At 43.1% G+C, this 106,351-nt stretch overlaps 1 protein-coding gene across 1 annotated transcript; it reads right to left on the bottom strand.

Moving 5' to 3' along the window:
- Window positions 1-31,548: 31,548 nt before the first annotated feature.
- Window positions 31,549-90,665, bottom strand: rybpb (RING1 and YY1 binding protein b). The gene is made up of 5 exons (XM_084317452.1): window positions 90,553-90,665; window positions 89,858-89,983; window positions 39,261-39,656; window positions 38,400-38,510; window positions 31,549-35,634 (listed from the first exon to the last, which is right to left on the bottom strand). Exons 1-5 carry the CDS (start codon window positions 90,576-90,578, stop codon window positions 35,385-35,387), a joined length of 909 nt encoding a protein of 302 aa, XP_084173578.1. The 5' UTR covers window positions 90,579-90,665; the 3' UTR covers window positions 31,549-35,384.
- Window positions 90,666-106,351: the final 15,686 nt, after the last annotated feature.

The raw sequence follows: 106,351 nt of genomic DNA on the forward strand, positions 1-106,351 counted from the left end.
TGATTGAAAAAGCATGGCTATTCCTCTCATTATTCTGGCTTAAATACACATGCTGTCACGGATGACAATGTTGTCATTCCAAAATGATGCATTTGCTTGCACGACTCGTTTAGAATCAGCTTTGCAGTTTTGCATCTTGTTGCATGTAGCATAATAATAACAGACGTGAAGATTCAAGAGGGGAAAACAGTTAGCTCAAAAGCTTTTTTCTTCAACAGCATGCTTCACAATAGAAAATAAACCTATATCCAATATATAAATTGACAAAATGTTTGGTCAATTTTAGAAACAGTTTGCATGCATAATGTTCGCTAACCTCACCTTACAAAACACATGGTGGGCTGCTGCCTTTATCACTAGTCTAACTTACATTTTGAAACATACTGTCTTTATCACTAGTCTAACTTACATTTTGAAACATACTGTCTTTATCACTAGTCTAACTTACATTTTGAAACATACTGTCTTTATCACTAGTCTAACTCACATTTTAAAACATGCTGCCTTTATCACTGGCCTAACTTACACTTTTGAACATGCTGTCTTTCACACTGGCCTAACTTACACTTTGAAACATGCTGTCTTTAACACTAGTCTAACTTACACTTTGAAACATGCTGCCTTTATCACTGGCCTAACTTACACATTGAAAATGGGGGACCCTGATGTAAACAAGACAAACGTCTTTCTCAGGTCTGCATCCCCTTAACAATTGTGTGTATTGAGCCGTACTGTATTGTACCCATTCTGCAATCTGTTAAATAAAGTTTTCATTAATTAATTAATTAATTAATTCATTCATTAATTCATTAATTCATTCATTCATTCATTCATTCATTCATTCATTCATTCATTCACATGCTGCCTTTATCACTGCATGGCCTAACTTACACGTTGCCATTTGATGACGTAGGTGGCGCTGATAGTGCTGGGAAACCTGACTAATCCAGCCTAATTAAATAACATGTTTGACAGTTCTTCTAACTGAAAACTATTTGTTGTGTTGGACAAAAAGTCACTGGTATTACATTAACATTTACATTTAGTCATTTAGCTGACACTTTTATCCAAAGCAACTTACAAGTTCTGTACGACAAGTCAGCAGGAAGGGTACAACTCTTTCAGCTGAGTAACAATGATCAAACAGTGCTGAAACTTCGGTGCTGCAGTATTGAGTGCATAGACATAAGCCATATTAGTATAGTAGGAGGAATGCATGTATAGGACAGTAAGAAGGTTAGTGTTTTATTTAAAAAAAAAAATCATTTCAGATATTGATTGAAGAAGTGTGTTTTTAGTCGACAGCGGAAGATTGGTCGGGATTCGGCTGTCCTAACTGTGGTGGGAAGTTCGTTCCACCATTGTAGGGCAAGGACCGAGAATAGGCAGCTTCTCTTTGATGACCCTCCCGGAGCTCGGATAGGAGTGGGTCTGAGGCGGCCAGAGGATGTAGAGCGGAGGGGTCTTGAGGGTGTGTAGTTAGAGACCATTGACCGGAGGTAGGCGGGAGCCGTTCCCTTCGCTGCGCGATATGCCAGGTCGAGGACCTTGAAGCGGATTTGTGCAGCGATGGGGAGCCAGTGCAGGTCCCTAAGAAGTGGGGTAACATGGGCTGATTTTGGTAGGTTGGAGATCAAACTGGCGGCCGCGTTCTGGATGAGTTGAAGAGGCTTGGTGGTGGTAGTCGGTAGACCAGCGAGCAGTGCATTTCAGTAGTCGAGGTGAGACATGACAGTTGATTGGACAAGGAGTTGAGTGGCTTCTTTTGTCAGGAAGGGGCGGATCCTTCTGACATTGCTCAGGAGGAATCTACAGGTCTTGGTCGTTGCGGCTATGTGAGCAGAGAAGTTCAGCCGATCATCAAGGACTACACCAAGGTTCTTGGCGGTCGGGGACGAGGCCACGGCTACATTTTCCACTGTGATGGAAAGGTCGGTTGGTCGTCATCCAGGTGGAGATGTCGGACAGACAGGCCAAGATCCGCTTAGAGACATGGATATCTGAGGGAGGAAAGGAGAGGAAGAGTTGGGTATCATCGGCATAGCAATGATACGAGAAGGCATGAGACGTGATAATGTTACCCAGAGATTTGGAGGGAGAAGAGGAGGGGTCCAAGGACCAAGCCCTGAGGGACACCCGTCTGAAGCGGGCGGGGGACTGACAGGGTTCCGCTCCATGATACTTGGTAGGAGCGGTCGTCGAGGTAGGATGTCAGCCATGCCAGCGCAGAGCCAGTCACTCCCATTTCTGCGAGGGATGCGAGGAGGATCTGATGGTTGACCGTGTCGAAGGCTGCCGACAGGTCCAAAAGAATCAGGACAGAGAAGAGGCCCTTTGCTTTTGCTAAGTGAAGAGCCTCTGTGACCGCTATGAGGGCCATCTCTGTGGAGTGACCAGTCCTGAAGCCTGACTGATTAGGGTCATTCTGTAAGAGATAATCAGTAAGTTGGTTGGATACAGCACCTTCAAGTGATTTAGAAAGGAAGCAGAGAAGAGACAGGACGATAGTTGTCTATGACGGTGGGGTTCATGGTTTTTTTTAATGAGCGGTGTGACTGTGGCTTATTTTAGGGAGGTGGGAATCACCCCCAATTTGAGGGAGGAGTTCATGGTTGCCGTTAGGAATGGGAGGATGTCTGGTGCTATGGTCTGGAGGAGTGGGTCCAGCTGGCATGTAGTGGGATGGATCGAGGTTACCAGTGTCAAGGCCTCTGCGTCTGTATTGGGAGAGAAGGATGACAGGGTAAAGGATGAGGTTCTCGATTTAGCATTTGGAACAGGCAGAGGTTGGGAGAAGCAGCTGCGGATGCTCTCCACTTTTTTCTCGAAGAAGATTAGTGGGTCCTAATGGACCCAACATTTCATGTCAGAGATCTGGCACACAGGAAGTGCCACAGGTTTTCCGGGGGTTCGGGCAAACCCAAAGACCTCTACCATCGAGATATCTGCTATCACTCCAATACAATGGAGCTGAATGGCAGTCTGCTTGTGATGCTCAAAAAAATTTGCATTTGAAAAACTAAAGCAATGTTTCTTTCCAGAAATCATGACCCTCAAAATAATCCAAAGACCTTGTTGTGAGTGGTTTCCTGTAGGAACTATTTTCTACCAAAATACACCCATATTCATTATTATGGGGGGTGTACTTGGGTACACCAATAATAACTATGGTACTACATTCAACACAATACTGGCTGGCCTAACAAGGTGCTCATTGATCCTTCAATCCATTCAAGCTAGATTCTCTATAGTACATTTTTACAATAAAACACAAGATACTTGTGCCCTAATGATAAGCGATCAATGAAGAAACCAAATAGCCACCCAGCGTGTAGATAGATAGGCAGCGAGAGCCAGCATATCACCAGGGTTATCAAGTGGGCACATCCCTTCACTGGTGTTTCATCAAGTTAGGCCAACGACACCTCAGGATGTTCCAGTGTCCCAGAACCACCCCCCTCCATTCTGGCTTCCACGTTTCCATGATATCCACACACCGAACCTCTCTATGCTATCCTATGTCAATACAATTCCTGATACCAATATCACACAGAAACAGAAACAACAAAGAAGAAAAAAGGAATACTCTTACCCGTTGTTTACTTTGGCCCCCAGCTCCTCAACCAAAGAAAGACTTACAGCTTGACATAATATGCCTCAAAGTTTCCGTCTCTGAACACAGTGGACACGACGGGTCCCTGTCTACCCACTGTTTTAGGTTTTGTGATGATGGCAGCACATCATTTTCCTACATACTCCACAGGTCCTTCCAACTAATCTTCCTCTTCTCTACACATTCCGAGTTCATCCACTGTCCCTTTGTACACCTCACTACTTCCTTGTGTCGCCGTACCTGCTCCACTACCAGCTTCCTCCTTTTTGTGGGACCTGCTCTATACTGGCTTCCCTGAGCTGAGCCCCAGGCCCCCCGGCCTTGTTGCACCTTACCTATATGCCTAAGAGCTGCCTCTGTTTCCTGTACCACCCGTCTTGGGTTCCATTTCCTCCCTCTAGTTGGATTTGGGACCAAATGACTAACTACTGTATCTTTGCTCCCCAATAACTCTGTTCTCACCTTCACACACTTAAACTCCTCTGTTAAGACTTGTTACTGATAGCTGGAGAATGCCTTTCCCATACAATGCCAATGCCACACTACTAATACAAATTAACATCATGCCTAGGATAAATGTATGCAATTCTATAATATTTCTTTCTCCTCCAGCTGGTTATTGGAATAGACTCCACTCCATTATCAATACATCAATCTGGAACAATAAGCCCCACATTTGCTATCCTCCAACGAGCAAGAAACACAGGTGGTCAAAACGTACCAAACTTAAAATATAACTTCTGGTCCTAGAACCTAGAGTCAAACCACATTGTTTAGAAAATGTTGTCTACTCCAATATCCCATACAAAATTAGTTTGGCTAAGTTTGATTCCATCATTTCCCATCTAATGCTGGTTTGGCGCTCCATTGAAAGACTTTTAGTCTCTCGTAAATATAATCTTCATGTTCCTTTGTTCAATAACTATTCAACCACATTGGGTGGTAAAGGCTATATCTTTCCCCTGCTGGTCAGAAAAAGGTATTCATGTTTTAACGGACATTACACAAGGCAATAGACTCCAATAGAATCAACTTAGAGCTGCTCTCAATACCTGTTCCCTGGGGCTCTAATAGGGTCAGTCATACAATCCACAAAGAGTCCAGGGTTCGGTCCAATATTCCACTTGCTTCCAGAAACCCTGATCATCGTTCCCCCAACTGCTCATAATGTCCTCAGGGAACTCCAGGCTCATTCTGTCCTCAGGGAACTCCAGGCACTATGATGTGGGGCCAATAGGTTCATCAGCCTTGTCAATCATTATCAGAAAGAATATACCTTTCCCCTGCTTTGCCTCTGCTAAATGATGACTCAGGAACTTTTGCCCAATTGAATCAAATGTATAGCCAACAATTTTTTTTCACATTTGACAATATATGACAATACATTTTAATCTAATCTAATCTAGTATGCTAGTAGTATGTTGTCCTCTTTATCATGTGTAATTTATATTATTATTATTATAACTTTTTGTTTTGGTCTTCTACACTCTTCTTCTTTGTATAATTGTTTTTCTGGTTTGATTCTCAAGCATCTGTATCCTGGAGAACATTAGAAGAAAACATAGTGGCACCACATAGACTGCAGGATATAGTATACACCAAATTATCAATTAAGCAATGCGGCTTGAAATTTGGCCCTCTTATTACACATGTGATTCGGATATGGCGTGACACACAGAAAAAATGTACTAACCAACATAAATGGCATAGCCATTCTCCCCTATTCAATAACAATGCACTCCTTATTGCACAACAACCTATCAGATATCCCAAATGGGAAAAGCAGGGCATACATACATTGGGAGATATCTTCAACGAACGGGGTTTCTGTAGCTATCAAGATATTCATAACAAATTTAACCTCACCAGCTCCACTTATTATTTCTATATACAGTTATTAGCAACTTTGAAGGCTCATGGAGTCCCATTAAAGATACCACTTGAGCACCACAGATATCACAAATTATTTTATGAACGGGAGACATCGAGAGGCTTCGTATCTGACTTTTATCATCACTTACTTACGTCTTCATATGGAATCCTTCCCCTAGACTCAGTTTGGAGGAAGGATATACCAGACTTGGAAGTAGATTTTTTTTTTTTTTTTTTGATCTTTTTCCCCCTCCATTTTCCTCCGATTTTCTCCCATCCCAATGTTAGTCGTATGCCAATTCCCAGTCCCTTCCTGGTCGCTGCGCACTTACCCCCCACAGTCAGATCATCTGGGAGAGTGGAGGCTACCACGTGCTTCCTCCGACACACGTCCAGCCAATCACCGCTTCTTTTCACCTGGCAGCGTGGATTCTCATTGAGAGGGCGTAGCGTGTGGGAGGATCACACTATCCCCCTCAGGTCCTATCCGCGCTTAGCAGGCGCCCCGACCGAACTGTAGGAGTCGCTGTTTACAACGACCCGGACCCACCCCGCCAGCTTCTCCCACCCTCTAATACAGCCAATTGTATTAGTGTGAACGGCCAGCCAAGCTGGTGACAACCCCGGAGCTGTGAGCTGGATTCGAACAGGCGAATCCAGCTCACAGCTGTGGTTGGTGACGAGCGCAATCTCCGCTCGGCCACCTAACCGCCCCTGGAAGTAGATTTTGATTGGCATGAAGTCTGGGCAAACGTTCGACTAGCGTCACACAACCCGGATCATCAACAGATTAATCTTAATTTTATTCATAGGACTTACCTGACTCCCACCGAATGGGGCTTAAACAAGACTCTCTATGCTCCTTGTGTCTAAGGGGTGATATCGGTACATTTATGCATATGTATTGGGAATGCCCCCCTGTTAAGATATTCTGGGAAGAAGTAACCACGCAATTGTCAGAATTTTTATTTCTGACCATACCTGTACTGCCTTCTGTATTGTTGTTGAATGATGTTTCTCAGTTAGCAGCCTCTATACAGCTAAAGAGACTAATTTTGTCCGGTCTTACGGCTGCTAAAAAGCTGATAGCATCACGCTGGATTCAACCGGATAAAATGTGCCGGAAGGTATGGGTTCTTACCTATCTCGATGTGATTTATCTAGAGATATCTACCGCAAGAATTTTAGGTGTCAATGAAGCCAGCATTGCAATCTGGTTAGAGGTGGTGGAGAGAATAAAGGTTAGCATATGAATTGTAATCCTTGGTTAGAAACGAAATAATGGATGGATTATCCAAGGGGGGTCCTGAGGGGGGGGGGAAGAAGAGCGAGCAAGAGCATATGTATGTATTGTATTGTATTGTATTGTATTGTAAGTATTATGTATATATCTTGTAACCTACATTTATATTGATTCAAATACTGGACTGTATAGTCCTGTGATTTATTGTGGATATTTACTGTTAATGTTTGTGTGTCTAGTTTTATGTCAAAAATAATAAAAAAAAAATTGTTAAAAAAAAAGAAATTATCACAAAAAAATGAAAATGGGATTGAATATTGAAATTCAAGGTATTGTATTGAAGTTAGAAATTCTCACACACACACACACACACACACACACACACACACACACACACACACACACACACACACACACACACACACGATACACATACACACACAATACACACACACACATTATTGATGCACAGCCTGTCTCTTTCTGTCATTCTCATGCGTAGTCTACACGTGCACACGCCCACTCTTTAGTGAGCATGAATAATCTCTCTCTTTCTCTTTGTACTGTGCACACGCACCAACACACACTTTAGTGAGCATGCACAGCCTCTCTCTCTCACACACACACACACACACACACACACACACACACACACACACACACACACACACACACACACACACACACACACACACACACACACACGCACACACACAAACACCCACGCACACACACAAACAAACAAACAAACAAACAAACACAAACAAACACACACACACTCGCACACACAAAAACAAACACACACACACAAACATAAAGCCACACACACACACACACACACACACACACACACACACACACACACACACACACACACACACACACACACACACACACACACACACATAAAACCACACACACACATACACACAACCACATTAGTGAGCATGCACTCTCTCTTTCTCTCTCTCACATACACACACAAACACACACACACACACACACAAACACACACATACAAACACAAAAACCCACAGAGAGATGGCGGAGCCATAAAATGCTCGTCATTATCAAGCATCATGGTCATTATGTGGCCCTAATAACAGAGTGATATCTTGAGCAACACCGGCACGTTCAGTTCACCACAGTGGGATTTAACACCCAGCTGTTGTGAGATGCAGTGGATTCCACCTCTCCTCCCTGCTCCTGGAAAGAGGAAGACAACATGCCACAGCTGTAAAAGAAAAATAAAAGTCCTCCCACAGATAGAGTGGAAAAAGAGGCAAAGTTCTTCAACAGAGATTTACTGTTTCCCCTTTATGAGCGCAAAGGCTGCTGCTCTATAAATCCTTTTCTCATTGTGCTTTTATTGGGGGAGATCTGATCTCCGGCAGACAGATGGAGGTCGGTGTTAAAACCAGGCTGACTTAACTAAGATCCTCTGCCATTTGAGCTACTATTAAGAGTAAGAGTGTAGCGTGGTTTCTTAAAAGGTTCCAAGTCAAGGACCCAAATGAGACATCTTTGCCGGACCCAGGCGCATGAGAAACATATCACAAACATATTACTACTGTTGTCATGTGGGGACTCATCATTGAAACATATCACAAACATATTATTACTGTTGTCATGGGGGGACTCATCATTGAAACATATCACAAACATATTATTACTACTGTTGTCATGTGGGGACTCATCATTGAAACATATCACAAACATATTACTACTGTTGTCATGGGGGGACTCATCATTGAAACATATCACAAACATATTATTACTGTTGTCATGGGGGGACTCATCATTGAAACATATCACAAACATATTATTACTGTTGTCATGGGGGGACTCATCATTGAAACATATCACAAACATATTACTGCTGTTGTCATGTGACCCAGGCTCATTGAAACATATCACAAACATATTACTACTGTTGTGTGTGGGGACTGGGGACCCACCAGAGGAAGGCCTGCAACCCATTTTGGGTCCCCGAGTCCCGATCCCATAGTTTAAGAAACCAGGCACTCAGTATATTTAAGTTGATACACCCGTCGATCATATTGACAGCTGAGGCTAAGTGACGTGATCACTTACTGAAAGACATGCGAGCTGAGTAATCATATCTGAGGCTTGAGGGCTCTTACAGGCATGTGGCACGTAGCTCACACTGGAGCCCGGAAGGTTCTGCAGCTCCTTGGGACCGGGAGTAACACCAGTAACACATCAGATCTCTCTCTCGATCATCGCCTCTCCTTTAAAGGGGAACAACACCCACATTAAGAATTGAAATGTGTTATTTCTAACAAAAATAAAGTTCTATCAATATTTGTGAAGATGAGTTCTAGACAGAAACCAGAGAAGTAAGACTCAAACTGGTGATGTCATCAGATATGAAGTCTGGAGCTGCTCCATAGACAATGAATGGGAGACAGATTTTTGTGGACCCACAGAAAGTTTGTTTTTGTAATTTGATTCTATAAAGAACAATCTGTATGTCATCTATAACATCTTTAAAAATGTATTTATACTTGATGACATCACACACGTTTGAGTTTCAGCAGTCTATTTAAAAAAAGAATTATCCTCTTTTTCTCCGCCTGATTTTCAATTTTTCTCCCCATCCCAATTTAGTCGTTATGCCAATTCCCACCCTCCCCTACCTGGTTGTTGTGCGCATGTTCCTCCTGCTGGTCGGTACAAGGGAACCCTGAAGTCCAGCCAGTGGCTCTCTTCTCACCTGGCAGCGAGGACTCTCATTGGTGAAGCGTAACGCGTGAGAGGTCACACTGCCTTCACCATTTCCTGCCTTTCGCTGAGCAGGCGCCCAGACCTGACCTGTAGGCGTCGCTGTCCACAACGCCAGATTACCACCCTTGACTTCCCTCCCGCTAACTCAGCCAAACGAGTTAGTATGACGATCGGCCCAAGCCGCAGGGTAATGCTGACTCCGGGAGTCGAGACCGCAGCCTCTTGCATTGGTGACGAGCGCAATCTCCGCTACGCCATCCGACCGCCCAGCAGTCTAGTTTTTGGATTTGGGAGAGAGTTGTTGGTTTTCATTCACTAATGTTTTTGGACTGTTTCAGACCTTAGGAATAATAACATGTATGCATTCTTAAATTGGGGGTAGGTGCCCTTTAACGAGGGGTCAGATCACTGACTAGCCTGGCAGCGGTAAGCGGTGTGCTGCCGTCTCTCAGCCCAACACGGTAGTATCAGTGAACGGTTTGTCTCGCGGTCTCTAGCAGGAGACACATGACAGCAATGAGCTAACATCACCGCCCAGCCGCGATTACTAAGAGCCATTTACAGAGAGGCTCTCACTCCCTCGGAGTGGAGATCAATCTCGTATTGACCGCTGAGTGTCAAACCAAACACTTTTCTGCATTGATTACAACAGAGGAGGTGACACCAGAGAGCACAGTGTGGCCAGGGCCTTCAATACGCCTCGGAATTTTAACAGTCATGACATCGGACTGAATTATTATTATTATGTTTGTTTTTTATTATTGCAGTTGTTTCCGCTAGATAATTGCATTTGAAAACGTGACAACATGGGACAGAATTGTTTGGATTTCTGAGTGCGATCAACATGTGAAAACTGTAGGCGGCTGAGTGGCGCTGTGGGCAAGGCGCTCGCCACTAACGCAGGAGATGCTGGTATCGAGCGCAGCTCTCGGCGTTGCTACTGGCTTGGCCGGCCGTCATACTAACACAATTGGCAGTGTTAGAGGGTGGGAAAGCCGGTGGGTGGGGATTGGACATTGTGGACAGCGACTCCTACAGGTCGGTTTGGTGACGCCGGTGCGGCGGAAGCAGGAAGTGACGGGGGCAGCGTGAGCCTCCCACGCGTTACTCATCGCCACTGAGAGTTCGAGCTGTCTGGTGAAAAGATGCGACAGGCTGCCTCCTCGTGTACCGGAGGGGACACGTGATGCAAGGCTTCTATATCCTCACTACAGCCGACCAGTGGGAGGCATAGTCTAGCAACGTTCAAGACAGGGAAGGGAAGAATTGGAATCACAGGAATTGGGATGGGAGAAAAATAGGAGAAAAAGTGGATAAAAAAAAAACATGTGAACTGTATTTACAATGATTAGATTATACACTGGAACTTTAGTAATATATGAGCTGAATCTCTCGCTTTCTTCTTTCTCAATTGAAGTTCAAATGTTTGAGAGAAGTCACTGCCTATTCATATGCGACTCCATCTTACTGAATAGAGGAATAACTCACCTCTCTGGTAAATAAAGGTCCAGAGGGACCTTTTCTCAGGCATATATCAGATCAGTTATTCAGTTCAGGCTCAAGGTTTTTTCTTCTTTTTAAGATTTATTCTCACTTTGATTTGTGATTTCTTTTGTGTATGCAGAGAGAGGCAAGAGACCGAGTGAAGGTCAGGTTCGTGAGCGGAGAGACCACAGTCTATCTGAAGAGATGTGCGTGTTTGTCTTCCTCTGAAACCCGCTGCTGATGCATCCCAGGGTGCATCTCTCCTCTCCAAGCCATCATCACACATAACATATTACACTTCAAACCGGCATTACACACATACATGTACGCATCGATCTGCTTGCAGGCACATGTGTGCGCGCACACACACACACACACACACACACATGCAAACTCACCCGCATGCTCACAAACACACACACACACACACACACACACACACACACACACACACACACACACACACACACACACACACACACACACACACACACACACACACACACATATGCACACTCACAAATGCACTCACATACATAGACACACACACACACACACACACACACACACACACACACACACACACATATGCACTAATACACTCACATACATAGACACACACACACACACATCTTTATTTATGTCCACAGACCACATAAACAGCTACCTAAGACATGACTATTGAGGAAATTAAACATGGTGCTCATTATGGCCATATGGACATATCTCATCAGAGATAAATATTTTTGTAAATATTTCATTCAAATAAAGGGCACATAGACCCAGATAGACCTCTCACTCACACATGTTTTTACTCAGTTTTATTTATCAGTTTGATCTATTCTATATTTTTTCTATGTTATTCTATGTTTAGTCTTGCTAGTTCTTATGTTCTTTTAACTGTAGCGCTTTGAGATTTGCCCCGCAATTGTAAAGCGCATTACAAATAAAATCTATTATTATTATTATTATTATTATTATTATTATTATTATTATTATTATTATTATTATTATTATTATTATTATTATTATTATTATTATTATTATTATTATTATTATTATTATTATTATTATTATTATTATTATTATTATTATTATGTTGTTGTAATTTTTCTACCCAAATAAGGGAGGGCGACTCCCTCTGCATGGAGAAATTAATGGGTTATTAAATTAGCTTTGTCTGTGGTTCACACAGGCTCCTTACCTTGAACAAGGTCTTCTAATATCAATTTCTCTCTCTGATAAAGCATGGAGATTTTGAATTTCAACGCAGCAGTTTAAAGGAAGAATCAAGAATCAAGAAAAACTAGCGTAGCATTGCAGCTCAGGTCAGTGCTTCGAATGGGGGAGTAATGAAATTGCCTGCGCTCTGCATCTTCTGAGCGCTTGAGACCAACTCCTATTCTGGCTTCTGTGTGTTCAGCGCTGAGCCTCTGTGTTCAGAACTGAGCCACTGTGTGGTGTTCAGAACTGAGCCTCTGTGTTCAGAACTGAGCCTCTGTGTTCAGAACTGAGCCTCTCTGTGTTCAGAACTGAGCCTCTCTGTGTTCAGAACTGAGCCTCTGTGTTCAGAACTGAGCCTCTGTGTTCAGAACTGAGCCTCTCTGTGTTCAGAACTGAGCCTCTCTGTGTTCAGAACTGAGCATCTGTGTTCAGAACTGAGCCTCTGTGTTCAGAACTGAGCCTCTCTGTGTTCAGAACTGAGCCTCTGTGTTCAGAACTGAGCATCTGTGTTCAGAACTGAGCCTCTGTGTTCAGAACTGAGCCTCTCTGTGTTCAGAACTGAGCCTCTCTGTGTTCAGAACTGAGCCTCTGTGTTCAGAACTGAGCCTCTCTGTGTTCAGAACTGAGCCTCTCTGTGTTCAGAACTGAGCCTCTGTGTTCAGAACTGAGCCACTGTGTGGTGTTCAGAACTGAGCCTCTCTGTTTTCAGAACTGAGCCTCTCTGTGTTCAGAACTGAGCCTCTGTGTGGTGTTCAGAACTGAGCCTCTCTGTTTTCATAACTGAGCCTCTCTGTGTTCAGAACTGAGCCTCTCTGTGTTCAGAACTGAGCCTCTCTGTGTTCAGAACTGAGCCTCTGTGTTCATAACTGAGCCTCTCTGTGTTCAGAACTGAGCCACTGTGTGGTGTTCAGAACTGAGCCTCTCTGTTTTCAGAACTGAGCCTCTGTGTTCAGAACTGAGCCTCTCTGTGTTCAGAACTGAGCCTCTCTGTGTTCAGAACTGAGCCTCTTGATTTCCTCTTCACATAAAAGGCGGTTTCTTCTCTGCAGATGTTACTTTTTCCCTCACCATATGGACCTGTTCACAGTGTCGAGGCTTTGGTTTGCAGACAAGTCGCGAGCGGAAGAGAGCCATCTGGTTGGAGCTGCGCTGAGAGCAGAAGTAAATCCTAGAGATCTGTCCATCTCTTGCTCTCTCTCTATCTCTCTCTCTATCTCCCTCTCTCTATCTCTCTACATGGGGGACAGTCTGGAGGTCCAGGCGAGAGAAAGATAAAACAAAAAATATATATATTATAGACCAGGCTGCTGGAAAATGCAACATGTCTGGCTGGAGAGGAGAATATTAACACTTTGAATGCCGACGACGTGTGTTGTCGTCTTATCATGCCCCCCGTTGAGTGCCGACGACGCGATTTGTAGTTTTATTTTTTTATTAGCGATCTGAATTCATATTTCATCAACCGAGTCTCCCGTTGGTACAGCAGCCCCTCTAGGAGCCCCGATGGGAAAATACCGCCCCCTATCGTCTATCCCTGTGTAACTGCAGGTCATTCGATTATACTGCTGGATCCCTGTGGGGGGAGCCTACTGGCTCCACTGTGCTGGCAAGCCGTCTGATGATGAGGGAAATGATCGCGAGTTGGAAAGCAGCGTGGAATATATATTTACAGCAGCCATAATCAATCAATAAACGCGATCGATATTTGGAATGGCGATCAGGAATTGGAATAATCTTTTTGGAGAACATCTGATCTAAGGTAAGGAGTCTATGTTACCAGTTTTAGGATAATCAGAGCTGTATTCACTGAGATATCAGCATGTGCCGTGTGTGTGTATGTGTGTGTGTGTGTGTGATGTTGAGGAAATGAGAATAGATTTTTCAGCCCGCTTCTATAGCGTGCATAAATACACATATACTATCGATTTGTACCTAAAATTGTACCTCATCCCATTTCTGCTTTGCACTAGATAGTACTGTACATTAGTACACTGCATAGTATTGTGTATTGTATATTATATGGTAACTCAGAACATTGTACATATGTCTATACCGAACACTGTGACCTCATTTTCTTCTTCTAAATTCATGCTATATTATGTTATTTGATACTATCTTGTCTAGCACAGTCTCTGGAGCGTAACAGTAAGAAGCATTTTGTATGAAAGTATTCTGTACTTCTGTATGACAACTATTAAAGAACTTGAGAACTTGATAATCTAGCGTTTATTTGAAAACGATTCATAAATAGGCCAACAAATGACAATGTGTCTACTCTAGTGTATTCGAGAATATTCCAATAAATGCCGTTTATGGGGGAATCTTTCAATTTTCCGAAGATTTTCGAGAGAACTATAAAAAGGATATGAACCGATTAAAAAACAATCCGTTTCGACAATGTTGACTGCAAACAAGTCATTGATAAGCGACGGGCAGATTAGACACATCATTTAAAACATAGATTATGCGTTTTTAACGCTAACATTGAAGTGGATGATGGCATTCAAGGGGGTAAAAAGGTAAACAAGGCCGGCACTGATAGTGTTAAGCATCCTGACAAAACAAACAAATACACTTAGATTGCAAACATCGTCAATTTGGCACATAATGTCATCTTTGACTGAAGACATATATTAGGACTGTAAGAGCCTGCAGTGAGCCCTGTGTTGGCCCGTGTTACTGGTCTGAGGTTTGGGATAAATTATATGCACGTCCCCCTTTTCTTTGGTGCTGAGCCGAACTGTGAAAGAAGGGCTTGCGACTCGTTTAACAGTCCCAGTTTATTTAAGTTTATATTTGATCTACATCGTTTGTATGTAATGACATTGACATGGGTGAATTTATATAATTTGAATACCTTGCTATTGAATTTAAAGCTGAACTGTATCATCATCACATTGAATACTCATCAATATTTCTGCAGGAATTCTCAGAGATAATCTCAGTCTGTATCATTAGATAGAAAGATTAATCATACATGGACATCTGAATATTCATATTAATAAGAAGAACGACCCCAAGGCTATTGAGCTTATCAACCTACTGGACAGCTTTGAGCAAATACAACATGTAAATGAACCCACTCACCAACACGGTAACACCCTAGACTTAGTGATAACAACAAGGTTGAACATTGATACACCATCAGTAATCAAATTACTTATATCTAACCATCACTGTCTCCATCCCGTCTCCCTGTCTCCCTGTGGGTGGCTGTCCTGGAGTGATGACCGGAGTGCTGGACGTCCCGTGACGACACCCACCCAGGATGCGATCCCCCTCTGCGTGCCCCCCTGTCTCCCTATCTCCGGCCGGAGTGATGACTCGAGTGCTGGACGTCCCGTGATGACACCCACCCAGGATGCGACCCCTGCTGGCCCCTCTGCGTGCCCCCCTGTCTCCCTGTCTCCGGCTGTCTCGTGGTGGTGGCCGGAGTGTTCGACGTCCCGTGATGGCCGGGGGGATGCGGCCCTCTCTGCGTCACCTCCTGTCTCCCTGTCTTCGGCTGTCTCGGAGTGGTGGCCGGAGTATGGAACGTCCCGGGAGGACGCACCCCTGTGCCTCGGCTGGAGCCGCTATCAGTTCTATCTTTAATCTTATAAAATGTTCAGTTGTTATCACTATCAGCTCTATATTAAATCTTTCAAAATGTTCAGTTGCTATCGCATGCACTCATCTGTGTTTCACTACACACATGGGTGCATGCTTACCAACTGTTCGCCTCTTTTTAATGCAACATGCAACACTAATATCACGACATCTAAGAAGGGAGATCCCCCCTTGAATTGGCCCTTCTAAGGTTTCTCTCCTGCACATTGCCTGTGGTGCATTTTTTCCTATTGTTAGGTTTTAGTGAGTTTTTCCTTACCTGGGGGGTAAGTCTGGGAGTGTTGCATGCATGCATGCATTTATTTTGAGCTTATGGACCTTATGGTATTCTTGTTTTTTCTTGACTTACTGTGTTACTGTGTTTTTTTTCTTCTTGACTTGTTTAAAGAAGACGTGTCTCTGTTAAGCACTTTGAGCTGCACTTCGTTTTTGTGAACACATTTTTTTATTATTTTTTTGACATGACATAAAACTAGACACACAAGCATTAACAGTGAATATCCACAATAAATCACAGGATTATACATTCCAGTTTTTGAATCAATATAAATGTAGTTTACGAGATATATACATAATACTTGCAATACAATACAATACATACATATGCTCTTGCTCGTTCTTCTTCCCCCCCCTCAGGACCCCCCTTGGATAATCCATCCATTATTTCCATAAAATTCTTGCTGTAGATATCTCTAGATAAATCACATTGAGATAGGTAAGAACTAGTGCTGGCAGGCGATTAAAAAAATTAATCTAATTAATTACAGGATTTGTAATTAATTAATCTAATTAATCGCATTTTAATCGCATTACCATTTTATGCCTCATATTCTATATTCTATAATCATATTTCAAATGGCATGTGTCCGGATGGCAGAATTCAGTACTGTATCTACAAAACCTTCTGTTTAATCATCTTCCATCTATTAATTTGCTTAGATTTTTCAGGTCTGGTCAATTTGAGCATGGTGTTATTCACAGTCAAAGATATAAAAAAAAAATGTATTGATATTCTCATTTGGTTCATTACAATTTACTCAAAATAAAATGTTCATTCAATCAATCACCGCGCAGATTGATTGATTGAATGAAAATGTTATTAACAGATTGCAGAATGGGTACAATACAGTACGGCTCAATACACACAATTGTTAAGGGAATGCAGACCAGAGAAAGACTTTCGTCTTGTTTACATCAGGGTCCCCCATTTTCAATTCATAATGAATTGTAAGTAAGGGTGCAACTTGCACCGTACAATCCATTCTTTGTGGATCTAGCCCACAGTATTTCTGACACTGGGAATACATTCCCTGAGATTCATAGATGTCCCTAGAATCAGATACCAAGAACATGCAAATGGACCATATTAAAAAAAAACTGTAAATGTGTATTCTACATGCTTATGGAATGAATGAGATACAAAAAAAATATTATTATTAAAAAAAAAAAGAAAAAAATAATTGTAATTAATTTTGAGTTAATTTTCATAACGCGATTATTTGCTGTGTAATTAATTTATCTAATTAACGCGATAAACTGACAGCCCTAGTAAGAACCCATACCTTCAGGCACATTTTATCCGGTTGAATCCAGCGTGATGCTATCAGCTTTTTAGCAGCCGTAAGACCGGACAAAATTAGTCTCTTTAGCTGTATAGAGGTTGCTAACTGAGAAACATCATTCAACAACAATACAGAAGGCAGTACAGGTATGGTCAGAAATAAAAATTCTGATAATTGCGTGGTTACTTCTTCCCAGAATATCTTAACAGGGGGGCATTCCCAGTACATATGTATAAATGTACCGATATCACCCCTTAGACACAAGGAGCATAGAGAGTCTTGTTTAAGCCCCATTTTTTTTTTTTTTACAATAGTTTATTGGTATTTTCTTTTTTTTCAGTTTTACAGCATCAGTTCAACAGTTCAACAACCATACAAAAGGAAATGCTGCCAAGTGCCCCCCCTCCCCGAGTTACAGAAAAATAGATGCAAATTAACCCCCCCCCCCCCTGAAAGAAAAAAATCAAATATAAACAAAACAAAAAACAAAAAAACTCTGCCAGACCCCCCCTCCCCTCCCCCAGACTAGGACCTCGACACATTCAGTTTTTTCTTTTTTTACACATTTTGAGAGTTTTGTAAACCCAGTTACACCCGTCTAACAGGTGCCCATACCTCTACACCAAACAAATAAATATCTACCATTACATCTTTTCTCTTCAAAGAGCAACTAATAACATTTACAGTATCATTCATTGCAATATATACCCTTCAGAAAGACAAAAGGGAGCTTCAATAATAGCCTACATCGTCAACCTACTATGTAATCTGTTCTAAGTATTGCCTAAACCCAGCCCAGCATTTATCAAAGAGACGTGGTTTTTTCTTAAGATTGAACATTATTTTCTCTGATGCCATGTACGAAGAGATTTCACTAAGCCACATAGACATGGGGGGGGGGGATTCAGCACTTTTCCATAGCATGGCAATACACTTGTTCCCTGCAATCATGGCCAATTTAATGATCCGCACCTTGCCTCTCTTATCTGGAGAAATGTCAGACATGTCTCCTAATAATGCTAATTTAGGTGTACATGGGATCTCAAAACCTGTGACCTCTTCGAGAATCTCCCAAATTGAGCCCCAGTAAGGTCTCAGTTTGTTACATTCCCAGAACATGTGGAGCAGGCTTCCTGTTTCCGTTGAGCACCTAGGGCAAAGGTCAGAGATAGCCTCATTCATCCTGTGAAGTCTTTCCGGCGTAAAATAGGTTCTATGTTAAATTGCATAAGTTTATGTCGAGTGTTATATGAAAAAGATAGTGCAGACTCACATAGTGATTCCCATTCATCTTCATCAAAGGTACAGTCCAGGTCCCGCTCCCATTTGTTCTTGGCATTTAGGGGTATAATTTCTGTACTGGTCAGAATTCTATCATATGTTAATGATAGGATGCCTCTAGTGTGAATAACTCCTTTTAGAATATCATCTATGAGGAGGTGTTTTGGAAGAGTGGAGTTTCCTCCCTGACCTGTACCTATGAAGTGTCTGACCTGTAGGTATTTAAATTAGTAGTTGGAAGGTGGAAGGTGGCACGTAACTGTTCAAAGGGCATAAGTATGTTATTATCATATAGGTCCCCAAAAGTTTTAATTCCCTGAGTGTACCACTTCTTGGTGATGTCATCTCTAAGTGATTCTGGCAAAGCTGGATTGTTGTGGAAGGGAGTCTTCAAGTTCAAGTTCAAGTTCTTTAATAGTTGTCATACAGAAGTACAGAATACTTTCATACAAAATGCTTCTTACTGTTACGCTCCAGAGACTGTGCTAGACAAGATAGTATCAAATAACATAATAACATAATATAGCATGAATTTAGAAGAAGAAAATGAGGTCACAGTGTTCGGTATAGACATATGTACAATGTTCTGAGTTACCATATAATATACAATACACAATACTATGCAGTGTACTAATGTACAGTACTATCTAGTGCAAAGCAGAAATGGGATGAGGTACAATTTTAGGTACAATTTACAGTAAGGTGTACGAGTTGTAGTGCAATCCTTCATCCATAAATATAAAGTGTGGGGAGTGGGTGCTACAGTGTGTTTGTTTAAAGTGGGTGTGTGCTATAAAGTGTGTGGAGTGGGTTCTACAGTGTGTTTGTTTAAAGTGAGTGTGTGCGTGTGGATGTGTGTGCTATGTGCGTTTGGTGGTTGTTGTTGTGTAGTGTTCATTCATTGTTCGTTTAGCAGCCTGATGGCCTGGGGATAGAAGCTACTTCTGAGTCTTTCTGTGCTCGCCTTGAGACTCCGGTATCGCTTGCCTGACCGCAGCAGTTCAAAGAGGCAGTTGTTCGGGTGACTGGAGTCTTTAATGATTCTCTTAGCCTTGCCCTTGCAACGCTTGTAGTAAATGTTCTGGAGGGTGGGGAGCCCCCCTCCAATTGTGCGTTCGGCTGAACGTGTCACTCTTTGTAGTCTGCTTCGGTCTTTTGCAGTGCTATTCCCAAACCAGGAGGTGATGTTGCCGGTCAAGATGCTCTCTATTGTACATGAGTAGAAGTTCTTAAGGATCTTCTGGCTGACTTGGAACTTCCTTAGGCGCCTGAGGAAGTAGAGGCGTTGTCGTGCCTTCTTCACCACACTGTTAATGTGTGTGGTCCATGTCAAGTCCTCGGATATGTAGGCTCCGAGGTACTTGAAGCTGTTGACTCTTTCAACCGGTGCCCCGTCGATGCTGAGGGGGCTGTAGTCCTTGACCCCCGACCTCCTGAAGTCCACAATCATCTCCTTTGTTTTGCTGAGTCTTCCTGTGAAATGCAATAAAGCTACCAAGATGTGTCTGAATCTCAAACCATGTTCTTGCTGTGTGTTTAATAAATGGGTTATCTGAACTATTCTTCAGGGTGTGATACTTCCTGATAAAAGGAATTCCGGCCAGCGGTACGTCCATCGTATGGCATTGTTCTATTTGTCTCCAGGCAGGGGAGTTAATCGACTCATTCTGCCAATTCCACAGAGCCCTTGTCTGTGCAGCCCAGTAATAGCGTTGGAAGTCCGGGAGTTTCAGTCCACCACACTGGGGGGAATTATATAGGGTTTTAATTTTAATTCTAGGGACCTTCCTTCTCCATATGAATGCAGATATTATCCTTTGTACTTTCTTGAAGAAGTTCTTATGTATAGATATAGGGAGGGTTTGAAAAAGATAGAGAAATTTAGGTAGGATGTTCATCTTAATGCAGTTCACACGTCCGATTAGCGAGAGAGGCAGCTGCATCCATCTATCTAGGTCCTTCTCCACCTTTTTAAGTAGTGGGTCATGATTTTGTAAGAAAATTGTATCTATTTGGTTCGGGATTTTTAGACCCAAATATGTTACAAATTGTGAGTTCCACTGGAAGGGGAAATTGGACCTTGGCTTTTTTTCGGCTAGTGAGTTAAGTGGCATGGCCACGCTTTTTTGAGCATTAATCTTGTAGCCTGAGATTACATTATACTTTGACAGTGTTTCCATAAGGGCAGGCATGGATGAGTCAAGATTGGTTAGAAACAGGACTATGTCGTCCGCGTATAAAGAGATGACATGGCTCTCAGGACCCACCTTGATCCCACTAATAGCTTTATGTGACCTTATTGCTATAGCCAGGGGTTCGATTACCAGCGCAAAAAGTGTCAGGGAAAGAGGGCAACCCTGCCTAGTACCGCGCCTTAGAGGGAAAGAAGGTGAAATCTCGGAGTTGGTCTGTATCCTGGCTGTAGGGTTAAGGTACAGCATATGGATCATTCTTAGCATATTTGGTCCAAAGTTCATTTTTTGTAGAACAGCGAAGAGAAAGTGCCACTCTACTCGGTCAAATGCCTTCTCCGCGTCCAACGAGATCGCTATGACTGGGTCTTCTATGGATTTGGCACAATGCGTCAAGTTAAGAAATCTTCTCACATTGTCTATTAATGAGCGATTTTGTATGAAACCGGTCTGGTCCGTATTAATAAGTGAGGAGGTTACTCTCTCAAGTCGAGTGGCTATGATTTTAGTAAAAATTTTATATTCGTTGGAAAGGATCGAAATTGGTCTGTACGACCCGCATAAGGTAGGGTCCTTCCCTGGTTTTGGCAGGACTATAATAAGAGCTTGCTCAAGGGTATCAGGTAGTTGGTCATTCTCAATGGAGTAGTTGAACATTTCTAGGAGAGGGTCTATCAATTTGCTAATAAATGCCTTGTAGAAGTCTATGGAGAAGCCGTCCGGCCCTGGAGCTTTCCCTGGCGTCAGTTTTGATAAGGCATCTAGTATTTCTTGCTTAGTTATCGCCTCGTCAAGGACCCCCCTTGTGCCTTTTGTTATCGTAGGTATATCTAGGTTGTCCAAGAACTCACACATCTCCTGTCTCTTCTCCCCCTGCGAGGAGTAGAGAGACTTGTAGAAGTCTGAGAAGGCCCGATTTATGAGCAGTGGGTTCCGGGTCAACTCCCCTTTGTCGCTTACCCTAATGGCCGGTATACACCTAGCGGCATCCTCCCTTCTAATTTGCCACGCTAGTAGTTTCCCTGCCTTGTCACCCTGCTCATAGTAGCGATGTTTCAACCTTGACATAGCGTTTTCTACCTCTCGCGATGTGATAGTGTTATATTCTGCCTTTTTTGCCGTTATCTGAACCAATAAGGTCCGTGATTGTAATAGGGAGTGTTGATTTTCAAGCGCTTTTATATCAGACTCTAGTGAGCGTAATTTGGTTTGATATTGTTTCTTTTTCCAGGAAGAGTAACTAATAATGGAGCCTCTTATGTAAGCTTTAAGGGTCTCCCAGACTATAGCTGGTGAGGCCGAGCCCCTATTAATCAATAAATACCAGTCCAACTGTTTGTTAATTAATTTGACAAAATCCTCATCGTTATTTAGAAAATTAGGAAACCTCCAGCGTTTGGAGTTTGTGTGAGAGTCGCTTAAGGCTATTTTAATCAAAAGGGGGGCGTGGTCTGAGTGTGTCATGGCTAAGTATTCGCAGGACGAAACAAGATGGAGTTTTGCTGTATGTATAAAGAACGTATCAATCCTAGAGTAGCTGTTGTGCATGTGTGAGTAGAAGCTATATTCCCTTTGAGATGCATGCCCCTCCCGCCATGTATCCAACAAATTAAGATCCATAAGTTCTTTTTTAAGAGCCTTGGCCGCTGAGGTCAAAGGTTTAGGGGTAGGGGAGGATCTGTCCATAGCAGGGTCTAATACCAGGTTAAAGTCACCACCAATTATAAGTTCTGAAGGGGTGCATGTCACTTTAAGAAAAAGGTTCACATAGAAGTTAGGGTCATCGTGGTTTGGACCATATACATTCAGCATAGTGACCAGTTGGTCTCCCATATATCCCCTGACTAAAATATATCTTCCCCCTTTATCCTTTTCAACTAGGTTCGGTTGGAAGGGGATCCCTCTTCTTACCAGAATAGCCACCCCCTTGCTGAAGATGTAAATGAGGAGAAAAATATTTGCCCTTGCCATTGTTTCCCCAGTTTACTGTGCTCTGCGTCATCCAAGTGAGACTCTTGCAGGAAGGCCACGTCTATTTGATGTCTTCTGATGAAGCTAAGCACTTTACGGCGTTTAACTTGCCGGTTAAGACCATTAATATTCCAACTCAGAAACGAGTATGTCATTCACCCATGTGGTTGGTATAGCTGGTTAGTATGACACTGGGATACCTGAAAACATGGTATACAATACCTAGATGTGTAAACATTATAAACCAATTCACAAAAACAGTCCTGTCTGAACCCCTCCCTTTTCCCCTTAATACCCCCCCTTCCCATAAAAAGAAAATCCCCCTGGCCTATAAATCCTCCCGTAATCTTGCGTAGTACCATACCCTATCCTACCAAGCGGAGCCGGGCTCCCTACCAGGTTTAGGTTAAGTAATTAAAGGTGTGGGTACGAACATCTCCTTTAAGCATTTCAAAACATGTATATATATACACACCCTTTTTTTTTTTTAATATCTTTTTTTATTTTTTCAGGGGTAATATCAACGCTTAAAATGCATAAATGTAATGTGCACACATGTATGAATAAACATGTACACCTACATATACCCATTAGCACATAACCATCTTGAAATTAAACTTAGTAATATGAACTCACAACAAAAGGTCCCGTGAGGCTTAACAACATCTCAAGTCCAGTGTCGCCAATAACGACACGTATTACCCGGCGGTTAACATTTCAAAAAGTAATTAGAGTATGAGGCTTATTGCCTGGTATGTGTCTTTATTTACCGCTCCTTTATGGTCGAGTGACGACCGCTGGATCACTTCAGCATAGCCGGGTGGTGCTTACTCAGATAAGTCTCTGCCTCCCCCGGAGAAGTAAAAGTGCGTCTGCCCTCCGGTAGCTCCACGCACAGGTTAGTGGGATGGAGCAGCTTGAAGGATACGTTGTTCTCGTGTAGCTTCTTCTTCAACGGCATGAAGGCTTTTCTCTTCTTGTAGAGGGCCGTGGACATATCCTTGAAGATCTTGATAGTAGAATTACCGTATGTCAGTGATTTCTTTTTCCACGCCGCGTCCAGGATTCTCGTCACATCGGTGAAACGGAGTAGCTGGATCACTATGGCTCGGGGGAGGCTGCCTTCTTCGGGACGGTGTTGGAGCGTACGGTGAGCCCGCTCTATCTCAATGGTTTGCCCGGTGTCCAGCTCCAGTATTTTGGGGAGCCATTCCTGTAGGAAATCGATAGAGCTTTTCCCCTCCACACCTTCTGGGAATCCCACCAGTCGCAGATTCTTTCTTCTCCCTGTTTTCCAATTCGTCCAGCTTTTCCCTCAGACCGCAGATCTCCTCCTCTGTGTCTTTCCTATGATCGCTGAGGTCTTGTTGTAGGTAGTCGAGGCTATCACCGAAGCTAGCTTGCACTCCCTCCATTTCCTTAACACGTTGCCCCAGTGCCTGGTTGTCACTGATAAGTCTTTCCACCGAGATGCTTAGAGAGTTCATCTTAAGTTCCATCATGGCTTGAATTCTGTCGAATACTTTCTCCAGTTCCCCAGTAAACCATATCGGCGGTGTTTCATCGTTAGCTTCGACGTTAGCTGCATTAGCTTCCCCGTTAGCCGGTGCGTTAGCTCCTTGCGGTCTCACGCTAGCACTATTGCTAACGCCGGGCGATGTCACCGTCTTCCTGCTCGGTTCAGTCCTTTTGGGTGGCATTTCTTTGTTGGTTATGTGCTTAATAAGCGTGGGTTGACATAAACTGAAGTTAAGCGGAGTATGTTCGATACATCAGGTTTTTCAGGATTTTTGTGTAGGAGCCCGTTCCACTATGTCCTTCCTCTACGCCGCCATCTCACACCTCTCAATTATGCCACATCTTGTTTAAGCCCCATTCGGTTCAATCTTATAGGAGTCAGGTAAGTCCTATGAATATAATTAAGATGAATCTGTTGATGATCCGGGTTGCGTGACGCTAGTCGAACGTTTGCCCAGACTTCTTGCCAATCAAAATCTACTTCCAAGTCTGGTATATCCCTCCTCCAGACTGAGTCTAGGGGGAGGATTCCATACGAAGACGTAAGTAAGTGATGATAAAAGTCTGATACGAAGCCTCTCGATGTCTGTCTCCCTTTCATAGAAGAATTTGTGATATCTGTGGTGCTCAAGTGGTATCTTTAATGGGACTCCATGAGCCTTCAAAGTTGCTAATAACTGTATATAGAAATAATAAGTGGTGAGGTTAAATTTGTTATGAATTTCATGATAGCTACAGAAACCCCGTTCGTTGAAGATATCTTCCAATGTATGTATGCCCTGCTTTTCCCATTTGGGATATCTGATAGGTCGTTGTGCAATAAGGAGTGCATTGTTATTGAATAGGGGAGAATGGCTATGACATTTATGTTGGTTAGTAAATTTCTTCTGTGTGTCACGCCATATCCGAATCACATGTGTAATAAGAGGACCAAATTTCAAGTCATATTGCTTAATTGATAATTTGGTGTATACTATATCCTGCAGTCTATGTGGTGCCACTATGTTTTCTTCTAATGTTCTCCAGGATACAGATGCTTGAGAATCAAACCAGGTGATCAGTGGTCTTAAAGAGAACGCTTTAAAATAGTGGTAGAAGTCTGGAAATGCTAAACCTCCGTCGGCTTTGTTTCTCTGTGCAGTGGATCTTTTTATTCGTGGAGGTTTGTTGTTCCAAATAAATTTATATGCGGTGGAGTGTAATTTTTTCCAGTAACCAGCAGGGGGGGGGGGTAACGGTAACATTGAACTAAAGAAGTTGATTCTAGGTAAAACATCCATCTTAACTATTGATACTCTGGCCTGTACTGAGTTTTTAAGTTTTGACCACCTGTCAAAGTCATTTGTGATCCTATCTTGGAGTCTTGTATAATTATACTTCACCGTTTGGCATATAGTAGGGAATATTTCAACTCCAAGACATCTAAAATGTTCTACCATTGGTATACTTCCTGGAAGGATTGTAGTCTTCGCAGAGACATTAAGTGGGAGGAAGGCCGACTTTGGCCAGTTTATCCTAAATCCCGATAGATTGCCAAAATCATCAATCAGCTTGAGAAGATGAGGCAGTGAGGTGGTAGGGTTTTGCATGAACAATATTACGTCGTCCTGAGCTGCACTTCGTGTATGAAAGGTGCTATATAAATGAAGATTATTATCACTGTGTATTTTTCTATGCTAACCTAAACTTAACAGAGACTAAAAGAGTACTAGATGACATGGCAGAAGAGAAGTTCTCAAATATCATGAGACTAACTGAGCCATCCAGCCTGGACTTCTCTTTAAACTACATGGTTGAAAATCTCAACAACACCCTATCATATACATTGGATGCTAGAATATTATTCTCCACCATTGACCAGCTGCTCAACACTGCCCCCACCCCTCCACAGTCCTCTGCATAATGTGAAGAATGTATGCATTTAATCGCATGATGATTTTTCTTTATTGTGTAAGAATGTTACCTTTCAAATGAGATCAGACGCATGCATGTGCTATAAGTATAATACATCGCAAATAACTTTTTTTCTTAGTCTGGTTTGTTTATAAAAAAATTTAAATAAGAGAAATTGAGATCAATCAAGAGTTATTTTTTTCAATGGTCAACTGTTCTGGAATGTACTTGAAAGTACTGCGTTTTACTTTTACCTCGAAAGTGCTTGAGTTTACAAAAGTTCCTTTGCGCTATATTATTCCAAAAATTGCTACACTTTGTTAAAATGGCATTGATCTGTTGGTCTGTGTAGTAGCTAATACAGGATTTTGCTGCTTAAACGTATGTATAATGTATATTCATTGATTCACTCGTATACCAAAATTAATTTGAATTGAAAAATGTTGCTTTTCGCATCAAATATTGACATGCAATTAAAATGTGATTAATTTCGATTAATTAACTATAAAGTCTCAAATTAATTCGATTAAAAGGGGCGGTCAGGTGGCGTAGCGGAGATTGCGCTCGTCACCAATGCAAGAGGTTGCAGTCTCGACTCCCGGAGTCAGCATTGCTTGAGGCTTGGGCTGATCGCTATACTAACCCGTTTGGCTGGGTTAGGGGGAGGGCAAGTCATGGGTGGGAATCTGGCGTTGTGGACAGCGACGCCTACAGGTCAGGTCTGGGCGCTTGCTCAGCGGAGGCAGGACTTGATGAAGGCAGCGTGACCTCCCACGCGTTACACTTCACCAATGAGAGTCCTCGCTGCCAGGTGAAAAAAGAGTCACTGGCTGTCGCCGCGCATGTCGGAGGAAGCGTGCGGATCATGACTTCAGGGTTCCCTTGTACCGACCAGTAGGAGAACATGCACACAACAACCAGGTAGGGGAGGGGGGAATTGGCACAACGACTAAATTGGGACGGGGAGAAAACAGAGAAAAAAATCGGAGAAAGAGAGGATTAAAATCATTTTTTTTTATTCGATTAAAATGTTTAATCGAGTCCCACCACTATACTTGCATAAGATTAAGATTTGTTTATTAAGGACAATGCAAATGAATGAACATAATTTACATGAGTGTATGCATAACATCACAGCATGATAAGGACGTAAATATGCCGGGAATAGCACAGGGCTAATTTCCACCCGTAGTCCTAACATAAAACAAACACAAAACGGACCATACAACGTTCATTCATAAAAACTGACATCACTGCATTACATCAACTGAGCTTTATAAAACTGTCATGGAATGTAACTCCTCCATCCTGTATTGACCTTATACCCACAGCATTTTAAGCACATATTCAAGAGTATTTCAAGTCATGTCCTAAAGATTATAGTCTTGCCCCGAAAATGCGATCGTTACCAAAAGCTTGGTTTAGGTCCGGTAAAATACAACACTGTGATCGTTACAGAAACAAGTTTCAGGTTCGGTAAAATAGACATAGAATATACCTTACCTTAGCCAGAAGGTACTCCAAAAAGAATAATTCCAATGATCCCATCGGCGATCGTGATTACTCGTTTATATGTAATTACTTGTGAAACTATAGGTTTTGAGGCGAGAAGATCTCCTAGCGATTGCTCTGCAAGAGCTCCTCCCCCTCAGAGCAAGTCAGGACAGAAAGGGATCAGGACAGACACTGTCTAAGGTAGGCGATATTGCCACCTGGTGATATTCGATCGTCATTGCAATTCCAATGTAGGCAGATGAGCCAGGGACACCTCCTAGAGGGCTCCGGCTGACCGTATAGAACGGGGATCAAAGGAAAAAGATCAAAGAAATCTCTGGTATGGTGCTCAACGCATAGCGAGATAACCCGACTTATCTCGGGTATGGCCACCAAAGAGTTAATACACCCCACTGCTTGATTGTACTGTAGATGAGATTGCATTATTTTACTCTGTCTATTCTATTTTACTCTTTTATTAATTCTTATTACAGGTTTTACACTGTCAGTTTTTGAACTGTGCGGGGGACCCAGGCCTGAAACTGTGCCCTGAGAGAGGGAACTGCGCCCCGAGAGGGAGGTTCAAAGGGTCAAAGTGGGTATCAAGCAGGAAGAAAGACTGTCAGATGTTAAGCTGTGTGGGTATCAAACATTTTACTGTCTAAGTGTCTATTCTATTTTACTAACTCTTTTATTGCACTGCACTATTTTGCTGCTCTTTTATTACTGTCTATTTTTAAATGGTAAATGGCTGCTTTTTTATATAGCGCTTTTATCCAAAGCGCTTTACAATTTGTTACTCACATTTTACCCATTCACTCACACATGCACTCACACATTCACACACTGACGGCAGAGGCAACCATGCAAGGTGCCAACCTGCTCATCGGGAGCAATTAGGGGTGTCTTGCTCAAGGACACATCGACACGCTGCCTGGGAGGAGCGGGAATCGAACCGGGAACCTCCCGATACCAGACGACTGCTCTACCTCCTGAGCCCCATGGTCTATATTATGTGTGACAATCAAACCGTAAACAAGGTGGCCTATTGGGATATTAGATTCTAATATGAAGAACTGATTTGGTAAGGGCGGCTAGGTGGTGCAGTGGGCAAGGCCCTCACCACCAATGCAGGAGACGCTGGGTTCGAGCCCAGCTCTCCGCATTGCTATCAGCTTGGCTGGTCGTTCATACTAATACAATTGGCAGTATTAGGGGGTGGGAAGCTGATGTGTGGGGATCGGACGTTGTGGACAGCGACTCCTACAGGTCGGTTGGTGCGCCTGCGCAGCAGAATCAGGAAGCGACGGGGGCGGTGTGCCCTCCCACGCAGACCCCCGACGCTGAGAGATCGCGCTGTGCAGGTGAAAAGATGCGACGGCTGCTTCCTCGAGTACCGGAGGGGACACGTGATGTAAGGCTTCGTCCACATTGCAGCCGGCTTGTGGGAGGCATGGCCTAACAGCGTTCGAGACAGGGGAGGGTAGAATTGGACGATACGAAATTGGGATGGGAGAAAAATAGAAAATGGGAGAAAAAGTAGATAAAAAATAAAATAAAAAACTGATTTGGTGTTCTGTCTTACCTCGATTTTGTCTATTTTTGTCTATTTTGCTAATTTTATGCCTGTCTTTTTTTTTTTTTACTGCTGTGAAGCACTTTGAGCTGCAATTCTTGTATGAAAGGTGCTATACAAATTAAGTTTATTATCATTAATATTATAGGCTACAATGATCCAAATCGGATCTTCGTCAGGTTATAAAGACATGTTAAAGAGATTTCTATATATACTATACACACAAACACACACACAGGGGGGTGGAACCAAAGTTGATTGCATTAAAATCAGTGTATATCAATGTCAGTTTTCATTATCATCAAGTTAAAACTTTAGACACAGTATTAACATTTTCAATGAATCAGTCTATATCTCGACTCAACATCATTCTTTTATCACATACGTTCACCACTTAACTTCAGTAGTAGGGTGCAAATCTTAAATTCTGAATATTAAGTAAAGGTAACCAGGACTATCAAAATAAATTTGAAGATCTGATTTGGATGGAAATGTTGTAGCCTATACTTAAATCAGCCCTGTTACATGGTGGCTGAGTGGCGCAGTGGGCAAGGCGCTCGCCACTAACGCCACTGTTACTGGTCTCTCAATCAGCACAGTTACTGGTCTCTCAATCAGCGCTGTTACTGGTCTCTCAATCAGCACTGTTACTGGTCTCTCAATCAGCACAGTTACTGGTCTCTCAATCAGCACTGTTACTGGTCTCTCAATCAGCACTGTTACTGGTATCTCAATCAGCACTGTTACTGGTCTCTCAATCAGCACAGTTACTGGTCTCTCAATCAGCACTGTTACTGGTCTCTCAATCAGCACAGTTACTGGTCTCTCAATCAGTGCTGTTACTGGTATCTCAATCAGCACTGTTACTGGTCTCTCAATCAGCACTGTTACTGGTCTCTCAATCAGCACAGTTACTGGTCTCTCAATCAGCACTGTTACTGGTATCTCAATCAGCAGTTACTGGTCTCTCAATCAGCACTGTTACTGGTCTCTCAATCAGCACAGTTACTGGTCTCTCAATCAGCGCTGTTACTGGTCTCTCAATTAGCAGTTACTGGTCTCTCAATCCGGGGGCAACCTTGGAGCAGTGGAACTCTCTTGGTTTGATTTCTGAAGCTCCCTTGAGGGCCTCCATGACATCTGGGCACCTGCCCAACAAGGGCCTGTTTGGTAGTTCAGCCTTGGTCCACAGTCTGTCTTTTAGCTCCGATTAGGGCAGTGATCCGAGTCATTTTGAGTCCAGGATCAAGTCTGCACGGGACTGTAGAAAAGCCACAAGTGACGTGGGGTGAAGAAAGTGTTTAAAAAGAACTGCTCTGCCAATTGTGTTTGATGATGTAACCTTGAGAGTTCATGTACAAACCAGAGTGTAAGGGTATTAGCCGAGCGTGACGGGGGACTCCCTTCATGTAATAAATAACAAATGCGCTTATAATCATTAAACAAATGTGAACATTGACTTTCTTCCCTTGAGGGTCTTTTGATGTTTATCGTCAGTGACAGCAGAGGACTGTTGTCATTGAGTTTGAGCCTTTGAATGACAGTGAGAATCTGGCACTTTGCTGCCCCGTTAACCAGCCTCTGAGGGAAGAGGGCACCCCCAGCAGAGATGATTGAGGGCGGCTGTCAATACGAGGGGGATCCCTCGCTTCGTGTGTCATTGCACCATGCATGAGGCCTCTGCTCGTATGCACTCTCGCTCTCTCCCCCCCTAACCCCCCCCCCCCCTCAATCCCAGTGGCTGGTGATGACAGCCGCTCGCACGCCTAGCCTTGGTGTGATCTCCAAAGGCAACTTAAAGAGATAACTGTTAAAGACACCACGGCTGCACTACACCAAGCATAAAACATGTCAGTGAATAATTTCCATATGAATTGTCCCCCCAGTTCCATCTTCCAGAATCCCAGAGCCATAGTAATGTGAAGGAAATGATCAAACATTCTGAATTTAACATTATATATATTCCATTTAATCACTTAAATGTTTCAATGTAATCACTCTATATTGTTAACCTGGTGACCGTCTGTAGTGTGATAGTAAAGGGTTAACCTTCTGTCATGTGGCAGTGAAAGGGTTAATGCATTACCGTTACCTTGCACTATGGTTAGATGACAACTTATTTGCATTGTACTGTACTCGTGCTGTACGATGATGATAGTACATTTGAATGTAATCATATTTACTATAGAGATAGATAGAAAGACTGACTGGCCGATGAATAACAGACACTGAACACCTGGAAAAATAGATAACTTTAAACAATTTTATTTGTGAAAAACTACAAGCAAAATTCATAAATAGACATTTCTATTTGAAGCAGAGGGAAATGATAAGTTAGCCTATAAGCGCAAAGTCGTGCACATGCCAGAAACATGTATTATTTCAACATTATAAGCTAGACAAGGAGCAGTGATCATCTGAAATGCTTCGTAGACATTTCACACAACATAATATGACCATTTCACGAGGGAAACAATGACACATCATCTATAAGTTAGAAAAAGAAACAAAGAAAACAGGATTAAAAACAAACAATGGATTATTATATTGTCCCAACATATTTTTTTTTATTTTCTATTTTTACCGAGCAATAACTTTAAAAGCATTGTTGTACAAGACATATTTATAGGAGGAGAAATGAGAAGAGCTTGTATAATACACTTAAATTGGAAATTCACGATAAAGGTTATAGTCAGTAAACAAGCATTCTATATTTGGGGTCTCTGACAGACCAAGCTAAAAAAAAAAAATAAAAAAATAAAAAAAAAAATGTAACCATCTTTACACAGTAAATTAAGGTTACTGGTCGCACACAAGAACATAACTGCTTGCGCGTAAAAGAAAACGGGGAACGAAAGACTGTTCAGCTCTGATGCCATTTTCATAGTGTTGGCTTTTTGCACCATTTCAAATTCTATATACAAGCAATAGTTAATATACTCAGCAAATGGCCATTGTTCAATAATTTAACATAATCATTTCCGTAAAGAAGTTACTCAGTCAAGTGAATATGGTTGCAGATAAGGCAGGTGAAAAGATGGCTTTTTTTTTTCTTTTTTACGCCCGTTTCTAATAAGATTGCATTACAAAGCAGGGTAATGTTCTCAGTAAAAATTGGGACAAAACATTCCCCCCTCCACTTCTAACCCCAGTCGTGCCAGTGTTTCTCTTCACATTGCATTTCCTCACTTTTTAAAAACGTTGACTCCCATTATTCGTATGCGATAAAGTACATAAGTACATGATAATAACCACAGCTGAATAGCAGAAAAAAGTTATGGACAAACATTGCTTTTAATCACAGCACACATGATTATCACAACTACGTGTGAAATTGCAAAAAGCCTTTTAGTCGACGACCTATCAAAATCCTAGCCCCACGGAAACAGCGAGGAGTCGTTGTTCGAGGGCTGTGTGTTCACCTCAGCTAACCTGCGTTTAGTTGCTCGGGGAGAGATCGAAGCACTGCGCTCAGGCCAAGCGGGCCTCGGTTGGAGGAGCTAGGTGTATTCTAGGTAGTCCCACAGCCCAGGGGAGGCTTTCAGTGGCTGAGGCAGAGGGCTTTCAATGAAAGAGACACGGCAGCACTAGAAATCTTCTCTAGAGCCGGCAACACTATATATACCCAGTCCATCCCTCACTGGCTGCACAGAGAGGAGGAGCGAGTCACCAGTGATCGTTAGGATGGATCGTGTTCCTACAGCTCAGCTCACAGTTAAGAGTCCTTCTCTGGCCTGATTTAACTGTACAGAGAGATAGAAAGTGGACAATAAGAACACCATTTAAATGGATTATATTAGTCTTTATTTAAACTGTATTTCATTTCACACATTTGATAATTGCATTTTCAAATTGTTATTTCATCTGTCTATGTATCATGTCATTATGAAATTCCTTTGGTCCTTCAATAAATAAAACTAAGATATCATATACACATTTATTCTTTATACAATTTAATACAGTTAAAAAGGAAATTATGTTGGTCTATTATCAGCTAAGGTGAGTGTGAATCAAAACCCCTTATAAGCCTTACTGTTCTGAAATTCCACAAAGAGCAATAATCTATCAACTACTGCAATTTTTTTTGTTGCCTTCAACGAGATATTGGAGTCTTAAATAAATCAATCAAAACAAGTCGATTCAACTCAAACTGTTGACTGACTTCATCAACTGCTCAGGTCTTTGCACGTAAGTGTGTGGGAAATGACGATTCAAAGTTGCCTCAAGTTAACCACAAAAAAACAAAAACAAAATTAAATCCATTCACAACAGCTTAATAGCAACATCATCAGGGGATAGACTGTCTTACAGTTCCATAGGGTTTCACCGAGCAGAACTGTATCTAACCTGAAACAGACTGTGAAAAAGAAAGTCCTGGCTCAAGAGCCGAGGGGAGGCGGTATTTCTACCCTCAGCCAACAAACTAATCTCAAAGTTACGGAATGCAGAACATATCACCAGCTTTTAGTGTTTTACACAATAGAGCCTATGCTATACAGTGGAGGACAAGATATACTGTATAAGATCTGCTGCATGGTTACTAAATCATAAGACCATCTCATTTGAAAAGGTTCTGGTTTGCGGTGGAACTTCGGGAAACCGTTTTTCTTTGCCTGACTCCAAGTTGACTTGTACATGATCAATATCAAGATAAAGACACCCAATGGTGTTTCAGAGAGAGACGAGTGTTATAGAGACGTGAAGGAGAGAGAATTTCTTAAGTCATTAGCACTTTTGTTGTGTTGGGATGTAAAATGGCGATTCCAGATCTGAATAACGGCTTCACAGTGAACCTAGCACCAGCCCGTGTGTGTGTGTGTGTGTGCGGGAGGGTGTATGCGTGTACGTGGGAGTCTCAAGAGTCTTGTCCTATCGTTTCAAACTGTAAAAAACCACTGAAGGAACGACGGATTGGCAGAGCTAACACAGCGAAGCTTCAACGAAAAACAAACAAAATAATAGGGAGAATATCAAAGTATACAGGTGCAACAGTAATAAATAAGGGTAATAACGGTGGTTATTGTGCACAGCGGAGAATTATTATTTTTTTTACAAAAACAAAACAAAAAATGTTCGACTCTGCCTCACATCCACGTACAAATATAAAACAATACATACAAGTGTCTGGATGCTACCAGGGGATGGGGGAGGGCGGGCGGTTCCGCCCTCCTCCAAAGCCTGTACCGTGTGTGTATCCCACGAGGGAGGCCCCCTCCCCCCAGAGCAGGGGTGGGGGGAGGAGTCTCCTAACAGGCGCATCACGCTGCTTCTCTCATAGCCAGCTTTCTCTCCCAGCATCCAGGGATGGGTGGGGTGGGGGGAGGGGGTGTTATGGAATGAGAGGCAGGGCAGCAGTAAGAAGGTGAGATCCCCCATCCCCTCCCCCCCAACCCTTAAAAAAGGATCCACATGCCACTTTTCCATTGTCAAAAGGAACTTGGGGAACTTTCTAGAAAGGAACCTTTCAGAACCTCTGGAAAGTTCTGAGATGGGTTCTTGTTTATTTTTTTCCCACTGTAATTCGAGAACTGCAAAGGTTTTGGTGGAAGCGTCGACGCGAAGCGACGGTTACGCTGGCCTACGTCATTTGGCACGCGACGCAGTAAGCAGACATGGAAGAGGCTCTTGTTGTACCTATAATCATGTTGTGAATACGAGACGGTATGAGAGTCCATGGTATGAGATATTTTGTTCAAAAAAAAAGAAAAAAAAAGAACGTGATGAACTTTCACCCCCAGCTAGCTGCCTGTTTTTTACGGATGTGGCGACACATTTCTTAACCAGTCACAGTGGAGAGCACTGGTAGCTCCGCCCCCGGTATAGCGGGATGTCGCATTTAGCGGCGCCTCCTGAGCTGCTCCAAAATGTTGTTCCGAGAACCTTGTGTAGAACCTCCCGTTTACCGTGGAAAGAATTTTGGAACCTGTGAGCCGGGTTTGACGGCGCGGTTTGCCCGCGGCAAGTTCTTACAGTGGAAAAGGGCCAAGTGTCCAGAAACGTGGGGGAGGGGTGGGAAAGGTTGGTTTGTATGTGGGAGTGGGGGTGGGGTTGGGTGATGGTAGGTGCGAAGGTAGGTGTGTGTGTGTGTGTGGAGGGAGGGGTCTCAGAACGACTCATCATGCCCCACAGAGAGGTCTCCTTTCGGGGTGGAGGCGCGGGACGAGCCCTTGTCCATGCTCTCGGAGCCGGAGCTCTGGTGCTGCTGTTCGGAGCCTGCGCTGGACGTGACGGTGGACGAGGACGTGGAGGAAGAGCGGGTCTTCTCTTTAAAGTCTGTTATGATCACCGTCACGTTGCCCACGGTGATGGCCAGCTGCTGGGCGGTGCTCCGGTCCACGTTCTTCAGTTTGGGCCTGATGAGGGAGGGAATATATTTGTCATATAAATATATGGAGAATTATATAGTATACCGTCTATTGTTTGATGTACATGGTACAAAAAATATAGAGAATGATATAGTCTACCGTCTATGAGTAAATACAAGTTGTTAACTCCAGCATTTGGAGTGTGGGAGGATGATGATTCAGTATAATATCAAGAAACATTTCCTCAACAGTATTGTAATAATATTTTTTTGTTATATTATATTATTCAGGGTATCTAATTTCGTTTTTTACTTTTTAAGACTACTTTCAATAGAATTGAATACCTATTTCATGGCCATACTGGCAACAAAGTATGAAAATTACTATGAAAGAAGAAATTCAATATGCATCGTTAGGGAGGAACTGCACTGCTTACTTTGCAGACATTTCCCCATAACACATCACAATACAGAGAAGTAACTTCCTAATCCAATACACTTTTAAGACCTATCAAAATCATATTTAAGACTGTTAAGACATTAAGGTCTAAAATGTATTATTAAATGTAAGACTTTTTAAGACCCTGCGGGACCCCCGATTATTATATATTGACCTGTTTGAAAATCTGAAAAAGAAAATGAAAGAAAGAATTAGGGATGCACCGAAATTTCGGTGGCCGAAAGAGTTTTTTCACCGAAACAGAAACAACCTGTAACCTAACGCGTGTTGTTGTGATGATGTTGCGCTGTCGGGAGTCGCGCTGTTTCTATGTAAACTCTGCGCGCAACGCCTCCAATAAATGCGTCTTTAACATGCTTTTATATCCTTATTTACTATATGCCCGTCGCGGTTAATCACTGAGTGATCTAATATGCATATTATTCAGAGCGAGAGGGGGGGGGGAGATTGTGTTTCTCACATTGACGCTGTCTGTCTGTCGCGCGTCTACTGTGCCGAGTCAAGCGAGCACATTCAGCTGGGGACTAGAAAGGTGTGCTCAGTAGAGCACAGATGTCCGCTGCGCAGCCAGAGAAAAGATGGAATTAATGTACTGTATGCATTCAGAAGTGCTGAATAAATGTTTTATGGACCCATAATAGTGATTTATTATTTAAGTTAAGTTTTGCCATAATCATATATTTTTCCATAATCATAATGTTCCACAACATTGGTAAAAAAAAATCTATTCTATGAATCATTTTCGGCCTTTCGGCCAACTGTTTTCTATTTTCGGTATCGGTTTCGGCCAAGAATTTCCCATTCGGTGCATCCCTAGAAAGAATTACAAAACTTTCAATGCCCCCAAAGTGAAATATTTAAACCTTTCATTATGGTCAAAATAATTAAAAATTTTGTAATAAAACACAATATATCACAGTAATCTACTTGCCATTCTCAAAAGAGATCACAGTACACAGTACCCGCATTTCATTGTATACCTGTATGCCGTGACAATTAAAACTCTTGACTTGACTTGACTACACAAGGTACTACAGTATTACAGATATGTTTGGAGCGCTCCACTGACTACCACAGCGGTGAGGCTGCCAGCACCATGTGGGCGGCTCCACCAAATTGCTCATTTCGACACGTGATGCGAGGGACAGTCGGAGTATGTGGGTATAAAGTGAGAGTGGGCGTTCAATGTGAAGAGATCATTTGTGAATCACTTGAGGTTTTTGCAGATTGAGCACAAGTGTTGAAGTGCAATATCCTTCTGTGAAAAGACGTATTGTATGGTGGTGAACACTGAGCACATTGTTTAAAGCCACCGCAGTGCAGGTGCTCAGAGAAAAATGCTGCGAACCCGAGGACCTGTTGCATGCCTGACCATCCTGATTTGGTGATGGGGACGAGGGGGGCGGGTCTATCATTGGAATTGCCCATGTGAAGTTTCTGACTTTAAAGTTAGACTTTTTGTTATCAACTTTGGACCTAAGACTTCAGGCTATGGAAACTTTTTGTTTTCCAGCTCCTACCTCTCAGCTGGAACTCAAAAACAGGCATATGGCAACAAGTAAACTCTAGATTCTATATATAGGGTATAATATATGTAATTTCCCCCCACAGTGCCCAAATATTCCAGACAGCGAAATCAACACAGAAGAGGGAAATCCCATTTCCCACAATATATGTTCACTTTGAAGGAGGAGCCTAATTTGAAGCAGTCTTGAACGTTTTTATTTTTTCATCACGGATACGCCTCGTCACTGGTTGGCTAACTTCTAGCTCGTCGACTACATGCTTATTTACTCATCAAACCAGCGACACACTGCATCTCTGTGTGGCGATGAAAACATGGCAGCCCCCATAAAACAGCTTATAATTAAGCTCCTTCAAAATAAACAATTTGGTTGAAAAACTTGCTTTATCAAATGTGATCTAGTGAACATATACCTTTTGCTTTATAAAAATACTGGATGGAACTTTTGTATAATAATAGCCTATTCATTGTAAAATAACTATTATATATCAACAGTAATTATTATAAATGAACTTGATCGATGCACAAGTTATTTTGTTTGCAGATTCTGTTGGAAGAAGATTTAACACCATTTAGAAAAATTGTTAAGGGAATATTGCAATAAGGGGTAGGACCCGATAAGCATATTGCTTCTTCCCATTACTTTTCAGACTAAATACTTTTGTTTATTATTTTATCTTACTTTATTATTTATTTTATTTTCACAGCTAATTATCTTTGGAATTTTATTATTGTTTATATATTCTTGTTTGAAATAAACTATTCATTAATTTCTAGCGTTTCCATTCCCCTCTAGCTGGAGTTGGAATGAGAGGCAGCAGCGACGCACCTGGAGATGTGAGACGTCTTGCTGATCTTGTTGATCTTGGTGACTGACTTCCCAGACAGTATACTGCTGTGCTTGTCACTGGGTGGACTCTGGTGGTTGTCTGACTTGGGTCTGGAGGAGCACAGGGGATATAATATACATGCATAAAAACATAATTTTACCACATACATACACATAATCCATATCTGTCTGATTTTACCTGAATATAATCCTCTTATCGACTTATACACCTGCACATAGCCCATATAACTCTGTATGATAGCATGTACAATAATGATGTATATACCGTATTATATATATATATATATATATATATATATATATATATATATATATATATATATATTATATACACATTAGGACTGCACGATTCTTGCCAAAATGTGAATCATGATTTTTCTCTCTAAGAATTGAGATCACGATTCTCTCACACAATTCTTATTTTTCGACATCATTTAAAAAAGTAAAGTAAAAAAATAAAATTTGTTTAGGAAAGTCCTCAAACCTTTTCACATCAAGGACCACTAACTGACACAAATTAGAACACAGTTTGATAAGACCTTTGCTTTGAGATTTTTACAGAATTCTATGTCTAGATGAGATCATTAAAGGAGAGAGCGAATCTTATGAGCAGAATAGTCATACATTGTCATTGTGTTCATTTATGGATGAGATAGTTAAATTAATCTGAGTACTACTTTGAGAACTACTGTATTGAGAGAGCAATTCTGGACTAAATATCATCCAAGGACAAAAATCCTCTCAGAGATAGAGGTTTCTGAAATCTTCTCAAATGGGTGTCTGTGGCCTGTGTGTCTATGTGGGTGCCCTCTGCTCCACTGGTGTGACTGATCAGCTGACCTGTTTTTTTTGCTGTTGGGTTTCTTAGTGATGGCCGGGCTGATCTCCTTCTCTTTGTCTGCCTTCTCCTTGACGGGCTCCTTCTGCTTCTCGCTCTTCTCCTTCTCACTCTTCTCCTTCTCGCTCTTCTCCTTCTCGCTCTTCTCCTTCTCGCTCTTCTCCTTCTCGCTCTTCTCCTTCTCCGGCGGGGGCTCCGCCACGTCTTGCCTCACCATCTCCGGGGGCTCCACTCCTTCGGGACGTCCCTCTCCGTCCGGGCGCTCCACTCCCTCCCCGTCCGGGCGCTCCTTGTCCGAGCGCTCGCTCCTCTCCCTCCTCTCCTTCTTGGGGGGCGGGGGCATGGGGTACTGCTGGGCCACCTGCTGGGCCACCAGCTGGGAGTTGATCCTGGGTTTCCTGTGGAGGAGGTCAGGGCACAAACAGCAGGGATTAGCCTGGCAGTGGAGCCATGAGCCGCCACTCATGAAGGAGGTGACTGAACCTGGGAGGGGGGGGGGCTCTGAGCCACTGCAGAGGGAGGTTTAAGTGACAGTTCCTGGTGGAGAAAGTCTGTTTTGAGGGGTAATCTCATTAGCCGACTGCTGTAATAAAATGAATGCAAGGGGATCACAAGGTGGGACATTTGCAGCACGTCACTTAGGTCCTCTAATCTGATTACGTCACTTAGGTCCTCTAATCTGATTACGGCAGGGTTGGCCCCGTTTGTCACCAACAGAGATCCAGAGGGACGCGCTGCAGCATCCGCTATCTAGGTCTCAGAGCACAGATGAACTCCCTTCTCCCACCGACTCATTCCAGCCATCCAACACACACACACACAAGTGACACACATACAGACACACATGCACAAGTACAAACACGTGCAGTCGGGCACACACAGAAATAATCACACAAAGCATATATTTCAGTTTGAGCTCCACCATTCTGCATTCTCACTCAGTGGCCAAGTAGTGTCTGCAAGACAAAAGTCTCGTTGGAGGATGAATAAATAGTCCCAGAGCAAAGCTTCGGGGAGGATAACGGAATGCTTTTCTCTCAGGGGTTACATTGGACAGTTCACATAAAACCTCTAGGAAAACACTTAATCTATTGTCTTCCAGCCGAGCAACCATTTAAAATACCTATGGATGCATAAGGGTGCACTACACACACACACACACACACACATGATGATCGTGAATAATACTTCTGCAAAATGATAATCACAGAGTGTTCAAAATAAATAAAAAAGGTAGCTACAATGGGGCTCTCGACTGTGAGCTTCTCTTTAAAATCAACCCCAAACGCTGAATAGGAGGGACCAAAGTTGTGAGGATAACTGCCAACTTGTGGCCCGGCCGACCAGCCTGCCTGAGCCAGCGGCACACACACACACCTGCAGCCTAATGGACACCAGCTGCTGGCATCCGGGAGCTACACAGGACCTGGGAGAGTGTAGAGGGAACACCACAGACTGGCAGAGACACAAGCCTGAGCCCAGACTCCAGCCAGCTACAGGGATAATCACAGCCCAGCACTGGGCAAGCTTGTGGTGAAATAAACCACAGACAGACAGACACACACACACACACACTCTTGCATATTACATACTAGGGCTGCAACGATTAGTCGACATAATCGACAACGTCGATTATAAAAAATAGTCAACGAGGAATTGTTGCGTCGATTAGTCATTAAAAAAGAAAATTATTATAATTTCTCTTTTTTTTGCACTACCTATCTTTGTGAAAGTGGCTTCTCAGCTCTGGTCCAGCCAGCTGAAGACTTCTTAGCTTAACATAACAGACAGACAGTAAGCAACTCTGAGGTCATGCTCAATGTCCAATCTGTTCCTCTGCTCCGTCTTCAGCTGGACCAGAGCTGAGAAGCCACTTTCACAAAGATAGGTAGTGCAAAAAAATAAAAAAAATTATATATATATATATATATATATATATATATATATATATATATATATTTTTTTTTAATATAATTGTTTTTCGATAAGTCGACTAATCGAAAAAATAATCAACAGATTAGTCGACTACCAAAATAGTCATTAGTTGCAGCCCTATTACATACATTTCACAAGCTTAGCACAAAGACAAGCTGCCTGGCATAGCTGACCCAGCAAGGAGGCCCCGTCAATGGGAACACAATCTAGTTAGGATCGCTAGCGGAACCTTCTCCCATCACGTTTTCTAGCCTTGACACGAGGTTCCTTTTTCAGCCAGATATCGGAACTACAGAGAGGACCGTGTCTCACAGGACTGTTCCTGCTTGCTGGAAGTCAGTCAGAGACAGTGGCAGAAACTTCTCATTTCTCTCATTTCTCTCATTTCTCTCATTTCTCTCTCTCTCTCCCTCTCTCCCTCTCTCTTTCTCTCTGAGCATCAGACGGAATGTTGATAAACAAGCTTCGCCGGTGAAGAATCAATATCTCCTCCTGAATACAAATTATGTTCTCCTCACTCACGTCTGGCCACTGGAACACATTTACAGTGAAGTATATAGAGAGGGAGCTCGGGCGGGCTGCAGACCCATGCCGCTGTAGAGGAGGTCTGGCGGCGTGAATATTAAAGGCAACCAACTTGTGTTCGGCTTTTCTCTGATTGGCCGCGCCCCCCCGCCCCCACGCGCAGGCAAGCGCAGCCGTCCCACGTCCCAAATGAAATCCAAAGAGCAAGCGCGGCAGCGCGGGCAACCAACTTCTGTAGTGTTGGGCTGCTGTTCCAACGCACTTGTGTTGGGCTGTGGTAGCAGTGGAGCGTGGAGCGCTGCTGACTGATTATTATGTTTCGCGTTTTTAACAACCAACGGTAGATTCACTCGTCACTGTACATGTATAAACAAAGCCCATACAGTTATGAAATAATAAGCACTGTTAGGACTCGCAATAATAAACACTGTTACGACTATATATATACTAGACTAGACTAGACACATAGCCATAATTTAAGATATAGTTTATGTATTCGCAAATATGAGAGCTCTGTCATTGAAGTGGGTGGTGGCAGTGTAACAACGTTCACCCTGATGTAAAGTAGCGATTTTTATTGTTTTGTCATGACAACCCAATTACATAATCCAACATATGTGTAAAGAAACAACATATTCCAGTTAACGGAATATTTTTTAATGATTCATTACGGTATAAATTAGGTTAACTAGAGCCAGCGGGGCAATGCGGTTGTTCATTCACCGGCTTCAGTGCGCCGCCCGCGGCTTGACTCGGTTCAGCGTTCACCCTGATGTAAAGTAGCGATTTTTATTGTTTTGTCATGACAACCCAATTACATAATCCAACATATGTGTAAAGAAACAACATATTCCAGTTAACGGAATATTTTTTAATGATTCATTACGGTATAAATTAGGTTAACTAGAGCCAGCGGGGCAATGCGGTTGTTCATTCACCGGCTTCAGTGCGCCGCCCGCGGCTTGACTCGGTTCAGCGTTCACCCTGATGTAAAGTAGCGATTTTTATTGTTTTGTCATGACAACCCAATTACATAATCCAACATATGTGTAAAGAAACAACATATTCCAGTTAACGGAATATTTTTTAATGATTCATTACGGTATAAATTAGGTTAACTAGAGCCAGCGGGGCAATGCGGTTGTTCATTCACCGGCTTCAGTGCGCCGCCCGCGGCTTGACTCGGTTCAGCGTTCACCCTGATGTAAAGTAGCGATTTTTATTGTTTTGTCATGACAACCCAATTACATAATCCAACATATGTGTAAAGAAACAACATATTCCAGTTAACGGTATATTTTTTAATGATTCATTACGGTATGAATTAGGTTAACTGGAGCTGTGGAAACTATTATCTTAAATTATGGCTATGTGTCTAATATGGCTGTCTCAAACACAAGGACCTGGGGGAGCCTCATGCGCACGCGCGGCTCTCTGCCGCGACTCTCTTGTCTCTCTTGTCTCTCTTGCCGCAAGGCCGCGTGCTAGTGGATTGATTGATTGGCCGTGTGGCCAATCAGAGAAACGCTGAACGAAAAGCTGAACACAAGTTGGTTGCCTTTAATATTCACGCGGTCTGGCGCGGTCAGCAATGGGGCTGCTGGGGGGGGGTTAACCTCAGCGTGGTGCTGCGTGACGATATGTCAAGAGATGTCCCAGTTACTCCTCACCCCACAATCTCTTCCTCTTTTCTCCCTCTTCCTTCCTCCTCTCTCAGCGGTATCTTTGTTTCTCACACTCTCGCTCACACTCCATCCCCTCCTCTTTATTTCTCAATATGATACATCCACCCTCCCTCGCCCATTTCGCTCCCGCTGCTCCATCAACCCTCAATTTGCTCCTCCGCCTGCCGCTGTCTATTGAGAGGGAACCGACGCTTCCCTCTCTCCCCCGAGGGGGGTAGCAGCAGATCAGAAGGCAATCAATCGGCTCATAATAGGGAATCATGTCGTAATACTCACGCCACACTCCAATCAATACAGCAGCTGTGGCGAATGTTGATGAGGCCGGTCGGTGCGCTGCATGGTGGTGGTCCCTCTTGGCTGCGGGTACCGGCTACCGGACACCAGGGCTCGAGACTAACGATGTCCCGTCGTCCCCTGGACGATCAAATATTGATTTGGGACGAACAGAAATCTTTGCCGGACACAAACGGGACGAATAGGATTTCTTTTCCCCACAGGAAATGTCAATTAGCCGACTGTCAGTGCAAGTATATATTGCTGTCAAATGGTGCATGTCTCGTGCTGACTAAGTTGACAGAGTTCACTGAAGTCTAAACGTAGCGTGATTTGCCGAATCCAATGACTATCTCCGCCTCCCAACGCAGCGATACGCTAATCCAGCTGCAGCTCCTGCCCATCATTCTCATCAGCAAACCACACTAGGTTCACTCGCTCTTCTCTCACAGCCACACTCTGCTGCACATCTTGCCCCTCCTCCTCCCCCTCCCAGACCCGTGGCATGTCAACAAACCACGGCAAGAGTCGACTGCATGAGCACCTCAGAGCTCCTCTTTCAACATAACAAGCATTAAACAAAATGGCCCAGTCATCTATTCACTTTTGTTTAATACATGAGGCGTTGTCTAATGTTATCTAGCTACTGATATTAACATCTGATATAATCAGTTTGGTATTCGTTTTTTCGCAAGTGCTGGCTAGCATTGGCTAACTAGCTATCGCTCTTGAGCTAACGTTAGCTACCGAGCTAACGTTACTGTTTAAACAAAACTACACAGTCAACTATTTTTAGTAGGGATGTCCCAATCATGTTTTTTTGCTCCCGATCCGATCCCGATCATGTAATTTTGAGTATCTACCGATACCGATATTTCCCGATCCGATCAAAAAAATTATAATTTAAATATATATATATATATATATTTTTTTTTTATTCAACAAACATGACCATGTTCACATCTTAAACTCATACTGAGGCCTTAGTTTTGGTTTTAAATTGCATATCATCATTCATTTATTTATTGTCACACAGAGCAGAAGAATTTTGCCAAAACAAACCAATAGTATCCAGCTGCAGAACGGCAGACCAGCCACACTCTCAGACCCAAACGCATTTCCTTTGATTTAATTATACATCAAATGATTTATGAAGTAACCTTTTCACCTGGATAACATCAACATTCAGGGTGAATGTAATGTGAGAAATTGGGATAAAAAAAAATATAGAAAATAATTTGGGTCTGAGAGTGTGGCTGGTCTGCCGTTCTGCACCTGGATACTATTGGTTTGTTTTGGCAAAATTCTTCTGCTCTGTGACAATAAATAAATGATGATATGCAATTTAAAACCAAAACTAAGGCCTCAGTATGAGTTTAAGACGTGAACATGGGTCATGTTTGTTGAATAAAAAAAAATAAAAAAACGATCGATCCCGATCTTCGGAAAATCACGTGATCGGCCCCGATCCCAATCACGTGATCGGATCATCCCTAATTTTTTGTTTAATACATGAGGCGTTGTCTAACTGGCTAGCTACTGATATCAACAAATGCGCATTTCAGTTTAAGAATGATAGGGATGTCCCGTGCTGATCGATCGGCCAGCATGAGACCCCTGTTAGCTAGGTAGCTAACGTTAGCTCACGTTAGCTCACTGTTTTAACAAAATGACCCAGTAAACTAAATAGTTCACTTTATTTAATCCATGATGCATTGTCTAACGTCATCTAGCAGTAGCTACAGATAGCTCCTGATATCAATGTCTTATAGCATAATTTACATTATTCGCTTTTGCAGCTGAACATTGGCTAATTAGCTATCATGCTTCACATCTTATACGTTTCAGACCCTGTTGAACCATCGCTCTGACTGGGGACGCTGAGGGCATGCTGAATGTGATTTGACCAAAGCAGAGTATACACAGACTGTTTGCAGATAGCGAGCATTTTGACTTGTTGCATGGTGGTGATGGATGTCTCGCAGATAATACAAGTATAATTATATAATATATATATTTATAAAAAAATGTATTACCAACAGGGAACTGCATCCAACAATACAACCCCTGAGTCTAAGGTAAGGACACATTTAAATCACAGAAGTGTAATGTTAGTTTACTGGAACTGTATGTTATCGACACGTTCTAGTTATAGCTGCTTATTATCTTTGTGCTTACAATAATCAAAAGGTACGGTACACAGTTGGTCTCACCCTCTGTGCCATTATCAGCACAAAATATGTCCCCATATGATCAAATCGACGTTGATAGATTATATATATTAAAATAAAATTGGGGCGGTTTACATTCACTTTGGGACGGTTAAAACTGTATTTCGGGACGGTTCTGGGACGGTGGTGAAAAAAGTTTGTCTGGAGGCCTGCCGGACACAGCTGTCACGCTTCTACAGGCTGACGATCTCTCTGCTAGAGCTAGGCTCATATCATATTAAAACTTGAGACGGGCATTTGAAGGCAAAACTATATTTGAATATTCTATACACTTTTTTTTTCTTTGTTAAATCTGTTTACTGCGCCCCCTCTCAACACAAAGTAATTATATTAAAAAAAAAAGTTGTAGCTCATAAGGTAAAGGTAGACTGAAGGGCTTTCTGCATGTCTGACACCGATGTAATGTTTAAATCAGCAATGCCTCCCCTCTTGCTGTACCAAAATCTCTCCTAGCTCTAGTCTAACCGGTCACTGTCAAAATAATGTGCCTAATGTCAAACTGCGTCATTCTTTGACTACTAGGGATGGGTACCGAATTCGGTACTTTTGAGGTACCGAACCGAAACACGTCGGTACTACCGAGTATCGAATCAAGTGAGAAACAAAAAAAAAAAAAAAAAAAAAAAAAAAAAAATCTTAATCTTTTTTTTTTAACTTTTTTCTTTTCATGTCAACGTTCACACACGCACAATATATGCTTACCTAGGATTTGACTTGATTCAACAACAAAGCAGTCGGAGCAATGACAAGCTGAAAACTGTTGAAATTGTAGTTATTTGAAGTTTGGATTTTCTTTTTACGACTGAGGTAGGTAAATTAAATTTCTTGAGACTAAAGTACCGAAAAAAGGTACCGTTGGGTACCGGTATCGATTCACAGGTACCGGTATCGGTTCAAATGTGAAAGGTACCCATCCCTAATGACTACGTCCTTGAAAATAACTGAAAAGTTGGATTATTTTTAGGCTATATATCTTATGCGTGTGGTATTTTTGTAGTGTTAAATGTTTTTTTTTAATTAAATTAAATAAAACGTATACCGAGGGGGAGCTCCAGTAGCTCACCACGTACCTCGAGCGCTATTTCGGCGCCGGGGACAACCGTGCTCGTCACAGATCTGGGGTTTAGCGAGTTCGAATCCCGGACTGCAGCCGTGCCTTTCCCAGAGTGTCTTCCCCCCCATCTGTACCCCTTCAGCCTGTTTCTGTCGGTCATTCTTGACCAGAATAAATGCGATAAACGCTAAAAAGAGCCAGGGGAATGGTCAAAGTTAAAAAAATAAATAAAAATAAAAACGTATACCGAGAAAACCGTGACCCCAAAACCGTGATACGAACCGAACCGTGGATTTTGTGAACCGCTCCACCCCTAGTATCCACAGATATGAACAGTGCTACTAGATCAACATAAATAATACACTGCAAAACGTATCATCAGTGATGTTAATTTCAGGGGTCGAAGTATTGCTCCGATAATTGGCTCTGATATTTTTCATATTATGGTATCGGCATTTTGGCTGACATGCTGTTGGGAGGAAAAACAAAGTTCCCTTTTAATGTGATTACATGGTGTAATTTCCCTTCTCTAACAGCATGGTAGTCTCTCTCCTCTCTAGTCTCTCGCTCTCACACACACAGTCCTCAGAAGCAGCCATGCGCTCTTGTGTCAACCGTCTGCTACCTTAGCCAGTGATATTGTTCGTAGAGCGAAAAGGTTTATCTCCATAAACATAGATTTCCTCCAAAAAAAAACGCAAAACAAAACGTGGATTAAAGCCAAAGTACCTGGCCAGCGAATACGAGAGGACAGATTAACGGTGCATGCAAAGCATTCTTCCATCTGAACGCTCGTCTCACATTTGTTTTCCTATCAAATTGCTGATAATGTGGCCACATTAACTACCAATACACATAACAGACAATAGTTTATAGCCTATCTAACAGTCAAATAAAGAGATAGTACACACACACACACACACACAATGCAGTTCTGGCCATAACAACATCCTGAGTTGTGACAGCTGTCGTTGGAAGGTTTTATAGGCCCATCAATACGTAGCCTACAGATATTTCACAAAATAGCCTAATCATATAGCCTGCTGACATACAGCCCACTAAACTCTCTTGATGATAGCCCGGAAGCCATTTGCTACTGCAAGCTGTGAGTCTGGTAGAGCCATATGAAATCCATTTAATTATTTTCCAAATTCAATTTACATTTTTCCCAAATTCCGTTTTTTCCATTTTAATAGAATTCTGTATTTTACGCCCCTTTTTACCATCAGAAATAGTGTCTAATAAGTGGGAATGAATAAATGTCCACAATTTAATAAGATACAACAGTCCATTTAATGTTTTTAAGTGCTGCAACTCAGAAATACAGTTCAATTTTACACAATATTTTTCAAATAATATTGTGACAAAATAAAAACACACATTTCAAGTGTAAACAAGATACAGCTAGCTACTTGTATCAATGTCAGTAGCCTAGCTATATCTATTATTTCTATTGTGATGGAATAGTAATGCATAATTTATGCACCTTTAGTTTATTTCATTTATAAAGGACAGTGTGTAGGCCTACTGACAATCATTTGCAAATAGATGGGTGCACCAGGGTTTCCGTTGTCCGGTAATTACCGTTTTTTTACCGGGGAAATCTGTTGAACAAAAGTAGAACAAATGTGAGAAAGACTGGCTTCCAGGCCATCTTGATTATGCTAGACCCAAAACATCTACAAAACATGCTAAAGTGGATCCATCAGACATGGACTCAAGCCAAGGTGGTAAAAATCCAAATAGAGGGCACGACTTTCACTACTGCTATAGCCTTCAAATTAAGATGAGATATCAGGCCTAGTACTAGTCATCCGACTAGGGGTGGACGGTATGGTCTAAAATGTATATCACAGTATAATTTGAAGCATAGACGGTAACGGTATATATCACCGTATCAGTGTTTCCGTTAGAATAATTTGTTTTGCCTGATAGGCAGGCTATATAAAGAATGACATCCTCAAGGCATGTAGATTTATAATATTTTTACTTAAAACTAGGCTACTTTTGCGTATACAGTCATTATATTCCAAATAAAATAAGTCCTGAGTCGAGACTCCGTGCTGCTCCCAACAGTATGCAACTGCAGAGCCGCAGAGCCAGGGACGCTTTCAGGTCCAGTCACAGGCCCGCTCAACAGCGCCCCCCACCCAACGGCTGAATTGCCAATGGCTGAATTGGAGTATTGCACTGTGCAATGAAAGCGCCCCTACTCTGCAGCTGCATATGCTTCTCGCAAAATCCAGCTTCCAGCTCCCACTGCCCAGCCGTCGTTATCAGAACACGACACACATATCATAATGTTCACAGCAAACTGTAGTTGATCACCAGGTATGTTTTATTAACGTAGAATAATTCATATAAGAAAAACGATAGGGAAATCTCTTCCCTTTCTCCACTGGTTAAAAATGCCAGGAACTGAAATTGAAACTTGCTGTGCGCCGCAGTGATATGTGTTTATTATGAAATGACAATTGCGTGTTGACATGCCCACTGTGCGAAGCCTCCAAATAACTTTTTCCAGTTTGCACATATCTATTATCTATGACTAATTCTATCTATTTTTAGGGGCAAATGCAGTGAAATAGTCGCACTGTGGTTACATGACGTCATTGCTATTTTAGAGCTGCTCTACCGGTTACAAGGTATAGTCAAAATCCATACCGTAGAGCAAATTCATACCGTTTATACCGTCCACCCCTACATCCGACCTTCCAATTCTAAAGGTGAGATATGCCTATCAGGGCTAGTATTCATCCAAACCTCCAACACTAAAGGTGAGATATGCCTATCAGGCCCAGGCAGTAGTCATCCGAACCGCCAACACTAGAGGGGAGATATGCCCATCAGGGCTAGTACTAGTCATCCGACCTTCCAATTCTAAAGGTGATATATGCCTATCAGGGCTAGTATTCATCCAAACCTCCAACACTAAAGGGGAGATATGCCTATCAGACCCAGTAGTCATCCGACCTTCCAACGCTCCCATTTCTCAGTAGTTTGCCCTTCTTTAAATTAGGGATTCACCGATCCGATATTGATATCGGCACCGATATGACTAAAATAGCTGGATCAGGTATAGAAAATAAATCAATTAAAAAAATCTGATACTTTTTTATAATAATAAATAAAATATGAATAAATAACAATTCAGTACATTTATATCTATGTGTTAATTTGTTACATTTTGTTTCACCAAGTTAGGAAAGTAATGTTTTAAGTCAAGCCTGATGTTGCCTTGCACAAAAGAATGATCCCAGTCTCTTCCACAGTGAGGCAGACGGTTTATTAATACTCTGTATCGGCCGATACCCAAAGCCCAGGTATCGGTATCGAGACTGAAAAAGTCGGATTGGTGCATCCCTACTTTAAATCCTCCATTATTGTCATGCATCCCTTTACCGTTTCATAATTTCAGAGCAATATTCACATCTGCACTAGTCATTTATGTTTCGTGGTTTGTCGTGTGGTTCCGTTCAGTATTAAATGAGAAAATTCTCCAATTTCAAGGACCAATATAGGTCAACAGAATATGTTGTTGTTGACTGTTGAATTGTTTAGGGGCAAGCATTTAAAAAAGGAAAACTGAAAATAACAAAGACCTGGGCTCATATTTATCAATAGCATACTTCTAGGAGTATCATAGTGTGTTGTCGGCAGATTTATCAGTACTTTTGTTTTCCACATGTCAATATTATTAGATCCATAAATCTTGACTTGGTCGTGCTGTACTTTCCACCCACTGGCCTCTCCCACTCCACACTTCAGAGAACCATTTCCTTGGCACTGCCATAATGTTCAGAGAAAGCTACACAAGGCAAAGTGGGGGGCGACACTGGGGTGTAACGATTCGACCTCACAACGATTTGATTACGATTCTTCAGGCAACGATTCAATGCATCATGAAATCTCTTCATTACACCACGATTTTCTATCAGTTAATTCCCCCAAATTTTTTGAATACACATGTGGCTGGGGGAACTGATTCACTCAGCATGAATGGACTATAGGTCAATAAAAACAATACACAAAAAAATAAAACATAAGAATAAAAAAATTAAATTTAGATTATAATCGATTCTAACATATTCAAATCGATGCATCGAATCAAACACATTAGAATCGATGCATTTAGATTAATCGATGCATCGTTACACCCCTACAGTGGCTCAGGAGGTAGAGCGCTTGTCTGGTAATCAGCAGGTTCTTGGTTCGATTCTGGCTCCTCCCGGCAGCATGTCAAAGTGTCCTTGAGCAAGACGCTTAGGACCCCCTAACTGCTCCTGATGAGCAGGTTCGCACCTTGCATGGTCGCCTCTGCCATTGGTGTGTGAAAGTGTGAGTGAATGGGTGAATGTGAGGCATAAGTTGTAAAGCGCTTTGGATAAAAAAAGGGCTATATAAATACCAAAGAAAAACCCAGGCAACGTTTTGGAAATAAACGTTGTCCACTTGACAAACCAACAGGGCCTCAAGGCAACTGTGAGAAGAGCCAACATGTTTAAACCAGTACTGCAACATGCACTCGCCATCTTACGCAGCCGCACACACAAAAACTATTTGTCTTGCTAACCCACGACAGGAATGAAACCATGTATATTTGCGCTGATCCATCACACGATTTGGCAGCGGTGGGGCAGCGCGACTCTCGTAAACAGGTTCTGAGCGCCGACCGCATCCAACGGGAGCAGAAATCATTCTGTTTGGCAGTGTTGTAAGCGGTTAGCGGAGAGGCGGAGGTATAAAGCGAGCGTGATTGATTGATTGATAAGCTGCACGCCTCTTCGGCCCGTCGCCTGAGGAACGGCTCGGCCGGGGGCTGAGATTTGTGTCAGCAGCGGCAGCAGCAGCAGCTAGCACACTGCAAAAAATATCAAAACTTAGCAAGGGATTTGATCTTGTTTTAAGTCTTACAGTGTACAGTGTTTACTTACTGCACTGGGAGATCACTTTGATTGTTTCAAGATGTTGCCCTTGTTCCATGATCATTTAACTTGCTTCAAGATATAAACTTTTTCTGGTTTAGTGATTATTTATTGAAATTTGAAACAAATCATATAATCATGAAACAAGTGCAACTTCTTGAAACAAGCAAAGTGATCTGCCAGTGCAGTAAGTAAATGTGACTTACAATATCTTGAAGAGCATGGGGAGTCTTAAAAGAGCCACACGTATGCCATCATTCTGTTACCATGTGATAATATAAAAGACATAAACCTTGACGCTAGGTGATCTGTGTCTTGAGAGCTCAGCCCCCCACGCTCTGCACAGAACACATCTGTACCTTTTAGATCCCATTATCACATGTCCTCCTCACAGCGCCACCATTCAGGTTAAAAATAGGCTAAACGCCTTTTAAAAAACAAGTTAAAGTCCCTTGAGAAGTGGTTTCTTTTTGTTTTCATTTTTTTTGCAGTGCAGGTAGCAGCAGCAGCTCACCTCTCGCAGGCAGAATCAGCCCCGGTAGTTAAGCTGTGATTCAGTGGCAGCCGTTAGTGAGCCATGAGTTGTTGCCTGTGATAGGACCGCTGCTCTCCATGGACCATTATTTATTTACCAACCAGACGTCAATGCCCGGCAGCACAACACCACTCTGTGCCCCATTAACACGCCTGGAAACGCTAAACTCTCCATGTGTGTGTGTGTGTGTTTGCTACAAGCTACCTCTGGGTGTGTGTGTTTGCTTCAAGCTACCTCTGGGTGTGTGTGTGCGTGTTCGCTACACGTTACCTCTGGGTGTGTGTGTTAGAGCTGTCCCACGAAGCCTGTTTTTGGGATGCAAACTTCAGCAGGGTTTTTCGAACGGACGCTCGAACCATCGTTTTTAATCATGCAAAAAATGTGCTTCTGAATAATTTTTCTGGTTCAGTACCGCAGTACCGCATATAACGTAGAGCATATGCGCATATTGCTGCGGTTATTAAAAGTAGTAGCTTACCTACTTACTGGTCACGGCAGGCTTCAATAACGTTTGGATGGTAATATATTTTGTGAATATATTTGTTGGCCGACGGCTCCTGCCATCTTAACGTTAGCAAGCTACAGTAAACGTGCATAACTTCACGTGCATAACATACCTGTAACTGTAAGTAACTTGTGTTCCGCTGGGAAAGTTCAGCATCACATCATACACTTGGTTTAATCCAAACGTCCATTCGGAAACGTTGTATTATGAAATAAATAAGACATGATGTGAGTGAGTATCTTTCTCTCTTTTTTGCATGATTGATTCATTTCCTGATAATGTATGACGGTGACCCCTCCTCATCTCGACTAGACTAGACTGTTGTTGCCTCTGTGTTCATGCGTAACTTTCAAATTATTGTAAACACAACATAGTACTGTGATATTCTTTTTTTTTTATCTACTTTTTCTCCCATTTTCTATTTTTCTCCCATCCCAATTTCGTATCGTCCAATTCTACCCTCCCCTGTCTCGAACGCTGTTAGGCCATGCCTCCCACAAGCCGGCTGCAATGTGGACGAAGCCTTACATCACGTGTCCCCTCCTGTACTCGAGGAAGCAGCAGTCGCATCTTTTCACCTGCACAGCGCAATCTCTCAGCGGCGGGGGTGTGTGGGAGGGACACGCCGCCCCCGTCGCTTCCTGATTCTGTTGCGCAGGCGCCCCCAAACCGACCTGTAGGAGTCGCTGTCCACAACGTCCGATCCCCACCCATCAGCTTTCCCACCCCTAACACTGCCAATTGTGTTAGTATGAACGACCAGCCAAGCTGATAGCAATGCGGAGAGCTGGGCTCGAACCCAGCGTCTCCTGCATTGGTGGCAAGCGCCTTGCCCACTACACCACCTAGCCGCCCTAGTACTGTGATATTCTGATATATATCACATTCTGATATATATTTTTCATCTAAAATAACTTAAATTCTTTTTTTGTATAGAAAAAAACCGAGGTTCGAACCCATTAATTAAGATTCAACTGCCAACGTATCGAACGAAGGTCTGAACCTTCGAACGTTTGGGCGCACGTTTGTGTGTGTGTTCACTACAAGCTATCTCTGGGGGTGTGTGTGTGTGTGTGTGAGAGAATCTGTGTGTGTTCGCTACAAGCTACCTCAGTATTTGTGTGTCTTCGCCATGAGCTGTCCGTCTGTCTGTCTTTGAATGTGTGTGTGTTCGATACAAGCCACCTCTGTGTGAGTGTATAGACCACCGCAACACTTCCGGGATTCTGAAATCATGGGAGAGAGAGCGGGGGGAGAAAATGAATGAATGTGGATGAGAGCCTCGACATTAAGTGGTTGTAGGTACGGCTGTGGGGGTGCTGGAGACATGATCCAATAGACTTTTTTCCAATCCCAAATCGATCAGCACTTTCTCGGCCGAGCTATAGTCACTTTTCCGCACCTACTCCCGAACTACGCATGTGCAGATTGCCCACGGAGTCTAGGTTCATCAATCTGTGCATGGGTAGTTCGGGAGTAGGTGCGGAAAAGCGACAATAGCTCGGCAGTAAGTGCCGATCGACTTGGGATTGGTCGCGCCGTGTTCAGGAGACTCAGGTGTATACAGGTCTATTGGATCATGTCTCTCCAGCAGTGGCACCCCAACAGCCGTACCACTACCTACAACCACTTAACACTTTGAATGCCCATCACGAGATATCTCGGGTTATCAGCCCGCCCCCTGAATGCCCATCACGAGAATTCTCGTGATTTTTTTTTATTAGCGATCTGAATTCATATTTCATCAACCGAGTCTACCGTTGGTAAACCAGCCTCATCAGGCGCTCAGATGTGAAAAAGCGCCCCCTATCGTCTCCCAGATGGTAATGCACCCTTTTGGATTGGACTTAATGAAAATGGATGAGAAAAAAAAACTCCGGAATCCACATTTTACTTCTCACGCATGTAACCGGAGCCGATCAGATTCATTGTGGACCCTCAGCACAGCGTGTAATATGTGTTTTGGATCAATAAAATGATCGATTTTTGGAATTGGAATAATCCATTTGGATACCATCTGATCTCAGGTAAGGAATCTATTTTACCAGTCTTAGGATAATCAGACCCGTTTTCACGGAGATATAAGCTTTTCCCCTATATGTGATATGGCTCTTTGACTGTGCGAGCGATCAGGAACTAAGAGAATCGATTTCAGCTCGCGGCACCAGCGTGCATACGTACACATATACTATCGATAATCTAGCGTTTATTTGAAAACGATTCATAAATAGGCCGAAAAATGACAACGTTCTAGAATATTACAGTACAGGGCGTTTATCACGGATTCTTTTTTTTTCTTCTTGAAAACGAGGGCTTTTCAAAATAATAATAATAACTTTATTTGTATAGCACTTTTCATACAGGGGTTGCAGTTCAAAGTGCTTCACAACAGTAAAAAATACAGGCATAAGCGAGCATAAAAAGATAGACAGGTAGCAAGGTATGGCAAATCACAGTGTTTCACATTAGGATCTAGCATCCCAATAGGCTCTCCGCTTACAGTTTTCAGTAACACGAATAGTAAAAAATAGTTTAAAATGATTCAGTTTAAAAATAGTCAAAAAATTTTAAAATAGAACGGACATAAAAAATACAGGCATGAGCGAGCATAGCAAGGTATGGCAAATCACAGTGTTTCACATTAGGATCTAGCAACCTAATAGGCTCTCTATTCAGTAATACAAATAATCACAGTGTTTCACATTTGGATCTAGCAAATAATAAAAATTGTTTAAAATGATTCAGTTTAAAAATAGTCATCAGTAAGAAGTAAAAAGTGCAATAACCGACACATGAATTTGATAGGCAGTGTACAAGAGTAGGCAGGGTAAGAATAGTGCAGGTAAATACAAGTTGTGTCAGGATATCCCTGATGTTTCCTCTTGCCACTAGGTGGTAGCAGATATCTATCAGTGAAATGCCTGAGCAAAGAGATATGTTTTAAGATGTCTTTTAAAGATGTCTAGCGAGTTGGCTTCCCTGATGTTTTGGGGTAGTTTGTTCCATAGTTTTGGGGCATAGTTGATAAAGGCTGCATTACCGATCCTCTTTTGACTGCTTCTGGGAGCCTCTAGTAGTACAGCAGCTGATGATCGCAGTGTTCTTGCTGGTGTGTAATTTATTAGAGTGTTGGCGATAGGGCTGACCTTCGAAGCTTTTTTTGGCAATCGAAGCTTGGGGGCCGAGCTTTGATTTTAATTCGAAGCTTCGAGAGAGAGGGAAAAAAAATGTTATCTTATGTTGTGGGACTTGTACAGCACTTTCATAAACTTTGTTGTTTTTAAATGTGCTCTATAAATAAAGTGGGTTGGATTAATTAATTAAGTAGCCCCTTTCGTGACTGAGCCAACAAGGTTTCACTCGGCTGTGTGATTTAATTCAAGGTGGATCGCTGTTGTCGTTTGAACAACTTCAGATTTCATGGGAACTACCAATCCCCCAAATCAAGAATGTTTAAGATGAATGAAGTAAGATTTTGATTATTTGAAATATGGCCTGTGTAGACTAAACTATGCACAGAATTATGTCAGTCTACAAGGTCCGGATTCTACATGGTCCGGCAATGTAGACCTTGTAGACTCCACTACAGACCAATTATCAGTGAATGTTCATGCATTTTTAAGAAGGGCAACTTCCACAAAAAAACAAAGAACTCACCAAAACATCTCAGTAGCACCTTATCTAAATTGTATTTCCTATTTTGTTTATTCATCCCAGTATCTTTCTTTCTTATGTGTGGAATTCTACAAGGCATGTAGGTGTATATGTATTTGAGGATGATATCCTTCAAACAGGCAATAGTGATGATATAATTTGGGCAGTGCTGAGCTGGGTTACTTTCCTCCAGTGTATTTGTCCCCCGGCCCCACCCAATGGCCCCATGCGCGCGCACACACACACCACACACACACACACACACACACTTACATTTAGTCATTTAGCTGACGCTTTTATCCAAAGCGACTTACAAGTTCTGTACGACAAGACAGCAAGAAGGGTACAACTCTATCAGCTGAGTAACAATGTTTATCAAAGTGTTGCGTGTTACAGTGTAGGTTAGTTTATTAGGAAAAGTGCATGACAATAAGGTTAGTCACGGATAAATTTTTTTTTTTTTTTTTTTTTTTTTTTTTTTAATCATTTCAGATAATGGTTGAAGAAGTGAGTCTTTAGTCGACGGCAAAAGATTGGACGGGATTCGGCTGTCCTAACTGGGATGGGTAGTTCTTACACACACACACACACACACACAAATCGAAGTAAAAAAAGAAATTGAAAAAAAAAGATTTTGAAAAAAATTATCCTTTTTTTTCTTTTTCTTTTTTAACTTCGATTTTTTTTTAATGTTCGAAGCTTGTGCCATCGAACGAAGCTTCGAAGCTTCGAAGTATTTAAGACAGCCCTAGTTGGCGATGTAGCTAGGTCCCTGTCCATTTAGAGCTTTGTATGTAAGGAGAAGGACCTTAAAGTCAATTCTAAATGTTACAGGAAGCCAGCTAAGACTGGACTAATGTGCTCTCTCCTTTTGGTTCTAGTTAGCAGTCGGGCTGCAGAGTTTTAGATTAGCTGAAGTCTCTCTGTGGTTTTCTTAGGGAGACCTGTGAAAAGTGCATTACAGTAGTCTAACCGGCTAGATATGAATGCATGAATGCTATCAAACGGAAATGAATCGATCAAAAAACAATCCGCTTCGACAATGTTGACTGGAAAATGAGTCATTGATAAGCGACGGGCAGATTAGACACATAGCCATAATTTAAAACATAGATTAGGCGATATTAATGCTAACATTGAAGCGGATGGTGGGCATTCAAGCACTAAATGTGCGCCCCCTGCTGGGCACTGAAAGTGTTAATGTCAAGGCTTTCATCCACATTCATTAATCCCCCCCCCTCTCTCCTCCATGAGCTCAGTGTAACGCGGAAGTGCAGTGGTCTATGCGTTTGCTATGAGCTTGCTATGAGCTATCTGCCCGTCTGTCTGTGTTTGCAACAAGGCAAGCTATCTGTCACATGCAAGTATGACAGTGTGTGACAGCGTATGTGTTGAACAACTCCCCCACTGGGAGGGCTAACAGCATATTACCTCTCCTTTCACACTACAATAGACCATGATTGACAGACTCCCCTGAACGCCCCTTAAATTCCACTGTGTGGAAGGCGGAGGGGGGCGGGTTTCTCCATCCACAGTATAGCCTAGAAATAACTATCATCATCAGCCTTAACCAGTCATAACCCAGGCAGGCTGGCAAGACACCCATGGTCACAGTCACACCCACCGATCCAATTTCCCTGTGATAAAGAGGGACTCCAGTCACTCCAAGCAGGAAACCGGGAAGCAGTGATATTGATGTAAAACTTAAAGCTACAATCTGTGATTTGTTTGACTATATCAATGTGGGGGGTATATATATATTCACATAATGTTACATTCTTGAAGAGTTTGATCTATAGATGGAAAATATATTTGGAACTTTTTTAACCCCTTGTAAATCGGTATATCTCTTTTGCACCAGTGTTTACAAACATTACCGAACAAACAAACCTTCATTAAAAATTCATATTGAGCCTCCCTGTTTAGTGTTAGGCTGAAGTTACACAAGGGGAAAACACAACGTTGCATTTTCATGAGTGAAAATACACAGTCAGTGCAGCATCACTTTTCACATCAAAACAAAAGTAGAACTGTAATGTGGACTCTCAGGGAAAGATCTAAAAAAAAAAAAAAAAAAAAAAAAGGAAAGATCTAAAGTCTCAAAGATCGACCAGTCGATCGCGATCGACGGGTTGGTGACCACTGGTATACGGTATATAAATGGTATGAATTTACGCTACGGTATGGATTTTGACTATACCTTGTGACCGGTAGAGCAACACAGTGTGGAGGGAGGGGGCTGCCAGGAGCGGAGCCAACGCCAACCCTGCAGAGACAGGGCTCCACAGTGCGACTATTTCACTCGGATTTCCCCCTAAAAATAGATATGTGCGAACAAAGGAATATATTGATGGACATTAGCTATAGTATATAGCTCAGCAGCTGTAAGAGAATTTTTTTTTTTTATTATTATTTATGTTTCAACAATGACAAAAAAAGCCAGCGGTGGACCGACATAGCAAACGCTGTCACTGTTTACTTGTGTAAGGACATGGTTACATGGTCGATCGAAAGGGCTTTAAAGATAGTCAAAACACGATCCAAGACCTGCCTGCAGACACTTGAGAAAAGGTTTTGCATTTTTCTATTGCAGTTTTGCACAATAAATGTTCTTAAAATACCTCTGGACATATGCAAAATATGTCCTAGTAATACAAGAGTACAGTAATAGCTGCCAGTGTTTACCCATTCAGAAGCATGTATATAGACATTTTAAGATAAGTTAATATACCGTGATATATAACATTACCGTCTACGCTTCAAATTATACCGTGATATAAATTTTAGACCATACCGTCCAGCAGCCCTACCATAGATATTTGGGATGCACCGAATATTCGGCCACCGAAAATTATCGGCCGAAAATGGTTAAAATGCTCTTTCGGCCGAAAGGGTTTTAGCACCGAATATATGCCCATCGCGGTTAAAAACCTTTAACAAAGTTAGCATTAAGCTAGTTAACACTTTGGCTGCCGGAAAACGCCTAAACACGTCATTCCCGGCCATGCTCAAGTTGCCTAATATCAATATTTCAAAAATCTGGGATCGGATTCATATTTCCCCTCCGCTGGCCTGAGATCCACCAGGAGGACCCACTGAGCTCTCTGGCGGTTCAGGAGCGCCATCTGGTGGCCGATCGGCGCAATCGCTTAACAGGAAGTGCTGTAGAGGTTGTGCTGGTCGGCCGTATTACTTCCGGGCACTCGCTAATAGGTCCCGGGACTCAATCTCGACACACTACATAGCGATCGATTGCCAATAACTCGATAAACAACATGATTTGGACGTATATACCATTATACAAGCTGGAGATGGACCGGGTAAATCGACATCCCATAATGGTAAAATGTCTACTCTACGATGATCGCCCAACGGCGCGCGAAGACTGGGGTGAGTTTTAGCGTGTAAAGTTACCGTCTTCGATACTAACTGCTATTATCAACATTTGACCCACATTAGATGATTGGTATAACGCTGCCCACGGAATTATAAACGCCCCCTAGCCCATCCGGTCAACATCAGATGACGTGTAGTAACTTCTAGAAGTACGTCTAGTTGGAATTTTTTATATCGCGCTGATTGCCATAAAACTGTATTGCATCATCAATATAATGTATTTGGGGCTATAGATCACGTTCTGGAGAAAGCTGCAGAAAGAGATGAAAACATACTTATACATTAGACCATACTTTACTATGAATATTTGAATGAAAAAGTTTAACGTTGCTACACAATGAACAATACATATAGGACTTTGAATGGGCCCTAATAATGGCAATGTAGCAATAGAATTTAAAAAGGTATAGCCCTGCAAAGAAGGGGACTTTCTCTATAGACAAATAGAGCCGGCAACCTACGGTTGATAATGAATTTAACCCATGGCAGCCAAAGTGTTAACAATGCTTCCATTCCTCTTGGACTTGTCACTCATAAGCTACGTCATCCCCCGCTAAGAGTCATGGGAGATGTAGTAAATATAACAGTCCTTCCATGTATGAACGCCGTGAATTATATACAGTAGCCACTACAGTAACATCATTAAGGCCCTGTTTAGACGGAAACGCTGGCAGGTGAATCCGCAAAAATATTTTTTCGGATGTGCCTTTAGTTTATACGGAAACAGCGTTTTTACGGGGGGGGAAACCGTAAAAAAGTGAGACCACATTCCAGGGTGGAATTCCTAGAAACGATAAACCTTTGCGCTATCATCTAAACTGTCAAACCGCATAAAACGATGACGAAAGGGTTGTCAAGGCTCTCGTCGCGCGTATTGCTTACATCACAGGCATGCGCCAGTAGCCTAGAAGCGTGAACAAAGCATGTCTGATTCTATCCATGGCGATCACCTGAAGGCTACATTGGCAGTACTTTTAAATACACAAGAATCTGTCGCGCGGCTATCACAACTATTAGTACTGGACCCACTGTCTGTGAGTGACTCTGCTTTGGTCCAATCACATTCCCCACCCACAGTCTGCGAATCAGAGGCAGAGTAGGGCGGGTCTTCACAGCACGTCATGTGACATATGCGCCAATCGTGTGACAGCGGGGCTCAGTCATCTCGAGTCGTTACAGCGTCGTCTGCACGCAGAATTCCATCGCAAAACGCTAGTTTAAACGCAAAATTAAAAGTGAGACCGTAAGACGACTTTTGCGGTTTCTGTTCAGACTCTCTCCGTCTAAACGTAGCCTAAGTCTGCTATAAGCTATACTCCCCCTGTGTGTGTCTTTATGCAGATCTTTATGCAGTTTTAAAGCACCTTGGATTTGTTCTGAATGCACTTTGTTGTAGTTATCCTACCGAGAAAAGAAAATGCACTTGACTTTAATGCACATTTTGTTGTATGCAAAGAGAAAATGTTTAAATTGTACAATCTTTCAGCAGTGAGTCTGGAATTAATGTATGCATTCAAAAGTGCTGAATAAATGTTTTATGGGCCCATAATAGTGATTATTAATATTATTTAAGTTAAGTTTTGCCATAATCATGTCTTTTGCCATAATCAGGTAGCTGAAAAAATATATATACATTATATATTTATATTAATAATTTTCGGCCTTTCGGCATTTGGTTTTCGGCCAACTGTTTCCTATTTTCGGTATCGGTTTCGGCCAAGAATTTCCCATTCGGTGCATCCCTAATAGATATATATAAACATTATGCGCTACACTGCCCCAGGTGAGAGCAGTGCAGGTCGGTGAGAGACAACCAAGCATGCTGCGAAGACCCGCCCTATACTCTGCTTCTGATTCACAGACTGTGGGTGGGGGAATGTGATTGGACCAAAGCAGAGGCTGAGTCAGACACAGACAGACACACTCCAGTCGACATGCATTGCTTTAGAGAGAGCGGAGAATTTCGACTCGTAATGGATATGAAAATGGTTCAAATTCATTGAATTCAGCTCAATTCGATTTAAAATGGCAGTCTTTTTTTACTATGTATAGTAGGGGTGGGACGATACATCGATCCAGATCGATACATCGATGTAATTATCAACAATCGAATCGGATCGATGCGATGTAATAAAATCGATTCATATCGATACTCTTATTTTGAAAATCCTGTGGCGAGTCTCATATCCGCCCAAGAACAACAGCAGTAGCTCCGTGTGTAGACGTTACAGCATAGCATTCTCCCTTTCTGTGTGTGTGTGTGTGCGCGCGTCTTTGGAAAGACCAGATGAGGTCAGAGGAGTTTGATGTTTAAATGTTATTTAAACATAAACAATATAATACATAATAAATGTAGGCCTATACATGATCATGCAACATCAACAAATTGTTGTAGGAACGGTTTGGGAGAGGGAGGTTGTGAGTTTTGAGTTCCAAAAAATTTAGCTTAAAGTTTAAAGCTCAATATATAAAAACGTGGCACTTTACAGTGAACAGGAGGTCTATTTGTATTTAAAACAATAGATTGATTTTCCTTTAAATGTCTGGAAGAGCTCAAAAATACAAATGTCAAATGATATTTTCATTACCTTTTTTTTGTTGATCTAAATGTTACTGATTGTGTTAAATGGGCATATGATATCATCTCATATCGATCGCAGGCACCTGAATCTAATCGTATCGTATTGTATCGTGAGAGACTTTGTGATATCGGCAAATATCGTATCGTTGTCCAAAGAATCGATATCGTATCGTATCATGATGAAACTGGTGATTCCCACCCCTAATGTATAGGTTACTAATATTTATTTAATAAACGAATGTTCCATGTTCCGTCATCTAATAATATATTCCATTACCTTTCCTATCTGTATCAAAGTAAAAATGTTGGTATTGTGACAACACTACAACATACAAAAGCAGCTTGACAACCGATATCCTTTGCGTCTTGTAGGCATGGGCCAATGTGTGATTTTGGTGGTATGTGCTATTTGCATAGATGTTTGGCCCTATGCACAGTTGCACACGCACAGTATAATATGCATGCAATAAATAGTTTGTTAATAAACTCTGTGTTACTTGAACAATTTTCACTGTGCTCCTAAATTTATTTGTGTGCTCCTACATTTTTATTTAGATTTTATTTATTTAAATTTCATTTAGGAAAAAGGTTAGCGTTAGTGATGCACGATATATCGGCCGCCGATATAATATCGGCCGATATGGCCGTTTTTTTACACATCGGTATTGGTCCGATAACAAGATAGGGCCGATATAAAAAAAAAAAAAACACACTTTTTTTTTTATCTTTTTTTCTTCTTCTTTTTACATGTTTTGGCCTTAAATAGTTTCAAAATATCAGTCATTTCTGAAAATAGTAAATAGTAACAAAAGTAAAAAGTTACAAAAGTAAAAAAAATATGCGTTTTGGAAAATAGCTCTTTATTTGATTATCATAAAAAAGTGTTTTCTATACAGAGATATCGACATCGGTATCGGCCAGAACAGCAATATTAATATCGGTTATCGGTATCGGCCATCATTTTCACATCGGTGCATCACTAGTTAGCGTAGAGCCCTATATTATGGAGACATTAATATTACGTTATCAAACATAGGCACGAAGACTGTAAAAAAAAATACAGCGCTTTGCGCCACCAAGACAGCCGCAGCCACAAAATGGCATATGGTAAATGTTTTATAATTTTTATGTTAATTTTCATCATAAAAATTCTGTGCCCCCAAAAAAAAATTTAAAAGCCCCCGAAAATCAACTAAGGGGGGCAAAAGTAGCCATGGGAAAAAAAAAGTTAATTTCTAACCCTGGTGTCCAGGCACGCACCCGCACTCAACTACAGAAACGACAATGGCTCACGCTAGGTTACATGACACCGTTCCAATGGACTTTTAACAAAAAACTTTTGAGCGTTGCTGCTGGGGAAACGAAAATGGGGGGGGGATACCCATTTGTCTACATTTGAACCACTGATTGGGCCTTTTAAGTGTAAAGATAAACCGCTGTTGAAAGGGAGTCGTTCCTAGTAACAAGAGAACTGGCAAGCACTTCAGCAGAGAGAGAGAGAGAGAGAGAGAGAGAGAGAGAGAGAGAGAGAGAGAGAGAGAGACAGACGCAGGAAGAGTGAACGAGCGATGGAGAGAATGAAGGGAGAGAAAGGGAGAGCGGGAAAAAGCCCTCATTAACACCTCTCTTTTATTTGAAGTGCTACGTGGAGGACAAGCAATTATTTCCCGCCATGGACTCTGTGAATGCAGTGCCATACAGCCTGAAGCAGAATGAAAGAGCAGAGCAACAGACAAGCACCAATAGAGACAAGAGGTTCCTTCAACCACGGCCGGCCCACGGTAGAGCCGAGACCCGGAGTACCGTCACCCACTCACTGCCTCACTTAGACTCAGTAAACACTAAACAGCCAAGTCCACACAGTGAGAAAACGTAGGCTCCTTGTTCTCAATGACGTACTGGAAGCATCATACCACATCGGAGACACTGAATCCACTCTAAGTCTTCAGCGATGATCTGGTTCTCTCCAGATTGAGCGATAAGCCCCATCACATTTTAGTCTCAGCCAGGAGTACTTCTCCTCAGATCCAACAACAACAACATGCTCCGGCTGCCATGGGGCATGAGTTTGATCACAGCGCCTCCCCATTGAGATACAAGATCGGTTTGGGAGAGGGAGGTACGGGGTTTTAGATTGTGTGTTGTGAAGTTTAGACTTCAGAGAGGGGGAGTAAAGTACAGGAAAAAAAGGTACCGTTGGGTACCGGTATCGATTCCCAGGTAAAAAGAAACATTTACAGCTCGGTGTACTGAAAAGACCCACCGCGTAGGCAAGCCGCATTTTACAATAAACCTCTGTGGGGCATAATTATAATCGCAAATTTAAATCACAATCTCAATATCCGTCAGAAAAATCGCAATTAGATTAATTCCCAAAAACGTGCAGCCCTACTACACACGGCCATCCATGTCAACGTTTGCAGCGCGCCTTGATCATTATGCAGGAACAAGCCACGAGGCCTCCCCCTCCCCCTACTCCCAATATGGGGGAGTGATGGAGCGCAGCCGACACAGAAGTGCTGCCTGCCTGGGCTCCCTGACTAGAAATATATTAAAACAAGAAGAGGGGGGCGGTCAGGTGGCGTAGCGGAGATTGCGTTCGTCACCAAACGCCGGAGACAAGCTCACAGCTCCGGCGTTGTCACCAGCTTGGCTGGCCGTTCACACTAATACAATTGGCAGTATTAGAGGGTGGGAAAGCTGGAGGGGTGGGTCCGGGTCGTTGTAAACAGCGACTCCTACAGTTCGGTCGGGGCGCCTGCTAAGCGCGGATAGGATCTAAGGGGGGTAGTATGATCCTTCCACACGTTACACCCTCTCAGTGAGAGTCCGCGCTGCCAGGTGAAAAGAAGCGGTTGAACGTGTGTCGGAGGAAGCACGCGATACTCGCGATAGCCTCCACTCTCCCAGACCGACTGTGGGGGGTAAGTGCGCAGCGACCAGGAAGGGGATTGGGAATTGGCATAACGACCAACATTGGGATGGGAGAAAAAGGAGGGGGAAAAAGATCAATAAAAAAACAAAAAAAAAACAAGAAGAGGGACTGTGGTCCCCAGGGCCCAGGAGTTCAAAACTTGTAATCCCCATTGATTGAACATTTTAATGAACAGATTGCAGAATGGGTACAGACACAGTACAGTACGGCTCAATACACACAATTGTTAAGGGGATGCAGACCAGAGAAAGACTTTCATCTTGTTTACATCAGGGTCCCCCATTTTCAATTCATAATGAGTTGAAATGAATCTGATCCAATCAGATAGGGATTACAAGTTTTGAACTCCTGGGCCCAGGAGATATTCTGGATCAACTGGGAGTCTACAGTGAATGGAGAGACCGATGTCACCTCTCGTCGTCCCCGAGTAGAGTAGCAGGGGACAAGCCTGCGGAGAACACCAGGAGAGAGTAGCAGGGGACGAGCCTGCAGAGAACACCAGGCGAGAGTAGCAGGGGACGAGCCTGCAGAGAACACCAGGAGAGAGTAGCAGGGGACGAGCCTGCGGAGAACACCAGGAGAGTAGCAGGGGACGAGCCTGCAGAGAACACCAGGAGAGAGTAGCAGGGGACGAGCCTGCAGAGAACACCAGGAGAGAGTAGCAGGGGACGAGCCTGTGGAGAACACCAGGAGAGAGTAGCAGGGGACGAGCCTGTGGAGAACACCAGGAGAGAGTAGCAGGGGACGAGCCTGTGGAGAACACCAGGAGAGAGTAGCAGGGGACGAGCCTGCTGAGAACACCAGGAGAGAGTAGCAGGGGACGAGCCTGCGGAGAACACCAGGAGAGTAGCCCGGGGGTGCCGCCACTCTCTTCATTCTCACTGCTGGCCAGAGGCATTAAACATGCATCCCTTCCCTCCAGAGAGGATTGCACTCGGCACCCCTGAGGGATTACTGGGCTGACTGAACACACCAGGCCCAAGCAAGAGATCTTAGCGCCATGCTCGCTGACTGAACACACCAGGCCCAAGCAAGAGATCTTAACGCCATGCTCGCTGACTGAACACACCAGGCCCAAGCAAGAGATCTTAGCGCCATGCTCGCTGACTGAACACACCAGGCCCAAGCAAGAGATCTTAGCGCCATGCTCGCTGACTGAACACACCAGGCCCAAGCAAGAGATCTTAGCGCCATGCTCGCTGACTGAACACACCAGGCCCAGGCAAGAGATCTTAGCGCCATGCTCGCCGACTGAACACACCAGGCCCAGGCAGACCTCCACTAGTCCATTAACCCCTTAGTATAAATAGATCAATAGTCTGTATTAATTAACGTTGCGTCTTTTTCAAATGTAGCCAAGAGTAAAGATCCTAGTAATAATAGGGCTGACCTTCGACTTTTTTTTGGCAATCGAAGCTTCGGGGCCGAGCTTCGATAATTCGAAGCTTCGAATTAAATTTCTCTTTTTTTTATTAATACATTTTTATTTTTATATATATATATATATATATATATATTTTTTTTTTTTTTTATCTTATGTTGTGGGACTTGTACAGCACTTTGGTAAACGTTGTTGTTTTTAAATGTGCTCTATAAATAAAGTGGATTGGATTAATGAATTAAGTAGCCCCTTTCGTGACTGTGACGCAGCCAACACGGCTGTGTGATTTAATTCAAGGTGGATCGCTGTTGTCGTTTGAACAACTTCAGATTTCATGGAAACTACCAATCCCCCAAATCAAGAATGTTTAAGATGAATGAAGTAAGATTTTGATTATTTGAAATATGGCCTGTGTAGACTAAACTATGCACAGAATTATGTCAGTCTACAACAGGGTTTCCGTTAGAATTTTTCTTTGCAGGTCCGAGTGTCCGGTAGATTTCAATCTACCGGACAAATGGGATAAATTCCGGTCAGAGTTTATTGAGCTTAAAAACAATTGATAGGCCTATATAAAGAATGACATCATCAAGGCATTTATAATATTTTAACTTAAAACTAGGCTACTTTTGCGTATATACAGTCATTAATATATTCCAAATAAAATAAGTCCCTCGAGACTTCGTGCTGCTGCCGACTTGAGGTGTCGGTGGGCAGTCTGCCCGACCTTAATAAACAGCAGTCTGTTATAATCACATTTTTATGAGCTAACGAATTCCGTTATATTGGACATTTGTATTAATTATATCAAGCGAAGAACTGAGAAATTTGGCAGAGAGAGACGGCAACATTATCGTGGGTTTGCGTGATGTATATCTCCACCCCCCAACGACTTGGTGCTGGTCATAATGTCCTGTGAAAATAATTCCCTCTAAACACAATTTGATTATTTGAATTGTATTAAAATAGGCTAAAATTAAATAGCCTATGCGATGAACGAAACAATCATTTGTTTCATCGTTGCTTCACCAAGCAGCCGGTCTAATAATGACATCCTGTTGTCAGCGCGAGCTGGCTGCTGATATATTTACGTGAAGCATGGAGCAGCAGTGTTTTTAGGTCCGGTCTGGAAACCGCTCAGCAGCGCCCCCACCCAACAGCTGAATTGCCAATGGCTGAATTGGAGTACTGCACCCTGCCGGCCGGCAGATGGATGCTTCTCGCAAAAATATCAGCAGCCAGCTCGCGCTGACAACAGGATGTCATTATTAGACCGGCTGCTTGGTGAAGCAACGATGAAACAAATGTAATGATTGTTTGTTTCGTTCATCGCATAGGCTATTTAATTTTAGCCTATTTTAATACAATTCAAATAATCTAATTGTGTTTAGAGGGAATTATTTTCACCGGACATTATGACCGGAGAGATTAAATATGTCGGACTTCAACAGATTTTGCCGGTCAAATACCGGTAATTACCGGCTAACGGAAACGCTGGTCTACAAGGTCCGGATTCTACATGGTCCGGCAATGTAGACCTTGTAGACTCCACTACAGACCAATTATCAGTGAATGTTCATGCATTTTTAAGAAGGGCTACTTCCACAAAAAAACAAAGAACTTACCAAAACATCTCAGTAGCACCTTATCTAAATGGTCTATTTCATATATGGAGATTCATATTTATTTATGTATTGCATGCATTTGTACATTTTATTTCCCATTTTGTTTATTGATCCCAGTATCTTTCTTTCTTATGTGTGGAATTCTACAATGCATGTATGTGTATATGTGTTTGAGGATGATATCCTTCAAACAGGCAATAGTGATGATATAATTTGGGCAGTGCTGAGCTGGGTTACTTTCCTCCAGTGTATTTGTCCCCCGGCCCCACCCAATGGCCCCATGCACATACACACATAAAAATCTAAGTAAAAAATATATATATAAAAATAAAATGCAAAACATTACACTTCGATTTTTTTTTTATGTTCGAAGCTTGTGCCATCGAACGAAGCTTCGAAGCTTTGAAGTATTTAAGACAGCCCTAGTGCATTGTCTGATATAATTATAAATTAAATATAATATAATTGTTTGCTTGATAGACGAAGGTTGCAACATAATTATGTAATGTCATGTCGTTGGCTGTGAGAGCAGCCCCAATGCACCCAGGTAGCGCAGCCGAGTGAAACCTTGTTGGCTGCGTCACAGTCACGAAAGGGGCTACTGAATTAATTAATCCAATCCACTTTATTTATAGAGCACATTTAAAAACAACAAAGTTTACCAAAGTGCTGTACAAGTCCCACAACATAAGATAAAAAATATATATATATTATCATTCATATTTATTTTTATTTTATTTTTTTCTCGAAGCTTCGAATTAAAATCGAAGCTCGGCCCCGAAGCTTCGATTGCCCAAAAAAGCTTCGAAGGTCAGCCCTACAAACCACCAACAACCTGTGGGAAGCCCTGGTGCGTGCCGCACGGTATGCACAGAGAGCCTTCTCCTACTGCAAGTCTGACTGACCTTCAGGCTCCAAACAGCCTGGCACAGTGATGATTGACAGCCATTCAGACAGAGCCGTCTCCATCAACAGTCACACTGCTCTGTGGATCTCTCTCCCTCTCCGTCCCCCTAGTCTCCTCTTTTCCCCTCTGCATTCTCATTCACTCCCTCTCTTTCTCACCCCCCCCCCCCCCAATCTCCCCCTACAGTCTCCCCTCATTTATCTTCTCCTCCATCTCTCTCTCCAGTATCTCCCCTCCTCAATCACTCTCTCCCCCTACAGTCTGCCCTATTTTCCCCTCCTCCTTCTCATCACTAACTTTCTCTCTCTTTCTCCGTCCCCTCCATCACTCTCCCCCCTCTTTTCCTCCTCAATCACTCTCGCCCCTAGTCTCCCCTCTTTTCTCTTCTCCTCCATCACCCCCTTTGTCCCAGTCTCTCCTCCTCAATCTCTCTCTCTCTCTCCCCTAGTCTCCCCTCTTTTCTCTTCTCCTCCATCACCCTCTTTCTCCCAGTCTCTCCTCCTCCTCAATCTCTCTATCCCCCTAGTCTCCACTCTTTTCTCTTCTCCTCCATCACTCACTCCCTTCCTTCCTCCATCCACAGCCTCGCCCATCTCCTCCTCCATAATTCACTCATTGTCTCTTTCCTTGCTCTCTCTCTCTCTTTACCACCATTCAATTTATACCCATCCATCAATTTCCGCACTCAGTCTTCAGCCTCACACTTCCTCTCTCCTCTCTCTCATCCCTCTCTCTTCTTTCCCATCGCTCTGTCTGTGTGCGTGTGTGTGTTGTCCATCCGGTGTGGACCCAGTTACCCTGCGTTCCTGGTTTCGCCTGCTCGCTCTTGTGTAAACAGAGGCTGTTTCCAATTAGCTCAACAAGTCATCAAGCAACACTGCTCAGGGGGGACACTGCGCTTCACGACAGGCTCTTTGTGTCGACTCCACGAGGGAAGGGGACGGGGTGGTTAAAAAAACAAACAAAGTTACGACAATTGGGGAAACCTGACACGGCAAGGTCAAGAGAAACCTCTGCCAAAGACTACCGTGGCTGAGGATTACTGGCATCCAGGCTAAAAATAGGGTATTGCTATCGGAGAATTTCCCTCTGAATACTAAAATCCAATACTGAGAACCATGGGTGAACATGCCAGAAAATCTAAGCAAAGAAACTAGATTTGCTGCATTCTGAGCATGCGAGATCTGTCTAATGGAGAAAAACATATCATATCTCAATTAGGGATGCCCCGATCGATCGGCCACCGATCGTTATCGGCCGATAATCAGTATAAATATGCGATCGGTGATAATGCTTTATTTTCGCCGATCGTCAAACCCGATCTCACTCGCTCGTCTCGCTGAGTTCTGTCTCAGACACCGGGAGCTGTGCGGCGTCTGCTCCTCCCTCCAGCCCCTCCCGCGCGCATGTAAACACGGGTCTAGTAGTCTAGTCTAGTGGGACGGGAGCCGGGAGGACGGCGTCTCCCTTAGCTAACGTTAGCTACCGTTACAAAATGACCCAGTCAACCATTCACTTCCAGTCCAATACATGAGGCATTGTCTAACCGAACGGTATCTAGCCGGCCAGCTATCGATAGCTCCTGACATCAACAAACGCTCCAGCAAACTCTAGTAGAGACGTGTATGATACCTCAGCTAGCTCATGTTAGCTGACGCCAGCTCACTGTTCAAAACGAAATGTCCCACTGAACTAAATAGTTCACAGAGGTGCTGTATCAACTTTATATAGCCGGCCAGCAGTAGCCACAGATAGCTCCTGATATCAATGTTTTATAACACTCATTCGATGCGTATTCGAGCTGAGGGCATGTTGTTGAATATGATCAATAGGGTCCAGCTGCACCTCCGGAGAATCCTGGCCGTAGCTGCAGGCTACCGAGTATAGGGTCTAGCTGCAGCTCCGGAGAATCCTAGCCGTAGCTGGAGGCTACTAGAGTACACACAGACAGTGGAGCTTGTTGCGTGGTGGCGATGTCTCGCAGATAATACAAGTACAAGTCTAATTATATAATATATATATTTTATTAAAAATCGGTATCGGATCGGTATCGGCCGATATGGCTCACGACGATCGGTATCGGTGGCAAAAAACGTGATCGGGGCATCCCTAATCTCAATCATCTTTGTCCAATGAGCACAAACTGATGGTAAGTCTATACTGTAAAAACAATGGATCAGACGGCACTCGGCAGATACTGAAAGGTTAAGACATGATTAGTCAGGTTAGGTTAGGCCTGCCACGATAACACATTTTGCTGGGCGATTAATTGCCCCCGAAAATATCGCGATAAGCGATATTATTGCGACCGGTTAGAGAATTTTTTTTTTGAAATTTATTTCCCCAAACTTTTATTTTGAAGCCCACCGCTCCGTCTTTTCCGGTGTTTAGACTTTTATTTTGAAGCCCACCGACCGGACCGGAAGTATTTTGTGATTATCCTAAGCAGAAACTATGAGCCGACAACTTGGGCTAATGATATGATGTTTTTGAGCTAATGATAAAACAAATTGTTGGTGAACAACTAACTTTAGGTTAGTTTTAACGTTAGCTACTAACGTTAGATGCAGCTACTACAGGCAATCAACGATGAGGAGGAAGCGTCAAAGCAGTATATAATATAATAGCTGTGGTGCGTAAGCACTGCAGCACGACTCGAAACTACCGGAGTGTTATAATAAATTAATTCATGTTTAACTTGTCCCCGTGTCCAGTCCTTTGACTAGCCCCACCCGTTAATTGTAAACAATGATGCATGTAATTGTATTAACGTTATTCTGTGTTGTACTTGTAGCTATGCTATACGTTGTATTTCGTTTGTAGCTAATGTTGTTAGCATTGAATGAGCATCAACGAACGCTAGATCTTTAATCTTTATTTAGCAGTCCAGTTTCTCCGGGCAGTAGCGAGTAACTACTTGGGTCTAAAAATAGCTAACGTTACACTACAAATAATGCTACTTGGTTAAAAGGAGCAACACTATTGAGAAATGTCTATGTGGCGTTGCCCCACGGAGCTCCCGTGCTGTACTCTAGTAACGTCAGCGGCCCGCCTCCCAACACGGACAGTGACTGAGGGGCACTGGTTCCGCCTCATTATAACAAACGCGCAAATAGCAATTAATCGCGCCCGTCAAAATCATTGCATTCATTTTAATTATCGCAGCAATTAATCGATTTATTGCTTATCGCGGCAGGCCTAGGTTAGGTGAAACAGTGGTATCTGTGCATCCCTAGTAACCTGACACATCTCTACCAGCCCTGCAGCAGCTAGCCTCCACCAGCCCTTTGATGATGAAGTGCTGTGCTTTTAAATTACTCCACCACGTCGGCCAGCATGGTGTTCCTCCCCAGCCGAGGCCTGGGGTTGAAGGTCTGCCTGCACTGGGGGCCAAAAAAGCCGTTCTAATGTTTGTATTAAGGACAGTAACATGCAAGCTATTGTAAAAGTTATAACTTTTTTTTGTTCGTTTTTTTGAAGGGGGGGGGGGGGGGGGGGGGGGGGGGGTCGTGGCTGAAGTAGCATTGAATTAGCCATTTGTGATCACCTCTTCCTCTTCCTCTCGGTGTCGAGACTAAAAACACCTGTTCTCCTGTCTGCATCTTACCTGTAAAAATATATAGGTTAAATAATGTCACGTCTTACCTGTGCAACTGTATAGTGTATAGGTTAAATAATGTCACGTCTTACCTGTGCAACTGTATAGGTTAAATAATGTCACGTCTTACCTGTGCAACTGTATAGGTTAAATAATGTCACATCTTACCTGTGCAACGGTATAGGTTAACATGATGATATCACACCACTTTTACTTGTTTTTATTTGTCTATGTTATGTCTATGTGATGTGTTGTGATGTCATGTGTCTTTACGATGTCTGTATGATGCATGTCTGAACACTTCGTTCCCCTACCCCCCTACAAGGACCACAATGGAAATAAGCTCTGGGTTTTAATTGTGTCTAATTGTCTATCCTTGGCAGTATTCCAGACTGTGCTTCTGTCACATGTTTATTTAATATATTGTCAAAATCAAATTAATCAATCAATCAATCACAGAGAAAAAATAAATAAAGCTGCCAAGTACTGTAGTGCCAATTCAGATCGGACAAACTGATGGCTTCTCAGGGAAGTGGTTCCTCGATACACCATCTGACCGGTCCTAACTAGGCTTTCAGAGCAGGCACAGCTACAGGCCTCATTAAAAACATGACAAAAGACCAAAATCCCAGTCCAGTCTGAGGCTGGGAAACGTTTTATACCAGCTTTCAATAAGCTGTGGGGGGGCCAGCACGGGAAAACAATGCAGAACGGCATCAATAAGGTATGAAAACAGCTTATTTCGCTTTTCTGTTTTAATGTAATATATTCTCAGACATATGTGCCACAAGACAGTACTGGTGTAAACTTTGTAAAGGTACACGTATCCATACCGAACGGTTTCAGTACTGGACCTTAGGTTCAGTACGACTGTGTGTACCAAACAAATACGGCTGTGTACCGAACGAATACAACGGTATGTTAACCACTAACGACCGACCACCGGGGGCCGTTTTTTTCACACTCTAATATAATTATTATACAAATTGATTATTAATTTCAATTAGGGCTGGGCAATTAATCGAAATAAAATCGCGATCTCGATTCATAGACCTATGCAATCTCATTTCTAGATGACGATTTTTTTTATTTAAATAAAAAAAAAATGTACTTAACTTTTTTAAATGATGACGATTCTGAATTGAGTTATTTTGTATGTTACAAGAGGCTTTTAAGTTTAAGTCAAGCACTTTGATATGTTATGTTTAAGTCAAGCACTTTGATATGTTATGTTGTCTGTTTAAGAAAGAGTGCAATAAATGATTTTATTGAAAAAAATAAGAATCGTGAGAGAGAATCGTGATCTCAATTCTTAGAGAAAAATCATGATTCACATTTGAGCAAGAATCACCCATCCCCAATTTCAATATAGAATATTTGTTGACAGCCCTACAAGTACAATTACTTACTGCACACTACATCACCCCTGAGTGGAACATGGAAAGCCAAACTTTCCCCCACTGTACCGAAAACCCGTAACAAACCGTGACTTCAAAACCGAGATATGTACCGAACCGTGGTTTTTGTGTACCGTTACACCCCTACAAGACAGTCAGTGAAGGTTGTGTTAAATGAAGGTTGAAAGTTAATTAATTATATATCATATTAAAGTGTGATACAACAACCCAACTATTATAAGACCCCCCCCATTATTACAGGTTGTATTAAAAATCCTCCTTGAATGGAATTGCACGATATTAACACTGAGCTGCCTCCAGCTGCTAAAAAGCACTCTGGTGTGTATGTCAGGATTGTGCATGGATCCGTTGCTAGAGGCAGCTTCACTCTTCAACTTATTCCTGCTAACATGCATACCTTTGTGTATTTCCCAGACCATGTTTGTAAAACTAATTGATGAGCCGAGGTGCGCTAGCTTACATTGACTGCTCATTGAGGGAGATGCAGCCCTAGGCATCGCGTGTCTGACCGCTCTCCGTGCTACATCTCCACACTGTCCATGCTACGTTCTATGTTAGTAGTGCTGTGCCAGAGCAGGAGAAAGTCGCTACTGCGCATGCGTCCCACAACACGTCCTTGCCAGATTGTCCTTGAATGAGTGATCCCAATTTGCCGTCAAATATTTCAGATATAATTTTCTGAGAAGCCTTGATTATTTACTTTGTCATTAATTTAGACAGCATTCACGATGGCACAATCACCCAGAAAGAAAATAAAGGATAAATAATATTGGTATATTTCCCAAACCTAATTGACCGATCTCAAACCCTACCCTCTTTTCTTGATGCTCCAATCACAACTGTTGCTTGTTGCCGTGGCGTCTATAGTCAAATGACACCAACTCTGATCCGTTACACTCTTAATCAACTGTACGTGATACAGAGAGGGTAACGGATCGTAGTTGATCCATGATTCGTATAGGTCACCCCCCACGGTTCAGCGTGCATGTGAAGCAAAAATTTATTGCAAAATGTAAACATAATGAGTTATATCTAGGGGTGTAACGATGCAACCTCACAACGATTTACGATTATTCAGGCAACGATTCAATGCATCATGAAATCTCTTCATTTGACCACAATTCGATTCGATACATTTTCTATCCGTTAATTCCCGAAAAGAAATTGTATACACAAATGTGGCTGGGGGAACTGATTCACTCAGCATGAATGGAGTACAGGTCAATAAAAACAATACACACAAAAAAAATACACTTTTCTTTTTTTTATTATTATAATCGATTCAAAAATTTTCAAATCGATGCAGTTGAATCGTCACATTAGAATCGATTCATTTCGATTAATCGATGCATCGTTACACCCCTAGTTTTATCACATGATATTTCCCTGCATCGTTTAAGTCTGCTGGTTGGGCGCATTACAGATTTAGTTTTGATGGATTAAACCGTGATTAACACAATCTGCGCCAAAAACGAGTTAACTCGTTATTGCCCGCCATGCGTTCAGTGCCAGAAACGAGTTAACTCGTTTTTGGGATTGTTATTTCGTTTATTCGCTATATCTATTCATAATTCATAGCTGCAGCCTCTGGTATCGTTCAGACCCTGTCTGAGCTGGCAGACGGTCAACACCGCCCTCTACTGCCATGCAGAGCTATTGCATCTCATTGGAAATGGGCTGGTGTGTTTTAGGAGCCGACCTGAGCCGGGCGGGCGGGGTTTAAATACTCAGGCGAGCCAGTTCTATACAACGATTGCATCGAACAGTAGGGATGCACCGAATATTCGGCCACCGAAAATTATTGGCCGAAAATGGTTAAAAATGCATTTTCAGCCGAAAGGGTTTTAGCACCGAAAATATATCACGAATGTCAAAGAACAGGGTTACGTAACGATTGTAACCTAAAGTGTTGTTGTGATGACGTAATCAAAACGCGGCTACAGACTTTGCGCAACGTATAATGTGAGCAGCTTGGCAGCTCTTCCTGCTTCTGCAGCCTGTGATAACTAACTCCTCTTGGGAGTCGCACTGTTTCTATGTAAACTCCGCGAGCAACGCATCAAATAAATGAGTCTTTAACATGCTTTATATCCTCGCCATTACTATATGCCCGTCGCGGTTAAAACCTTTTATTACATGGCGTTTTCACATTCGCCGAAATGCTTGCTTGTGATTGGTCAATAGCCCCCCGACAGCGGTCATTATTTTTCAATTATTTTTCAATTATTTTTATTGAAAAAAATAAGAATCGTGAGAGAGAATCGTGATCTCAATTCTTAGAGAAAAATCATGATTCACATTTGAGCAAGAATCACCCATCCCCAATTTCAATATAGAATATTTGTTGACAGCCCTACAAGTACAATTACTTACTGCACACTACATCACCCCTGAGTGGAACATGGAAAGCCAAACTTTCCCCCACTGTACCGAAAACCCGTAACAAACCGTGACTTCAAAACCGAGATATGTACCGAACCGTGGTTTTTGTGTACCGTTACACCCCTACAAGACAGTCAGTGAAGGTTGTGTTAAATGAAGGTTGAAAGTTAATTAATTATATATCATATTAAAGTGTGATACAACAACCCAACTATTATAAGACCCCCCCCCCATTATTACAGGTTGTATTAAAAATCCTCCTTGAATGGAATTGCACAATATTAACACTGAGCTGCCTCCAGCTGCTAAAAAGCACTCTGGTGTGTATGTCAGGATTGTGCATGGATCCGTTGCTAGAGGCAGCTTCACTCTTCAACTTATTCCTGCTAACATGCATACCTTTGTGTATTTCCCAGACCATGTTTGTAAAACTAATTGATGAGCCGAGGTGCGCTAGCTTACATTGACTGCTCATTGAGGGAGATGCAGCCCTAGGCATCGCGTGTCTGACCGCTCTCCGTGCTACATCTCCACACTGTCCATGCTACGTTCTATGTTAGTAGTGCTGTGCCAGAGCAGGAGAAAGTCGCTACTGCGCATGCGTCCCACAACACGTCCTTGCCAGATTGTCCTTGAATGAGTGATCCCAATTTGCCGTCAAATATTTCAGATATAATTTTCTGAGAAGCCTTGATTATTTACTTTGTCATTAATTTAGACAGCATTCACGATGGCACAATCACCCAGAAAGAAAATAAAGGATAAATAATATTGGTATATTTCCCAAACCTAATTGACCGATCTCAAACCCTACCCTCTTTTCTTGATGCTCCAATCACAACTGTTGCTTGTTGCCGTGGCGTCTATAGTCAAATGACACCAACTCTGATCCGTTACACTCTTAATCAACTGTACGTGATACAGAGAGGGTAACGGATCGTAGTTGATCCATGATTCGTATAGGTCACCCCCCACGGTTCAGCGTGCATGTGAAGCAAAAATTTATTGCAAAATGTAAACATAATGAGTTATATCTAGGGGTGTAACGATGCAACCTCACAACGATTTACGATTATTCAGGCAACGATTCAATGCATCATGAAATCTCTTCATTTGACCACAATTCGATTCGATACATTTTCTATCCGTTAATTCCCGAAAAGAAATTGTATACACAAATGTGGCTGGGGGAACTGATTCACTCAGCATGAATGGAGTACAGGTCAATAAAAACAATACACACAAAAAAAATACACTTTTCTTTTTTTTATTATTATAATCGATTCAAAAATTTTCAAATCGATGCAGTTGAATCGTCACATTAGAATCGATTCATTTCGATTAATCGATGCATCGTTACACCCCTAGTTTTATCACATGATATTTCCCTGCATCGTTTAAGTCTGCTGGTTGGGCGCATTACAGATTTAGTTTTGATGGATTAAACCGTGATTAACACAATCTGCGCCAAAAACGAGTTAACTCGTTATTGCCCGCCATGCGTTCAGTGCCAGAAACGAGTTAACTCGTTTTTGGGATTGTTATTTCGTTTATTCGCTATATCTATTCATAATTCATAGCTGCAGCCTCTGGTATCGTTCAGACCCTGTCTGAGCTGGCAGACGGTCAACACCGCCCTCTACTGCCATGCAGAGCTATTGCATCTCATTGGAAATGGGCTGGTGTGTTTTAGGAGCCGACCTGAGCCGGGCGGGCGGGGTTTAAATACTCAGGCGAGCCAGTTCTATACAACGATTGCATCGAACAGTAGGGATGCACCGAATATTCGGCCACCGAAAATTATTGGCCGAAAATGGTTAAAAATGCATTTTCAGCCGAAAGGGTTTTAGCACCGAAAATATATCACGAATGTCAAAGAACAGGGTTACGTAACGATTGTAACCTAAAGTGTTGTTGTGATGACGTAATCAAAACGCGGCTACAGACTTTGCGCAACGTATAATGTGAGCAGCTTGGCAGCTCTTCCTGCTTCTGCAGCCTGTGATAACTAACTCCTCTTGGGAGTCGCGCTGTTTCTATGTAAACTCCGCGAGCAACGCATCAAATAAATGAGTCTTTAACATGCTTTATATCCTCGCCATTACTATATGCCCGTCGCGGTTAAAACCTTTTATTACATGGCGTTTTCACATTCGCCGAAATGCTTGCTTGTGATTGGTCAATAGCCCCCCGACAGCGGTCATTATTTTTCAATAATGACCGCTGTTTTTTCAATAATGACCGCTGTGCGCAGCTGTTCGCAATCAAGCCCACTGACACACACTGTTTCAGTGCAATTAGACACTGCCGGTGTTCTGCTGCCGGCGATGACAGGGGGCGGAGCGACGAGCGGAGCCAGAACGCAGCCAGAACCAGTGTTGCGAGTCGATGTAAAATGAATTAGGTATATTGTTAGTAAGTTAGCCATGTAATAAGCGGGATAATGTATAGCTATACTCTGTCATTGTCGCAAAATAATTGACCTTCACTGACGTTTAAAACACCTCGCCGAAGCGGCTCGGTATTTTAAACTCCATGTCGGTCAATTATTTTGCGACAATGACCTCGTAGCTATACATTATCCCTTACTTAAACTAACGTTAGCGTTAAGCTAGCTAACAACGCTTCCGGTCCTCTTTCACTCATCTCTCGTAAACTACGTCATCCCCCGCTAAGAGTCACGGGCAGGGGAGGAAACTAACTTTTTGGCTTACCAGCCAACTGGCGGGTATCTGATTTTTTTTACCAGCCAAATAGATTTTTTACCAGACAAAAAAAATCGCTAATTGTGATAATTACTTCTTTGTACGTCTTCGTCTAAATTGATTTTCAATCATAGTAAATTAATCACACTGTCTCTACTCTTCAAAATATTACATCATTAAATCACATATTAACATGAAAGAGGGAACTATTCTGGACTGGGTTGGGCTGAACTGGGCAGTGAAAGATGCTGGGTTGGGCTGGTCTAGGTTATACTGAATGATGAATTGAAAATGAATTGAAAATGGGGGACCCTGATGTAAACAAGACGAAAGTCTTTCTCTGGTCTGCATCCCCTTAACAATTGCATGTATTGAGCCGTACTGTACTGTACCCATTCTGCAATCTGTTAAATAAAGTTTTCATTCATCACAGCTCAACTACTAGGAATGTGTGTCTGACTCTTAAGTGCAGGAAATATTCATCAGAAAGGGGGGACATGATGGAGGGAATGGAAAGAGCAGGTTTGACAGGAGCAGGGTTGAAGGGATTGATTGATTGAAAAGTTTCTTAACAGATTGCAGAATGGGTACAGTACAGTTCAATACATACAATTGTTAAGGGGATGCAGACCAGAGAAAGACTTTCGTCTTGTTTACATCAGGGTCCCCCATTTTTAATTCATCATAACATATTGGAGTGTGGAGGAAGTGGACAAGGCATTAAGCAAACAGGACTGAAATGGGGGACCCTGATGTAAACAAGACTAAAGTCCTTCTCTGGTCTGCATCCCCTTAACAATTGTGTGTATTGAGCTGTACTGTATTGTACCCATTCTGCAATCTGTTAATAAAGTTTTCAATCAATCAATCAATACTGGGTTGGGCAGTGAAAGAACCAAGCATTTCACTGTAATGTAATAGCTAAATAAAACAACTTGAACTTGACTTGTTACATTTGCACTCTGGTTGTATGCCAAATGTATTATGGTTGTACTGTACTTGTGCTGTAAGATGACAATACATTGGAACCGAATCGACAACGCTAGGGGTTCAGCAGGTGTGTTCTGAATGCCAAATATGACAACATCACCGTTGTGAAGGGCATATGGGCGAGTGGTGATATGCTGGGAAACCCGGTAATAATAAAATGTCACTCGGCTGCATTTAAGCAAAGCCGCTCAGTATAGTCGTCCACTATGTTGAATGCGCGTTATTGTAGCTTGTTACATGCTAGGTAGCTAGCCGGCTAATGCTGGTTGACTGTCATTCTCATCCGACTCGAAGGAGACGCGTCGCGTGCTGTTGTTCGCCCCCATGTCAGACCGCACCGATATCCGAAAGCGACGACTCTACATGCAATTATTTTCATCCACTCATGTGTTTTTGTAAGTTTGTCTACGTTGTCAAGCCGGCTGCCGGTGGCAGGAGTTAGTAGGTCTGCGCGCAGTGGTATGTCCACTTCCCCTAGATGGGCGTCATCTTCTAGAAAACGAGTGTTCATTGGAGGAGCTTAGAGCGCATCTGTACAACGATGATGTTCATTGGTTATGGTCTGATTATTATGTGGCGCAAATGGGAGGAGTCAAGGGGGGAGTCAGAGTTCGGTTTGTGTCAGTGAGCGAATCAGCAGATTGCAGAATGATTTTTTTGTTTTGTTTTGTAATTACTAGTACTCGCCAGACTGGCGAGTGCTCTTCATGAATTACTCGCCAAACGTAAAAAATACTCGCAATTGGCGAGTAAAGTGGCCTAATTTCCTCCCCTGGTCACGGGAGAATGTAGTAAATACAACAGTCCTTCCATAATTCCATGAATTATGACAGTAGCCACTACAGTAACATCATTAAGTCTGCTATAAGCTATTATCCCTCTCGTGTGTGTGTCTTTATGCAGATCTTTATGCAGTTTTAAAGCACCTTGGCTTTGTTCTGAATGCACTTTGTTGTAGTTATCCTACAGAGAAAAGAAAATGCACTTGACTTGAATGCACATTTTGTTGTATGCAAAGAGACATTTTTAAAATTGTACAATCTTTCAGCAGTCAGTCTGGAATTAATGTATGCATTCAAAAGTGCTGAATAAATGTTTTATGGGCCCATAGTGATTAATATTATTTAAGTAAAGTTGCCATAATCATGTATTTTGCCATAATCAGGTAGCTGAAAAAAAAATACATTATATATATATTTATATTAATAATTTTCGGCCAACTGTTTCCCATTTTCGGTATCGGCCAAGAATTTCCCATTCGGTGCATCCCTATCGAACAGTAACCCCGCCCGCCCGCCCGCCCATATGTAACGGTCGGTAGTGTGGTACGGACCTCCACGAGCAGTATTTGGAATGGCGATCAGATAATTGGAGGCAGGCATTCTCCTCCTTTTTTCTTTTCATGTCAGCGTTCACACGCACAATATATGCTTACCTAGGATTTGACTTGATTCAACAACAAAGCAGTCGGAGCAATGGCAAGCCGAAAACTGTCGAAATTGTAGTTATTTGAAGTTTGGATTTTTCTTTTTACGACTGAGGTAGGTAAATTACATTTCTTGAGACTAAAGTACCGAAAAAAGGTACCGTTGGGTACCGGTATCGATTCACAGGTACCGGTACCGGTATCGGTTCAAATGTGAAAGGTACCCATCCCTACTGATGACTGGATTACAGTAAAATGCCTTTTTCTCGTCTTTTTCCTGGAATTACTCAAAAGCACCAAAACCATACTCTATTCAAAACGGTATAAAACGGAAATGTACGGATGAAAAAACTATCTGTTTTGGGCATGTTGACTGGAAGCAACTCACTGACAGTCTACAGCGCTATTAGACCCATAGATATAATATAAGATATATTTTAAGCACTCGCAAATGTCGCAGTCTAAAGTAGGGGTGTAACGGTACACAAAAACCACTGTACGTACCTCGTTTTTGAAGTCAAGGTTCGGTACAGGTTTTCGGTACAGTGGGGGAAGTTTGTTCCACTCAGGGGTGATGTAGTGTGCAATAACTAATTGTACTTGTAGGGCTGTCAACGAATATTCTATATTGAAATTAATAATCGACTTGTAAAAAAAAATGTATAATAATAATATTAGATTGTGAAAAAAACAGCCCCCGGTGGGCGGTCGTTAGTAGTTAACATACCGTTGCATTCGTTCGGTACGGTACACACTGAAACGGTTCGGATACGTGTACCTTTACACGATCGCCTTTTTTTGCTTCCGATCCGATCCCGATCATGTGATTTTAAATATCTATCGATCCGATCGTTTCCGATCCGATCTTTCACATTAGTAATCAATTTTGACGCATTTTTGTCAGAAACTGGCAGTGCGAGACAAGCCCATCTGTTGCCTATAGTCCGGGGCGCGAGCGCGGAGGCTTTTGTTATTACATTCACCCTGAGAAATGTGCTTCTGCTTCATATGAGAAATATTAAAAGTTTCAATATATGTTTGCACATTAGTATACATTCAGTGTTCGACTTACGTAATGGTCCATTCTGGTCTGAAACGCCGACGATAATCCTCAGTCACGTTATCCTCCAGGTGAAAAGTTAGTCTGAAAACTTCGCCTCCAGCCTGTCCTCCTTGCAAACATTGCAACTGGCTTGACTTTCTATTTTAAAATGCTTAGTTCCAAACCTCTGACATTAAGTCTAGCTGCTCAAGTCAGTGGATATTAACCGTGTTTCGGGAGCGACGTGTTGTACTGTTGTTGTGATGTGGAGCGTGTAGCGTGTAGCCGGTCTAAATTAAAGGGAATGTGTTTGTTGCAACGGTGTAAATTAAAGGGGAATGCGTTTGTTGTGGACAATTATTCTGCTCTGTGTGACAATAAATACATTAATGATGATATATTATATGTAATTTAAAACCAAAACTAAGGCCTCCGTATGAGTTTAAGACGTGGACATGGTCATGTTTGTTGAATACAATTTTTTTTTTTTGACTGCCGATTTTTATTATTATTTTTTCCCGATCCCCGATCCTCTGAAAAGCACGTGATCGACGCCGATCCCGATCACGTGATCGGATCGGGACATCCCTACTTTACACCCCTAGTCTAAAACTATATCCATTGAATAAAGACCTGGCGATGAAGGGGGATCAGCGCCCCCTGCTGCTGGCGGTCAATGTGTTAAACAGCGACTGTGTGTGAGAATTGCGCACCGCAGGGTGTATAGTATGCAAACCATTTAACGTTAAATATGGATAATGCTCCGTCACTAACAGATCCAGGAACGCTCTGCAAAGTATTTAGCCCTCACACAAATAACCTCTGCATTTAGGTATTGACAGGGCAAAATCATAATCAAGGCCTTAATGTCGTTATTTATAGCGAAAGCAAACTATGCAGCCCAATGCAGTTGCAGGCCTTTTCAGTGCACAACGTTGAGCCACAACGTAAATATTTCCTTTCAGAGTCACTTCAGCAACAAGGTAATTTCCAAACGTGAACAGACAGAATTCTCCAACACGTCCACTATAGACTACACTGCTAGGTCTACACAGAGGGATGCACCTCCAGAGCAAAGTTACCAGCCCACAACACTTTCATTACTCCAGAGTGAGAAAAAAAGTTACAGAGGTACATAGAATGGAACATAATGAGAGCTACATAGAATTAACAAATATGCCTAATTGAAAATAGACTAAGTGTGTGTTCCTCATGCTTTCAGCCAATAAATGTGTTCCCCCCCCCCTGATTTGATCCGTGAATCAAAACCATGCTACGGTCTGAACCGTGAGATTTGTGATCCTCTGCACCCCTACAGTTGAGCATCAGAGTGTAGCTTTCCATGGATGAATGGATGAATGACAGCGCAGCGGAGGAGGTAACGCAGGAGGCTGGGATGCAGGGAAGAGGATGGCCGGCACACCTCTTCCGCTCCCTGGGTAATGATGTGCTCCGTTCTGCCTTGGCCCCTTGAGACTCTCGGCTGAGTGAGCACATCCCCCCCCTGCAGCCGTCCGTCAACCCCCCGCACCAAATACACTCCCACAGACACACACAGGATTCTCAGACACAACTCACTCTGAGTCTGTTGCTCTTTATTTTTTCCTTGCCCTCTCCTACACTTTCCTCACTCTTCAGCCAGACTGTTACCAACTCACTCACTCATTCCTCTCCTCCCCTCCCCCATCACTCCCTCTCTCCTCATCCCCTTCTACCCTCTGCCCGTCTATGGCCCTCTTACTCACACCCACTCTCGTCAAAATTGCTCACTCTTTTCACAAGGAGCAGCTGAACTCAACAACAGTGCGTTCGACCATTTTTCTCTTCTTATTTTGTCAGATTGCCAAATTGGCTATTGTATTTAATCACTCAACACTCTGCCAAATCCCATGAAATAATTATGAACTTTTAAATCCGCCAATTAACACAAAGATTAGGGGCTACCCCACTACCCCACTTGTGCTTAGGGGGGGGTTTAGCGCAGATGCCGATAATGCTGGATAAGCAAAAAAGCATTTCCTCTGCGCGGAGGCCGCTGTGGGGGGATGGGCGTGGAGAGGCTGATACAAATGGAGCGCCAGCATGTCTCTCTTATGTAATTCCATTATCCTAGACAATTTTATGTGACAGTGGTAAAAAATCCACGGATTATAATGACTCTATTCCATCATTTTAACAGACAGAAAGGGGCACACACACAAAAACAAACGTTACTTTCAATTATTCCCCAATAATTATTGTACATGCTGTGTACACATGCAGTTTTATATTCAGGGTGACTTCATCGAAACCATGGCAAATAACGCCTGTAATAAATAAATAAATAAATAAATTAAATGACAAACAAATCTTAAAATTCTGACTAATCGTGTCATTAAGAACCAAAACACAGATGACTAAAATGCATTTAAGCGCAATCGTTTGCCTACATAATCTGTATCTCCAAATTAATGAATTTGCTATTAGTGCTGCTGTGTAATAATAAAGCAATCATCTAATGGGTGATGACTCATTTGCTTCAGTGTGCCTAATCTGTAAAAATCTTGAACATATGATGTACTACCGCCTTGTGTTTATAGCCTACAGTACTGCAGGACGAACATCACTACTGTCATCAAAAGTCAAACCCTCCCACCTTTCCTCTCTCCCCTTCATTTCCTCTCTCCTTCTAAATATCACTTTAAATTTCCTTTTCTTTAACCCTCTGTCTTTTTGCTGCAAGACAGGAACCCTCTGGTAGAACTGCTTTATTTTTGCCACGTATGGCCCCAATATATTTTAAATACCTTGTATGGTGTTTGTACCCCCCCCCCTCTCTGGTTTAAATGAAATAAAAATTTATGTAAAAAGTTACAACAGCCTTAGTTCTCATAAACTGTTCATTTTGGACCTAGAACTCTGTTCAGTGTGTGCAGCAGGTTAGATAAATTGATGAATCCTCATCAATACCAGTTGTGTACAGTATAATGTCACTGATCCAAACCCCTAATAGGGACTGGAGGACATTTAAACTAGTGAAATGTCCTGGATGAGCAAAATACACTGAAACACTCCATACCAAAGATGTGTTCAAAAAATATGAAACAAGTCGCCTCTATGCAAGAATTCTAAAAACAACCTGTACAGTCTTCATTTGCAGTTCAAATGCTTTCCGTTGCACCGAAGCCTCTATAAACAGAGAAACTCCCAACAGTTACACGCAAATTAAGAAACGTGTTATTATCTTGTTACAGTATATTTTACAGCTGTTACGAACGGTCACATAACCAGTCATTCTGAAAGACAAAGAGACTGGGATAAAACTAAGCACTACTAATCTCGAGTCTAGACAAAAACATAAAAATTGTATTAACTCTAGTGAAACATAACTCGTATGTGATCCGCTTCCGAGACACTGTACGCCGACGCTACTTGGTATGGTAGGCGGCGGTGGTCACAGAGAACATAGGAAATAATACAGCAGTCAAAGATGTAAGAATCTCAAGACTTCCTCTGATCCCGACCATCAATCTCCTTTAAAAGAGGCTCCTAATGGCTCTCCCAAGCTAGGATGGGGGGGGGGGCTGTGCGCGCTGGAGGTGCATACCAAACACCGCCAACACACAGAGAAGGCCGATGCACAGCATTACAGCAAAGGTGTCACCTTTACCCGGCAGGTGGGTTCAGGTGTTTGTTTCAATACGATACCGCACACAGCGGATGCGGCCGCTGCCAACACAGACCTTTCTCCAATTACCCAAGATCCAGGCACAGAATACAATAGAGGCCCGGGCACCCACGCTACTTCCACTTGTAGATTAACATGGAGGTCAGGTGCAAAAACACATAGTGCTTTCTTGTTTAGGAGTTGGGGATACAGCGGCTGGATTTAGCCTACACTGGGTGTCGTGTTACACCCGGGTGGATCGGGTCAACAGGTTTGTTAGGTCGCCCTCACTTGGGGGGTGGGGGCCTCTCTCTGCATGCCGATACTGCAGCCAGCATTTTGCCCTCGTTTACACACGTTCATGCCCCTGTTAGCATAACAGAGTTGCGTGACTGACACAATGTTAACTGGTGCTACCTGCTGCCGCTAGTGCCGTACAAACACTGAGTGACAGGAGACCTGAAAGCAATGACTTCTCTCTCAACTCTTCAAACCCCTTACTTGGGTACCGAAACATAATGTAATGAATGATCCAAGTCTTACTGGGTGACTTAAAGGGAGAATAGTACTCAATGTAAGAATTCAAAGCGATAAATCAGGACTACGACTGAAACCGGTGGTGTTGTTGAGATGTAAAATGTGGTGGTGATCCATAGGAAATTAATGAGAGACCGGGGTGGTTCTACACACAGAATGTTCTTATACCCGAATGAGCTTTTATACTGCAGTAGTTTTAGAAGCTCCGGAGAAGAAATATAACCCATGTCCGCAGCAAATCCCCCCGGGGTGCTTCTCTCAGTCACTTTTACCATCTTTCCCGATTCATCCTCTATGTGGTGCAGCTCATTCTCACAGATAACAAGCCTATTCAAGCAGCGTGTAGAAACTCGGTTACCCTGCCTCGGAGCGAGCTTCATTTCAACCTTGGCAGTGTGTGCCAAAAGCGTATAGACTAACAAGATGTGGAAATCAATACCAAGGCCCCACCTGACTTTAAAACAAACACAAAATAACAAGTTGTTGGACTCTCCGAATCAAAGTACAATTTTTTTTTTACTCCCAACAAATGCTGGTAAGGAATTCCAGTAATTAGTTACAGAATGTGTTATCTCCTCACAGAGGCCCATTCAAGCTTGAGACTAGGATAAAAGGGCGGACACACACAACTCCTAAGTGTGGATCATTTTGGCTAAGAGCATGCTGCTCCAACTATGCTCTGCTGGAGGAACACATCAAACGGGAAGAAAAGACGGCTAATTAGTGCTCATTAGAACAAGAGGCCTCGCGACAACGGCAAACAATCGCATCAATCAAAGGCAAACAATTGGGATCAAATGGGGACGTGCGACAAACCATTTCAAGTGAGGTCATGTGCCTCCATTGACCAAATAGAGGCAACTGGGCCGGTGCCAGAGCACAGTGGGGGGGGCTACGACTAACACTCTGCCGTCACTTCCTGCTGTGTGCTGCGTGTGCTTAGCCTACATGATCAGCTACATGATTAAGCTGCATGATGCTGAAGAACATCATAGGGGGGAGGGGGGGGGCAACAAAACAAGACAAGACTGACATCATTTTCAGCTCCAACCTTTAGGATTCTCAGTAAACCAGAGCCGGTGTGATTTCCCTTGTCTGTGGTGCATCCAGGGTGTCTAGCAGAGCCACTCATTGGAAAACCACAGCTGGAAAGGTTAAGAGCGTCGAGTGACTCTGCATCTATCTCCTCCTCTCATCAGGCAACTGATGAGAAGTGGCTGTAAACTCGCGGGCAGCGCCGTGACTCTCAGACAGAGTTTTCCGCATAACAGGTAGCCAGGAGTGGCGGCAGACATGAACTCCAAAAGGGGATCCAGTCAGTGTTGTGGTGCTACTTTAATATACGAGAAGTAAAAAGAAAAAAACGCACCAATGTTGATCTCATCCGAGTTTCCCATAAGAGGCAGCCTGCTGACATCATGAAATACATTGTTCTAACTCCGGCTGAGATGGTTTGGACAGTGGTGCTTCCAACTACAAATATTGATATGATTCATGTGGTGGAATTCTTCTTTTAAACAAGCATCAATTGAAGGCATGTCACGTCAGGATAGCATTGCAAAGTTTTGTGGCAACCCCCCCCCCCCCCCACTTCAAAATAAATAGAAACAGCCCAATTTATCCTACATATGGGTGGTAAAACTTCTCACAAAACACTCAATATGAAGTCAATTGTGCGAGACAAAGTGATTCACATTCACCCGAAAGACCAAAGGGAAAGCAATCCAATTATTTACTGTGGGGGAAACGTATTGGAACTCTCATTTCTCTACTCCTTGTCTCCTCCTGATGCAGACTCACAGTATTCATAACTCCCTTCATCACAGAGATAACTATGAATGTTTATCAGAAATCCAAGCCACAAGTACTAGTCACAATCTAGACACCCTTTATGCCGGTTCTGCACCCCCACCCTGATATATATACAAGTTTACAGCCATTTAGCCTGCTGCACATTTAATGCTCCAGGAGAAACCATTAGAAATGATGGCGTTTCTTCACCCATGACATAGGAGCCTAAACTATTTAATTTCACACTAAACAACTCTATAATGATGAGTAGATCTAGGGGAAACGGTGTCGAGCGGCTCTAGCCCACAGAGAAAAGACATCTAAACTGTGATGTGACTATTTTCAAAACATATTTACGGTTCATCTACATAAACCCAGGGCAATACTTCTCTCATCATGACCATAGCGAGAGAGAGCCATCCCGTGCACTGTTCCTCTCATCCGAGTCGCTTCAGTGTGAGTCTCTGTAACCCTACACCTACAGGCTACAGGTAGGTGAAGAGACCACGGATGCATTCACATCCCCCTCGTTTTCTGTCTATAAAAAAGGTAGTCCTTCCTTTTCAGTGTGGTGTGTTGGTACTCTATTGGTGCACTGCTCAGCCACCATGAAGTGTGGTCTCTCTCTCTCTCCACCCCCCCCCCCTCTGGCTACCGACCGAGGACCAATACACTGTAACATTACTGGTATCGATGAGGCACTAGTACCAGGCTAATCACACGGCTTGGGTGTCTGCAGGATTGTCCCCCATCAACAAGTCCATGATAATCCCCATTCGGCCAACATGACAAGATTGGCTGTCGATCAAAGTTGTCATTGCGATTTAAAAAAAAATTATAAAAATTGCGATGCAATGCTGCCTGCAGCCAGAGAGGGGGAGAGAGAAGCCGAGCCGCTCAGACTGGAGCTACGTTACCTGGTCGAGGTGCCCTTCCTCACGTCGCAGATGCTGCATTTGAACGCCTCGGCGGTGTTCTTGTAGGTGCAGACGCTACAGTCCCAATATCCGTCGTCGGCGGTCGGTTTCGCTTGTCTTTTTGGCCTTGGAGACAAAATGTAAGGTCAAGTTAGTTAAGTTAATTTTTTTTTTATGTATATTTTTTTAATCACGTTATTTAAAAAAAAATATATATTAATAATGACGTATTGACAACACGCACAGAGAAATCAACGGAAATAAATCCCAATTGTCATAATATTCGGTGCGAACCCCCAGCAGACCGAGCTCCTCGGCTAGCAGCAGATATTGTGCTCGAGGCTCTTAGCTTGATGTCGGACCAACCGAATGTCAAATAACGTCCATTCGACATTGACCTTCGAACCAGCTTCTACCGGAGCAGAGGAACACTTCAGGGGAACGCCGGGCGTCTCCTCTGGAGGAAAACAATCCCTTTGTCTGAGTGTGTGTGCTTGTAAAGGCAGCGAGGAGCCGCCATAGTGACGGCACTGTTCTAGCAGCTAGCTCTCTGCTCACAGACACACGGAGGGGAAAAAAGGAGAAACACTCCTTGAGAGAAAAGCATCCGAATTATCGGCACCAGACGCCGCCGAATATCTCGCTAAACAAGTGTAAACACGACAACGGGTAACACGGGCTACACGGCTGGTTACCTGGTAGGGCTCTTCTTGTCGCCCATGGTGAGGAATTATGTTCCAAAAGAGAAGAAAAGGGGCTCCTGTAGGTCAGTAACAGTAGGTTGTGTGGTGGTGGAGCTCCAGGACGGCGCTGCTCTGAGCCGGAGAGACGAGCTGCTGACTCGAGGCAGGGCGCACGTGACCAGAGACACCCAATCACCGCCCGGCTCGCTGTAACACTCTGGATGTTAAGCGAAATAAGCCACAGCCAGAGTAGACATTTGACAGATCTCAAATTAATAATAACAATTCAATACAAATAGATCGCAGTCTGTATGTAACGAAAGATGCGACCTGTTCTGGCTTTGCAGCTTAATTCGACAGATCGTTCTTCTTGCAGTGAGTCCCCAGGTGTTGCATTGCACCGCACGGTGCAGCAGCAGTATCTAGGCTGCTTGCAGTATTGGACTTATGATGAAAGCACAAAGTTCATCTGGGGACAGAGCTTCTGCAGACAGTCATCATGACCAGACATAAAGTGGGGGGGGGGGCAGACACACACAACTGTGCCCTGTCGTCGTCGGCTCCCTTCTCTGCTCTACGCCTCTAATCAAACCATTTAGTATAAGAACAAAAACAATCGATCATTATTGTCATCGCCACCCATCCCTATCGCACTAATTCATTTTTTTATTAAAAGTTTATGAATAAAACCCATAACCCATCCATCGTGAGAGTCATGCATTCTGTGTCTGCTTTGGAAAATAATGTATATAATACTCTGGCTTAGTGTGCTATTTCTATGTATACTATTAGCAATAGAGTATAAGATAAGATATTCCTTTATTGATCCCCTTGGGGAAATTAGTATATATTGTCTAGTGGATTGTCTTTCCATTATTATTATTATGTTCTATTCTATTGTTATTATTATAATTGTCCTGCCTGTAACCACTCCCCATGCTGCTGCTCTGACACCTGCATTTGCTCAAGGGGATTATTAATAAAGAAACACTTGACTTGATGTACAGCTCTATCTGGTCTAATGAATACAGCCAACTGGCAGCTGGCAAGCTCTGTTTTATTGAATATCAGGTTGTGATAGTATTCTAAGGCACTGAAAAGTCTTCCATCCAACCAACCACCCACCCATCCATCCATCATTTGCATGATAATCCTTATAATCACCCCCTCATCCTCTCTCTCTCTCACAGGTTGCGTCATGGAATGTGTAGACTGTAGAGCAAACGCTGCACCTCTCCTGCGCCTCCCTCTACCCAGGACAAGGCTCTCTGCGGGGGAGACCGAGTGTGCATCGTGTAGGGCTCATTAGCGGCCCTCTCCAGGTTCTATTGTCGGCCTGTCTTTTTGTCCAGAGGAGTGAGAGGACAGATGCTATAGCTGCTGCTGCAGAACCTCCACCGTCAGCCTTCCCATAACCCTGCTCTCTCTATCTCTCTTCCTCTCTCTACCCAGTGATTACCTCTCCTCGACTCATGCACGCTGCTCTAATTGAGCCTCATCAAGGTAGCATACTGATAACTACAATTCAGTCAAAACAACATTAAGTGCTGCCTCGCTGATTCCATAATGAGTTCATGGGGAGAATTGGGCTTCCTTTTATCCGGAGTTGTAGAGCACTCACTGTGTGGAGTCTTGAGTGCAGGGCTCGTGAATGTGTTTCCTTTTTTTCTTTTTGCGATGTCAATGTAGCCTTTTTTTAGGAAGACCATGTCTGTGTGAATTGATACATTCCTCGATGCAACAGCCCATAAGGAACACACGGCGAGAGAGAGGCTCTTGCCAAGAGCGAATGGTGTAACTTACAGGACAAAAAAGAAACAATCACTAATTCTAAAAGAAAGAAAACACTTCACATACCACAATGTACTATGTCGCTCACGTTGAGGCCAGGGTCACTGTAGGTACTGATGAGAGACAACAAGCCAGGAGAGGATGGCTCGCTATCCTCAATACACACTAATCTCCAGCTGTAACATCAAGGGATGTAAACATGATTACCCCGTGATCAGATGTGTGGGGATCACATTGGTTTATTTGTACGAAATGTAATACCTTGTAAAAGCGGTGTCTTCTAGACTCAAGCACTCATTTGAGTCCAGGCTGAGATCATAACACAGATTCTGACCCGACTCTGTCTAAATGTCCATGTGCTGTGTGCGCTTTGAATGATTTATGTGAGTAGAGTTCAGGAGGAGGAACACTTGGCTATTGAAACCACAGGGAGGGGGGGCGGAGGAAATCAGTTCCACAATGTCTTCTCTGTCTGTTTTTCTTTATTGTCTTTGTTCTCTCATATCTAAACAAACCAACATTAATTTCTTCTGAGAGACAAAGAGAGAGAGAGAGAGAGAGAGGAGGAGGAGGACAGACATGGGACAATAGAGACCTTGCAAGGCATGTTTGTGTAGTTCTGTTCCGTACGGCTGCCTGTAACCATTGGTAACTGCTTTCAAAAGAAAATGCCTGATCTCTGTGCAGTGGTAGAGGAGGTAAAACACTGAAAAAGCATGGTATTACTGTTCCACTGTGACTTGTTTACCATGCCCAGTAATAAGACATCAAATTGGTGTGTCTCATATCAACACATAGCAACCGTTATTTTGCACATAGCAACTGTTGTCTCTTCCATTGCCGTGCACAAAAACATATGGTTGCTATCTATGTTACATGCAGACACATTGAAGATGGTGCATTACACAAACATTCCGTGCGAGGCCTGTATTGGGCTGTTTAGAGGCAGATATCATGAGGACATATCCCCACGTGGCACTGATCCATACACACAGAGGAGAAAACAGACTTACGATTAATCATAGTCTCGCACAAACCTTCCCCCCGTTGACATTCACAGATCAATAAACCTCTCCCACTGTGAGAGAGGGCACTAAAAGTAAAACGATTGATCTTGCATGATTCTTGAAGAACTCCCGTTTACCCATCTGACGATCCACAGAGAGGATGATGTTTAAACGACACTTCCCCAATTAGTCCATCGCCTCTTCATGGCCTCCCGCCTGCTAATTATGCAAATATTAATCCTCATTACAATGACCATTTGTCATCAAAAGGATGAGTCATGTTTCATCAGTTTATTCTGTTCGACGACAGTTTTCGTCTTGAAGATGACTGGCAGACTCGTGTCTGTCCTGGGACTGATATGTAAAACCATGATTAAGTCCGCTTGACCGCTCACCTCCTATTGTGCCCATGTGTGCCCATTAGTTGACCCTTATTTAGACTTGTGAACAAATAGCACCAACGACCTGTGACTGAGTAAAATACTTTATAGCTGTGACATTACTGACGTATTCACATGACTGACTTATTCACATGACTGACTTATTCACATGACTGACTTATTCACATTACTGACTTATTCACATGACTGACTTATTCACATGACTGACTTATTCACATGACTGACTTATTCACATGACTGACCTATTCATATTCCTGACTTATTCACATTCCTGACTTATTCACAATACTGACTTATTCACAATACTGACTTGCACACAATGCTGACTTATTCACATTACTGACTTATTCACAATACTGACTTATTCACATTACTGACTTATTCACAATACTGACTTGCACACAATACTGACTTTTTCACACTACTGACTTATTCACAATACTGACTTATTCACATTACTGACTTATTCACATTACTGACTTATTCACAATACTGACTTATTCCCAATACTGACTTATTCACATTACTGACTTACTCACAATACTGACTTATTCACATTACTGACTTATTCACAATACTGACTTATTCACAATAGTGACTTGCACACATTACTGACATATTCGCAATACTGACTTGCACACAATACTGACTTGCACACAATACTGACTTATTCACAATACTGACTTATTCACAATACTGACTTATTCACAATACTGACTTATTCACAATACCGACTTGCACACAGTACTGACTTGCACGCATTACAGACTTATTCACAATACTGACTTATTCACAATACCGACTTGCACACAGTACTGACTTGCACACATTACTGACTTGCACACATTACTGACTTGCACACAATACTGACTTATTCACATTACTGACTTATTCACAATACTGACCTGCACACATTACTGACTTATTCACATTACTGACTTATTCACAATACTGACCTGCACACATTACTAACTTATTCACATTACTGACTTGCACACAAGTACTTATTGCACATACCACTGATTTGCACACAGTACTTATAACCGATATTTGATATTATTTGTTATTACACTGCTATTTGAAATCGTTGTTATTGTTTACACTGTTCTTATTGACTACTGTGTCAATGTTGCAGCTAGGCAGAGGAGCAGAGGAACAAGAATTCCACTCATCTACTGTAAAAGGACAGGGATGTGACTAATGAACTTGACATTTTAATCTATTCATTTAAAGGATCACAAAGGAAATAAGCCACATGGATTTCTTGTGCTCTCCAGACCTTTTCTGTTTTCATTGTGTGAGACAGTTTTGTCTGCCTGAGACTGTTCTACTGTTGTGTAGAAGATGAGGTGTAAAATAAATTCAATCAGTCGACCGCAGGGAAGCTTGACCGCGCACACAACATCCTCCTCCACACTTGCACAGCGCCACACACATTCGGACCGAGAGCTTCTGCCTACAGTACAACCACAGTCTGACACTGGGCAGCTCTGAAGTAGATCGGGGTTCAGTTCAGTTCAGTGCCTTGCTCAGGGACACCTTAGTGGTAGTTGTAGAAAGGAGAGGAGATGATCATTCATTTGCCGATCATCTGTGACTCGGATATCACTTAAAGGAAAACTCCAACATTTTGGGAAATTAGCTTATTTGCCATCTACCCTGACGTTAGACAAGAAGACACATACCTTTTTTCTTCTCTGTGCATGCAGTAAGAGTAGGAAGACGCGCACCGTTAGCCTAGCTTAGCGTCAGTCACTGGAAGTAGGTTCCTCCATTAGCCTAGTTCCCAACGTCTTCCTACTCCTACTGCATGCACAGAGAAGAAAAAGGTATGCATCTTCTTGTCTAACTCCAGGGTAGATGGCAAATAAGCAAATTTCCCAGAATGTTGGAGTTTTCCTTTAAAACTCACCAACTGACCCAACCATGATTCTTTACAGGTGGCAGCTCCGTAACGTCACCCGACATCACGTTCCCAAGCCCTATAAACTGGTCACATGGTCAAATATCATATTAGTGATATTAGTCGTGAGAATAATGTAATTTGCGGTCTAGTTTGTTCACAGATCGTCTGTGATTCAAACATCATTAAAAGAGCACCATTATTGGGGGGGGGGGGGGGTTGGGGCTGTTTTCATCACCTGACCCACCTTGCTAAATACTGTGACCTGACCCATATATAGTTTGAAAACCACTGCTCTATGGCTGCCATCTTCAGCTCATGACTTGGTTCAGGGGGTAGAGGGGTCGCCTGGTTCCCGGGTTCCTCCCAGGCAGCGTGTCTAGTGTCCTTGAGCAAAACACTTAACCCATAACTGCTCCCGATGAGCAGGTTGGCACCTTGCATGGTTGCCTCCGCCATAGGTGTGTGAATGTGTGAGTGAATGGGTGAATGTGAGGCATAAGTTGTAAAGCGCTTAGGATAAAAAGCTGTTATATGAATGCAGTCCATTTACTATTTTAGTAGGAAAACAGCAAACAGAGAACTCAGGCAGGTAGTCTACCACTGGATGAATAGTAACACAGAGTGCTCTTCAGTAGGGAGATGCAGATACCAAAAGAGGAAAAACACTGGGCAGCTCTTCTGGTATAGCAACATTTTAAAAAGCCCCTGTTTTTCCATTTGTAGAACATTACAACATGTTTCAGACAACACTGGCCTCCGCAAGGGCAAAAACAACTCTCATGTTTGGTTTTTAAACAGATGCGTCCATTGATTTAGGTAACTCTGGACAGAGGAAGAAGCTCTTGCCAAGCAAGGTGGACGTTGTGTCGTATGTGTCTTATTATAGCTACAGTAGAACAGAAGTTTCTCATTTTGAAGGAAGAAGTCATCCTTCCTCCTATTTTGGCAGCGAGTCAAACTCCTGCCTGGGAACCGAACCTGGATTTTGATGTGACGGTGCATGATGATAAATGATGTGGAATAAGCCGATGATAGATTACTTTACAAAATTTATTTTCCAATCCCCCTTGGATTCACTCACTTTAACCCACCCTCTTTCAATTCTCACACACTCACACATATACACCCACTAGTGCACACAGACTGACATCCAGACATAGATGCATGCACATACGCATACACACACATGTATGCAAGTGCGCACACATACATACAGTACATACATACACACACATGCAGACAGATATCGTGACAGACACACATGTATGTGCTCGCACACAGACACAAAGCCATAAAACCTTCCCCATTTACATAACTGTGGCTGTGCTGTGCACTGAATGGCTTTATGCCTGTTATGTGTATGTGTGTGTGGAAAGGGGGGGGGGGCAGTCCAGTGGTCAGGCCCCAGAGGAGCTGAGGGTTGTGTGGGATGTGTTGAAGTGTCTAGGGATTGGAGGAGGAGGAGGAGGAGGAGGAGGAGGAGGAGGGGGAGGTGGGTTGAGGACAGCGTTTCCTCCAGCAGTGGAATGTCTTCATACGTGTTCCTGTTTGCAGAGGCTGCTCCCCGCTCCCAGACGCTGGCAGGAAACCGCATGCTGCTTACACTGCAGCGATAAGGAGGAGCAGGGAGGGGGAGGCTTTGCCAAACCTTCAGGACGGTAGATTATCCCACGAAATGCTGGCAGCACTTCAGCCTTTGTGCATGCTGTGTATGTGTGTGCACACGTGTGTTGTGGGTATTTTATATGTGTGTTAAAGGGACACTTCAGCCAAAAGAATGCAGATTTATTTTGCACATAATCTCACACACATCCAAAAACAAAATGGGTTTGCACACATGCATTGAGTTTGACAGTTATTGAGAGTAAATGAGTTTGAATATGGTGTCAGTGATGACAGTGATGTCATCGAGGGTAATGAACCTAACAGAACCATTGCGTTATGTTAACTACAGCTCAATGAAATGATATAGCAGTCCCTATAAAACAAGGTGTTGCTATTTTTTTCCATCAACATCATTTTGTGGTGCTGTGTAATTAACACAACACAAGGATTCCACGATGACATCGCTGGTGGCCATATTCAAACTCATTCACTCTCATTAACTGTCGAGATAAATGTATGGGTGTAAAACTGTTCAGAGCTTTTGGATGTGTGTGAGATTTGTGCGAAATGATGTGCAAAATAAATCAGCATTGTTTGGCGAAGTGCCCCTTTAAGGAGAGAATGAGAGAGTGTGTGTGTGATAGAGAGAGAGAGAGAGAGAGAGAGAGAGAGAGAGAGAGAGCGAGAGGGGAGAAAAAGGCTCCTTCAGCTCACTCAGCAGTGGAAGAGTTTCAGTGCATTCAGGGCTGCGGGACAAAAGGTCTGCAAGCTGAGAATGTGCAGCATATACAGAGGCTCAATGTCACGCTTTGTTAACTCTCAAACATAACATTGAATAAAGCAGAAGACAATCACGCCTCAGTTGTCAATTACCTGCCTGTTGATTAAGAATGTGACAGTGTTTGTACGTCTCTCTCTCTCTCCCTCCTGATCTCATGCATAAAGATTGCATGCTGCATATACTCGCTATCAAACATTGAGGTTGAACGAACGCGCATGTTTCAGTTGGAGACATGCGTTTGAACCCTCTTGGCTTGGTGTGACGAGTGAATAAATCTCTAGTGCATTCTCTATTACATAGTTCACCGCAAAACGGATAATATAATAATAATACTAATAATAATATTATAATATAATAACTATACGCTCTCGAACAACATCTTTATATTTTCAGAAAGGATGAGGAAGAACCAAGGCAGTCGTCTTGTAGTGAACAATGATAGAAATACCTTTATTTCATTTGAAAGATTAGTTGATCCACACACCAAACAGCTCGGACTTATTTATTTAATGCAGTGACATGTCCAGGCCTCAGACTTCAGAAGCATTGCTGCTCCAAATGTCACTGTATTTAATAAAAGTCCTTTATAGGGAGCTATTTGGTGTGCAGATCTACTTGTTTTATCTATTGGTTATTGGGATGTATGTCTCTTTTTAGTCAGTTTTATCACATTTTCACTAAAAGTACAGTGCCTTGGTTCTTCTTCATTCTTTCAAGTAATGTTCAGCTGCTGGCTGGTTGGTTGGTTGGTCGGTCGACAAAAATGTGTCCACTCTCTAGTGGCCACAGGTTTTACCCTAGGAGGCTGACATTTGGCATGGAGATCAAAGAGTGAGTGAGTGTGTGTGTGTGTGTGTGTGTGTGTGTGTGTGTGTGTGTGTGTGTGTGTGTGTGTGTGTGTGTGTGTGTGTGTGTGTGTGTGTGTGTGTGTGTGTGTGTGTGTGTGTGTGTGTGTGTGTGTGTGTGTGTGTGTGTGTGTGTGTGTGTGTGTGTGTGTGTGTGTGTGTGTGTGTGTGTGTGTGTGTGTGTGTGTGTGTGTGTGTGTGTGTGTGTGTGTGTGTGTGTGTGTGTGTGTGTGTGTGTGTGTGTGTGTGTGTGTGTGTGTGTGTGTGTGTGTGTGTGTGTGTGTGTGTGTGTGTGTGTGTGTGTGTGTGTGTGTGTGTGTGTGTGTGTGTGTGTGTGTGTGTGTGTGTGTGTGTGTGTGTGTGTGTGTGTGTGTGTGTGTGTGTGTGTGTGTGTGTGTGTGTGTGTGTGTGTGTGTGTGTGTGTGTGTGTGTGTGTGTGTGTGTGTGTGTGTGTGTGTGTGTGTGTGTGTGTGTGTGTGTGTGTGTGTGTGTGTGTGTGTGTGTGTGTGTGTGTGTGTGTGTGTGTGTGTGTGTGTGTGTGTGTGTGTGTGTGTGTGTGTGTGTGTGTGTGTGTGTGTGTGTGTGTGTGTGTGTGTGTGTGTGTGTGTGTGTGTGTGTGTGTGTGTGTGTGTGTGTGTGTGTGTGTGTGTGTGTGTGTGTGTGTGTGTGTGTGTGTGTGTGTGTGTGTGTGTGTGTGTGTGTGTGTGTGTGTGTGTGTGTGTGTGTGTGTGTGTGTGTGTGTGTGTGTGTGTGTGTGTGTGTGTGTGTGTGTGTGTGTGTGTGTGTGTGTGTGTGTGTGTGTGTGTGTGTGTGTGTGTGTGTGTGTGTGTGTGTGTGTGTGTGTGTGTGTGTGTGTGTGTGTGTGTGTGTGTGTGTGTGTGTGTGTGTGTGTGTGTGTGTGTGTGTGTGTGTGTGTGTTCATGCCAATTGGCTAAAAGGAGGTGTGGCACTGGCAATGGAAGTGGCCTTTTGCGAAAAGGTTGCAGCAATAGCGAATTTGCGCTTGGTTTATAACAACTTTTAGTTTCACAAAACTCCCCTGTTCAGTCGTCCCATGTTGTACAATCTTTTCTTTTGTCCTTCAGGTTCAACCCCCTTCCCCCTTTCCACTGTATGGAAACAATAACGAGGAGCCCTGAATGTCCTGCAACGGTCTTATATAGTAATTCCCACAAGTGCACACGATCCGGTGGATTATAAATCACAGGCTCTTGGGAGAGGTTTCAGCCAAGTATGGCTGGTGTTTATGTTCACTGACTGGATCCAGCTGTTTGTATCCACACAATGCCAGAGAGACACAGTCAATTTGGCAGATTAGTGCATTGACAGACGGAGCGCTATCCATCCGTCAATCAATATTCCTTTTTTTTTATCCGTTTAAATGTTTACTCAAGAGTCCTCATCCAGAGCGGCTGCCTCCCTCCCTGGGCCTGAGTGGGGGCTATTATAATACCATATCTCCACGCTCCCATTACATATCCACCCCCCCCCCCCCCCCCCCTCTCCATCCACTGGGAATGACTTTCTGGCCATCAGCCTGAAGAGCAATGTCCCCCCGTCCCCCACCCCCCTCTTAGCGAGCGCTACGGGGTCCGTCTCCTCCCAAGTAGGGCAGCCAAATTGAGCAATCAGACGAGACATCCATCACCGGACCACGTGGCAGAGTAAATGACCTTGATGCAGTCTTCACACTCAATTTCAGATACCCTTGGGCTCCATTATGAGGAGGTTTTTTAAGCAAAGAGTGTGCGGGCCGGGCCAGGCCTTCGCATTCGATTCCGACGATGCTGGATGTGATAAGTGCGTGTGACGCGGCACAGACGGGGAGTAACGGAGGAATCTGGAGGAAGAGAGAGAGGGAGAGAGAGAGAGAGAGGGTGAGTCAGCTGGTGGTTAGAGAATGAATGAATGATCATTGCATTTATACAGTGATTTTCTAGACACTCAAATCGATTTTTACAATGTAGGGTGGAATTTGCCTCCTTCACCACCACTGGTAGCACCCAACCTTGGGCTATGCAGGCTCATTCGCTGTCATACACTGGCACCAGCCACACATCACACTACACAATGGCTGAAAAACTCAGGAGACAGTGATTGATACCAGCCAATTAAGGGGGAGGTATGATTAGGTTGGCTTGATGTCAGAGACATGATTGGGAATTTGTCCAGGAACGTCGGGGAACCCCCTACTATAGGGGCCCTGGGTTCTTTAACGACCAAATTCAGTCGGGACGTCGGTTTAACGTCTCATCCGAAGGACAGCATTTGCAGCTGTACTGTGTCTCTATCACCTTAACAGGGGCATTGTTACAGCCAAGTCCAGAGGACAGAGTGCTCCCTGCTGGAATACAACACCACTTTCCGACGGCCTTGACCAGGGCTCGAATCGGTGATCTTCGGATCATGAGTCTGGAGCTCTACCCATGTAGCCACGCACAGGAGAAGAAGGTAGGAAATTAAGTCGGACCTGTAAGTGTTTGCAGCACATTATGGGGAGAGAGGCGTGGAAAGGAGCAGGCTGAAGGTGACGCGGAGGACATGGTCACTCATAGATGGAATAGAGTAAAGAGTTTTCTGAGGACTCGAGTGGAAAGCTTTCCAAGGACTTTCTTCTCTGAAGCGGATTGTGTGCCCCGAGTGACTGTCGACGCAATATCAGGGTAATCTTCAGAGAGGAAAAAGTAATCTCAAGAGTAGACTTGATCACAGAGAAGGCACAGCAGCAGAGGATTTAGGTGTCTGTCAATGTAGAAGCCTGTTGCTCGCTCGCTCGCTCACTCTCTCTCTCAATCTCTCTCTCCCCCTGTGCTAGCTAGTGCATTTTTCTTTCTCCATGCGCCGATGCAGGTACTTAAAGAAAAACACATTTGCATATTGAAACAAACAGGGATTTTGTGGAAGACACTTCATTAATCTAATTGACAATAAAAGCTCAGCAGAAAGCGATACAACAAGCTTGTGAATTCTTCTGGGGCGACAGTGGCTCAGGAGGTAGAGCAATCGTCTGGTAATCCGGAGGTTCCCGGTTTGATTCCCGCTCCTCCTGGGCAGCGTGTCGAAGTGTCCTTGAGCATGACACTTAACCCCTAATTGCTCCCGATGAGCAGGTTGGCTCCTTGCATGGTTGCCTCTGCCATCGGTGTGTGAGGGAATGGGTAAAATGTGAGGAACAAATTGTAAAGCGCTTTGGATAAAAGCGCTATATAAAATATGCAGCCATTTACCATTCTGTTTTTAAACATTTTCTTTTACGAATCTTAAGTATTAAACTTTGAGCACTGTGAATAGCGCTATATAAATCGAATGTATTATTATTATTATTATTAATAATAATGTTAACGGAGTTTGACAAAATCAATGATTTCCTTGATTAATTCTGATTGAGTCTGTGTTCATCCTCCTCCTATCCTACCAGCAGTAGTGGGAGTCAGCTGGCGTGTAACATCATTGCAATGCATTGTGGCCCCCCGGGAGTTAATTTGGCAGCAGCAGACCCACCACCTGCAGGTTTGAGTGGCATCATTAACAAAGGTCAGGTGTGCTTACTGTGAAATTATACACGCATGAATTTCTCATTGACTTGTAAATACACCTGGATTCCCCCACCTGTGGTGAGATTATGCCCTTTGCTGTCTGCGGCACGGGGGAAAAGGTACGACTGAGAAGCCATGTGTGCTTCATCCATATGATTAAATTAAGAGCTTGGTGATAATACAAAGTTTACACTTGGGTTAGAGATAAACATGTAGTATTATAGATAATAATAACAATGACTGCCACAGCGTGTTAATGTAGAATTTCCTTTTGCAACAGATGGTAGATTACACCAGAGACCTTTCAAAGGGAGACTAATGAAGTCCTCCTCACTTCCTGCAATGCATCACATGAGCTACACATGGCGTTGCTGGTGTAGGTTACCAGTTCGGCTCGGAGTCACATTTTTCAGTTGAGTCTCATAGCAAACGTCTTAGACGTTTATCATGCTGTACCAAAGATCACCATCTGTACGGGGCTTCACGCAAGTTCACGGCGATCCGTCATCGAGTCAACCCATCAACCCACCATTATGCTTTTCTGCTAGCTTGATAACGTAAGGTTATCCTATAACCCTAGTTATATGAATACTGGCTGAGCGTCTCGCTCTGCCTTCTGAGATAACCCATTATCTCTAGCACCTAGTGTGCTCCGGGGAACAAAATGCACCCACTTGCACGTGACCACAGTCAGGGTTACATTTAAAAAAAAATGTATTATCATTTCAGATAATGGTTGAAGAAGTGAGTCTTTAGTCGACGGCGAAAGATTGGACGGGATTCGGCTGTCCTAACTGGGATGGGTAGTTCATTCCACCAGTGTGGGGCAAGGACTGAGAATAGGCGGCTTCTCTTTGATGACCCTCCGGGAGCTTGGATAGGAATAGGTCTGAGGCGGCTAGAAGATGCAGAGCGTAGGGGTCTTGAGGGTGTGTAGTTAGAGACCATTGACCGGAGGTAGGCGGGAGCGGTTCCCTTTGCCGCACGGATGAATGAATGAATGAAAACTTTATTTAACAGATTGCAGAATGGGTACAATACAGTACGGCTCAATACATACAATTGTTAAGGGGATGCAGACCTGAGAAAGACGTTTGTCTTGTTTCCATCAGGGTCCCCCATTTTCAATTCATATAGACATTTATGACATACACAACATACATGACATTTATGGCATAGGGACATATAGGTATTTAGTACTGATACATTTGTGACATAAGCGGTATTCAAATATACAGTACTGTTACCCCTAGATCCTGACAGAGTATATACATATGATGGGGAGGGGACTGTACATTAGGAGGGGGTGGGTGGGTGGGAGGGAAATATACATACGGCGGGGAGGGAATATATACATGCGGTGGGGAGGAGACTGTCTATTAGGAGGTGGTGGGGGTTTTGGGCATTTACGGTGGCCAGTTTCGAATTGCAGCCTCCCGTAGGTGCTCTTTAAGAGCGGTTTTGAATGTGGGCAGGGATTCACATTCCTTTACAGCTTTGGGTAGGGCGTTCCACATTGTTGTGGCATAATTGCGAAACGTGTTTAGTCCCTTGTTTGAGCCGAATCTGGGTTTAACATGATTTGTTGAGCTTCCTCTGGTGTAGTGGTTGTGGTATTCACTGACCTTTGGGAAGTATTTTGACATGTACATGGGCACCCCGGTCGTATAGTGTATCTTGTAGACCAGGCCCATTGCAAGTTGCTGTACTCTGTCGTCTACTCTAAGCCATCCTAGGTTGCCAAAGTGGGCAGGGGTGAGGTGGGTTCTGGGGTTCAGGTCAAGTAGTAGTCTGACCAGTTTGTTTTGTGATGTTTGTAATTTTGTTTTAAGCGCCTTTGAGGTGCTTTGGTACCATGAGGTGCACGCATAGTCATAGTACCCTTGAATGAGTGCTGCCAGAGTCTTCAGGGTATTCTTGTTTACCAGAGAGGAGATCCGGTACAAGAATCTAGTTCGTTGGTTGACTTTTTTTTATTACATTGGATGCCATTTTGTCACAGGAAAGATTTGCCTCTAGGATGGAACCCAGGTAGGTAATTTCGTCTTTCCTTGTGACAATATTGTCACCCACTGTAACTGAGAAGCCGTCGGTCTTGCTGAGTTTGTTATTTGAACCGAAGAGAATGGACTCTGTTTTGCCCATGTGTAATGATAGTTTGTTATCAGCGAGCCATATGCAGATTTTGCCTAGTTCCGTGCTGAGGGTTTTTTCAACCTGCAACTTGTTCTTGTCAGAGACCAGCAGGGCTGAGTCGTCCGCAAACAGGAACAAGTTGCAGTCACAGGCTGACGACATGTCATTTTCATAAATTAGGATGCTAGGTCGAGGGCCTTGAAGCGGATACGTGCAGCAATGGGGAGCCAGTGCAGGTCCCTAAGAAGTGGGGTGACATGGGCCGACTTCGGTAGGTTTGAGATCAGGCGGGCCGCTGCGTTTTGAATGAGTTGAAGAGGCTTGGTGGCAGTGGCCGGGAGGCCAGCTAGCAGTGCGTTGCAGTAGTCGAGGCGGGAGATGACTGTTGATTGGACGAGGAGTTGGGTGGCTTCTTTTGTCAGGAAGGGGCGTATCCTTCTGACGTTGCTCAGGAGGAATCTGCAGGTTCTGGTTATCGCTGCGATGTGAGCAGAGAAGTTCAACTGGTCGTCGAGGACAACACCAAGGTTCTTGGCGGTCGGGGACGCGGTCACAGCTGCATTCTCGACTGTGATGGAGAGGTCGGTCAGGGGGGAGGATTTGGCCGGCAGGTGGAGCAATTCTGTTTTGCTTAGGTTCAGTTTGAGGTGGTTGGTCGTCATCCAGGCGGAGATGTCGGACAGACAGGCCGATATCCGCTCAGAGACGTGGATATCTGAGGGAGGGAAGGAGAGAAAGAGTTGAGTATCATCGGCATAACAATGATATGAGAAGCCATGAGACGTGATAATGTTACCCAGTGATTTAGTGTAGAGGGAGAAGAGAAGGGGTCCTAGGACCGAGCCCTGGGGGACACCCGTCCGCAGGGGGCGGGTGGCCGACAGAGTCCCTCTCCATGACACTTGGTAGGAGCGGTCGTTGAGGTATGATGTCAGCCATGTCAGCGCAGATCCAGCCACTCCCATTCCTGCAAGGGCCGCGAGGAGGATCTGATGGTTGACTGTGTCGAAGGCTGCAGATAGATCTAGGAGAATCAGGACAGAGGAGAGGCCTTTCGCTTTTGCTAAGTGAAGTGCCTCTGTGACCGCAATGAGGGCCGTTTCTGTGGAGTGGCCAGTCCGGAAGCCAGACTGATTGGGGTCTAGGAGGTCATTCTGTAAGAGATAAGCAGTAAGTTGGTTGGATACAACACGTTCAAGTGTTTTAGAAAGGAAGGAGAGATGAGAGACAGGACGATAGTTGCCTATGATGGTGGGGTTCAGGGTTGGTTTTTTTATGAGGGGCTTGACTCTGGCTTGTTTTAGGGAGGTGGGGACCACCCCAGAGTTGAGTGAGGAGTTGATGGTTGCAGTTAGGAATGGGAGGATGTCCGGTGCTATGGTCTGGAGGAGTGGGGAGGGTAGCTGGTCCAGCTGGCATGTAGTCGGACGGTTCGACGTTACCAGTGTCAGGGTCTCGGCTTCTGTAATGGGAGAGAGAGATGACAGAATGAAGGATGAGGTTCTCGATTCAGTGTTTGGAATGGGTGGGGGTTGGGAGAAGGAGCTGCGGATGTTCTCCACTTTTTCCTCAAAGAAGATCGCAAAGTCTTCGGCAGAAAAAGATGAGGGAGGAGGGGGTGGGGGGGGGGGGGAGTGAGGAGGGAGGACATGGTAGCATGCAGTTTGCGAAGATTCTTGGCAGAGGCCTCGATCCTATGGTGAAAGAAAGAAGCTTTGGCATTAGTAATGGTTTTGGAGAATGTTAACAAGAGTTTGTGATATGTTCAAGTTCAAGTTCAAGTTCTTTAATAGTTGTCATACA

The sequence above is a fragment of the Notolepis coatsorum genome (assembly GCF_963971535.1).
Source record: "Notolepis coatsorum genome assembly, chromosome: 6".
NCBI classification, from domain to species: Eukaryota; Metazoa; Chordata; class Actinopteri; order Aulopiformes; family Paralepididae; genus Notolepis; species Notolepis coatsorum.

Bases quoted from the DNA above. Each gene is read 5' to 3' on its own strand.
- rybpb (XM_084317452.1), bottom strand. From the start codon at position 90,578: ATGGGCGACAAGAAGAGCCCTACCAG. The intron at 39,657-89,857 runs GTAACGTAGCTC...CCTCCTCCACAG, and splicing joins AGGAAGGGCACCTCGACCAG to GAAACCCAGGATCAACTCCC. The intron at 38,511-39,260 runs GTCAGCTGATCA...GTGCTCCTCCAG, and splicing joins CCCAACAGCAAAAAAAACAG to ACCCAAGTCAGACAACCACC.